Here is a 144,179-nt window from a genome sequence, read left to right as displayed (position 1 = left end):
AGTTACATTTGGTAGATGTGACCATTTGTAGGTTTCGGACGAAACGGAATTTGAGGTTTGGCGAGCGTAAAAGGGCAAGAAAGGTATGTAAAGCTCCACCTTTCCTTCTCTTGGCATGTCCTAGATGTATTAGGTTTGAATTTGGACCTCGGGGACTACTCTACTCTTCGGAACCTGCGTCTAAACTTGTCCTTGTTCCATTAAGTGGAATTGAACTAATTCTGTTGCAAATGGTTAGAAAAGTTGTCTAAATACCTAGAACTTGTGTAAATAAAATCCGATTACCTTAAAACCCTCATAAGCGACTCCATAAAGTTTATTACACAAAATTTGTGCCCGCCACCTCGGTTGACCCGAGGCGGGCCCACTATTTCCGAATCCACTTCTAATGTGCTAATTGAATTGTTTCTGAACGATATCTAAAGCAAACGCTTGGCTGCTCTTCTAATTCCTAAACGACAACTGTTTGAAATATTCCATTAAGTCCTATGAAATGTTTTGATATGTACCACGAATCCGGAAGTTCTGTTCTGACATAATCCACCGTGACATCCGAAAGGTATGTACTACGATTATCGTCTGACGTCTTTCTAATGATCTGTTGTTTGGGTTCTTCGATTGAGTCTGTGTAAATGTTTTTATACTTTACCCAACATTTGGTTTCTCACTACTCTGCTCATGGATGCCTCAATGTTTCTTTCACTGAGCTCGGGCCAGGATTTGTTATCAAGCGTATTCCACTGCATTGTTCGCCGTGCCTCGATGTGTGGGGGCAGGTATGACATGTACATGGGTCCGGAGTATGATGTGCCATGTACATCTATGTTCTGATGTTGGTGATATGATATGATATGGCCATCTGATATGTTATGATATGTTACAAAGCTATTCCCTACTCTGAAGTATGATGTGTTGTGGCGCCAGTGATGGGGTGGCACCACGTTCTGTTCACCGAGTCCCGTATTGGGGCCGGATTTGATATATGATTCTGCATACACTATTTATGTTTTGTAAGTATGAATTTTGATATTCTGGACTTTGCACTCATTCTCTGTACTTTCTGTTCCGGTTATGATTTTGTTTATTGTACTTCATGCTTTACATACTCAGTACATATTCCGTACTGACCCCATTTCTTCGGGGGCTGCGTTTTCATGCCGCGCAGGTACAAATACCCACTTCAGAGATCCGCCCGCTTAGGATATCTGCTCTGCTGTTTTGGAGTGCTCCTTTGTCCGGAGCCATATTTTGGTATAGACTTTTCTATCACATATGTATATGTTTATTCAGGGGTATGACGGGGCCCTGTCCCGTCTTATGTTTCTGTTAGTATTGTTTGTAGAGGTCTGTAGACACATACGTGGGTTGTGTATATATGTTCTGAGAATATGTATTTTGTGACGGCCTTATCGGCTTTCGTACGCTACATCTGCTTATGTATGATAGCTTGCGACTCCGTTTGGCTTTTATATATGCGTATCTAATTTATATGTTGGTTTGGGGTTATTGGGTATGTAAGGTGTCCTGCTCGGACACGAGTCGCGGCCTACGGGGTTGGGTCGTGACAATTGAGGTAATACCTCTCTTCTATCATATGCCTATTTTTCAAATCTGTTTCACATTTTGCATCACTTACGAAGTGCTATCTTGAACTTTCCGTCCCTCTTTTGTCCTTCGGTCCGTACCTCTCTTCTATAAGTTACTCCCTTAAGAGGTATCGTTCACTGCATCTTACCTCTTAATCTTTACATAAGATTCTATAATGCGCTGTCCCTCGTCGATTTATTAGACTTTACAGTCTTTGGAGTATTTTGTTATATCCCGTGTTTTTGCATATTCGAAAAATTTGAAATAATTTTGACTTGTAACGAATGAGGCCATATGTGGACCTTACTTAGTATGAATGTGTCGGCTATGACAACATTGGTGTGGAAATACGGGAGGAGGCCAAGGGCAAAATTGGAATTTTGGGAATTTGTTTCAGGAATTACAAAACAAGGTTTGTAGCCAATTGGGCTAAAAAAAATAAGAAAATGAGGCCCAAAAAAAAGGAGAGCCCAACCGGCCATAGGGCTTGGCCCAACCCATGAAAATTGGTCATGTGACTAATTAATAAAGTGGGTATTATATATGTGTGCTTATCCTTAGAAGGTTCAAGAAAACAAAAGTAAGAACAAGAACAAAAAAAAGGGAGAGGCAATCGGCCAAGGGAAAGGGAAAGAGAAAAAGAAAAAAAAAATCTTGGAGCCTTCAACTTTGATTCAAGAATTATAATCTTCTTGTATCTCTACTAAGTTCAAGATTCTCTTCAACGTGGTATAATTTTTGAGGCAAGAAAATACCTTTGCGGCAAGTGGAAAATTTTGGAAAGGTAAGAATTTCATTCTTTTGTATTATGGAAGACTTGCATATATGTTGTAGTGTGTGGAAATAGATGGAAAGTATGAAAATTTCGTGTGTTGTGGATGTGTGTGTTTGGCCGTGTGCATCAAATTGGAGGGGGAATATGAATTAAATTATTTAGTATGTTAATTGTGTTGTTGTAGCCTTGTGATGAAAATAGAAGATAAATGGCTCTTATTGTTAGGGAAAATTTGTCGTAAGGTTGTTGTAGGAAAATATGCAATTTTATTGTAGTTTATGTAAATATGGAAATGAAATTGGTAAGGTGCAAATTATGATTGTTGTAAATGAAATTGGAAGATAAGAATATGTTGTGGATGTTTATGTTGAAGATTGGAAGTTTAGGTGAATTATGGTTTTGGTGGAAGTTTGTATATTTTGTATATTTTGTGAATATTTTGTAGAAACGATATGTAATGCTTTCGAATTGTATTGTGATGATCTTGGTTGGGAATGAATATGAGAATGTTGGTATTGAGTTGAAAATGTGAAGTTGGAATAAAAGATATTGCGTTATGTTGGAAAGAAGATTAGTTATGCTATATTGTGTTTATAATGATTGTTGGTGTTGTGGGTATTGTTGTTGGTTTGGTTGTTGATATTTTGAGCCGAGTTATATTCTCGGGGCAGCGAAATTATAGGGGAAATGCTGCCCAAATTTTTGTAGACAAGTAGTGAATTAAAGATTTGAATGCTAAAAGCCTTACTATTGACAATTGGTAAATATGACCACTTGTAGATTTTGGGCGAAACGGGAATCAAATTTGAGCGAGCGTAAGGCGCAACTAAGGTATGTAAAGCTACCCTTTTCTTCTTTTGGCATGTCCTAGGTGTACTAGATTCGGATTTGAGCCTCGTGGGTTATTCTGCTCATAGAAATGCGAGTCTGAGTTTTGGTACAATTCATTCAGCACAATTGAATTATAGCCCTTAAGTTTTGTTGGAAAACTGTTCAAACATCCATAACCCGTACAGACGTGATAGACTCGCTTTGAAACCTTCATGGATGACTCCATAGAGTCCAATGTTTGTAATTTATATCCGCCACCTCGACTTGGCCCGAGGTGGGCCCACAAGTTCCGAAACTTCCTTCGTTTGTCTCACTTGAGCTATTCTTGTATGATATAAAAGTAAGTATTCTGATATTCTGGATAAGCTACTTACCTTCTGTATTTTTCCTGATATACGATTGTTGTGTGATGCATGATTCTTGCATGTGTGATTTATGTTTGGAAAGTAATAAAGTTGGCATTTATATTATTGGGCGCACTATGTGATATTGACCACTGGATTCTTGACCGCGGTGTGTGCGACATTGACCGCTGGATTCTTGACCGCGGCATGCCGCATTTGTGATATTGACCGCTGGACTCCTGACCACGGTATCTGCGACATTGACCGCTGGACCCCTGACCGCGGTATGTCGGGTTTGGAATGCTAACCGCTGGACACTTGGTCGCGGTATGTGTGATAGTGACCGCTGGACTTTTGGCCGCGGTAATTGTGTGTTTGATTTTCTGTGTGTATGAGACGGAAATGTTTTTCAAAGGAAAGCAAAGTATTTTGGCATTTTGATTGCCGTATTTGTCTTCCGGAACCTTTTATGTATGACTTGTACGTCAGGTGCAACACCTTGGTATTTTGGCTATTGTGCTCACCTTCTGTACATTTTACTTCGGTTATGTCTTCGTTTTCTGTACTTCATGCTTTGCATACTCAGTACATCTTTCGTACTGACCCCCTTTCTTCGAGGGCTGCGTTTCATGCCCGCAGGTACAGATACACGTTTTGGTGACCCACTGGCGTAGGATTTCCCTTTTGTGGTTCGAAGTGCTCCCTTTGTTCCGGAGCCGACGTTTTGGGTGCATACTCTTCCGATGTATATGTTTATGTTCATTCAGGGTACGGCGGGGCCCTGTCCCGCCATCTGATTCTATTGTTCCGTGTTAGAGGTCTGTAGACCTAGACGTCGGTAATGTACAGTTTTGTTTGGACGCGTTGTGTGAATTGTGTTTGGGCGGCCCATCCGCCGTGGCAGCCCTATCGGCCACGTGTATGTATGCTTTAGTACGTTATGTATAGTATGATAGCCTTGCCGGCTTCTATGCAGTAGATATGGTTGTAGTTACTAGTGTGGAGCTACGTCTGATATTCATTTAATTGTGTACGAGTCGTCTGTATGCTGAATCTGGTAAATGAGAGCGTAGGGGTGCCCAGTTCGGGCACTAGTCACGACATACGGGGATGGGTCGTGACATATTTAATGCCTCTAGTAACCTTTAGACCCTTTGCAGACTCGACGAATAAAACGAAATTTTCCAAGGTGTAACATTATTTACTTCAATAACCTTGCATTGCTCTGATATTCCAGTCCCTATCCTTGAATCTTCAGCCTCATGTATCACTTCTCGACTTCTTTTAAAGACTTTAACTGTCATTCTACTTTTTAGCTCTTAATCTCAATCTTTAGAGTTGACTATCAAGTAGCGCTAGAGTTTCCCTCATATAGTAACTTTACATAGCTGCTCTATGCTCTGTCTATCATTAACTGGTATAATTTTGAAAGATTTTTTTTTATTTGACATATAAATTCACTGTCTTCTAGTAACCAGCTCGTTCTGATCGTCTCGCTCAAATTATTTCACAATTTCCCTTAACCCAACTTGTAACACTTTGAGCATATCATCTCGTGTCGTTTCCTTACCTTTAATTCACACTCTTCTACTGCCTCTTTACTCAAATTTTGCTCTTAGTTTTTCTGTCACACACTATGTTGCAACCTTTACAAGAATATGCGAAGGTGCTCAAATACCTTAGCGTCGTTCCAATAGTCTTTATGTTTAACCTTGCCTTCTCCTCTCGTATCTTTCAATGGTATCGGGGCTAAACTATTTTTTTTTTACATCTTTCCTTAATGCGTCCAAAATATCACAACCGCATTGTTATTATTGGATCCTTACTCTACTTGTCTAGTACTCACTTAGTCTCATTCTTAGCATACAAATATTCGTAGGTTGCGTAACTATTCTTGTACAACTTGTATAATATATATCCAATCCTAGTCATAGTCTTTCCTTCTCCTAATTCATTATGCTTTACATAACTCATCCGTACTAAAACTCGCTCGTACCTATCTTGTCATACTCCTTTCCTTTGGTTCATTATTTGATTTTTCTCATATCTTATTATAGGGGATTTTCTGTCCCCTCTCCTTTGCTACTTAAAAGTCACATATCATTAGCAAACAATTCCATTGCCAACATCTTAACCTCTAATCTAGTATAGCACTGCTATCCTTTATAATATCTCTTAAGTTACTCGTTACCATTCTTTTGTCGTATTCTTTCTTTTCATAAGCACCCACTTTTAATGTCGTACAATTCAAGACCTTTACAAATGATTCTCAACACCGTCTCAAATATCATCCTGACTTCTATCCGTTTATTGTTGGCTTTCAGATCTTATTAACTTGTTTCGGCAAAGGATCTCACTTGAAGTTTAAGTACCCATATCAAACATATTGCAGTGTCAACTGCTTCCATTTTACACTTGCTTTTCTCACACCCGCTTCCCCCCTTTAGGGTGTACTTATACCATTATCTGTTTATATTCCGCTCTACGTCCCTATTTCTAATCTTCAAATTCATCTGATCTCCCTTTTTTTTCAATTCACTTGGCACACTGTACCATATCCATATCTTTTCTTTATAATTTATGATTTTGATTATCCACGTACGAAACTTTAATAAAATCGTGAAGCGACAAGAATCTTTCCACATATAGTATAAAATATTATTTGATAATTTGTACTCGAGTAATGTAATCAATGTAGCAACTCATCCAAGGCCATATTCCACTTACTCCAATCAATAATTAATTAGTACCTGTAGTCATTCCATATTTTCAATTAGGTAGCACTTATATTCTAATGATCAGTGTCCAAAGTTCTCTTGTAACATTATCTTCATCCCAACCGACATCATCTGTTTCCTTTAATAAATTTACAATACACCATTTGTCCCTCAGGCCTACAGTCCTTGTCCTTTAAGGATTTCACTATTTCTGAGGTATAGTCATATACGCGCAGTACTTCTTTATGTCTTATGCTCTTCTACCCTTGTTGCGTACCTGACACTGACTTCTAACTTACTCAAAATCATATCAAGTTCGTCTTAATGACAGTCTTATCTTATCGCCTTGTCGTTGTATTACACCTTTATGTTCGTAGCTATGTATTTCCCTTTTATTTTGCACTCGTACTCCATTAATTACGTCTATCTTGGGTGCTTTATTTAGTATTCCTTTCCATTTCTCCATTCTATGTCCATCTTTTATTCTATGCACGAGAAATCTCTTGCTACTCCTGTATCTTTCGGAAAACACTACTCCTACATAGTCCCTTTCTCTTTTTCAAAGTGTGTTCTGTTCAACCCTATTTGTTCCTATCATCCCAGTCATTTTCTGGCACTCATTCTGCTTTGTTGCTCATCTTTCTACAGTTTGGTCTTTCACAGTTCCGTCACTTATATTAATCGTGTTCTCTGCTATATATGTCACAACCTATTACTGCACGGTTATCTCACTCGCTTCCTTCTTATTTCCTTCTTTCAATTAATTCCTTCTTTTCTTATGCTCACTATCACTTCCGTTATCACATAATTTGTATTCTGAACTTTCCCTATAAAAGAACTTTATAAGTCTTTCTTATTTGTTCTATACCTCACAAGTTGTCTTATCAATACATTCATATTTGTCACAATTCTTCTTCCTTTGTACTCTTGTCTCAGTCATACTATTACTTCTTCTAACTATAAACTCGTCGTAATTTATCCCCACTTATCAATTCAGTTGATACCTCAATGTAACACTCTATTAAAATTTGCCAGCCTTTTCTAAATTATCTCTTAAAGCTTTAATCCAACATGATAAATTTAGCCTATCGATATTGACCTCATAATTATTATTACTATCAATTCAATAGTTAACTTATTTCTCGAAGTCAGACTTGCAACTTGGTCAAATCCTGTTATTACTGTTGACACAATCTCTCATGACATATTACGAACTTATATCTCATTCCCTTTTATTTCCAAGAAAATATTTGCAGAGTTTCCTCTGTATTTCTTACTATCCCAAAACCTGCACGCAGGAAATACCAACAATGCCTCGCAGGGCCAACATACATACGTATATATATCATATCATATCATATCATAGCCACACAGGGCTCCCAATTTCAAGTAAAGGTATAAAGATGTCGAAACTTACCTCACATATCACACCTCGAGACGTACCTGATCCTTTAACGATCTGCCCTGTTATACCTTCCTATCTACCTTCCCTTTCATTCTTCAACTTTACATTTCAATCATACTTCAATATTCTTACCTTATCTGACATGCATCTTTCGCACCGTTGCTTACCTGTCTACTTTGTAGCTCTAAATATCATCAGTCACTTTCTTCTGTCGATGCCGTTCTTCGGCTGAAATCAAGGGTTAGTATAAGGAATTTCATTTCCCATGGTTGGGCTCTATCGCACGATCTTAGATATGAAAGAAAGGTAACACTCTAAATGTCCTGTAGATTCCTATTTATAGATGTGGTGCACAACACACCGATAAACAAGACTCTACTAGATACGGTCTGTAGACACTCCGAGGATGAACCGCACTGATACCACTTTTGTCACGACCCAACCCCATAGGCCATGACTAGTGCCCGAGCTGGACACTCATATACATACCTGTTAGATATAGCCAAATTGAAACTATGAACAATATGGAAACTTGCAAAAGAACTACGAAGGTTCATAACGTCATCATATATATATGTCCAGATAACTGTCTCCTGAGGAATCACAACTGATCAAATCATAAAATGATACGCAAGCCGACAAGGCTGCCACTACATATCAATATCATGCGCAAGCCGACAAGGCTGTCACTACATACGAACATATCCATAGCACATCGTATAGACACAACTGAACAAACTTATACACAACCTACACTTGTGTCTACAGACCTCTAAGAGTATCGATAGCAAAATATGACGAGACAGGGCCCCGCCGTACCCCTGGATAAACATATACGTATACATCATAAGATCTGTACCAAAAGTCTAGGCTCCGGAACAACGGAGCTCTCCAAGACAGCTGAGTAGGAGTCCTATGCTGAAGGGTCACCAAACCGACTATCTGTACCTGCGGGTATGAAACGCAGCCCCCCGAAGAAAGAGGGTCAGTACGGAATATGTACTGAGTATAACATACTGAAATAGGGAGTACAGGAGACAAGTATAACATCAAGAATACCAAAACACTTGCCTTTTGAAACATAAATCATGCATGTCAATATCATATATCATACCAGGCCCATTATGGGACTCGGTGAATAAGGTCGCCACATACCATCTTTGGCGCTATAAACACATCAGAACACCATTATATATATATATATATATATATACCATACCCGGCCCTCTAGTGAGGGACTCGGTGAACAATGCAGTGAAATTGTGCACGAAAAGGTATCCTGGCCCGGGACTCAGTGAAAGATATGTTGAGGCATGCACGAGTAGAGTAGTGAGCAACCATATGCAAATTAAATCATATTTGAGACTCAATAGAATAATAAAAACAAACCATCATTTGAAAATCAAGACAATAGTCATATCAAGTACCTTTCGAATATCACTATGGATTATATCCAAATAGAACTTCTGGAATCATATACACATATCAAGACATAATGAAATAGCTTCTGGAAGTCAAGAAAATTAGCCATCCTAGTGGCTCTAAGAATAGGAGCTTCTTTGGAGTCATATATAAGTCGTCTGTTTGTTTCATAAAGATCATGCCAAAAAGAAAGAAGGGTTAGCTTTACATACCTTTAACGCTTATTTAAATGTCCGACATCTACTTCTCGAGCTCGTAGGTCTAAAATTAAGATAACATAAGCCACAGTTAGATCGTCCACATCACTTACTAACCAATCCAAGTACGAATGACTTAACGAAATTCGGGCAGCATTTCCCCTGAAAACTTAACAATCCTCGAGATTCGAATTTAGCCAAACATCAATCAAAATACCAACAACAACAACACCAACAATTTCATATCAATCTAGAATTAAATCCATTCTTAAATCACTTCCAAAACAGCCCAATATACATTCGTATACCAATGCTTGTATACACTTCTTTATTTTCGTATATCCATAGTATAACAACAAACACAACAACAACAACTACTACTACAGCTAATCCCACGATATTCCAGCCCACAAAACAATTCATAACAACCATAAAACAGCCCCAAAATATTGTCACAAAAAATCCACGAAAATCATATAAAACAGCCCGGTATACGCTTTGTATACAATATCTTCATACATTTTATTCTCCCAAATTCAAGAACAACAACTTATAAACAAAATCAACAACAATATAAAAAATTATCATACAACATAACTCAGCTAATTCCATCCATTTAATCCACCTAAAACAGCCCCTTAATCCATAAATCTCAACAAAGCAACAAACGAGTTTATAACGCTATTTTCTCCGTTCTAATCCGTTAAAAATCTAAATAAACTTGTTAATAATGAAAAAGGGACCTTAATCCTACCTTAAGTATGCAGCAACCACGTCAACACTCTTCTTCTTAGCTGAGTTTTAGCTCAATTTGAAGGCAACGCGACGTACAACAGTTTTCTCTTCATGAGCTTCGGGATTCGGGGCTCAGATTTTGGTCAAAATGGCTTTTTCTCTCTAAGGTTCTCCTCCCTCTCTCTCTCTAGAAGTTTCTGGGTGTTTTTGGTCTGAAAATGAGGAGAGAAAGCTGAAAAATTCCCTTAAATGGCATAGGTAATGGGTCTGACCCGACTTGGAATCGGGTTGGGCCGAACCCACTGTCCAGCTCGACCTTTCTGCCTTAAAACGTCCATATCTCCTTATCCCGATGTCACATGCAGATCCACGAACTCTGTTTGGAAAGGTATTTCCATTATCTACAACTTTCATTTTATGGGTTTTCTCAAATTCCTAAATATTGATGGGGTTATGCCCTCCCGAAGTCAGATCACCCAAAAACCTAACTTAAAAACATTTTTTTGGAGGGCTTCCAGTTTGATTTGGCTCAAGGGTCCTTCTTGAGTTGTGTTTAATTTCACATATATTATCCATATAACTTGTCATATGTCCTTTAAAAAAATATCGACATGTGGACCCCACCTCAGCTTACGAATAATCCAACGTACAAAAATTCGGGATATAACACCCGTGACAGCTAGACAAATATATAAGAATTGTATAATTGTGGTATGTGATCATCAGCCTAAAGTTGACCTAGTTGCGCTGGAGATGCTAGATTTTGATGTGATTATGGGTATGGATTGGTTAGCCTCTTGTTATGCCAATGTCGATTGCCGAATGAAAGTAGTTCGATTTCAGTTTCCGAGAGAGCCCGTGCTTGAATGGAAAGGTAATACAACATCTCCTAGAGGTAGATTTATTTCCTACCTTAAGGCGAGGAAGATGATATCTAAAGGCTATATTTATCACCTAGTCCGAGTTCGTGACACCGAAGCAAAGCCGCCGGCTTTTCAATCCGTCCCAGTAGTGAACGAAATTCTAGATGTATTTCCAGATGAACTTCTAGGACTTCCTCTGGAAAGCGAGATTGATTTTGCTATTGATGTACTAGCAGAAACCAAGCCTATTTCTATTCCTCCTTACTGAATGGCTCCCGCCGAGTTGCAAGAGCTAAAGGCACAACTGAAGGATTTACTTGAGAAGGGGTTTATTAGGCCTAGTTCATCACCGTGGGGAGCACGTATCCTATATGTGAGAAAGAAAGATGGTTCCCTACAGATGTGTATTGATTATAGGCAGCTGAATAAGGTGACGATAAAGAATAAATATCCGCTACCAAGAATCGATGATTTGTTTGACCAATTACAGGGTGTCAAGTGGTTTTCAAAAATAGACCTGAGGTCAAGTTATCACCAAGAGAGAGTTATAGAAGAAGATATTCCCAAAACAGCCTTCAGAACAAGATATGGCCATTATGAATTTCGGGTAATGTCATTTGGGTTGACTAATGCTCCGACGGCGTTTATGAATTTGATGAAAAATGTATTCAGGCCACTCTTAGATCTGTTTGTGATCATGTTTATTGACGATATTCTGGTATATTCTCGGATAGAATCCGAGCATGCAGGCTATTAACGCATTGTCCTTGGGAGTCTTCGTACTCGTGAGTTGTATGCAAAATTTTCAAAATGCTAGTTTTGGTTCAATTCTATGACTTTTCTGGGCCATGTTATTTCAGCTGATGGCATTCGAGTTGATACTTAGAAAATTGAGGCTGTGAAGACTTGGCCAAGGCCTACAATGCCCACGGAAGTCCGTAGTTTTCTGGGATTGGCAGGTTACTATAGAAGATTCGTGAAAGGGTTTTCCTCTATTTCAGTCCCATTGATGAAGCTAACCCAGAAATCAGTTAAATTTTTGTAGAATGATGCTTGTGAACGCAGTTTTCAGGAATTGAAAGATAGGTTAATTTCAGCTCCAGTCTTAACGCTTCCAGAAGGGCCAGATGGTTATGTGATATATTGTGATGCCTCCGGTGTTGGATTAGGATGTGTATTAATGCAGCACGGTAAAGTCATTGCTTATGCTTCAAGGCAGTTGCGGAAACACGAGAAGCATTATCTAACCCATGACCTTGAGTTGGTTGCGGTTATCCACGCACTAAAGATGTGGAGACATTACTTGTATGGTGTACATGTCGATATCTATACAGATCACAAGATTCTCCAATATATTTTTAAGCAGAAGGAGTTAAATCTACGACAGAGGCAGTGGTTAGAGCTACTGAAAGATTATGATGTGAGTACTCTATACCATCCCGGAAAGGCGAATGTAGTGGCTGATGCACTTAGCCGCAAATCAATGGGTAGTTTATGTGACGTTCCATTGGAGAAGAAAGAACTAATCCATGAGCTCCACCAACTAGCTAATCTTGGAGTTCGCTTAATTGACTCAGGTAGTGCGGGAATTGGTATTGATAATTCAACTGTTTCATCCTTAGATATGGAGGTGAAAGAGTGTCAATATGAAGATCCTCAGTTGAGCCATTGTAGAGATACACTTCATGAAAAATAAAAGTCACCATTTGAAATTTCTATGGATGGATTTCTCACATACCGAGACAGGCTATGTGTCCCAAATATTGCAAAATTACGTCGTCGAATTCTAGAAGAAGCTTATTATTCTCGATATTCTATTCACCCATGAGCGACGAAGATGTACCATGATCTCAAGCTAATGTATTGGTGGGATGGAATGAAGAAAGATATAGCAGAATTTGTGGCTCAATGTCCAAATTGTCAACGAGGGAAAATTGAGCATCAAAGGCAAGGAGGACTATTGCAAGCAATGGAAATTCCAACTTTGAAGTGGGAAGGAATAAACATGGATTTCATTGTAGGGTTACCTCATTCCCAAAGCAAATATGATTCCATATGGTTTATCGTGGACAGACTCATGAAAGCCGCACATTTTCTTCAAGTCAGAACTACATACTCTGCAAAAGATTATGCAAGGGTGTACCTTAAGGAGATTGTGAGACTTGATGGTGTTCCGATATCTATTATCACGGACAGAGGGGCATAATTTATAGCCAAATTCTGGAAGTCTTTTCAAGAAGGTTTGGGTACTCAGGTAAAGCTAGCACAACATTTGATCCGCAAACTGACGAGCAAGGCGAATGCACTATTCAGACCTTGGAAGATATGTTACGGGCATGTGTGCTAGATTTCGGTGGTAATTGGGATGACCACTTACCTCTTATTGAGTTTGCTTACAACAATAGTTATCATTCCAGTATTCAAATGGCCCCATACAAAGTTCTATATGGAAGAAGGTGTACATCCCCAATTGGGTAGTTTGAAGTCGGGGAAACACAATTGATAGGTCCAGAATTGATTCAACATGAAGTGGAAAAGGTCAAGATTATTCGAGATCGATTGTTGACAGCCCAAAGTCGCCAAAATCCTATGCAGACAACCGTCGGTGAGACTTAGAATTTCAAGTTGATGATTGGGTATTTCTGAAGGTATCACCGATGAAAGGCGTGATGAGATTTCGTAAGAAAGGGAAATTGAGTCCTCGATACATTGGCCCTTACAAGATTGTCCGCAAGGTGGGTTAAGTAGCTTATGGATTGGACTTACGCTCAGCACTTAAATCAGTCCATCTAGTTTTCCATGTCTCAATGCTTCGAAAATCTGTTGGAGATCCTACTAGGATCGTGCCGGTAGATGATGTTCAAACAACAGAAAGACTAGCCTATGAAGAGGTACCTTTTACTATACTAGACAGGCAAGTACGGAGACTTAGGAATGAAGAAGTAGCTTCAGTCAAAGTTTTATGAAGGAATAATAACCGAGAAAAAATGACTTGGGAAGCGGAAAAAAATATAAAGTCCAAGTACCCGCACTTATTTCATCCCCCGGACGAGATCCAAGAGGAAACATCAAGATTATGAGGTATGTTTGTTTGTTTGTTTTTTTTTTTTTTTACATTTGGGTCGTGTGTGGCCAAACTTTATTGCTATGATGTTGTGGCCCTGTGAGGCATTATTATTATGGGTTGTTGTGACAGGATGGTAGTGCCATATTACAGGGGAAACTCTGGCGAAATTTTCATGGAATTCCCGAGCACTTAACATTCGAGGACGAATGTTCTAAAAGGGGGGAAGAATGTTACACCTCGGAAATTTCCCATTGATGCACAGTGAATAGACTAACGAAGGGCACGAAGTATACTATCATGACCCGACTAGGGGCCGTGATGGGTACCCGGGGCTAACCACCGAGCACCGCTCCTTCTACTACTCATCATACTCATTTAGCGTACTTTCATCAATTTCATACTCAAATTATAAGAAAATCATTTTTCATTTGAGAACGTAAATACTTTTATATACGCAAGCCTTTCGGCTGTCAATATAATATATACATAATAGCATTCTCGTGAGACCGTATAACCCACACTGCGTATCTACGAGCCTCTACTAGAGTACTAGACATATGGATGGGACATGACCCCGGCGTGCCCAAAACATACATAAACATATATACCAAAAGAATAATCAATGGCACCTCCAAAAAATGGAGTGCTCTTCAAATCAGCTAATAGCTGCTATGAGTCTGGATCAAGATCACCATCTGGTCAACCTGTGGGCATGAACACAGCGTCCAAAGAAAACAAACGTCAGTATGAACATTGTACTGAGTATGAGAGGCATAAACAATGATGATACATCACCGAAATAAAGGAAACATCAATAAGGCACATATGTATCTGACTATCATTTATAAAGAAAATAATACATGCTGTCTTACTCATAATCCTCATTATATCCTATATGCATAAATGTATAAGCTGCCCGTCCATGTAGGTACGGTGTGATAATCAGTAGCCTGCGTCCAGGCCTCCCGCGTCCGGGGTACCATCTCATGTCACCCACTAGTGGTGCTGCCCGTGCCATATAGACACGGTGTAATCGTCTATAAGCCACTCGCCTTAGCGGTGCTGCCCGGCCATATAGGCGCGGTGTAATATCATCAATCATGTAATCATCATAATGCATGCATAGTAACTCAAAGATAGCTATACTTTACCGAGGTGACATAAGGTCGTGAACCCCCAATTCCATTATGGAACATTTATAAGTATTCTGCCTCACCTTGAAGGAAATAGTATATAAGGTGAGTGTATACAATAAACAACATCATTAACTTATAGGAACATCATATCCTGAACTCTAGAATCTTTAGACTCAAGCTCATCATCAACATTATTGGGCTCATAACATATCTCTTATCTCTTATAGCTATTCATGAACATAGACTCTTAGTTGTCCGGGATGTAGGAGATTCATGGAGAAGAAGGAAAAATCATGTCATTGGATTCATTCCATAGAAAGAAAGGACTAGCCTCACATACCTTTTATGCTTAACTAAGCTATCGCTTGATCGTTCTCCTTCGATGCTCGCGTTTCTACCTTCAAGAGGATTCGCATTAACATTAGCTAATCGATTACTTAAACGTACTTACTAGAGCTAAAGAAAATTGGGCAGCATTTCCTTTGTTTATACAACTTTTCCCATATTCTTTATCAACTCCCAAACGTTCATAACAATATTCACAATATCGCAAACTACAATCATCATGTATCTACATTTCCCACAACTCACCATATTCCTTTAATTTCTCCAAAATTATGGTTATAGCTCACTATCGCGTTTTCTCATATATAATACTTATTCCATGGTCTAGATTTCATTTATAACATATTTACAATCACAACATATCGATAATCATGACTCAATCCAAACCTTTACCCAACAATGTCACTATTCCCATATTTATGACCCATTTTCTACCTCCTTCTACAATCCAAGTGTTTCAACTTTTTCAACACCTTAAATAACATGTAAATACCATAAAACTCACCTTGGATGATGGATGAACAACCTTTGAGTGGAACTTCTCTTCTTGTACAAAAACCTTAACTCCCTTCTCTTAAGTGTTCTTGTCTTAGATGAACATTTAATGGGTTTTATACACTTGATTTCATGGATTTGGTACAGTTGATCTTGGTTTTCCCTTAGTTTCTTGTGGATGAATGATGGAGAAGGTTCTAGTGGTTTCTTGGAGTATGGAGGAGTGAGATGAAAATGAAATAAAATGAAGGGAAGGTCCTTATATTAAATCATGAAATCAGTCGCGACCGAGATATAGGGTACGATCGACGGAGCGTCAATCGGATCGATGGAGCGTCGATCTAGTCGTTGAAATCGTTAAATTTCCAGTGATCAATCTGTTATTTCCGTTCATTCTACGGTGAGAAGGACGGTCCGTCGAACTGATCGACGGAGCGTCGATCTGCTCCATCAAATGGTCTTTGTGGTAAATGAATTGTACGGCACAATCGACGAAGTGTCGACCCGTCCGACCGTACAAAGAACGACCGTCGAACCCCCCTTTCGCAGAACTGCAGTGGAGTTTCATTTGACGAACTTTTCGCCCTTGCCTCTAAGTTCTTTGGAATCTTAATTAGAATCATTAAGTATCCCTTCTTACTTGTAGGGGCATCGTATACACCTTAACTTACGTTAGTCCATTCACCGCTTAGCAACCCAAAATTATGAGGTGTAACATAGACGATGTTTCAATAAGTAAGAAATAGTATTTAATGGTTCTAATTGAGATTTCAAAGACATTCGAGGTAAGAAAAGAAAGTTCGTCGAGAAAGGCGAGGTATACGTTGTGTATCAGAAAGGATTCACAAAGTACAAAGTCCATGATGGCTTAATGATGTCTTAGAAGAAGAGTTATAACGTCCCTTATATTGATAATGAGGTGTTAAACAAGTGTTAAGAAGGTTTCATAAGGATTGGAGATCAAACGAGTCGACGAGAACAATTTTCGGAAAGCTGAGATTATACGGTTCAACATACGGACCGTATAAAATGTACTAGCCATATATTAGGCCGTATATTCTGCCCAAAGGTGGAGCCTTCACTGGACCAAAGATACGGTCACATATACGGTCCATATAAATTATACGGACCGTATGTTTGTCCGTGAAAACAAAGCGGGACAGATTTTAAGTTAATAAAAGAGGACCCAAGTTCATTTAATCTCATTTCATTTTTCATTCCCATTCTCTGAAGAACTCTTCAGAATATTCTCCACATCTCTTCCACAAGAATCCAAGAGAAACTCCTGATCAACTTCATCAAACCAAGAGAATCAAGTGCAAGAAACTCAATATGATTCATCCAAGGCAAGAAATCTCTTTGGAAGTGGAACTATGGTTTTCCTCAAGTGGAGTATTGCTATCCAAAACTCATTCCTACTCAATCAAAGGTAAGTTTATGATCATTCTATGTTGTGTAAAGTATTTAGAGGTTGAAAGACTTGGATTATGGAAGGAAGTAGGAAAGGGGTTATAAACATGAGAATAGTGACATTATTGAGTAGTAGATTAATAATATGAATCACGATTCCTGATATGTTGTGATTATAATTATGTTATGAATGATGTTAAGAACGTAGGAGAAACATTAGATGAGGATGAATGTAATGTTGTATTATGATCATGATTATGGATGACCTTGAGAGGGAGTTGTGGGAGTTGGATAATGATGAACTTGACAAAGGTTATTGATTAAGATATTATGAATGTTATCACTGATGATTGGGAGTTGATATATGATATGGAGAAAGTTGTATAAGCAAAGAAGATGCTGTACAATTTTCTCTGGCTTTAGTTCAAGCGTGTTAACGTTATCGATTATCTAATATTAGTATGAACTCTCTTAAAGGTAGAAACGTGAATATTGGAGAGGAACATTCAAGTGATAGAGTAGCTAAAAGAAATGCTATGTGAGGCTAGTCCCTTCCTTTCTAAGGCATGAATCTTATGACATAATTTTTCCTTATTCTCTATAACCTTCTTACACTCCGGAAAGTATGAGTCTATGTTCATGAAGAGTCTCATATGAGATAAAGATAAGAGATATGTTATGAGTATGATAATGATAATGATGAGCTTAAGTCTATAGATTCTAAAGTTCATGATATGATGCTTCTAGAAGCAAATGATCCTAATTATGATTAATTGACGTCGTTCTTTGTGCTACACTCATCTTATATGCTAATTCCTTCAAGGTGAGGCAGAATGCTTATGAAATTCCATAATGGAATCGGGGGGTTCACGACGTTATGTCACCCCGATAAAGTATAGATATCTTTGAGTTCCTGTGCATGCATTATGTTGTGTACATGATGATGATATTACACCGTGCCTATATGGCCGGGCAGACACCGCTAAGGCGGGAAGCTTATACACCATGTCTAGATGGCACGGGCAGACACCAATAGTAGGCGGCATGGGATAGTTACCCCGGACGCGGGCTAATGATTATCACACCGTACCTATATGGTCGGGCAGCCTATGTATATATATATATATATATATATATATATATATATATATATATGCATACATGACGTGATGATGTTTATGAAGTAAGTTAGCATGCATTATTTCCTTCTTAAGTGACAGTCAATTACCAGTTGTTCTCCATTTAATGCCTCCTTATTTATTGATATGTCGTTATTGCTTATGCCTTACATACTCAGTACAATGTTCGTACTGACGTCCTTTTCTTTGGACATTGTGTTCATGCCCATAGGTAGACAGGGAGGCAACTCAGATTCATAGGAGCTGACCAGCAGATTTACGAGAGCACTCCATTATTCTGGAGGTGCTATTTGATTTATTATTTTGTGTACATATTTGGGCACGGCGGGGTCCTGTCCCGTCCTTATGTCTAGCACTCTAGTAGAGGCTCGTAGGTACGTATGTGTGGGTCATATAGTCTTATGATTTCCCTCATTGTATGTATATACTATTTTGATAGCCGAAGGGCTTATGTTCATAAAGGCAGATAGGCTTGAAATTGAACAAAAATGGTTTTTCGTATGATTGGATGTCTGAGGGCAATAAATGTATGCAGGATAAGTTTGATGAGTATTAGAATGAGTGATACTCGGTAGTTAGCTCCGGGTACCCATCATGGCCCCTTATCGGGTCGTGATAAAGCATGACCATGAAATCTTTCAAAGAAGCACTACATACCTGAAGGTGCTAGTGTCTCTGCCCGGAGTTCTTCTAGAGGTAGAAATAAAGGCGGATACCTGGACTTCATATCTTCCGCTGCTTCCCAAGTCATTTCCTCTCTGCTATTGTTTCTCCATAAGACTTTAAATGAAGCTACATCCATCGTTCTAAGTCTTTGAACTTGCCTATCTAGAATAGCAATGGGTACTTCGTCATAGGACAACATCTCGGTGACTTGCACATCATCCACATGCGCAATTCTGGAAGGATCTCTGACGCACTTATGAAGCATTGAAACATGAAACACTGGTGGACTGACTCTAACTTTGAAGGAAAATCCAACTTGTAGGCTACTTGGCCTACCTTGCGCACAATCTTGTAAGGCCCAATATATCGGGGACTAAGCTTTCCGTTCTTGCCAAATATCATTACACCTTTCATCGACGACACTTTCAAGAATACCCAGTCATTAATTTTGACTTCCAAGTCTCATCGATGATTGTCCGCATAGGATTTTGGGCGGATTTATGCTGTTAGCAACCGATCTTGGATAAGCTTGATCTTCTATACTGCTTGCTTGATCAGATCTTGGCCTACTAACTTTACCACTCCTACTTCGAACCATCCAATAGGCGATCTACATTTCCTCCCGTATAGAGCCTTTTATAGGGCTATCTAAATACTGGAGTAGCTATTGTTGTACGCAAATTCAATGAGCGATAGATTGTCATCGCAACTTCCTCCAAAATTCAGCACACATGCTCTTAGCATATCTTCAAGGGTTTGGATAGTGCGCTCAGCCTGTCCGTCAGTTTGTATATGGAACATTGTACTAAGTCTCACTTATGTTCCCAAACCTTCTTGGAAGGATCTCCAAAGATTACCTGTAAATTGTGCTCCTCTATCACTAATAATGGTTACTGAAACCCCATGAAGTTGCACTATCTCTTTGATATACAACTTTGCATAATTTCCTGCTGAGTACGTAGTTCTAACTGGTAGGAAATGAGCTGATTTTGTGAGTCTATCCACAACCACCCAAATAGAATCATATTTACGCCGGAAAGGCTTGACGAGAATGATGGGCTTGACGAGAATCTTGACTCCATCTGCAAGAACCTCAAATGGTGACTTCTCCTTCTGAGGAAGCACATCGCTATAGTGAACTAAAACCGGGTCCTCATATTGGCGCTTCTTTACCTCTTCTACTAAAGATGACACCGTTGGGTCCCGGATAGTAACTCCCGCACCGCTCGTGTTACGCCCCTCGTCTTCGTTATAGTAGAACTAATGATTTTCTAGTCGAGTATGTCTTGAGAATGGAGACCCGTGCCCGAGTTTGGGGACATAAATTTTTATACTCCGTGTACAAATGTATCAGTCGATATTCTCGGTAAATTATGGAGTTAGAAGTTGAACGGATCGAATCGACAAAATCTGAACTGAATCAGGAAATTCTGCAGACACCAGTCACTGTCGACGGACCATCGCTATGCACCGTCAACATGCTTCTGCAATCAGAGATCTGCGGGTGTAAGTCGACGGAGCAAGTCGATGGGCCGTCGACATGTCGACGTATCGTCGACCAGCTCGTCAAACTGTTTCACTGGAACCTTCCAGTTTCAGTTATAAATAGGCGACCCTTGTTCTTATTTTCAGATTTCTCATTTCCTCCATACCTCAAGAGAGTTCTAGAACCTTCTCCATACCATACCAACATAAATCCAAGATAAATCAAAGATCAAACATCAAGAATCAAGTGTAACAAGGGTATGGGTGTTCACTAGGGTTAATGGAAGCTTGGAATTCTCTTTGGAATTGAAGTTGGTGTTGTTCTCAAGTGGAGTATCTTCCTCCAAAGATCATTTCTACATAATCGAAGGTGAGCTTTAAAATTATTTCATGTTATTAAAGGTGTTGAGTGGTTGAAACACTTGGATTAGATGAGAAAATGGAATATGAAACTTAAATGAGGAAAATAGTGGTATTCTTGAATAGAACTTGACATAAATCATAGTTCTTGATATGCGATGAGTATAATATTGTTATGAATGACATTAAGAATGTTGAAGAAGTATTATATATGAATGAGTATGACGTTGTGTTGTATTTATGGTTGTGGATGACCTTGAAAAGGAATTTTGAGAATTGGGTTGTCACGACCCGACCAGGGGCCGTGACGAGTACCCGATACTTGTACCGAGCACCCCTTAGCTATCCTGTACAAACAGTGCCATATTTTTTTTTTCTAAACATTAACATGTGCAGTAAACTTTCTAATATCGCGTTACACCAGAACGCGGACCATTCGGAATAAAATACATTAAACTGTACATAGCTGACTGTGTATATCTGTCTACGAGCCTCTAGACATAGTACATTTATACATAAGAAGGGCCGAGTACTATCGCGCCCGAAAATACATACACAAAATAGTACCGATGAAATAAGGCTCCGGAACAACTGGAGCGCTGTCGAATGCTGCTGATAGGGCACTAGGAATCTGGTCCGTATACCTGCTGACCTGCGCGGCATGAAACGCAGCGTCCACAAGAAGGGACGTCAGTACGAATAATGTACCGAGTATGTAAGGCATGGAAAACAATACAAGCAGTAACATGAAGTACGATCAATAATAATATCACGGAGCCATAGGGTGTATAACGAGGCAAGAACGTAACCTGTACATAGGAAGGCCCCTCTTTAGGCTTGCTGTCATGTAGGCTTGTCTTTTCGTCTTTGAAACGTTTCTTTTCATAGGCATAGGAATCACATCTTTATATTACTTATTCTCGTGTACAGAAATAAAACAGTACGTTTCAGTAACGGTATCATTTGCTCACGTTTACGGACACCGAATACAATCGGTTCTCCCAACCCCCCCTCGGTGTCCCTTATTCATGTATACAGAAAACAGTACAATTCAGTAGACGGTATCTTTCATTTACATTTACAGACGCCGAATACAATCGGCTCTCCCAACCCCCTCCCCAACGATGACCCAACATAGTACATCACATATGTATCACACATTATATATATATATATACAGACGCCGCGTACGGCTCATCCCATATCCCGCGTCCGGGCATCCCGCGTCCAGGATGGAATCCAGCTGATCAGGTGGTGATATCACAGTGGCCCTTCCCTTTTCCCCATATACACATACATATATATTTACTCATCTTTTATGCATATACCTGTCTCATACACAATTACTCGCTTTATATACATATATCCTGCAAGCAAACAAGAGAACCAAGAAAAATCATGTATCCATCGGAGTGACGTAAGGTCGGTAACCTCCGATTACAGTACGGAATGCTAGTGATAGCTTTGTCTCACCTTGAAGGAACAAGTATTTTAAAGTGAGACTTTTAACGGAGAATAGTGTTACAGTAACCAAAAGTGAAATCCCAGGCATTTTAGGTGACAGTCATAGGTCTTGGAATCTTAGAAAATAAGATTATAACTAGAAGGTATAAATACGATTTAGAAAATTAGTTTATCAATTTAATGTTTACATAAGGTACTTGGCTTAGTCATAGGGTCGTTCCGGTCGTATTTATCATAGCTACATTCTCTTGCCCGACATTGTCATTATCATTATCATCATAGGGGCACTCCCGTTGGGGTAGTCATAGCACTTATTACTTGGTGACGGAATCGGGATCAAAGGCCCCCTTTAGATTCGCTTCAAGTACGTTAACCAAGACTATAGGAAAATCCGAAAGTATCGGGCCCACCTCGGGCCGGACGAGGTAGCGTATACAATTTACCCATATTACGTGTCATAGAGTTACTCGTATGAGTCTTAGGGTAATCGGGTCCCACTTAGGCAAGTTATAGGGGTCTAGGAGGTCTTTTCATCATTTTGCACACTTTCTACTTCAATTCAATTGAACGAAAAGGTGAAAACTTTAGGTACGGATTCCGGGGAACCGGGTTGTCCCCGAGGCTCGTGCCCGACTCGTTATATCTAAGACATGCCATAGAAAGAAGGGTGAAACCTTACATACCTCTTTTCGCTCCTTTAGCTACTCCAAATTCGCGTCACAATCTCGTCAAAATCTGCGAATTGGTCATTTTTACCAAAACTTCCATTAGTATACTTTGAGTTAGAATCTTACGGGAACACTTGGCTACCGAAATTTCGGCAGCATTTCCTCTGTAATTACACCATTCCCAACATTCAATATAGCCAAATTCCTGACACACACAATCCGGGAATTCAAACCCGGCCAAACTATTAACATAATCAACAATCATCCTAGCAATTCACATATTCGACTCACGATACATTATATCAATTTACCACTTTCTTCAACACTTTCCAACATCTATAAAGCCAATAACAACCATATATATACATTCCAAAACATCATTCTAATATCATGACATTTCATTCATGCAAGAACATAACATTCAATTCACATAACCTTCCGAAACGAACTTCCAATTACTAATATTTTACTAAGTTTATTATGCTTCCACAACACGACGATCGACATACCAATTAAGACTTGCTCACTATCCATTCATCAAACATACACACACGGCCATTTTCAACTACACACAACTTCAATCTTTCCAAAATCATTCAACTTCCATTTTCCACATTTCATTCACAACCATAACAACCAACACTAGGCAAGATAATTAAAACATACGTTCTACACACATATATATACATATATATATACGGCCATGCTTCATATTCCTCCCCTTCATGAGTTTCATCAATTTTAACATACTACTACACATATAAACCATGCATAACTCATAAAACAAGATCAATACTCACCTTTCTTCTTCAACTTCTCACTTGCCTATCTTTTGGAAACTTGTAGAATTATGAGTTGTTCTTGCTCCAACAACAACTCCACCTTGTTAAGAACCTTTAGCTTGGTAGGAAATGATTTTTGGAAGAATTTTATCAATTTTTCTTTGGAATTTCCACTATGGCCGAAAGGCCCTAAGGGTTTGTTCTCTCTTTTGTTCTTCCACTTCTTGAATTTTCTAGAGAGCTTATGTGATAAATATGACTTTATCATCTTATTTATTTCACAATATATTCCATTTTGGGCCTAGCCCATCAATATGGCCGGTTGGGCCTATGATTTTCCCTTAAAAAAAATGTCAAGCCCACTTTGTATTTTGGCTAGTTCTTGCAATTCTTGAAAACAATTTTTCCGACTTCCAAATTTGCCCTTCGTCTCCATCCATCTTTCCACGAGTCATATTGCGAATTTCCTTTTATGCCCTTGACCTTTCTCATTATTTTTACTTCTAAATTTTTATAAACACTTGTACACCAAACAAAATCAAAATTATAATCTTGCTCTTAATCTCCCGCAATTACCTTAAATTATCCGAATGCGAAAAATGCGGGATATAACATCATCCCCCCCTTTAGAACATTCGTCCTCGAATGTTAAACTTGCCTCATAGCGCAGCATATTATTTCAGGGAGGTTTCCTTTGTAGATGCCTCATGTCACTTAGCATGTCCATCTTAGAGGCTTAGGTTGCCCTCTGCGATCTTTACAGTTGTGCTCCTTTCTCCGTGGAGTCTGCCGCGTCTATCCCTTCACTAGACATGTTCCTGTATATCGCCATATTAGGAATTCCTTGCCATAGACAGTGTCGACTCAATATTGGTCCCACCCTGCAACACCTGTACTTTTCTCCTTCATTCCCAAGGCTTTCTGTTGTCATGGCTTTTCTTTTTCTGTTAGTTTAATCTGTCTCAGCCTATATGGCTCGTATGGGGTTTCTAACCACTTTTCACACCCCAACTTACTCTGGGCTGCCTAATTTTACACTCGTCTCTTGTTTCCTCATTTATGAAATTTTCAGCATATTTCCCAGGGGGTCACCCATCATGGAATTACTCTCACCTGAGCACGCTTAACCTTGGAACTTTAATGCATTCGGATGTCTCGGCGTCAATATTTTTACTTCCGCTTCCCCGTACTACTTATGTCACATAATATGGAACGAGTTGGGGTCTCGGCAGTTTTCGAAACGTCCGCGTAACACGTCTTTTCCTTTATTTACAATTCCGACCTTTGCAATTGCCAGTATTCGCCGTTTACCTATGCGTATGGCCACCTTTCATCCAAATTTCCAAATTCTTAATGTGTCCAGTAATACAGAGGACAGTATAGGAAAAAAAATCGAATTAATTAACACACGTCTATCACAGAAAATACTGAAAAGTACCTGTGGCCGCGTCTGCAGAAGGCTCAGGATCCTGTCGTCCTGTCAGTGCATATAGGCGGTGCGGAGGACCGGCTGAACTAGGTGCTCCTCCCCTACCTCGGCCGCGACCTGTTGGAGCCTGAGAAGTCTGTCCACGAGGGTGCACGGTCGACGTCGAACCGATCGCTGATCCGGCTGGCTGAGTTTGGCCTCCTCCATCCTTTAGCGGGCAATCACGTACAAAATGGTCAGTCCGACCACAGGAAAAACAACCACCGGTGTCTAAGTAGCACTGCCCAGAGTGTGGCTTTCCACACCGAGCACATCGTGGTGGGGGAATCCCCGTCCTGCCGGAATCAATTCTGTACTGGGAATCCGAAGCTCGGGCACCCTGACCTGATCCTGAATAAGTAGGGCGATCAAATCCCCTATCCACAAATCGAGGTGGGGCACTGGCCGCTGATTGGCCTGAATACCCGGATTGCTCTTGTGCTTGCCCCCCTCTATACTCGCTTCTAGCCCTGGAAAATCTGCCTCTTTTTCTGGAACCCCTCTCTGGATAGCTCTCCTCTCTCCGTGGCTGATACTGCTCTTCCAGATTTTGGGCGTAGGCCTGGATGCGGGTAATAGTCATCCCGTCCTGGAGTGAGGCCGTCAAACACTCCTTAACCAAATGTGGCCCTAGCCCACTTACAAACCGGTGCACATGGTCTCCCCTATCAGCTATCAGGGCGGGGGCATACCTGGCTAGCGAGTTGAAACGAAGACTGTATTCTCGAACGCTCATATTTCCCTGTCTCAGGTTCAAGAACATATCGGCTCGAGCCCGTCGAACCTCTGGCGGTAGGAAATGTCGTAGGAAGGCCTCAGTGAATTCCTGCCAAACCGGAGGGGGTGCATTTGCTCCCCTCGATGATATCCAGTTACCGTACCACAAGACTGCCACATCCCGCAGCCTGTATGAAGCCAACTCTACGGACTCCGTATCTGAAACATGTATGATCCTCAGAGTCCTCAGCATCTCGTCTATAAAACCCTGCGGGTCCTCCTCTGGCTTCGATCCATAGAACTCTGGCGGCTTCAGGGTAATAAAGTCTCGGGCCCTTGCGCTTACCGCCCTGTCTCCCGGGTCTACATCTTGCCGTTGAGCCTGCGCGGCAACTAACTGGGTCAATAACTGGATGGCCTCTGCCATCTGTTGGCCCGGAGCTGCTGGCGGTGGGACTGGAGCTGGAACTCTTTCCTGCTCTGCTGGTGCAGGGGGAGCAGGAAAAGTCTGAGGGGGAGCTTCATTGTGAGATTCTTCTTCGTCTAGCTCCCGTTCAACTCTGCGGGCCGCCACCCCCTTGGCTTTCTCGGCCATCGTAGCCTTTTTCTTCGGCGGCATTACTGAAACCATAACACAGGTTTAGGAAAAGGAATATGGAAGCCTGGCAACTTAGCTCTATCGCACGATTTCAGAATGCAAAGAAGGTCACATTTCCTAAATGCCCTGTAGCCTCCTGTTTATAAGTGTGGCGCGCTACACACCCATAGACAAGACTCTACTGGACACGGCTCGTAGACAAACCCTAGGACCGAACTGCTCTGATACCACTTCTGTCACGACCCGACCAGGGGCCGTGACGAGTACCCGATACTTGTACCGAGCACCCCTTAGCTATCCTGTACAAACAGTGCCATATTTTTTTTTTTCTAAACATTAACATTTGCAGTAAACTTTCTAATATCGCGTTACACCAGAACGCGGACCATTCGGAATAAAATACATTAAACTGTACATAGCTGACTGTGTATATCTGTCTACGAGCCTCTAGACATAGTACATTTATACATAAGAAGGGCCGAGTACTATCGCGCCCGAAAATACATACACAAAATAGTACCGATGAAGTAAGGCTCCGGAACAACTGGAGCGTTGTCGAATGCTGCTGATAGGGCACTAGGAATCTGGTCCGTATACCTGCTGACCTGCGCGGCATGAAACGCAGCGTCCACAAGAAGGGACGTCAGTACGAATAATGTACCGAGTATGTAAGGCATGGAAAACAATACAAGCAGTAACATGAAGTACGATCAATAATAATATCACGGAGCCATAGGGTGTATAACGAGGCAAGAACGTAACCTGTACATAGGAAGGCCCCTCTTTAGGCCTGCTGTCATGTAGGCTTGTCTTTTCGTCTTTGAAACGTTTCTTTTCATAGGCATAGGAATCACATCTTTATATTACTTATTCTCGTGTACAGAAATAAAACAGTACGTTTCAGTAACGGTATCATTTGCTCACGTTTACGGACACCGAATACAATCGGCTCTCCCAACCCCCCCTCGGTGTCCCTTATTCATGTATACAGAAAACAGTACAATTCAGTAGACGGTATCTTTCATTTACATTTACAGACGCCGAATACAATCGGCTCTCCCAACCCCCTCCCCAACGATGACCCAACATAGTACATCACATATGTATCACACATTATATATATATATATACAGACGCCGCGTACGGCTCATCCCATATCCCGCGTCCGGGCATCCCGCGTCCAGGATGGAATCCAGCTGATCAGGTGGTGATATCACAGTGGCCCTTCCCTTTTCCCCATATACACATACATATATATTTACTCATCTTTTATGCATATACCTGTCTCATACACAATTACTCGCTTTATATACATATATCCTGCAAGCAAACAAGAGAACCAAGAAAAATCATGTATCCATCGGAGTGACGTAAGGTCGGTAACCTCCGATTACAGTACGGAATGCTAGTGATAGCTTTGTCTCACCTTGAAGGAACAAGTATTTTAAAGTGAGACTTTTAACGGAGAATAGTGTTACAGTAACCAAAAGTGAAATCGCAGGCATTTTAGGTGACAGTCATAGGTCTTGGAATCTTAGAAAATAAGATTATAACTAGAAGGTATAAATACGATTTAGAAAATTAGTTTATCAATTTAATGTTTACATAAGGTACTTGGCTTAGTCATAGGGTCGTTCCGGTCGTATTTATCATAGCTACATTCTCTTGCCCGACATTGTCATTATCATTATCATCATAGGGGCACTCCCGTTGGGGTAGTCATAGCACTTATTACTTGGTGACGGAATCGGGATCAAAGGCCCCCTTTAGATTCGCTTCAAGTACGTTAACCAAGACTATAGGAAAATCCGAAAGTATCGGGCCCACCTCGGGCCGGACGAGGTAGCGTATACAATTTACCCATATTACGTGTCATAGAGTTACTCGTATGAGTCTTAGGGTAATCGGGTCCCACTTAGGCAAGTTATAGGGGTCTAGGAGGTCTTTTCATCATTTTGCACACTTTCTACTTCAATTCAATTGAACGAAAAGGTGAAAACTTTAGGTACGGATTCCGGGGAACCGGGTTGTCCCCGAGGCTCGTGCCCGACTCGTTATATCTAAGACATGCCATAGAAAGAAGGGTGAAACCTTACATACCTCTTTTCGCTCCTTTAGCTACTCCAAATTCGCGTCACAATCTCGTCAAAATCTGCGAATTGGTCATTTTTACCAAAACTTCCATTAGTATACTTTGAGTTAGAATCTTACGGGAACACTTGGCTACCGAAATTTCGGCAGCATTTCCTCTGTAATTACACCATTCCCAACATTCAATATAGCCAAATTCCTGACACACACAATCCGGGAATTCAAACCCGGCCAAACTATTAACATAATCAACAATCATCCTAGCAATTCACATATTCGACTCACGATACATTATATCAATTTACCACTTTCTTCAACACTTTCCAACATCTATAAAGCCAATAACAACCATATATATACATTCCAAAACATCATTCTAATATCATGACATTTCATTCATGCAAGAACATAACATTCAATTCACATAACCTTCCGAAACGAACTTCCAATTACTAATATTTTACTAAGTTTATTATGCTTCCACAACACGACGATCGACATACCAATTAAGACTTGCTCACTATCCATTCATCAAACATACACACACGGCCATTTTCAACTACACACAACTTCAATCTTTCCAAAATCATTCAACTTCCATTTTCCACATTTCATTCACAACCATAACAACCAACACTAGGCAAGATAATTAAAACATACGTTCTACACACATATATATACATATATATATACGGCCATGCTTCATATTCCTCCCCTTCATGAGTTTCATCAATTTTAACATACTACTACACATATAAACCATGCATAACTCATAAAACAAGATCAATACTCACCTTTCTTCTTCAACTTCTCACTTGCCTATCTTTTGGAAACTTGTAGAATTATGAGTTGTTCTTGCTCCAACAACAACTCCACCTTGTTAAGAACCTTTAGCTTGGTAGGAAATGATTTTTGGAAGAATTTTATCAATTTTTCTTTGGAATTTCCACTATGGCCGAAAGGCCCTAAGGGTTTGTTCTCTCTTTTGTTCTTCCACTTCTTGAATTTTCTAGAGAGCTTATGTGATAAATATGACTTTATCATCTTATTTATTTCACAATATATTCCATTTTGGGCCTAGCCCATCAATATGGCCGGTTGGGCCTATGATTTTCCCTTAAAAAAAATGTCAAGCCCACTTTGTATTTTGGCTAGTTCTTGCAATTCTTGAAAACAATTTTTCCGACTTCCAAATTTGCCCTTCGTCTCCCTCCATCTTTCCACGAGTCATATTGCGAATTTCCTTTTATGCCCTTGACCTTTCTCATTATTTTTACTTCTAAATTTTTATAAACACTTGTACACCAAACAAAATCAAAATTATAATCTTGCTCTTAATCTCCCGCAATTACCTTAAATTATCCGAATGCGAAAAATGCGGGATATAACATGGGTAATACTAACTTGGTGGAGATTATTGATTATGATATTATAGGTGTCTTTGGTGATGTTTGGAAGTTGATTATTATATGGAGGAAGTTGTCGAAACAAAGGAAATGCTGCCCAATTTGCATTAGCTCTTAGTTGCTTTAGCTTAAGCTTAAAGTATATTTCCGGTTGTCTAATCTTAGTACAAATTCTCTTGAATGTAGAATCATGAGCTTAGAAGGAAAGAGTTTAGTCGATAAAGTTGAAAAGACGTAAAGATATGTAAGGCTAGCCCTTCTTTCTAAGGCATGACTTCCATCACATAATATCTTCTATCTTTCCATAACTTTCTTATATTCCGGAAATTACGAGTACATGATTATTAAGAGCTTCTCATGACATAAAGATAAGAGATGAGCTATTATAATGATGATTTTAGTCATAGAGATTCTAAGCTTGTGAGAGGATGCTATTTTGAGACTAATGATCTTGATGTATGACTTCCTTGATTGTTATTCATTAGTGATAGTGTCACCTCATAATGCTAGTTCCTTCAAGGTGAGACATGATGATTGTGATTGTTCTATAAGATAATCAGAGGTTACCGACCTTACGTCATTCCGATAGAGTTACAGCTTTTACTTGAGCTCTTATGCATACTTCATGTTGAGTGTGTAATGACGATTACACTGCGCCTAGATGGCCAGGCAGCACCGCTAAGGTGGGTGGCTTATTACACCGTGTCTATATGGCATGGGCAGACACCACTAGTGGGCAACGTGAGGTGATTACCCCGGATGCGGGCTAATAATGTTATTGATTCAAACAGTTTATGTATGTGTGTGTGATATGTTTTAAAGGAAAACGTGAGCATGCATGATTCCGCCTTCAGAGGCAAGCAGTTACAGTTATCCTTTTATCTTATGCTTTCTATATTTCCTTATTATGTTATCATACATGTCTTACATACTCAGTACATTGTTCCTACTGACATCCTTTTCTTTTATGGATGTTGTGTTCATGCCCACAGGTAGACAGGGAGATAGTACGGATTCATAGGAGCCTATCAGAAGCTACACAAGAGCACTCCACTACTTCAGAGGTGCTATTTATTGGTATATTCTTTTGTGCACATATTTGGAGCATGGCGGGGTCCTGCCCCGTTCTTATTACTTCAGTACTTCAGTCAGAGGCTTGTAGTTACTTATGTGTGGGTTGTAGATGTTATGAGACTTCTTCAATGTATATTTTTTACATCATTTTGTAGCCTCGTGGGCTTATGCATATATAAATATTTTGGGGGATTCAGAAATTTGTTTATGACAAGTTCTATGTTGAAAATGACATATGTCCAGGTAGAGTATGATAGATAGCATGATGAGTGGTGCTCGGTAGCCAACTCGGGGTACTTGTCATGTCCCACTAGTTGGGTCGTGACAAAAGTGGTATCAGAGCAGTTCCGTCCTAGGCGTGTCTATGAGCCGTGTCCAGTAGAATCTTGTTTATGGGTTTGAAGCGCGCCACGCTTATAAACAAAAGGCTGCGGGGCATTTAGGAATAATGACCGTTTTTCTTCTCCATAGATCGTGCGATAGAGCTACGTTATAAGAATTCTTTTTCCCTAACAGTATGTTATGATTTCAACGATGCTGGTAAAGAGCAAAGCAACAGCCGACCAGAAGGGCAAAATTGCGGCAGGAAGGCAGGTTGAACAGGAGCCACCGGTACATATAGAGGAGGGTGAGTCCCATAATGAGGCTCCATCTCATACCTCTCACACTCCACCTGTTCTAGAGAAGCATGAATGTCACGCCCCAAAACTCACCCTAGACGTGACCGGCATTCGACGTCATGAACAACACCGGAAGAACCTAAACGACACAATAATAACACTTGAACCCACCAGGTTCAATATTTGCCTCCAACCGTTTATAAAATAAATGTAACAATTCATGAATATACGAATTAGTTCAGCGGAAGACTGTATTATTTAAAGAGTTCAACCAAAACATGATAGCGTGCCCAAAAGAGTTACACAACAACTCTTCTTCTACCCACATTCAAATGTATACTAAAGAGCTTCTAGGAATAAGAATAAATATCTAACTCATCGAGACGCAGCCCGGAAACTAGTATAAATAAATGAAATTAAATAAATAAGGTGTCCCACGAATGAATCTGTGGGCTCACCAAATCAACAGCAACAACAAGTCCTTCCTAAACGCCCGGAGTATCAACAACCTGCTCTTCTCCGTTACCTAACATACCATCAAAGACAACAATGGTACTCAGTGAGTGCCTCGGGGACAATAAGTAATATGAGAATAAATTATAATAAAACATAAAGAAATCAGTCCTGAAAAGATAGTATAAAAACAGTCATTCAACTTTGTGATTCTCAATATCATTTATTAAGCAGTTTACAAAGCCATTTCATAATCCCAGTTTCAATTATTCTTTAAGTCAGTCAGGCATAAATAGCGGTTCCAAAATAAAGATGGATATAACAATCGCCCATATAGGACCAACTCAACATCAACAACACTGCGCAATACACCAGAATATGGATTCACAGTGGCTACTCTTCCTCCCGAATAGCAAGGCCATTAATACACCCCAGGTAGTGAACCCGGAAGTTGCCACTCTTCCCCCCGAATGGCAAGGCAATTAATACACTAGGATCCATAGTGGCTACTCTTCCTCCAGAATAGCAACGCAAATACAACAACAAAGTTCATGGCATAGAAGCAGATTCACAATTTGTCTCAAAGTAGTCACACCATCAATAACATTAAAGTTCATTATGCCATATCGGAAGAATTAGTCATTCCAATCAATGTTTTGAAAACGTATAACTTCTTTACAAAAGATTTCCATGTCCCAATTCATCAATGAGAATGTCATTACCAACTCTTAGCCATCATTATTAAGCATCTCTCATAGAGGAAAACATTCATAATATCATATACATATATAGGATTTGTTACAATATAGGTTTAATGTGGGTTTATCCCCTCACACACATTAACCAGCATTTAGACCTGAATTAGAGTTCAAGAAACATGAAAAGATTACTTTTCCTTTCATTCATTAAAGAATCTTGAATAAAATTATACTTCCGACAATACTTTCAAAAAGTGATTTTCATTCAAAATAAGTTTTTAAAAGAGAGACATACCTTAATTTGTTAAACGGGGTTTAAAAAATCACTTTTCTAATGAAGAACACCCGAACCCTAGCTTGATTCACTTTGAGAAGAATTATGTTGCAAACCCTAGGTTTTTGCCACAAGAATCATGTTATGAATCAAGGGTTTGATGTTAGAATGAATTAGTAATGTTAAGGATGTCCTTACCTTTGATTTGAAGACTTGGAGAAATAATTTTCGTCCTTAGGGTTGTTTACAAAGTGGAGGAATAAACAAAACAAGTGTCTTATTTATATTTTTCTAGTGAAAACGGGCCAAAGGACGCCACTGAAGGACAGACCGTCCTTCGTGTTACGGACCGTTCTTTGGACCGTCCTTTAGTGAAAATTTCCAGAGAGTTCTGGTGATTTTTGAGGCATTACGGTTCCATGTTATGTCCCGTAACACGGGTTACGGTCCGTAACGTCTCACCGTAACACAGGCCAAATTTCCAGCGAAGACAGGCTTCGGTAAAATGGGCATAACTTTTTGTACGTAACTTTGCTTGGGCTGGGAGACCTACCATTGGAAAGCTATTTCAAAGATCTACAAATTTTAGCAAGGAAGTGTTTCCAAATTCGCAACCCATTTTTATGAAAATTGCCTAGAAGACAGACCTACCAAAACTTAGGCGAATTTAAGAGGCCTTAAGAGCTTCACTAGTTGGTTTGACTTCAAAACGACCATCTTCCACCAGAATTCATCAAGAATGGATTCATATAGATATAATATCATCTTAATACTATATTTTTACACATTCACACCTAGTTCAAGTTTACGGGGTGTTACATTATCCCCCCCTTAAGATCATTCGTCCTCGAATGAGAATCGTATTCTAGGAAGGTCATTAACCACCACGAATTTTTACCACACAATCACCTTGCAAACGAATAGCTCAAAACTTAACTCATACCTGAATTAGGGAACAAGTTAGGATATCTCCTTTTCATATCCTCTTTCACTTCCCAAATAGCTTCCTCAGTATTATGATTTCGCCACAACACTTTAACCGACACAACATCCTTTGTTCTCAACCTTCTAACTTAGCGATCCAAAATCTGAACTGGTTCTTCTTCATAAGACAAGGATTCATCAATCTCAACCTCTTCATAGTTCAACACATGAGAAGGGTCAGGTTTATACAACCTCAACATCGAAATGTGAAACACCGGATGAACCATGGATATCTCAGCCGGTAATCTCAACTCATAAGCTACTTTCCCAACTCTTTTAGTAATCTCATAAGGGCCAATGTAGCGAGGACTAAGCTTGCCCTTTCTGCCAAAACGCATTACCCCCTTCATAGGTGACACTTTCAAGAAACCTTGTCACCAATAGGAAATTCCAATTCCCTATGCCTCATGTCCGTATAAGACTTTTGTCTACTCTGAGTGGTCTTCAGTCATTGCACAATAAGATTTACCTTTTCAATCGCCTCATGAACTGAATCAGGACCCAATAATTCTACTTCAGTGGGTTCAAACCACGGAGATCTGCAACGCCTCCCATAAAGAGCCTCATAAGGAGCCATCTGAATACTAGCTTGATAACTATTGTTGTAAGCGAATTCCACCAGAGGTAGGTGTTCATCCCAACTTCCTCCAAAATCAATTGCACAAGCACGCAACATATCCTCTAAAGTCTAAATGGTCTTCTCTGCTTGCCCATCAGTTTAAGGATGAAAAGTGGTACTCAAATTCTGTCACGACCCAACTAGGGCCGTGACGAGTACTCGATACTTGTACCGAGCACCCCCCTAACTCGTATCTCATTGTTATTACTAAGTGGGCCGTATGAACATCACCGTACTTTTTTTTTCTGCTTAACATTAACATTAGCAGCATAATTATAAACATAGGCTAGCAAACTTTACTAGCACATTACACAGCGACGAGGACCATCAAAAGTACAAAACATCTAACTGTACATATCTGTCTCCGAGCCTCTAAACATAGTACACATATACATAAGAAGGGCCGAGTACTGCCGTGCCCGAACATATATACACAAAATAGTACCAAGGAACTGAGGCTCCGGAACAACTGGAGCGCTGCTACAATACTGCTGATGAAGCTCCTAGGAGTCAAGTCTGTCTACCTGCTGACCTGCGCGGCATGGAACGCAGCGTCCACAAGAAGGGACGTCAGTACGAATAGTGTACCGAGTATGTAAAGCATGGAAGATAATACAAACAGAAACATAAGGTATTATTAACAGTATCATGGGATCATAGGACATATAGTGAGTGGTACAAGAAAGTAACCTGTACATAGGAATACCCTTTTCAGGCCGGATACCATGCATGCTTGTCCTTCCCATTAAAAAGAACATTTTTTTTTCATAGACATAGAAAATAGAACTTATATCATGTCATGCCTTATCATATCATGTCATATCGTATCATATCATATGAGATCATGTCATATCATATTGTGTCATATCATATCATGTCATATCATATCAGGTCATATCATATCATATCAGGTCATAGCATAGCACCGAACAATGTCGGCTCGCCCATATATCCCGCGTCCGGGCATCCCGCGTCCGGGATGATAAGCCAGCTGACCAGGTGGCAATGAAACATGTTTACCTTCCCATCCCCCATGTATCCCTTCCCCACCCCATGTACATATTCATATCTCATATACATGTGTCATATAAGCATGCAGGAGAGCCCAAAGAAAACCATGTATCCATCGGAGTGACGTAAGGTCGGTGACCTCCAATTACATTATGGTATAACCGTGACCGCTTTACCTCACCTTGAAGGAATTAGTATCATAAGGCGAGACTATCAATGAAGAGTGTCCTTATGAGAAAACATAAAATAGGGTCATAAGGCATCGTTTCATATACTTGGAACCTCTAAAGTAGTCATTACCCATAATAGAGTTGAGATATCAAGAAATAATTTAACATTGTCATATTGTCATATTCATAGTAGGAACATATCGTCAACATATCTATCATAGACATTTGAGACTTTACGACTTGGGGATCATGCCTTTGCAATCTTTAGAAGATAGTGTCATAACCAAGGAATAGAATTAAAAATCAAGAACTAGTTTGATACTTTCGTATTCTCATTGGGTCCTTATCCTAAGACTCTTAGTCATGGAATCATTCTTGTCATACTTATCATAGACGTATTCTCTTCCTTAGCATCATCGTTATCATGGTCATCATAGACATATTTCCATTAGAATGGTACGGTACTTATCGTTTTATAATCGGGACAAGGGTCAAAAGTTTCCTTTGAATTTTGCTTCAAAATAAGTCAAACGGAACAATAAGGAAAATCCGGGAACAATGGGCCCACCTCGGGCCGAATGAGGTAGCGTGCACAATTTACATGTATTACATGTCATGGCGTTACTTGTGAGGGTTTCAAGGTAGTCGGGTCCTATTTATGCAAGTTCTAGAGGTTTGGAAAGTTTTTCCAACGTTTCGCACACTTTCTAATTCAATTCTACTGAATGAAAGAGGGGAAACTTTAGGTGCGGATTCCGGAAAATAGAGTTGTCCCCGAGGTTCATATCCAACATATTACGTCTAAGACATGCCATAGAAGGAAGGGTGAAGCCTTACATACCTCTTTCTGCTCCTTATGCTATTCCAAATTCAAGTTGCAAATCCGCCACAATCTACAAATTGGTCATATTTACCAAACTTTGGTTAGAGCATTTAGAATTGGAATCTTAAGATAATACTTGGCTACCGAAATTCCGGCAGCATTTCCCCTGTAAATACTCCATCCCACCAAGTTCAACTTGACCAATTTCAATCAACAACAATCCCGGGAATTCAACCCGGCCAAACTATCAACATAATGTCAACAACCATACTAAAAATTTCCATATTCAATCCAAGATACATTATAATAACTCACTCAATATACTACTTCCTTCAAAACCTTCCAACTCCAATAAAAACAATAACAACCTTATAATATATGTTCCAACAATACCATACTAATATCATTGTCTTCCATACGTGTAAGAACATAGTATTCAATTTACATAAACTTCAACCACAAGTCTCCAATTTCCATAATTTCTCTAAGATCATTAAGCTTTTTATTAGCAATATAGAATCCACATAACAACAACCAATACACTAAATAAAATTAAATCATTTTCCTCCACACCACACCACAACTACACGGCCAACATCATGCATACACAACTACAACCTCTCCAAAATCATTCAACTTCCATTATCAACATAGCATCCACAACAATAACAACCAAACACTAGATAGAATAATTAAAACATGATTCATACACACACATAGGCATGCACGGCCACACACCTATATTCTTGTTCTTCATGAATTTCACTCATTTTTATACACTACAACATGCACAACATCCATAACATATAAGAAAAGGATGAATCCTTACCTTCTTCTTTGATTCTCCAACTTGCTTGAATTTCCAACTTATGAATTTGTGGTTTTCTTGCTTCAATAACAACTCTACTTTGTTAAGGACCCTCCACTTGGTAGAAAATGATTTTTGAAGGAATTTTTGTCAAGTTTCTTGTTGATTTTTGCACTTGGCCGAAATGGCCCTCTAGGTTTTTCTCCTCCTTTTCTTGTTTTTCCACTTCTTGAAACTTCTAGAGAATTATATGAATTTATGAAGACTTGGTCTTCTTTTAAATTATTCATTAACCTTTGATGTGGGCTTAAGCCCACACCAATTTGGATTGCCAACTTGGCCCAAACTCAAGTCCACACATTTTTTTTCTACAATTCATGAAAAAATTATTTTTCCAATTTCCAAATTCGCCCTTCGTCTTCCTCCATATTTCCACGAGTCATATTGCGAATATTTCCCTTTATACCCTTGACCTTTCTTAATATTCCCACTTCAAAAGTTTCATAAACAACTCATATGCCAAACAAAATAAAAATAAGGCCTTGCTTGTTGTCTTCCCGTGATTATCTTAAATTATCCGATTGCACAAAAATGCGGGATATAACATCCTCCCTCCCTTTAGAACATTCGTCCTCGAATGTTAAACTGGCCTCCTAGTGTATTATAATACTTCGGGGAGGTCTCCTTCGTAGATATCCCACATGTCGCTTAACGTATCCATTTTAGGAGCTTAGGTTGCCTTTATGTCGTAGGTCAATTGAGTTAGCTCCGAACGTTGGCCCTGCGTTAATAAGTCCCCTTTATTGGATCTTGAATCGTCATAGTCCATTTTAGGTCTAACATGTTCTCCCCCCCCCCCCCCCCCCCCTTTATTAAGAGGGTCTACGCACGCCTATGCCCTTTAAATAATCGTCGCCTTCTGCGATCTTGTACAATTGTAATTCCTTCTTCGTGGAGTCTGCCGCATCTATCCCCTTACTAGATATATTCCCGTATATCACCGCATCAGGGCCTTCTAGACTTAACTAGTGTGGGTTCAGCATCGGTCTTACCCGGTGACATCCGTACTTATCCTTCATCACGTCTTTTGAATTTCATTCAGCTGGCATATTCTATGTATCGCGACACTGTTTGTTAGTGTTCTACAGTCACAGATAAGATGTCATGTACACATATACATTTCCACCACTACTTTACTTACAAACACTTTCAAACACTAATCAAACCTTCTCTAGTCCTGAAGCTTTGTCATGCTTTCTCCCCTTCTGCTAGTCTAGTCCGTCTCAGCCTACACGACTTCTACAGGGTTCTTAACCACTTCACACACTCTAATTTACTTTAGGCTACCTAATTCACATTCGTCTCTTGTTCCCACATTTATGAAATTTTCATCATATTTCCTAGGGGGTCACCCATCCTCCCACCTTAGCACGCTTAACCTCGAAGCTTTGGTGCATTTAAATGCGTGAATGCTGGTATAATTATATCGACTGCCCCGCACGACCTTTGTCACATAATTTAAGGTAAGTCGGGGTTCTAACAACTTCCCAAAACGTCCTCACAGCGGGTCCCACTTCTATCTTCACTTTCCTGACCATACAATTACCATATTGCCTTTGTTTAAATCTTCACTATTTACTCCCATCCATACATATGATTATCTTTTATCCAAGGTTTCTAAATTCGCACTGGTGGCGGAGACATCTCAATCGCCATTACTCACAACTGCTAAGTCTTTGGCCCCTTTTGAATTTCCGTCTGCCGTCACTAATTAGCATTTTGCAAAGATTACGTATACATAGAAAATTTCAAAGAAAATCTCATATACCTGTAGCCGATCAATCTCGAGCCTGGTCCGGGGAGCTGCCATGTGAAGTATGCTCCTCATCCTCGTCTGTCTGCTCTCCGCTCAATTGACTCTCGTCATTTCTCGCATCCGAATCGGAAGAGTATAGATAACCAGGCGATTCCTGGTTCACTGATGACCAGGACAAAGGACAGGAGTAGTCCGTAGCACTCTCCGAGGTGGCCTGACTGACATAGTGCTCCATCACAGGAGCAGCTGGTATGTCCCCGGAAATCTCCTCCTCCGGTGTCCCAGAAGAATGCTCCGATGGGTCTGTGTCATGACTATCCTCCTCCTTGGAGGTAAGAAACTTTTGAGGAATCGTCGCCGGATCCTCCGAGGGATCCGTATCATAGCTACCCTCCGCGGGATCCTATACTCTAGGGGTCAGAAACTCTGGAGGAATTGTTGCTGGGTCCTCCGACGGATCTGTATCATAGCTGTCCTCCGTGGGATCCTCTGCTCTGGGGGTCAGGAACTCTGGAGGAATTGTGGCTGGGTCCTCCAACGGATCTGTCTCAATCGAATAGCCGAGGCTCCCCTTACTCGGCTCTGGAGATACTCTAGGGGCCTTCTTGGTGCCCCCACTATCTGAAGCTGCTCTCTTCATCGACATTACTGAAACCATAACATAGGATTAGGAAAAGAATAAGGGAGCCTAGTAGCATAGCTCTATCGCACGATCTAGAAGACAAAGAAGGTCATATTCCTTAAATGCCCTGCAGCCTCCTGCCCATAAGTGTGGTGCGCTACACAACCATAAACAGGACTCTACTGGACATGGCTCGTAGACAAACCCCTAGGACCGAACTGCTCTGATACCACTTCTGTCACGACCCAACTAGGGCCGTGACGAGTACTCGATACTTGTACCGAGCACCCCCCTAACTCGTGTCTCATTATTATTACTAAGTGGGTCGTATGAACATCACCGTACTTTTTTTTTTTCTGCTTAACATTAACATTAGCAGCATAATTATAAACATAGGCTAGCAAACTTTACTAGCACATTACACAGCGACGAGGACCATCAAAAGTACAAAACATCTAACTGTACATATCTGTCTACGAGCCTCTAAACATAGTACACATATACATAGGAAGGGCCGAGTACTGCCGTGCCCGAACATATATACACAAAATAGTACCAAGGAACTGAGGCTCCGGAACAACTGGAGTGCTGCTACAATACTGCTGATGAAGCTCCTAGGAGTCAAGTCTGTCTGCCTACTGACCCGCGCGGCATGGAACGCAGCGTCCACAAGAAGGGACGTCAGTACGAATAGTGTACCGAGTATGTAAAGCATGGAAGATAATACAAACAGAAACATAAGGTATGATTAACAATATCATGGGATCATAGGACATATAGTGGTACAAGAAAGTAACCTGTACATAGGAATACCCTTTTCAGGCCGGATACCATGCATGCTTGTCCTTCCTTTTAAAAAGAACATTTTTTTTCATAGACATAGAAAATAGAACTTATATCATGTCATGCCTTATCATATCATGTCATATCGTATCATATCATATGAGATCATGTCATATCATATTGTGTCATATCATATCATGTCATATCATATCAGGTCATATCATATCATGTCATATCATATCAGGTCATAGCATAGCACCGAACAATGTCGGCTCGCCCATATAGCACCGAAATACATCGGCTCGCCCATATATCCCGCGTCCGGGATGATAAGCCAGCTGACCAGGTGGCAATGAAACATGTTTACCCTCCCATCCCCCATGTATCCCTTCCCCCACCCCATGTACATATTCATATCTCATATACATGTGTCATATAAGCATGCAAGAGAGCCCAAAGAAAACCATGTATCCATCGGAGTGACGTAAGGTCGGTGACCTCCGATTACATTGTGGTATAACCGTGACCACTTTGCCTCACCTTGAAGGAACTAGTATCATAAGGCGAGACTATCAATGAAGAGTGTCCTTATGAGAAAACATAAAACAGGGTCATAAGGCATCGTTTCATATACTTGGAACCTCTAAAGTAGTCATTACCCATAATAGAGTTGAGATATCAAGAAATAATTTAACATTGTCATATTGTCATATTCATAGTAGGAACATATCGTCAACATATCTATCATAGACATTTGAGACTTTACGACTTGGGGATCATGCCTTTGCAATCTTTAGAAGATAGTGTCATAACCAAGGAATAGAATTAAAAATCAAGAACTAGTTTGATACTTTCGTATTCACATTGGGTCCTTAGCCTAAGACTCTTAGTCATGGAATCATTCTTGTCATACTTATCATAGACGTATTCTCTTCCTTAGCATCATCGTTATCATGGTCATCATAGACATATTTCCATTAGAATGGTACGGTACTTATCGTTTGATAATCGGGACAAGGGTCAAAAGTTTCCTTTGAATTCTGCTTCAAAATAAGTCAAACGGAACAATAAGGAAAATCCGGGAACAATGGGCCCACCTCGGGCCGAATGAGGTAGCGTGCACAACTTACATGTATTACATGTCATGGCGTTACTTGTGAGGGTTTCAAGGTAGTCGGGTCCTATTTATGCAAGTTCTAGAGGTTTGGAAAAAAAAGTTTTTCCAACGTTTCGCACACTTTCTAATTCAATTCTACTGAATGAAAGAGGGGAAACTTTAGGTGCGGATTCCGGAAAATAGAGTTGTCCCCGAGGTTCATATCTAACATATTACGTCTAAGACATGCCATAGAAGGAAGGGTGAAGCCTTACATACCTCTTTCCGCTCCTTATGCTATTCCAAATTCAAGTTGCAAATCCGCCACAATCTACAAATTGGTCATATTTACCAAACTTTGGTTAGAGCATTTAGAATTGGAATCTTAAGATAATACTTGGCTACCGAAATTCCGGCAGCATTTCCCCTGTAAATACTCCATCCCACCAAGTTCAACTTGGCCAATTTCAATGAACAACAATCCCGGGAATTTAACCCGTCCAAACTATCAACATAATGTCAACAACCATACTAAAAATTTCCATATTCAATCCAAGATACATTATAATAACTCAATCAATATACTACTTCCTTCAAAACCTTCCAACTCCAATAAAAACAATAACAACCTTATAATATATGTTCCAACAATACCATACTAATATCATTGTCTTCCATACGTGTAAGAACATAGTATTCAATTTACATAAACTTCAACCACAAGTCTCCAATTTCCATAATTTCTCTAAGATCATTAAGCTTTTTATTAGCAATATAGAATCCACATAACAACAACTAATACACTAAATAAAATTAAATCATTTTCCTCCACACCACACCACAACTACACGGCCAACATCATGCATACACAACTACAACCTCTCCAAAATCATTCAACTTCCATTATCAACATAGCATCCACAACAATAACAACCAAACACTAGATAGAATAATTAAAACATGATTCATACACACACATAGGTATGCACGGCCACACACCTATATTATTGTTCTTCATGAATTTCACTCATTTTTACACCCTACAACATGCACAACATCCATAACATATAAGAAAAGGATGAATCCTTACCTTCTTCTTTGATTCTCCAACTTGCTTGAATTTCCAACTTATGAATTTGTGTTTTTCTTGCTTCAATAACAACTCTACATTGTTAAGGACCCTCAACTTGGTAGAAAATGATTTTTGAAGGAATTTTTGTCAATTTTCTTGTTGATTTTTGCACTTGGCCGAAATGGCCCTCTAGGTTTCTCTCCTCCTTTTCTTGTTCTTCCACTTCTTGAAACTTCTAGAGAATTATATGAATTTATGAAGACTTGGTCTTCTTTTAAATTATTCATTAACCTTTGATGTGGGCTTAAGCCCACACCAATTTGGATTGCCAACTTGGCCCAAACTCAAGTCCACACATGTTTTTTCTACAATTCATGAAAAAATTATTTTTCTAATTTCCAAATTCGCCCTTCGTCTTCCTCCATATTTCCACGAGTCATATTGCGAATATTTCCCTTTATACCCTTGACCTTTCTTAATATTCCCACTTCAAAATTTTCATAAACAACTCATATGCCAAACAAAATAAAAATAAGGCCTTGCTTGTTGTCTTCCCGCGATTATCTTAAATTATCCGATTGCACAAAAATGCGGGATATAACAAATTCACTCTCGTACCCAAGACTTCCTGAAAGGATTTCCAAAAGTGAGCAGTAAATTGCGTACCTCTGTCAGATATAATTGATGTCGGAACACCATGCAATCTAACTATCTCCTTTAGATATAACTTAGAGTACTCCGCCACGGTATATGACGTCCTCACTGGGATAAAATGGTAAACTTTTTGAGTCTATCCACGATCACCCAAATCGAATCAAATTTGGCCTTTGTGCGGAGTAAAACCACAACGAAATCCATAATGATCACCTCCCACATCCACTGCGGAATCTCGATATTCTGAGCCAGACCACCAGGTCTTTGATGTTCAGCCTTCACCTATTGACAATTCAAACACTTAGCCACAAAGTTAGAAATATCAACCTTCATGCTTCTCCACCAATAGTGCTGCTTTAAGTCCTTATACATTTTGGTGGTTCCCGGATGAACCGAATACTTGGAACTAGGAGCTTCCATCATTAATTCTTGTCGAAGACCATCGACATCAGGAACACACAATCGTCCTTGCAACCGTAGAACACTATCACCAGTACCAATAGTAAATAAAGTGTACTCACCCTTTTCTACTCCATCTCTCAGCTTTGCCAAAAATTCATCATCATATTGCTTGGATTTATCCTTTCCACCATGTCAGACCGTGATGGCGTGATCCCCACTAACTCCCCATCTTCAGTTTCATCAAGTCTGACCCCAAGACTAGCAAGTCTTTGAATTTCCCTCCCCATGGACATGTCATGTGCACGCAAATAAGCTAACGTGCCCAAAGACTTCCTACTCAAAGCATCAACAACCACATTAGCCTTACCAGGATGATACAAAATGTTCAAATCATAATCTTTGAACAACTCCAACCACCTCCTCTGTCTGAGATTCAACTCTCGCTATTTGAAGATATATTGCAGACTCTTGTGATCAGTAAAAACATCACAATGCTCACCATGCAAATAATGCCAAATTTTCAAAGCAAAAACCACAACAGCCAACTACAAGTCATGAGTCGGGTAATTCTTCTCATGCTTTTTTAACTGTCGCGAAGCATAAGCAATCACCTTTCCATTTTGCATTAACACGCAACCCAAACCAATTCTAGAAGCATCACAATACACCACATATCCGCCAAACCCAGAAGGTAAAGTCAAAATAGCAGCCGAAGTCAATCTTGCCTTAAGCTCTTGGAAACTCTTTTCACAAGCTTCAGACCACTAAAACTTAGCAGTCTTCTGCGTCAACTTAGTCAATGGCGAGGCAATAGATGAAAAACCTTCCACGAACTTTCTGTAGTAATTTGCCAAACCAAAGAAACTACGAATTTCGGTTGCATTAGTAGGTCCAGGACAATCCTTAACCGCTGAAATTTTCTGAGGATCTACCCTAATGACGTCACCAGTCACCACATGACCCAAGAAAGCCACAAACTTAAGCTAGAATTCACACTTAGAGAATTTTGCATAAAGTTTGTTCTCCTCAAGGGTTGTCAAAGTTATCCTCAAGTGATTTGCATGATCCTCACGACTTTTAGAAAACACCAAAATATCATTAATGAACACAATAATGAAGCGGTCTAGATAAGGCTTAAACACACGATTCATCAAATCCATGAATGCAGCAGGCGCATTAGTCAACCCAAATGACTTGACTAGAAACTCAAATTGCCCATAACGAGTACGGAAAGCTGTTTTTGGGATATTCTTTTCCTTTATCTTCAATTGGTGATACCCAGACCTCAGGTCAATTTTTGAAAAGAACTTAGCACCCTGAAGTTGTTCAAATAGATCATCTATCCCAGGCAAAGGATATTTATTCTTAATGGTCAATTTATTAAGTTGACGGTAATCAACACACATCCTAAGGGAACCATATTTCTTTCTAACAAACAAGACTGGAGCACCCTAAGGTGAGGAGCTCGGTCGGATGAAACCTTTATCCAACAAGTCCTTCAGTTGATCCTTTAACTCCTTTAGCTCCGCTGGAGCCATATGATAAGGTGGAATAGTAATAGGTTGGGTGTCAGGAATGACATCAATCCCAAAAGCAATAACCCTGTCAGGAGGAATACCAGGGAGATCTTCAGGAAACACTTTGGGATAATCACTAACTATGGGAATAGATGCAAATTCAGGTACGACGACTTTTGTATCTTTAACAGCAACCAAATGGTAACCCACCCTGGACGTGACCAGCATCCGACGTTAGGAACAATATCGGAAGAACCTAAACGACCTAATAATAACACTTGAACCAGCCAGGTTCAATATTTGCCTCCAACAATTTATAAAATAAATGTAACGTCAAGTTCCTTTTTAATAATCTTTCCTTATTAAATTAAACAAAGTTATAAGTAACTGCATATATCAGGATCATAATTTTGAAATAAGATTAGCGGAAGTCTAATATAAGTAAATTGTCATAAACGTGGCAAACACGCATTAAGTCGTAGGAGACTTTGACAATCTACCCACAATTCTGACAACTATCTACGGAGCTTCTAAGAGACACAACAATCGTCTAACTTCAGGACGCAGCTCGAAATCTAGAATAATAAATGAAACAGGAAGTGTCCCACGAACAAGGATGTGAGCTCACCAAATCAACAACAACAACAAGTTCTCCTAGCGTCGAGAGTATCACGAACCTGCTCTTCTCCATTTCCTAACATATCATCAAAAACAACAATGGTATGCATGAGTACTTTCGTACTCAGTGAGTGCCTCGGGGACAACAAGTATTATAAAAATAAAAGATAATAATACATAAAGAAAGCAGTTCTGAAAAGATAGTATAAAAACAGTCATTCCACTTTTTTATTCTTAATATCATTTGTTAAACAGTTTACAAAGACATTAATCAATATAAAAATAGGTATTCAGCATGTGTACCTCAATAAGAATTATCAAAACCGATTATAAAGCCTTTTGTCAAGTTACAACTTTCAATTATGCCTTTTAAATTGATCATGATTATCAACAATAGTTCCATGAGAGAATAAGAATATCACACATGCTAATACAGGCCCAAGAATCAATCACATCAAAGGGATGACCGTAGAGGTTCCCTTGTCACAGCGCACCACACCGGAATATGAAATTCTCGGTGGCTATCCTTCCTCCCGAATAGCTAAGACATTAATACACCCTGGGTAGCGAACCCGGCAGTGCCCACTCTTCCTCCCGAATGGCCTGGCAATTACCACACTAGGATCCATAGTGACTACCCTTCCTCCCGAGCAGCTAGGCATAAATACACCGGAATATGAAATCCTCGGTGACCACTCATCCTCCCGAATGGCTTGGCATAAACACACCGGAATATGAAATCCTCGGTGACCACTCATACTTCCGAATGGCTAGGCAAAATCACATCAACAGAGTTCATAGCATAAAAGCCGAATTACAATTCATCTTAAGGTGGTCACATCACCATCTACCATTAAGGTTCATTATGCCATATCGTAAAGATAAATCATTTCAAAGAATTTCTTGAAAACATTTCACTTCTTTAAACAAGTTTCAATTTCCACAATTCGTGATAACATACTTTTATGAGTCAACAACCTTTCAAGTAACTAGTTAAATCATCCATCAAGAGAATTCCAATATCATTACCAATCGTTATCCTTTATTATTAAGCATCTCTTATAGAGGAAAACATTCATAATATCATATACATATATAGGGTTTGTTACAATCTAGGTTTAATGCCCATGATTCTTAACATGATTCTTGTGACTAAAACCTAGGGTTTGCAACATAATTCTTCCCAAAGCGATTAAAGCTAGGGTTGGGGTGGTCTTCATTAGAAAAGTGAATTGTTAAACTTTGTTTAACGTATTAAGGTAAGTCTGTTTTGAACATACTCTTTCGATCGGTTTTTATGAAGTCTTTGGTTGTTACTTGTATGTCTCTTTTAAAAATCATTTTTGACTATAAAGGTGATTTGTATGTCTCTCTTTTGAAAACATAATTTGAATGAAATCACTTTTGAAACTATTGTTGGAAGTGTAAATTTTATTCAAGATTCTTTAATGAATGAAAGGAAAAGTAATCTTTTCATATTTCTTGAACTCTAATGCATGTCTAAATGGTGGTTAAGGTATGTGAGGCGACAAACCCACATTAAACCTAGATTGTAACAAACCCTATATATGTATATGATATTATGAATGTTTTCCTCTATAAGAGATTCTTAATAATGATGGACAACGATTGGTAATGATATTGGAATTCTCTTGATGGATGATTTAACTAGTTACTTGAAAGGTTGTTGACTTATAAAAGTATGTTATCACGAATTGTGGAAATTGAAACTTGTTTAAAGAAGTGAAACATTTTCAAGACATTCTTTGAAATGATTTATCTTTATGATATGGCATAATGAACCTTAATGGTAAATGGTGATGTGACCACCTTAAGATAAATTGTAATTCGGCTTTTATGCTATGAACTCTGTTGATGTGATTTTGCCTAGCCATTCGGGAGGATGAGTGGTCACCGAGGATTTCATATTTCGGTGTGTTTATGCCTAGCCATTCGGGAGGATGAGTGATCACCGAGGATTTCATATTTCGGTGTATTTATACCTAGCTACTCGGGAGGAAGGGTAGTCACTATGGATCCTAGTGTGGTAATTGCCTAGCCATTCGGGAGGAAGAGTGGCCACTACCGGGTTTGCTACCCGGGGTGTATTAATGTCCTAGCTATTCGGGAGGAAGGATAACCACCGAGAATTTCATATTCCGGTGTGGTGCGCTGTGACAAGGGAACCTCTACGGTCATCCCTTCGATGTGATTGATTCTTGGGTCTGTATTGGCATGTGTGATATTCTTATTCTCTCATGGAACTGTTGTTGACAATCATGATCAATTTGAAAGGCATAATTGAAAGTTGTAACTTGACAAAAGGATTTATAATCGGTTTTGATAATTCTTATTGAGATCCACATGCTGAATACCTGTTTTTATATTGATTAATGGCTTTGTAAACTGTTTAACAAATAATATTAAGAATCACACAGTGGAATGACTATTTTTATACTATTATTATATTTTATTTTTCTAATACTTGTTATCCCCGAGGCACTCACTGAGTACGAAAGTACTCAGGCACACGATTGTTGTCTTTGATGGTATGTTAGGAAACGGAGAAGAGCAGGTTCGTGATACTCTCGACGCTTAGGACAACTTGCTGCTGTTGTTGATTTGGTGAGCCCACATCCTTTTTCATGGGATACTTCCTGTTTCATTTATTATTCTAGATTTTCGGGCTGCATCCCGAAGTTAGACGATTGTTGTGTCTCTTAGAAGCTCCATAGATAGTTGTCAGAATTGTGGGTAGATAGTTAAAGTCTCGTACGACTTAATGGGTGTTTGCCACGTTTATGACTATTTACTTATTTTAGACTTCCGCTAATCTTATTGCATAATTATGATCCTGATATATGCAGTTACTTATAACTTTGTTTAATTTAATAAGGAAATATTATCAAAAAGGAACATGACGTTACATTTATTTTATAAACTGTTGGGGACAAATGTTGAACCTGGCGGGTTCAAGTGTTATTATTGGGTCATTTAGGTTCTTCCGATGTTGGTCATAACGTCGGATGCCGGTCACGTCTATGGTGGGTTTTGGGGCGTGACAATCTTGGTATGAGAATAAATTATAATAAAACATAAAGAAATCAGTCCTGAAAAGATAGTATAAAAACAGTCATTCCACTTTGTGATTCTCAGTATCATTTATTAAACAGTTTACAAAGCCATTTCATAATCCCAGTTTCATTTATGCTTTAAGTCAGTAAGGCATAAATGCCAGTTCCATAATAAAGATGGATATCACAATCGCCCATATAGGCCCAACTCAATATCAACAACACTGCACAATACACCAGAATACGGATTCACGGTGGCTACTCTTCCTCCCGAATAGCAAGCCCATTAATACACCCCTTTGTAATCATCTTATGAGCCTTAAGATAGGAAATAAATCTACCCCTTGGCTTAGCAATTTCACCCTCCCACACAATAACAGGCTCATCGAGAATGGCGAAGCGAACTAACTTATGACGACAATCCACATTATGATAACATGCGGACAACTGTCCATCCCCATAATTACATCAAAATCCACCATCTCAAGTTCATACAAATCAGCCATGGTCTCACGTCCCTTGATCACCACAACACAATTTCTATACACTCTAGAAGCAATAAGAGGAACACCATAAGGCGTATCAACAGCAAAAGGTTCACACAAAGGTTCGGGTTTCATACCCAAATCAAGATCAAAATAAGGGGTCACATCGGATAAATTTGAACCCGAATCAATCAATGAGTAAGCATCTTGAGAACAGATGGTAAGGATACCTGTAACCACAGCATCAGAAGCCTGAGCCGTCTCTTTACGAGTCAGCCCATAAAGTCGAGCTGTCCCTCCACCAAAAGTATTAGCAACTTCCTTTCCTTTGCCGTTGTTACGAGCATTCTGATTATAATTATTAGCATTACCAGCAGGTTGATTTTTAGCAGATGCAGAAGCAGGCGAATAATTCTTTTGGTTATTCATAGCAGCCATCTCACGTAGCCATTTTCTACAGTCCCTCTTAAGATGCCCCCTAATACCACAGTGATGGCAGATACGATCCTCCCATACAGCGGACCGACTACTACCTTAGGAGAACCTGCTTTGGTTGTTATTCTTCTGACCTTGCCTACCAGAAGGTACACTAGCATTCGAATATGCGCCAGACTGAGTAGGTGCCGAATACCCTTTACTCTGACCTTCCTTATAATTATTACCACTAAAACCACCTGCCGATCGGGCCTTCTTGTTCTGATCTCGATCTACCCTCTCCTCACTTTTCCAACTCTCTTGTTGTTCAGTAAACCCAACCTGAGATGAAAAAGTGCAAGTAGGAGACATAGCCACAGCAGCACATGCAGACTTGATACGGGGTACCAAGCCTTTCACAAAATGAGTCAACTTATGCTTTTCAATCGGAATCATGTATAAAGCATACTTTGACAGACTGGTGAATTCCAAACTATACTCACGAACTGACTTGTTACCCTGCTCTAGCTTTTCAAACTTCGTTGCCATAGCAATTCTTTCCTCATCAGACAAGAACCTTTCCATGAATGCCTCTTCAAATTCGGCCCACGTCGGAGTTAAAGCAGTGTCACCCCTCTCAGATTCCCACATCTCAAACCATACGTGAGCAACATCCTTCAACTGATAAGAAGCAAGCCTTACAACTTTGGAATCCCAGGCATCCATTGCCTTTAATGCCTTGAAGGTCTCATCTAGAAAGTGTTGGGGGTCATCTATCTCTCACGACCCAAAGAACTCTGGTGACTTGAAGTCGAGGAATTGCTCAAGTCTGCCTCCATCGTGAGGTCCCATACCTTCACGCTGCTGCTGAACAACAACCAATGCAGTCAACATTTGAATAGCCATTTGCAAAGTACCAACCTGAGGTACACCTACAACAGGAACATCAGAAGCAGGCGGTGCTTGATTTCCAGCATCATTTCCATTACCAGCATTCACGCCCACAAGATTTCGGTTAACTCCCGCAGGACGTCCTCGGTTACTATTTTTGGATCGTGTCAGAGCCATTTCTGCAAGGCACGAATTAATGACCGAATTAGAATGATGATAAAAGGACTTTAAGCTCTATAGCACAATATAGAATCAAGAAGAATAGGAAACACCTATAAATGTCTTAGGAGTTTCTCGATCATGCAGGTGATCAGGCTGCACGAGGAAAACTCCACTAGACACAACTCCATAGACACCGACTACAATCCTAAGACATATTTAAACCTAGGCTCTGATACCAAGCTTGTCACGCCCAAAAACCCACCGTAGACGTGACCGGCATCCGACGTCATGAACAACATCGGAAGAACCTAAACGACACAATAACAACACTTGAACCCGCCAGGTTCAATATTCGCCTCTAATAGTTTATAAAATAAATGTAAAAATTCATGAATATACGAATTAGATTAGCGGAAGTCTTTATAATTTAAATAGTTCAACCAAAACATGATAGCGTTCCCAAAAGAGTTACACAACAACTCTTCTTCTACCCACATTCAAATGCTTACTAAGGAGCTTCTAGGAATAAAGAATAAATGTCTAACTCATCGGGACGCAGCCCGGAAACTAATATAAAAAAATGAAATTAAATAAATAATGTGTCCCACGAATGAATGTGTGGGCTCACCAAATCAGCAGCAACAGCAGGTCTTTCTTAAACGCCCGGAGTATCAACAACCTACTCTTCTCCATTACCTAACTTACCATCAAAGACAACAATGGTATGTCTGAGTACTTCGTACTCAGTGAGTGCCTCGGGGACAATAAGTAATATGAGAATAAATTATAATAAAACATAAAGAAATCAGTCCTGAAAAGATAGTATAAAAACAATCATTCCACTTTGTGATTCTCAATATCATTTATTAAACAGTTTACAAAGCAATTTCATAATCCCAGTTTCAATTATGCTTTAAGTCAGTCAGGCATAAATACCAGTTCCATAATAAAGATGGATATCAAAATTGCCCATATAGGCCTAACTCAATATCAACAACACTGCGCAATACACCAGAATATGGATTCACGGTGGCTACTCTTCCTCCCGAATAGCAAGGCCATTAATACACCCCAGGTAGCGAACCCAGAAGTGGCCGCTCTTCCCCCCGAATAGGAAGGCAATTAATAAACTAGGATCCATAGTGGCTACTCTTCCTCCCGAATAGCAAGGCAAACACAACAACAAAGTCCATGGCATAGAAGCTGATTCACAATTTGTCTCAAAGTAGTCACACCATCAATAACATTAAAGTTCATTACACCATATCGAAAGAATAAGTCAATCTAATCAATGTTTTGAAAATATATAACTTCTTTACAAAAGATTTCCATGTCCCAATTCATCAATGAGAATGCCATTACCAACTCTTAACCATCATTTTTAAGCATCACTCATCGAGGAAAACATTCATAATATCTCATACATATATAGGATTTGTTACAACCTAGGTTTAATCTGGGTTTGTCCCCTCACACACATTAACCACCATTTAGACCTGAACTAGAGTTCAAGAAACATTAAAAGAGTACTTTTCCTTTCATTCATTAATGAATCTTGAATAAAATTATACTTCCAACAATAGTTTCAAAAAGTGATTTTCATTCAAAATAAATTTTTAAATGAGAGACATACCTTAATTTTTTAAACAAGGTTTAACAAATCACTTTTCTAATAAAGAACACCCAAACCCTAGCTTGAATCACTTTGAGAAGAATTATGTTGCAAACCCTAGGTTTTGGTCACAAAAATCATGTTATTTCATGGTTTTGATGTTAGAATGAATTAGTAATGTTAAGGATGTCCTTACCTTTGATTTGAAGACTTTGAGGAATGATTTTCGTCCTTAGGGTTGTTTAGAAAGTGGAGGAATAAACAAAACAAGTGTCTTATTTATATTTTTCTGATGAAAACGGGCCAAAGGATGCCCCCGAAGGACGGACCGTCCTTCGTGTTACGGACCGTTCTTTGGACCGTCCTTTAGTGGAAATTTCCAGGGAGTTCTGGTTATTTTTGTGGCGTCATGGTTCCATGTTACGGCCGGTAACACGTGTTACGGTCCATAGCATCTCACTGTAACATAGGCCAAATTTTCAGCAAAGACAGGCTTCAGTAAAATGGGCATAACGTTTTGTATGTAACTTTGCTTGTGCTGGGAAACATACCATTGGAAATGTATTTCAAAGATATTCAACTTCTATCAAAGAAGTTTTTCCAAATTCGCAACACATTTTTATGAAAATCGCCCAGAAGACAGACCTACCAAAACTTAGGCGAATTTAAGAGGCCTTAAGAACTTCACTAGTTGGTTTGACTTCAAAACGACCATCTTCCTCCCAAATTCACCAAGAATGGATTCGTATAGATATAATATCATCTTAATACGAGATTTTTACACATTCCCACCTAGTTCAAGTTTACGGGGTGTTACAATGAAGGGGCCTCAGTTCCAGCTCAGTACCTCCAGTTCCACCACTAGGTGCTTCGAGTCAACAGATGATCGAGGCCATTCAGTTATTGACTCAGTTGGTTACCACTCAGGCTCAATGACAGAGTACGGGCCGAAATGATAGAGCTGTTAGTGCAAGAGCCTTAGACTTTATCAGCTTGAATCCTCCAGAATTTTTCGGGTTAAAGCCGAATGAAGACCCAAAAGGCTTTATAGATGAGATGTTGAGGATGTTGAGGATAATCCATGCTTCTGATACTGAGTCTGTAGAATTGGCATCCTATAGGCTCCATAATGTGGCGGTTGTTTGGTACAATAATTGGATTTTCTAAAAAGGAGAAAACACACCTCCCCGGTTTGGCAAGAGTTCGTGAATGACTTCATCCATCATTATTTGCCATCCGAGGTCCGTCGTGTTACACCTTGGAAAATTCCCCGTTAGCGTACAGTGAATATTTTAGCAAAGAGTACGAGGTATACGATGGTTTGAATAAGTAAGAAATATCATTTGATGATCCTAATCTAAATTCGAAGGCATTGACTAAGAGGAAGAAGTTTGACGAAGAAAGTAAAGGATATGTTATGTATCGGGTAGGAATTATGGACGACGAGTTAATGAGGGCATAATGATGTCTTAGAGACAAGTAACAACATCCCTTAGATTGGTATTGAAGTGTTAAACAAGTGTTAAGAATGTTCCATATGGATCGGAGATCAAACGAGTCGATGAGAACAAGTCTCGGAAAGATGGACATTATACGGCCAGACATACTGGCCGTATAAAATCCACGGACCGTATGTGTCACGACCCAACCCCGTGGGCCATGACTAGGGCCCGACCTGGGCACTCGTATACGTACCTGTTGTGTCACACCCTCATCTTGATAGGGCATGATGGGCACCCGACTCTCTTCAGAGTCGAGCGAACCCTTAAACATTCGCTTTACCAAAACATTTCAAAAACTTTTAAAAACATGAAACTTTTCCAAATAGAGGTCATTTTCTTTATACAGATTATGGAAAACTTTCAATCAATTACGTACTTTTTACCAACTGAAATCATCTGAAAATACATACTCATGTATCATCTATAAATGATTCGCACTTCTCGACGCCCTATCCACAGGACACTATCTGCAAAGTCTCTAACATATACAAAATACCATGACATAAATACTTTGACCCGGCAACACTCCGAACTGAGATGGAGCTCGCCAATCCAGCGGGAACACCTTTAGCAAAGTCTTCTACTCATCTGGGTGTACCTGCGTGGCATGAAACGCAGCCCCCGAAGAAAGGCGGTCAGTACGGAATATTTACTGAATATGTAAAGCATCACTGAATCATAAACAAGGAGAGACGTAACAGTAAACCAGTTTAGAGGCAATCCGGAGTAACCTGGAACAGCATTTTGAACCGTGCCATGTAGTGCCTTACACAAATTATAGCATACACAATATAAGTACAGCATACCTAAATTCTAGAATACACAATATAAATATAGTATCACCATAGTCACTTCGGACAGCCGCTTCCGGCATACATAATAGTCTCTTCGGACGGCCGCTTCCGACATAATAACATAATAGGCCCTTCGGACGGCCGCTTCCGGCATAATAATGATAATGGCTCCTTCGGGCATGCCGGTTCCGACATAATATTACCTGGCCCCTTCGGGAATGCCGGTCCCGACATAATAATAATGATCCTGGCCCCTTCAAGCATAATAATACTAATGATGGCATGAAATGTAAACATAAGTCGTAAATGGAATGAAATAGTAGAACCTCGCACCTCGTTCGGAGTGGTTTTGAAAAATTAATTAGTAAAATCTCACACCACCTTCGGAGTGGTTTTGAAAGTCTAAATACTAAAATCTCGCACCCCCTTCGGAGTAGTTTTGGAAACCAAACTTTATATTTCCTTTAGTATAAAACTAGTTTTCTCGAAATCATTAGTAAAATCATATGCACAACTCAATTGGCATAACGTAAACTGAGGCCATGTGTTATATAGCATGCTCAGACATAAGCTGAGGCCATCGCACACTCAGGCATAAGCTGAGGCTATAGCACACTCAGTGATCAGCTGAGGCCATAGCTCACTCAGGCATAAGTTGAGGCCATAGCACACTTAGGCATAGGTTGAGGCCATATTTTATATAACACGCTCAGTCTCGTCATGAAATCATCTAGAAAAAAAACTATTAAGGGAAAGACCTTATGAACGTCCCCTTCGGGATTTAGACAACATTATGAAATCGCACAACTTGAGAATGCCCCTTCGGGCTCAAGAGGTCAAAGAACTCAGGATATCCTACATCTAGGAATGGATTCATTATGGGTATCGTTACGCTTCGTACTTGTCACAGATCATAAACACGTTTCGGGTCAATCCGACTTAGTATAGGAAAGTTATGAGCGTTTGAAGTACAGAACCTTTTACGAACGTTTCAGAAGCTATTTTTGGAAAATTAAAGCAACAATCATACCAAGTACCTTTCAAATATCGTTATGGACATTATTCATTATAGAAACCTCTACGACCATTTTCAAGCAAATCCGAGACCGTCTACGAAAGTTAGGGACATTACTACTTACAAAACTCTTTAGACTTTTCTTGTTATTCAATCATACAATAAGCTCGGCTATACTAAGTATACTCACATCAAGAAATGAATAATAATCATCAACAAGCTCGGAATCAAGAATAGAGTTACCCCAAGTACGTATCATATCATAGCTTACTCGCAACTAGGACATGCCAAAAGAAAGAAAGGTTAGGCTTTACATACCTGTCCCACGTCCAATTAGCTACGCTTACTCGTCCAAACTTGCTAGTCTACATTCAAGAGAATTGACATAATCATTAGACTCATCGACATATGCTTGTCTTAGTCCTTCAAATGAATTCATTTATATTCTGCCGAAATTTCGGCAGCATTTCCCCTGTAAATACACCATCCCCGAGAATCTAACTCGGCCAATTTATCAACAACAAATCCGAGTATTCAACTCGGCTAAATTATTAACAACAACGCCCACAATCATATCTCCAACTTCAACAATTATTTCAAAATACATTCTAACATTAACAACCTTCGTCACACAATTTAACAGCATTTCATTTATATTCAATTCAATCACATATAATCAAGACAATACCAATGATCTCACATTCAAGTGTTAATCCAAAGTCATTCTAACATGATTCAAGAACACTTCAACCAATTCATATAATATGCAAAACAACCCAACCAACATACTACTTCACTCGAAACCTTCCAAGTTCAACAAACAAAATAACAACACATTTCCTTCCTTCCAAACACATATCTTACTCCCAAATTCATGAGTTATATCAACAACCCATACATTAACAAATTTATTCTTACAAATGTAAGAAATCGTACTAATATCACATTAACTTCTTCAATAATCCACAAACGATTTCCACTTCATTTCAAACCATTAACTCTTCACTTAACATCATAGAATCCACAACACAACAATCAAACTACTAAATAAAAATCAATTCATCTTATCTTAGCAACATACCCCATTCGGCCACAACCTCCACATGCATGGTTCATGAATTTCATCCATTTCTACATGCTACAACACTCACAAATCATTCATAACACGTGAGAAAGAGGATTGAATACATACCTTTTTCGCTCAACTTCTTGGCTTGGCTATGGTTATGAACTTGCAACAAAGAAGGGTCTTCTTGCTCCAACAATTATACCACGTTAAAGAGGACCTTCAACTTAGTAGGAATACTAGAAGAAAATATTTTTTTGGATCAAAATTGAAAGCTCAATTTTTCTCTTGACTTGGCCGAATATGGCCCTTGTTTTTTTTTCCTTCTCCATGTTTCTTGAGCCTTCTAAGGTGAAAGATGAAAATTATGACTATTAAGTCTTCTAATATACCCATGTTCCATCCATTTATTTGGGCAAAGCCCACCCCAATTTTGACGGCCCACTTGGCCATTTTTATTCAAGACTTTTCTCCCTTATTTTTTTTGTTTTGGAATTCATGAAAAATAATTTTCCTAATTCCAAATTTGCCCTTAGCCTTCCTCCATATTTCTACGAGTCATCTTGCGAATTTCCCTTTTTACCCTTAGCCTTTCTTAATATTTCCACATCAAAACTTTCATGAACAACTTGTGTGCTACACAAGGTCAAAAATATAGCCTTGCCCTTAACTTCTCGCAATTATCTTGAATTATCCGAATACGCAAAATACGGGATATAACATGTTGGGTATAATCAAACTGAATCTAAGAACGATATAGAAACTTGTAAAAGAACTCCAAGGTTCATAACGTCGTCATGTATATATGTTCAGATAAACTGTCTCCTGAGGAGTCACAGCTAATCAAATCATAAAATGATACGCAAGCCGACAAGGCTGCCACTACAGACGAACACAATATCATATGCAAGCCGACAAGGCTGCCACTACAGACGAACATATCCATAGCACATCGTATAGACATAGCTGAACAGAACTTATACACAACCCACACATATGTCTACAGACCTCTAAGAGTATCGATAGTGAAATATGACGGGACAGGGCCCCGCCGTACCCCTGGATAAACATATACATATACATCATAAGATCTGTACCAAAAGTCTAGGCTTCGGAACAATGGAGCTCTCCAAGATAGCTGAGTAGAAGTCCTATGCTGAAAGGTCACCAAACCGACTAACTGTACCTGCGGGCATGAAACGCCGCCCCCCGAAGAAAGGGGGTCAGTACGGAATATGTACTGAGTATGTAAAGCATGAAATACAGTAAAGAGGGTCATAACTGAAATAGGGAGTACAAGAGACAAGTATAACATCCAAAATACCAAAACACTTGCCTTTTGAAACATAAATCATGCATGTCAATATCATATATCATACCCGGCCCATTATGGGACTCGGTGAATAAAGTCATCATATACCATCCTAGCCGCCATAAACATATCTTCATATATATATATATACCGTACCCGGCCCTCTAGTGAGGGACTCGGTGAACAATGCAGTGAAACTGTGCACGATAACATACCCGGCCCGGGACTCGGTGAAAGACATATTGAGGCATGCACGAGCAGAGTAGTGAGCAACCATATTCAAGTTAAAACACATCTGAGACTCGATAGAATAATCAAAACGAGCTATCATTTGAAAATCAAGACAATAATCACATCAAGTACTTTTCGAAAGTCACTATGGATTACGAAAGTAACTATGGATTATATCAAAATAGAACTTCTGGAATAATATACACGTATCAAGACATAATGAAATGGCTTCTGGAAATCAAGAACGTTGGCCATCCTAGTGGCTTTAAGAATAGGAACTTCTTTGGAATCATATACACGTCGTCTGTTTGTTTCATAAAGATCATGCTAAAAGAAAGAAGGGTTAGCTTGACATACCTGTTACAGGTTAACCGTAACCAAGTTCGCTTCGTCGCCCCTTTAGCCTATTTAATATGAAAGTAACGCTATCGTTAGTAACTATACTTTATAGCTTATAAATCTATAGGAATCATTCTTTAATTCATGCTTTCTTGATTAGGATTTTCATTAGTTAAGAACTTAACGGAAATCGGGCAGCATTTCCCCTATATACTCGCCTAACCCGAACTTCCAATTAACCTCCTGTTATCACAGCAATACCAACAATGACAGTAATAGAGATATGCATATAAAACCCTTACAATTCAGCCCATAAACAACTCAAACAGTCCAACAACCCTTCTTAATCCTTTTCCAATCCAAATCATTAACATTTTAAGATTATACACCAAACAAACCAACATACGCTTTGTATACGATCCTTTATACACTTATTTCTTCCAAATTTAGAATCCACATCAACGACAACACAAACAACAACATATGAACATAAATCAAACTTTTAATCCTTTCAACTCAACAATTCCATATAACAACAATTTCATGCAATTTCTTACTTCCAATTTCATCCAATCCAATTTTAATCCTTCCATTATAACACCATTAATACAATTATACCACAAAATAAGAAAATCTTACCTTAATTTACTCGGAGGAATTTCTACACTTATTTGCTCTAGGTTCCTAAGCAAAGTAGAGTGGTTTTGAAGAAAGGAAAACACATTTTCATGTATGTTGTGGATTCTAGTCAAGTGAAGGGTTAGAGACAAAAGGTAATAATTCATTCCCTTTCATATGTTATGGATGTTGTGCATGTTGTAGCGTATGGAATGAGTGAAATTCATGAAGAAGATAAAAATAGGGGTTGGCCGTGTGTTGTGTGTGTGTGACCGTGCATGTGTGTTTTAGTGTAAGCCGTGTGGTTGTGTTGAAATATGGAAGAGAATGAGTCAATTTTATTTAGAGTTTTGGTTGTTGTTATGTTGTGGGTTCTATGTTGCTAATGAATGTCTAGGAACCTTAGTGAAGTTGTAGTAGTGGAGGCTTGTTTTAGAAGTTATATGAATGGAATATAATGTTCTTGCATACATGAAAGACAATATGATTAGTATGTTGTTGTTGGAATATATTATGAGGTTGTTATTGTTTTTATTGGAGTTGGAAGGTTTTTGAAAGAAGTAGTAAATTGATTGAATATGGAAATTGTTAGTATTGTTGTTGGCATTGTGATTGATAATTTGGCCGGGTTGAATTCCCGGGATTGTTGTTGATTGAAATTGGCCAAGTTGAACTTGGTGGGGTAGAGTATTTACAGGGGAAGTGCTGCCGAAATTTCGGTAGACAAATGTTACTTTAAGATTCCAATTCCAAATGCTCTAACCAAAGTTGGTAAATGTGACCAATTTGTAGATTTTGACGGATTTGCAACTTGAGTTTGGAATAGCATAAGGAGCGGAAAGAGGTATGTAAGGCTTCACCCTTCCTTCTATGGCATGTCTTAGACGTAAAATGTTGGATATGAGCCTCGGGGATAACTCTACCCTCCGGAATCCGCGCCTAAAGTTTCCCCTTTTTCATTCAGTAGAATTGAATTAAAAATTATTTAAAATGTTGGAAGAATCTCCTAAACCTCTAGAAGTCGCATAAATAGGACCCGACTAACCTAAAACCCTCACAAGTAATGCCATGATATGTAACATATGTAAATTTGGCACGCCGCCTCATTTGACCCGAGGTGGGCCCATTGTTCCCGGATTTTCCTTATTGTTCGGCTTGACTTACTTTGAAGCTGAATCCAAAAGAAGCCTTTGATCCTTATTCCATTATCAAATGACAAGTACTATACCTATCCCAACGAGAATACTTCTAGGACGATAATGATAACGCTGATGTTAGAAAAGAGAATATGCCTATGATAAGTATGACAAAATGATTTCATGATTAAGATTTCTAAGCTAAGAATTCAATGTGATTACGAAGGTGACAAACTAGTTCTTGATCCTTATTTCTATTTCTTAGTTATGACACTATTTTCTAAGGATTTCGAAGTCTATGGATTGACGTCTATGATGCCCATGATTTCATTCTATGTTTATTTCTAATGCTATTCGCCGTTGGTAGCCTCGCCTTAAAATACTTGTTCCTTCAAGGTGAGACAAAGCGATCACGATTGTTCCATAATGTAATCGGAGGTCACCGACCTTACGTCACTCCGATGGATATGTAACTTTCTTTGGGCTCCCATGCATGTTGTTTATATGATACATGTATATGTGTATGGATATGTCTATGTATATGTATATGTATATGGGGAAAGGGGAAGGGCAACTGTTTTATCACCACCTGGTTCAGCTGGATTCCATCCCGGACGCGGGATGCCCGGACGCGGGATATGGGAGAGCCGTACGCGGCGTCTGTATATGTGATGCATGATATATACGATATGATATGTGGGGACACCGTTGGGGAGGGGGGGTGGGAGAGCCAATGTATTCGGCATCTGTAAATGTGAGTAAAAGATACCATTTTCTGAAATGTACTGTTTTCTGTGTACGAGAATAAGAAACACCGTGTTCTGAAAAATGGGCTAAGCTTGCATGGTATCCACCTACAAGGCATACATATGTACAGGTTACTTCCACTCCAGGATGAGGTCTGTATGTCTATTCTGTTATTATTTATACTCTATATGCAGTTACTATGTTATCATTCATGCCTTACATACTCGGTATACTATTCGTACTGACGTCCCTTCTTGTAGACGCTGCGTTTCATGCCACGCAGGTCAGCAGGTAGACGGACCTGATTTCTAGGAGTTCTATCAGCAGTTATCGGCAGTGCTCTAGTTGTCCCGGAGCCTCAGATTCTTGGTACTATTTTGTGTATATATGTTCGGGCACGGCAGTACTCGGCCCTTCCTATGTATATGTATACTATGTTTAGAGGCTCGTAGACAGATACGTACAGTTAGATGTTTTGTACTTTTGCTGGTCCTCGTTGTTGTATAAAGTGCAAACCGAGTTTGTTAGCCTATGTTTATAACTATGCTACTAAGGTTAACGTTTAGTAAACAAAATAAAAATATATGGTGCAGTTCATACGGCCCACTTAGTAACAAGAATACGATACGAGTTAGGGGGTGCTCGGTACAAGTATCGGGTACTCGTCGCGGCCCCTAGTTGGGTCGTGACAAAAGTGGTATCAGAGCAGTTTGGTCCTAGGGGTTTGTCTACGAACCGTGTCCAGTAGAGTCCTGTTTATGGGTGTGTAGCGCGCCACACTTATAGACAGGAGGCTGCAGGGCATTTAGGAAATATGACCTTCTTTGTACTCTAGATCGTGCAATAGAGCTGTGTTACCAGGTTTCCTTGTTCTTTTCTTAATTCTATGTTACGATTTCAGTAATGCCGAAGAAGAGGAAGACTACGGCGGTCCAGAAGGGCAAGTTGGCGGATGGAAGCACAGTTGAACGGGAGCCAGAAGAAGCCGAGTCCTATAATGAAGCTCCCCCTCAGACTCCTCCTGCTTCCTCTGTATCAGCAGAGCAGGAAAGAGTTCCAGCTCCAGCCCCAGCACCTCTAGTTCCACCGCCAGCAGCTCCGGGCCAGCAGATGACAGAGGCCATGCAGTTATTGACTCAGCTAGTTGCCGCACAGGTTCAGCGGCAAGATGTAGACCCGGGAGACAGGGCGGTGAGTGCAAGGGCTCGTGACTTTATTACCCTGAAGCCTCCGGAGTTTTATGGATCAAAACCAGAGGAGGATCCACAGAGCTTTATAGATGAGATGCTGAGGACTCTGAGAATCATACATGCTTCGGATACGGAGTTCGTAGAGTTGGCTTCATACAGGCTGCGGGACGTGGCAGTCCTATGGTATAATAGCTGGGTATCTTCGAGGGGAGCAAATGCACCCCCTCCGGTTTGGTAAGAATTTACTAAGGCCTTCCTGCGACATTTCTTACCGCCAGAGGTCCGACGGGCTCGAGCTGATATGTTTTTGAACCTTAGACAGGGAAATATGAGCGTACGTGAGTACAATCTTCGTTTTAACTCGTTAGCCAGGTACGCCCCAACCATGATAGCTAATATGGGGGATCATGTGCACCGATTTATGAGTGGGCTGGGGCCACATTTAGTCAAGGAGTGTTTGACGGCTTCACTCCAGGATGGGATGACTATTACTCGTATTCAGGCCCATGCCCAAAACCTGGAGGAACAGTATCAGTTACGGAGAGAGGAGCGTTTTTCAGATAAGGGTTCCAGAAAAAGGGGCAGATTTTCCGGGACTAGAAGTGAGTACAGAGGGGGGCAGGCAAAGGGGCAACCTAGGTATTCAGGCCAATCAGTGGTCAGTGCGCCACGTCGATTTACAGATAGGGGGTTTGATCGTCCTACCTATTCAGGACCGGGTCAGAGTGTGAAGGCTTTAGGATCCCAGTACAGAGCTGATTTTAGCAGGACGGAGCTGCCCCCACCACGATGTGCTCGGTATGGCAAGCCACACTCTGGGCAGTGTTACCTAGAAACCGGTGGTTGCTTTGCCTGTGGTTGAACTGACCATTTGGTGAGTGACTGCCCACTAAAGTATGAAGGAGGCCAAACTCAGCCAGCCGGATCAGCAATCGGTTCATTGTCGACCGTGCGCCCTCGTGGATAGACTTCCCAGGCTCCAGCGGGCCGCGGCCGAGGTAGAGGAGGGGCATCCAGTTCAGCCGGCCCTCCGCACCGTATATACGCATTGGCAGGACGACAGGATCCTGAACCTTCCGCAGATGCGGCCACAGGTACACTTTCGACATTTTTTTTTCTACGATATGTGGGTGTTAAATTGAACTGGATTTTACTTTATCTTACACCGTTCCTTGTATTACTGAATGTATTAGGAATTCGGGAAGTTTAGGGCAAAAGTAGCTATATGCATAGGTAAAAGGATGAATACTGGGGATTGCGGAGGTTACAATTGTAATTAAAAGAAAAGACGTGTTACGCGAGCGTTTCGAATATTGCTAAGACCCCGACATGTCCTATATTATGTGATACAAGTAGTGCGAGGGGGTGGAGGCGACGATATCTAAAGGGCATAGGCGTGTGCAGACCCTCTTAATAAAGGGGGAGAGGACATGTTGGACCTAAAATGGACTATGACGATTCAAGATCCAACAACAGGGACATGTTAACGCAGAGCCAGCGTTCGGAGCTAAATCAATTGACCTACGACTTAGAGGTCAAAGAACTCAGGATATCCTACATCTAGGAATGGATTCATTATGGGTATCGTTACGCTTCGTACTTGTCACAGATCATAAACACGTTTCGGGTCAATCCGACTTAGTATAGGAAAGTTATGAGCGTTTGAAGTACAGAACCTTTTACGAACGTTTCAGAAGCTATTTTTGGAAAATTAAAGCAACAATCATACCAAGTACCTTTCAAATATCGTTATGGACATTATTCATTATAGAAACCTCTACGACCATTTTCAAGCAAATCCGAGACCGTCTACGAAAGTTAGGGACATTACTACTTACAAAACTCTTTAGACTTTTCTTGTTATTCAATCATACAATAAGCTCGGCTATACTAAGTATACTCACATCAAGAAATGAATAATAATCATCAACAAGCTCGGAATCAAGAATAGAGTTACCCCAAGTACGCATCATATCATAGCTTACTCGCAACTAGGACATGCCAAAAGAAAGAAAGGTTAGGCTTTACATACCTGTCCCACGTCCAATTAGCTACGCTTACTCGTCCAAACTTGCTAGTCTACATTCAAGAGAATTGACATAATCATTAGACTCATCGACATATGCTTGTCTTAGTCCTTCAAATGAATTCATTTATATTCTGCCGAAATTTCGGCAGCATTTCCCCTGTAAATACACCATCCCCGAGAATCTAACTCGGCCAATTTATCAACAACAAATCCGAGTATTCAACTCGGCTAAATTATTAACAACAACGCCCACAATCATATCTCCAACTTCAACAATTATTTCAAAATACATTCTAACATTAACAACCTTCGTCACACAATTTAACAGCATTTCATTTATATTCAATTCAATCACATATAATCAAGACAATACCAATGATCTCACATTCAAGTGTTAATCCAAAGTCATTCTAACATGATTCAAGAACACTTCAACCAATTCATATAATATGCAAAACAACCCAACCAACATACTACTTCACTCGAAACCTTCCAAGTTCAACAAACAAAATAACAACACATTTCCTTCCTTCCAAACACATATCTTACTCCCAAATTCATGAGTTATATCAACAACCCATACATTAACAAATTTATTCTTACAAATGTAAGAAATCGTACTAATATCACATTAACTTCTTCAATAATCCACAAACGATTTCCACTTCATTTCAAACCATTAACTCTTCACTTAACATCATAGAATCCACAACACAACAATCAAACTACTAAATAAAAATCAATTCATCTTATCTTAGCAACATACCCCATTCGGCCACAACCTCCACATGCATGGTTCATGAATTTCATCCATTTCTACATGCTACAACACTCACAAATCATTCATAACACGTGAGAAAGAGGATTGAATACATACCTTTTTCGCTCAACTTCTTGGCTTGGCTATGGTTATGAACTTGCAACAAAGAGGGGTCTTCTTGCTCCAACAATTATACCACGTTAAAGAGGACCTTCAACTTAGTAGGAATACTAGAAGAAAATATTTTTTTGGATCAAAATTGAAAGCTCAATTTTTCTCTTGACTTGGCCGAATATGGCCCTTGTTTTTTTTTCCTTCTCCATGTTTCTTGAGCCTTCTAAGGTGAAAGATGAAAATTATGACTATTAAGTCTTCTAATATACCCATGTTCCATCCATTTATTTGGGCAAAGCCCACCCCAATTTTGACGGCCCACTTGGCCATTTTTATTCAAGACTTTTCTCCCTTATTTTTTTTGTTTTGGAATTCATGAAAAATAATTTTCCTAATTCCAAATTTGCCCTTAGCCTTCCTCCATATTTCTACGAGTCATCTTGCGAATTTCCCTTTTTACCCTTAGCCTTTCTTAATATTTCCACATCAAAACTTTCATGAACAACTTGTGTGCTACACAAGGTCAAAAATATAGCCTTGCCCTTAACTTCTCGCAATTATCTTGAATTATCCGAATACGCAAAATACGGGATATAACATGTTGGGTATAATCAAACTGAATCTAAGAACGATATAGAAACTTGTAAAAGAACTCCAAGGTTCATAACGTCGTCATGTATATATGTTCAGATAAACTGTCTCCTGAGGAGTCACAGCTAATCAAATCATAAAATGATACGCAAGCCGACAAGGCTGCCACTACAGACGAACACAATATCATATGCAAGCCGACAAGGCTGCCACTACAGACGAACATATCCATAGCACATCGTATAGACATAGCTGAACAGAACTTATACACAACCCACACATATGTCTACAGACCTCTAAGAGTATCGATAGTGAAATATGATGGGACAGGGCCCCGCCGTACCCCTGGATAAACATATACATATACATCATAAGATCTGTACCAAAAGTCTAGGCTTCGGAACAATGGAGCTCTCCAAGATAGCTGAGTAGAAGTCCTATGCTGAAAGGTCACCAAACCGACTAACTGTACCTGCGGGCATGAAACGCCGCCCCCCGAAGAAAGGGGGTCAGTACGGAATATGTACTGAGTATGTAAAGCATGAAATACAGTAAAGAGGGTCATAACTGAAATAGGGAGTACAGGAGACAAGTATAACATCCAAAATACCAAAACACTTGCCTTTTGAAACATAAATCATGCATGTCAATATCATATATCATACCCGGCCCATTATGGGACTCGGTGAATAAAGTCATCATATACCATCCTAGCCGCCATAAACATATCTTCATATATATATATATACCGTACCCGGCCCTCTAGTGAGGGACTCGGTGAACAATGCAGTGAAACTGTGCACGATAACATACCCGGCCCGGGACTCGGTGAAAGACATATTGAGGCATGCACGAGCAGAGTAGTGAGCAACCATATTCAAGTTAAAACACATCTGAGACTCGATAGAATAATCAAAACGAGCTATCATTTGAAAATCAAGACAATAATCACATCAAGTACTTTTCGAAAGTCACTATGGATTACGAAAGTAACTATGGATTATATCAAAATAGAACTTCTGGAATAATATACACGTATCAAGACATAATGAAATGGCTTCTGGAAATCAAGAACGTTGGCCATCCTAGTGGCTTTAAGAATAGGAACTTCTTTGGAATCATATACACGTCGTCTGTTTGTTTCATAAAGATCATGCTAAAAGAAAGAAGGGTTAGCTTGACATACCTGTTACAGGTTAACCGTAACCAAGTTCGCTTCGTCGCCCCTTTAGCCTATTTAATATGAAAGTAACGCTATCGTTAGTAACTATACTTTATAGCTTATAAATCTATAGGAATCATTCTTTAATTCATGCTTTCTTGATTAGGATTTTCATTAGTTAAGAACTTAACGGAAATCGGGCAGCATTTCCCCTATATACTCGCCTAACCCGAACTTCCAATTAACCTCCTGTTATCACAGCAATACCAACAATGACAGTAATAGAGATATGCATATAAAACCCTTACAATTCAGCCCATAAACAACTCAAACAGTCCAACAACCCTTCTTAATCCTTTTCCAATCCAAATCATTAACATTTTAAGATTATACACCAAACAAACCAACATACGCTTTGTATACGATACTTTATACACTTATTTCTTCCAAATTTAGAATCCACATCAACGACAACACAAACAACAACATATGAACATAAATCAAACTTTTAATCCTTTCAACTCAACAATTCCATATAACAACAATTTCATGCAATTTCTTACTTCCAATTTCATCCAATCCAATTTTAATCCTTCCATTATAACACCATTAATACAATTATACCACAAAATAAGAAAATCTTACCTTAATTTACTCGGAGGAATTTCTACACTTATTTGCTCTAGGTTCCTAAGCAAAGTAGAGTGGTTTTGAAGAAAGGAAAACACATTTTCATGTATGTTGTGGATTCTAGTCAAGTGAAGGGTTAGAGACAAAAGGTAATAATTCATTCCCTTTCATATGTTATGGATGTTGTGCATGTTGTAGCGTATGGAATGAGTGAAATTCATGAAGAAGATAAAAATAGGGGTTGGCCGTGTGTTGTGTGTGTGTGACCGTGCATGTGTGTTTTAGTGTAAGCCGTGTGGTTGTGTTGAAATATGGAAGAGAATGAGTCAATTTTATTTAGAGTTTTGGTTGTTGTTATGTTGTGGGTTCTATGTTGCTAATGAATGTCTAGGAACCTTAGTGAAGTTGTAGTAGTGGAGGCTTGTTTTAGAAGTTATATGAATGGAATATAATGTTCTTGCATACATGAAAGACAATATGATTAGTATGTTGTTGTTGGAATATATTATGAGGTTGTTATTGTTTTTATTGGAGTTGGAAGGTTTTTGAAAGAAGTAGTAAATTGATTGAATATGGAAATTGTTAGTATTGTTGTTGGCATTGTGATTGATAATTTGGCCGGGTTGAATTCCCGGGATTGTTGTTGATTGAAATTGGCCAAGTTGAACTTGGTGGGGTAGAGTATTTACAGGGGAAGTGCTGCCGAAATTTCGGTAGACAAATGTTACTTTAAGATTCCAATTCCAAATGCTCTAACCAAAGTTGGTAAATGTGACCAATTTGTAGATTTTGACGGATTTGCAACTTGAGTTTGGAATAGCATAAGGAGCGGAAAGAGGTATGTAAGGCTTCACCCTTCCTTCTATGGCATGTCTTAGACGTAAAATGTTGGATATGAGCCTCGGGGATAACTCTACCCTCCGGAATCCGCGCCTAAAGTTTCCCCTTTTTCATTCAGTAGAATTGAATTAAAAATTGTGTAAAATGTTGGAATAATCTCCTAAACCTCTAGAAGTCGCATAAATAGGACCCGACTAACCTAAACCCTCACAAGTAATGCCATGATATGTAACATATGTAAATTTGGCACGCCGCCTCATTTGACCCGAGGTGGGCCCATTGTTCCCGGATTTTCCTTATTGTTCGGCTTGACTTACTTTGAAGCTGAATCCAAAAGAAGCCTTTGATCCTTATTCCATTATCAAATGACAAGTACTATACCTATCCCAACGAGAATACTTCTAGGACGATAATGATAACGCTGATGTTAGAAAAGAGAATATGCCTATGATAAGTATGACAGAATGATTTCATGATTAAGATTTCTAAGCTAAGAATTCAATGTGATTACGAAGGTGACAAACTAGTTCTTGATCCTTATTTCTATTTCTTAGTTATGACACTATTTTCTAAGGATTTCGAAGTCTATGGATTGACGTCTATGATGCCCATGATTTCATTCTATGTTTATTTCTAATGCTATTCGTCGTTGGTAGCCTCGCCTTAAAATACTTGTTCCTTCAAGGTGAGACAAAGCGATCACGATTGTTCCATAATGTAATCGGAGGTCACCGACCTTACGTCACTCCGATGGATATGTAACTTTCTTTGGGCTCCCATGCATGCTGTTTATATGATACATGTATATGTGTATGGATATGTCTATGTATATGTATATGTATATGGGGAAAGGGGAAGGGCAACTGTTTTATCACCACCTGGTTCAGCTGTATTCCATCCCGGACGCGGGATATGGGAGAGCCGTATGCCGCGTCTGTATATGTGATGCATGATATATACGATATGATATGTGGGGACACCGTTGGGGAGGGGGGTGGGAGAGCCAATGTATTCGGCATCTGTAAATGTGAGTAAAAGATACCGTTTTCTGAAATGTACTGTTTTCTGTGTACGAGAATAAGAAACACCGTGTTCTGAAAAATGGGCTAAGCTTGCATGGTATCCACCTACAAGGCATACATATGTACAGGTTACTTCCACTCCAGGATGAGGTCTGTATGTCTATTCTGTTATTATTTATACTCTATATGCAGTTACTATGTTATCATTCATGCCTTACATACTCGGTACACTATTCGTACTGACGTCCCTTCTTGTGGACGCTGCGTTTCATGCCGCGCAGGTCAGCAGGTAGACGGACCTGATTTCTAGGAGTTCTATCAGCAGTTATCGGCAGTGCTCCAGTTGTCCCGGAGCCTCATATTCTTGGTACTATTTTGTGTATATATGTTCGGGCACGGCAGTACTCGGCCCTTCCTATGTATATGTATACTATGTTTAGAGGCTCGTAGACAGATACGTACAGTTAGATGTTTTGTACTTTTGCTGGTCCTCGTTGTTGTATAAAGTGCAAACCGAGTTTGTTAGCCTATGTTTATAACTATGCTACTAAGGTTAACGTTTAGTAAACAAAAAAAAAATATACGGTGCAGTTCATACGGCCCACTTAGTAACAAGAATACGATACAAGGTAGGGGTGCTCGGTACAAGTATCGGGTACTCGTCGCGGCCCCTAGTTGTGTCGTGACACTAGGCATATGATGCGTGATTGTCCCTTGATGCACGGTAGAGGTGGGTTTAGCCCACAGGATCAGTAGCCGGTTCTTCTTCGTCCGAGCGCCCCGTAGGGTAGACTCCCCAGTCTTCAGCATGTCGTGGTAGGGGCAGGGGTAGCTTCCAGTTCAAGCTGCTTCCAGCCCCGTATTTATGCATTGGCCGGACGACAGGATCTTGAGTTCTCTCCTGACATTGTTGCCGGTATATTGATACTATGTTCTTATGATGTTTATGCATTGATTGATCCGAGTTCTACCTCGTTGTATATTACTCCTTATGTTGCGGTCGTATTGGGGTGAAACCCGAACCGATCAAACCTTTCGAAGTGTCTACTCCGGTTGGTGACTCTATGATAGCTAGACAAGTGTATAAGAATTATTTAATTGTGGTATGTGAACGTCAAACTACCGCTGATTTGATTGAACTAGAAATGTTAGATTTTGATGTTATTATGGGCATGGATTGGCTGGCTTCCTGTTATGCCAATGAAGATTGTAGAACTAAAGTGGTTCGATTCCAATTAGCGGGAGAGCCAGTCCTAGAATGGAAGGGTAATACAGAATCTCCAAGAGGCATATTTATTTCCTATCTTAAAGCAAGGAAGCTGATCGCCAAGGGCTATATTTATCATTTAGTTCGTGTTCATGACACCGAAGCAATGCTGTCGACTCTTCAATCCGTCTCAGTAGTAAATGAGTTTTTGGATGTATTTCCAGATGAACTTCCAGGCCTTCCACCGAAACAAGAAATTGAATTTACTATTGCTGTGTTGCCGGACACAAAACCTATATCTATTCCTCCTTACAGAATGGCTCCTGCAGAACTGAAAAAGCTAAAGGCACAACTGAAGGATTTACTCGAGAAGCGATTTATTAGACCCAGTTCATCGCCATGGGGAGCACCTGTCCTGTTTGTAAGAAAGAAAGATGGCTCCTTGCGAATGCGCATCGACTATAGGTAGTTGAACAAGGTGACGATAAAGTCTAAATATCCTCTACTGAAAATCGATGATTTTTTTGACCAATTACAGGGTGCCAAGTGGTTTTCCAAGATTGATCTGAGATCGTTGGGGGTATCATCAAGTGAGAGTTAGAGAAGAAGATATTCTGAAAACGGCCTTCAGAACCAGATATGGCCATTATAAATTTCAGGTTATGTCATTTGGCTTGACTAACGCTCCGGCAGTATTCATGAATTTGATGAATAATGTATTCAGGCCTTTTCTAGATTTATTCGTGATCGTGTTTATTGATGATATTCTAGTATATTCTCGGTCAAAAGTAGAGCATGCAGATCATCTACGTACTATCTTTGGAATTCTTTGGACTCATGAATTGTATGCTAAATTTTGAAAATGTTAGTTCTGGTTGAATTTTGTAGCTTTTTTGAGTCATATTATCTCAGCTGATGACGTTCGGGTTGATACTCAGAATATTGAAACTGTGAAGACGTGGCCAAGGCCTATAACACCTAAAGAGGTCCACAAATTTTTAGGTTTAGCAGGTTATTATAGAAGATTTGTGGAAGGATTTTCTTCTATTTCGGCATCATTAACGAAGCTAACTCAAAAATCTGCAAAGTTTCAATGGACCGATGCCTGTGAGTGCAGTTTCCAAGAATTGAAAGATAGATTGACTTCAGCCCCAGTCCTGATGCTTCCAGAAGGGTTAGAATGTTATGTTGTTTATTATGATGCCTCCGGTGTCGGATTGGGCTGCGTGTTTTTTACACCCCGTATCTTCGAAGAGCACTTATCAAATTTGAAACATAAGTACGTTGAGTTAGGGTTAAGTAAAACCACTTTGGAATATAAGGAGAAAGCATTATTAAGTATATTTAATGAGTGAAGGATGTATATAAGGTATACCGGAAGATTTTATAAGAAAATGAGTGGAGGAAATGGAGTAGTACGACTTTGGAGAAAGGAGGGGTAATGTCTTGTGTGAAAATTTTGGTCCAACTTGGTGGACGAATATCTCTTCGCATAAGAAGTGTTTTAAGGTGAAACAAAAGCCTAAAATGAATTTCATCGAGTCTAGTTTCCAACGCAATAAACCCTCATCGATACGACTTCGGAGTAGAGAATTATGGACATTACAAGTTCGGCTGACAGAGCAGAAACGCGTGCTACAGTACTGCTGCAGGGGTAATAACCCCCTTGTTACACCAGATTTGACCCGTATTTGACCCCTATAAAAAGGGGTAATAACCCCCTTGTTACACCAGATTTGCCCAGAAAAATCCAGAAATTAGAAGAGAGAGAGTGAGGGAATAAAAAATGAGCAATTTTCAAGTAGCGGAGTAGTGGTTTAGGTCCGGTGTGATTCTAGTGTTGTTTTACGGTGGATTTTAGCGTGGATCCTGAGGATATTGCGTTCTTAACAAGAAAGAAGGTATGAATCTTTACCTTTTGGTATTATTTAAGAATTAATTACAGAGATAAAGTCGTTAAATAATTGTGTAGTAAGTTGGTTAGCTATGGAAGTTGGAAAACAGCGTGTGGGCTATTTTATGGTACATGTTGGTGTTGGAAATGAAGTTATTGATGTTGGTATTGTTGTTAGTTGCTGAATTGAGATTCCGGGCTAGGCATATAAACAGGGGAAATGTTGCCCGATTTTCAGCAGGATATAAAATAGTTTGACTTGAGAGCTTAGCACAAATATACTACGATGGGTCTAACGATTGTGTGAATCCTCTTAAATGTAGACTTGCGAGCTCGGATGAATAAGTGTAGATAATTGGAGGCTAAACAGGTATGTTAAGGCTCATCCCTTTCTTTCAAAGGCATGATTCCTATGGTATGATTTTATAAATGTTTCCGTAACCTTCTTGTCTTCAAAAGCCAAAAGTCAATGGTTCTTAAAGCTTCTCATGATGTCTAGGATAAGAATGGTTTTATGATGGTGACAACGATAATGATGATTTTGTGTTTATGATTTCAAAGCGAATATGAAAATGTGGAGCTACCTCTAGATGTTCTCAATTCTACTCTTTGATGATGACTCTACCTCCAAAGGCTCCAAGGTGTATGTAAAGTTACCCCTCCCTTTTTTTGGCATGAAATACGTAAAGTGAGCGAACGACGAGCATACATGACTCCAATGAACTCTAATTCTCAGTGGTACTTGACATGATAATTGTCTTTGATTCTCTAGTGTTGGTTTATTCTAATTATTCTATTGAGTCTTAGATGATGATTTAGCTTGCATATGGTTTCTCATGATATTCTACTCGTGCATAACGTTAATATATCATTCACCGAGTCCCGGGCCGGGTACGTATTCGTGCACAGTTTTATTGCATTGGTCACCGAGTCCCTCACTAGAGGGCCGGGTACGGTATATATATGATTATTTCACCGAATCCCTCACATAGAGGGCCGGGTGCGGTATATATATGATTATTTCACCGAGTCCCTCACTAGAGGGCTGGGTATGGTATATATGTGATGATTTCACCGAGTCCCTCACTAGAGGGCTGATTACGGTATATATATGATGATTTCACCGAGTCCCTCACTAGAGGGCCGGATACGGTATATATATGATGATTTCACCGAGTCCCTCACTAGTGGGCCGGGTACGGTATATTATATATATGCATGATTCTCATATCATAAGGCACAGATGCATTGGTATCCTTGATTATCATACTTGTCTCCTGTTATCTTCTACTCAGACATGATCTTCATTATTGTACTTCATGCTTTACATACTCAATACATTTTCCGTACTGACCCCCTTTCTTCGGGGGCTGCGTTTCATGCTCGCAGGTACAAACAGTCATTTTTGGTGATGCTCTGGCTTAGGACTTCTTCCTAGCTGCTTGGAGAACTCCATTGTTCCAGAGCTTGAGTTATTTTGGTACAGACCCTTTTGACGTAGACTTTGTTACACTCTTAGAGGTCTGTAGACATATGTGGGTTGTGTATATACGGTTTGGTCAGCTATATCGATGTAGTTCATCTTGGACGTCCCCGTGTATAGCGGCAGCCTTGTCGGCTTGCATATTTGTTATGTTTTGGATAACTGTGACTTCTCAGCAGACATGTTCTTTCTGATGTATGATATGATGAGTTCACAACATGCTTTTATAGAGTGCCATATTGTTTTCAGTTTCAGTCTGATTATATCTAGCGGGTCGTATACGGGTGCCCAGCTCGGGCACTAGTCATGGCCCATTGGTTTGGGTCGTGACAAAAGTGGTATCAGAGCAGTTCATCCTCGGAGTGTCTACAGACCGTGCACCACATCTATAAACAGGAAGCTACAGGACATTTAGGATGTCATCTTTCTTTCTGATCATAGATCGTGCAGTAGAGCCGATGATAGGAAAGCTCGTTCTTGGTACGATTTTTGTTAAATTGCAGGATTGTATTGGAGAAGAGGACAACTTCAATTAATGGGAGCGTAAGTGAGGCTTCGAATGGGGACATGAGACCCGTATCGCCCGTCGACTCAGGATCGAGGATGTCAAGAGGTATAAGAAAGAGCATCAGTTATTCCATTGAGGCGGAACCATCAGAGGATGTGGCTCTAGTAGGAGGAAACCCGACTGAGAAATCATATGACAAAGACCCGTTTAAAGGTCACGAGACTCCTGTGGATGAAGACGTAATTGAGGAAGTACAAAGTTGGCACATCTAGATTTTCCTTACGTTTCAGCATTATGTTAGGCCAGACTAGTAGACGGTGGGAAGACAAGGATGAAGAGCACACTTCACTCTATAGCCTACCAGATCAGGCTAAGAACCGATCAGCGACAGGTATACGTGTTCTTATTGGAACTTCGTGTGTGCGTTTGTATTTACTTCAGGGTAATACTGAATAGTGATGAGCGAAAATCCTAAAGGGGATCAGTGACTTAAGTATTTGGAAGTAACTGCGATCAAGATGCCTTCGCCACCATTGGGAATCTTGAAAGCTAGGATGAAAAGTAGTCATACATGCAGATTAAAGGTGATTATTGAGGATTTCAAAGGCCAAAATAGCATTTGCTTAGTCGAACGAGTAAGAGATCCTTTCTAATTCGGAGGGAAATGCAATACGAGAATGTTTTGGAATCTGTTAAAACTTCAACTTGCTTTAGGTTATGTGAGGAAGGTCACGCAGTAAGGTGTATGCGATTATACCAGCATTAACGCACCGGATCCCATTAGCACTCCAAGGTTAAGCGTGCTGGGGTGAGAGAAATACTAGGATGGGTGACCCCCTGGAAAGTATATTAAGAGTCCTACAAATTCAGACATAAGAGACAGATGAGAAGCTAGAGTAGCCTAAGGGAAATTGGATTATGCGGAGTGGTTAGAAACCATAAAAGGTCGCGAAGGATGAGGCGGACTAGACCGGCAAAGAGAAAAGAAAAAAAAAGTGCTGGGAAGTATATTAAGAGTCCTACAAATTCAGACATAAGAGACAGATGAGAAGCTAGAGTAGCCTAAGGGAAATTGGAGTATGCGGAGTGGTTAGAAACCATAAAAGGTCGCGAAGGATGACGCGGACTAGACCGGCAAAGAGAAAAGAAAAAAAAAGTGCATCACAACTCTAGAATTAGGATGAGTTCGAATAGTATTGGGAAGTACTTTGTAAGCGAGGCGTTAGTAAACATATATATATGTATGTATGTGTCTGACATCCCATATGTGGCTGCTCCAACCGGTATATGTGTCCCAGCAACCGACGTTGCGATATACTGAAGTGAAGTTCAAGTGATAGATGTTACAAGGTAAGTAGAGGATATTGTCACCATAGGCAAGAGTTGGAAAATCCTAATGCAACAATATCAGGGAAAGGAAGAAAGTGAATATATAGAAAGTAAAGAGATTAGAATGCCTTGAGAAAAAAAAAAGTGTAAGAAACGAGGGTAAGTGAAGCTTCCAAGAGGGACGATGGGTAAGGCAAGGGACTATTTGGATAAAATTCGAAGGTAGGCATGCGAAAGGGATAAAGTATGGTAGTGTGAAACAAAAGATGAATGTGTGGGGTCAGAAAACAGACTTCGAAAAGTGGGACTAAAGGATAGTAATCACAAATAGGGATGTGAAGTAAGACAGAGAATCATCAGGCGTTGCAACGATACTAAGAGATTTCCAGCTCTCGAGAGGTGTCTAAAGGGATAAATGTGTAGTCATACTGACATGGTTGCCTCGGAAACGGAGAAGCTTTCCTAAAAGATGATTTAAGAATAGAACGGATTTGCACGTTTAAAGGAATATTTTACGAACGTTAGGGTCGATACTATAAGATAACAAGTGGAGAAGGGCGCTCGGGGAGGAAGGAACTCAAAGAAGGTTTGAGGATGAAAGCCGGAAAGGTACACTAACGGGCTGGTCAAAAGAAGAAGAAAGAAAGAAAAGAAAAATTGAGCAATCACCAAGGACAAGCGAGAGGTTAATGAACTAACAAAGCTAACCGGGAGGTAGTACATCAATGACATGGGATGAGGATAAGGAATACCGAGGATTAATTATAAATGAAATAGAAGGATGTATGGGAAATATTCATGACTATGGACTAGCCTTGGCGACAGGAAGGGGAAGAAACAAGAGGGTATATTTGCAAGGAATTCATGACACGAACAAGAAGTGGGAGAACACTGGAAGAACTACGACGCATAGGTGGGACGCAAATAATTAGTCAAGGAAAATTTCGGATAAGTGAGCCAAGAGAATAAAATGATTGATAGTGGACGGGGAAGAGTGTAGCATATTAACCCTCAATGATATATTGTAGACGTAGAGTGAAACCGGAAACGCAAAGTAAGAAGAATTTCAGTTATAATAGTTGTGGAGGAAGACGAGGGATAAAAAGAGCAAAGTGTGACCAAACGTTTCGTAAAATGTTTTGTTGGATTCCAATGTTCCCATTAACCCGTTGATTCAGGAAAAGTTCAGTCATAAAAGGTAGAAGTAAAAAGGCCTCAAAGAAGGCAGTGAGAATGGATCTGTAATGCATAAGCGCTTCGTTCAAATGAAAAAACCTCGATTAGCAGAAAGGAAAATAAGTCAAGCTATACGATGAGAGAATTCTGGTATTATAAGAGACCAAAAGAGTCGAAGGATCGTTAGGGTAGGCCGATGACTACTGATACTCAGGAGTTACTAGTGTATAAGAACACCCCAAAAAAGGGGGGAAGGGCAGATCTAGTCCTGAAACGAGGTATGGCATTGTCAAAAGTCCAAGAAAAGAAAGAGGTTAGCTTAAGGAGGCCAAAATGCGGGACGTAGTGGCATACCAAGAATGCATTAAGAGGGAGCAGGAACGAATTAAAGATAAGCATACCACAAAGCAGGTATGAAAAGGAATTAAAAGTGATCAAGAGAATACTTCATGCAGACGTGAGATATGATATTTCTAGACTAGGGAAATTTGTGCTGCACCTAAATAGGCAGCAACGTATCCTAAAGAGTAATAGAGAGAGTAAGAAAGCTCTGCAAGCTAACTACAAAGAGAATGATGAAATGGATGATGAGTACAAAGGACACTTTGGGTACAACGGGAGAAAATCTTGCTATTAAAGGAAAAATGTAAGAATCCTAACAAAGGGAGTAAAGTGGTGTGGTGATCTCTAAAGAGAGGAAGAACGATGTGGGTGTAGATAGAAAGGCAGTAGCATCAATAAAAATTAGAAAGTATATCACGGGTCACTAACCATACTGAGCATAAAGGTATGTATTATAGAATTATATGAACCATCAGCGTAAGGTTATGCACCACATATGGGAATGGACACACAGGAAAGCCAACAAAGAATGAAAGCTAACTAAGTGGTCACTAGAATAAGGAAGTCAAGGGTAAGTATACGATACCGATGTTGGAAAGAAGTTGTGGTAAAGTGAGAATTTCCCTAACCTTATAATTATAAGTTATATTGGAAGATTTGAGGCAAAGGAATTAAAGGGAGAGTTTGACAAGAACTCAAAGATATTGTGAGCTATAGACCAGTTCGAACTATGATTATTGGTTCATCGCAATATATAATCCTGCTACGAGGAATAATAGAGATGGTGATGGAACATTAGGAATTTACGTATTGAAGAAATCATATTGAGGAAATGGTTATAACCTATCATGGAAAAGAATTAAGACGGATGGTTGAAGAAACGTAACCGTTAAGAGTAAGAATTTGTCAGTAGCAGAGTAACGTTGAACAAGCAACGGGACATTAGTATAAGAAAATCCATGATGAATCGGAAAGCTTGGCTGATGAATTACGAGGGGATAATCTAGCACGTATCTAAGCTCAACAAGTACAAGTAGGGATAGCCAAGATAGCATCGGAAGGGTCAACAAGAGAAAGAAGAAAGTGTTGTATTCGAGCAAGGGAGTTATCCGTTAATAAAGAAATGAGGAACGAAGAGGAAGGACGCTCACAGAACGGTGAGTAACCGTGGCGTGGCCAGTTAAACCACAGGAAGGAAGACAGAATGAGAATGGAATACTAGCTAACTTGTATATATGAAGATTCAAGATTGTACGACTCACAAATGAATTTGATAAGGAGCTAAGAAAGAGCAGGACGAAACTGAACAAATTATAGTATAAGTATATGGTAATAGAACAAAAATTCAATGAGGATCTTGAGGATTGGCTCACTACAACATTCGAGGACGAATGTTTTTAAGGGGGGAAGTATGTTACACCCCGTATCTTCGAAGAGCACTTATCAATTTTGAAACATAAGTACGTTGAGATAGAGTTAAGTAAAACCACTTTGGAATATAAGGAGCAAGCCTTATTAAATATATTTAATTAGTGAAGGATGTATATAAGGTATACCGGAAGGTTTTATAAGGAAATGAGTGGAGGAAATGGAGTAGTACGACTTTGGAGAAAGGATGGGTGATGTGTTGTGTGAAAATTTTGGTCCGACTTGGTGGGTGAATATCTCTTAGCATATGAAGTGTTTTAAGGTGAAACAAAATCCTAAAATGAAGTTTGTCGAGTCTAGTTTCCAACACAACAATCCGCTCATCGATTGGACTTTGGAGGAGAGAATTATTGACGTTACAAGTTCGGCTGACAGAGCAGAAACGCGTGCTACAGTGAACCCGACCCGAATTTGACCCCTATAAAAAGGGGTAATAACCCCCTTTTTACACCAGATTTTCCCAGAAAAATCCAGAAATTAGAATAGAGAGAGTGAGGGAATAAAAAATGAGCAATTTTCAAGTAGCGGAGTAGTGGTTTAGGTCCGGGCAACACATGGTTGTGATTCTAGTGTTGTTTTGCGGTGGATTTTAGCGTGGATACTGAGGATATTGCAGTCTTAAAAAGAAAGAAGGTATGAATCTCTATCTTTTGGTATTATTAAGACTTAATTACGGAAATATAGTCGTTAAATAATTGTGTAGTTAGTTGGTTAGTTATGGAAGTTGGAAAACAACGTGTGGGCTGTTTTATGGTACATGTTGGTGTTGGAAATGATGTTATCGATGTTGATATTGTTCTTGGTTGCTGAATTGAGATTCCGGGGTAGGCATATAAACAGGGAAAATGCTGCCCGATTTTCAGCAGGATATAAAATAGTTTGACTTGAGAGCTTAGCGCAAATATACTACGATGAGTCTAAAGATTGTGTGAATCCTCTTAAATGTAGACCTGCGAGCTCGGATTAATAAGTGTAGATAATTGGAGGCTAAACAAGTATGCTAAGGCTCGTCCTTTTCTTTCAAAGTCATGATTCTTATGGTATGATTTCATAAATGTTTCCGTAACCTTCTTGTCTTCAAAAGCCAAAAGTCCATGGTTCTTAAAGCTTCTCATGATGTCTAGGATAAGAATGATTTTATGATGGTGACAACGATAATGATGATTTTGTGTTTATGATTTCAAGGCGAATATGAAAATGTGGAGCTACCTCTAGATGTTCTCAATTCTACTCATTGATGATGACTCTACCTCTAAAGGCTCCAAGGTGTATGTAAAGTTACCCCTTCTTTCTATTTGGCATGAACTACGTAAAGTGAGCGAATGACGAACATACATGACTCCAATGAACTCTAATTCTCAGTAGTACTTGACATGATAATTGTCTTTGATTCTCCAGTGTTGGTTTATTCTAATTATTCTATTGAGTCTCAGATGATGATTTAGCTTGCATATGATTTCTCATGATATTCTACTCGTTCATAACGTTAATATATCATTCACCGAGTCCCGAGCAGGGTACGTATTTGTGCACAGTTTCATTGCATTGTTTACCGAGTCCCTCACTAGAGGGTCGGGTACGGTGTATATATGATTATTTCACCGAGTCCCTCATTAGAGGGCTGGGTTCGGTATATATGTGATTATTTCACCGAGTCCCTCACTAGAGGGCCGGGTACGGTATATACATGATGATTTCACCGAGTCCCTCCCTAGAGGGCCGGGTACGGTATATATATGATGATTTCACTGAGTCCCTCACTAGAGGGCCGGTGTCACGACCCGACCAGGGGCCGGGACGGGTACCCGGGGCTAACCACCGAACACCCCTCATTTTACTGCTTACCATTCTCATTAAACGTTATTTTATCAAAATTATACTCAAATTATGAGAAAATCATCTTTCATTCGGAAACATAAATACTTTTATATGCACAAGCCTTTTGGATATTGAAATAATATATATATATATATATATATATATATATAGTAGCAACCTCGTGAGACCATACCACCCACACTGCGTATCTACGAGCCGCTACTAGAGTACTAGACATACGGACGGGACAGGACCCCGTCGTGCCCAAAACATACATGTACATAACGGAATAACCATAAGCACCTCCGGAACAATGGAGTGCTCTCAAATTATCCAACAGCTCCTACGAGTCTGGAGCAAGATCACCTCCCTGTCTACCTGTGGGCATGAACACAACATCCATAAAAAACGAACGTCAGTACGAACATTGTACTGAGTATGAGAGGCATAAACAATAATATTACGTTGATGAAACAAAGGAAGCATCAATAAGGAAAATCTGTATTTATATATGCATAAATATATAAGTTGTCTGTCCATATCGGATCGGTGTAATAATCATTAGCCTGCGTCTAGGCCTCCCACGTCCGGGGTATAAGCTCATGCCGCCCACTAGTGGTGTCTACCCATGCCATATGGCCATGGTGTATACGCTGCCTGCCTTCGCGGTGACTGTCCTGCCATATAGGCGCGGTGTTATATCATCATCATCATAATATGCTCATCATAGTGCATGTATAAAGACTCAAGGAAACTATACTTTATCGGGGTGACGTAAGGTCGTGATCCCCCGATTTCCTTATGGAGCACTCATTAACATCCTGCCTCACCTTAAAGGGAATAGTATATGAGGTGATTGTAAGCAATAATGACATCGTTGACGTTTTAGGAACATCATATCACGAACATCTAGAACTTCTATTTAGGGATATCGGCTTATATTTTTAGGAATTTAAGAGATTCATTGTGAGGAAGGAAAGTCATTCTACGTGATTCATGACACAGAAAGAAAGGACTAGCCTCACATACCTTTGCTCCCAAACGTACATAACAATATTCACAATATCGCAACAACTATCATCAATCATCTACATTTACCACAATTCACCATTTTCCTTCAATTTCTCCAAAATTATAGTTATAGCTCACTATCGCGTTTTCTCATAGACAATACTTATTCTGCGGTCTAAGTGTCACTAATAACGTATTTACAATCGCAGCATACCAACATTCATAATTCATCCCAACAATTGTTCAACAATGATACTATTCACTCATTCATGACCCATTTTCTACCTCCTTCTATAGTCTTAGTGTTTTAACTTTCAACACCTTAAACAATATGCAAATACCCTAAAACTAACCTTGGATGGTGGATGAACAACCTTTGAGTGGAACTTCTCTTCTTGCACCAAAACCCTAACTTTCTTCTCTTGAGTTTTTTTGGTGTAGATGAACTTTTAATGGGTTTCATACACTTGATTTCATGGTTTTGGTGTAGTTGATCATAGATTTCCTTTGATTTCTTGTGGATGAATGATGGAGAAGGTTCTAGAGGTTTCTTGATATGTGAAGGAGTGAGATGAAAATGAAATAAAATGAAGGAGGGGTCTTTATATTAATTCTCAAAATCAGTCTCGACTTAGATATACGGTACGATCGACGGGGCGTCGATTTGATCGTCGAAGTCGTTAAATTTCCTGTGAGCAATCTGTCGTTTCCTTTCATTCTACGGTGAGAAGGATGGTTCGTCGAACTGACCAACAGAGTGTCGACCTGTTCATCGAATGGTCTTTGCTCTAGCTCAATTCTACGACACAAACGACGAAGCGTTGACCCGTCCGACGGTACAAAGAATGACCGTCAAACCCCCCTTTCGCGGAATTGCGGGGAAGTTTCATTTAACGAACTTTTCTCCCTGGCCTTTAACTTCTTTGGAATCTTAATTAGAATTATTAAGTATCCCTTCTTACTTGTAGGGACATCATGTACACCTTAACTTACGTTAGTCCCTTCACTTCTCACCAACCCAAAGTTTCGAGGTATATCATTCTCCCCCCGTTTTGGAACATTCGTCCTCGAATGTTTGGTACTCGGGAATTCTACAAAAATTTCGCCAGAGTTTCCCCTTTAATATGGCGCTACCGTTCTGTCACAACAACCCATAATAATTCTGCCTCATAAGGCTACAACACAATAAAACTCTAAGAAGTACTTACGAATGCTCCCGAAGATGGGGGATATAATATTAGAGTAGTGATGGAAATAGGGGTGTTCAGATACTCTAATTATTACACTTCATTTACTGCATACATACCTTATATTGTTGGCATTTCATCTCGAACCTGTCCCGGGGGTCGGAATAAGTGTGGATACTTGCATTTCATTTTCTCTTCCGCTTCCCAAGTCATCTCTTCTCGATTGTTATTCCGCCATAAGACCTTAACTGAAACCACTCCCTTGTTTCGAAGTCTTCGTACTTGCCTGTCTAAGATGGCAATGGGTACTTCTTCATATACTAACTTTGTTGTCACTTGTACATCATCTATTGGAACAATTCTCTTGGGATCTCCAACACACTTGCGGAGCATTGAGACATGAAAAACTGGGTGGACTGGTTCAAGATCTGAAGGCAAGTCCAATTCATAGGCTACTTGGCCCACCTTACGGATAATTTATAGGGACCAATGTAGCGGGGACTCAATTTCCCGTTCTTGCCAAATCTCTTCACTCCCTTCATTGGTGATACCTTCAAAAACACCCAATCATCAACCTGAAATTCCAAGTCTCACCGGCGGTTGTCCGCGTAAGACTTTTGGTGACTCTGGGCTGTCAGCAATCGATCTCGGATCACCTTGACTTTTTCTACCACTTGCTGAACCAATTCAGGGCCTATTAACTGTACTTCCCCTACTTCGAACCATCCAATTGAGGACCTAAACTTTCTTCCATATAAAGCTTCATATGGGGCCATTTGAATACTTGAATGGTAGCTATTGTTATATGCAAACTCAATAAGGGGTAGGTGATCATCCCAACTACAACCGAAATCCAGCACACATGCTCGGAGCATATCCTCCAAGGTCTAAATGGTACGTTCGGCTTGCCCATCAGTTTGCGGATGGAATGCTGTACTAAGCTTCACCTGGGTACCTAGACCTTCTTGAAAGGACTTCCAGAACTTGGCTGTAAACTGTTCTCCTCTATCTGTAATAATGGATAGTGGAACACCATGAAGTCGCACAATTTCCTTAAGATACAAGCTCACATAATCTCCTACTATGTATATGGTCCTGACTGGACGAAAATGAGATGCCTTTGTTAATCTGTCTACGATTACCCATATAGAATCACACTTGCCTCGGGAATGGGGTAATCCTATAATAAAATCCATATTGATAATTTCCCATTTCCACGTAGGAATTTCCATCGCTTGCAATAACCCTCCTGGCTTCTGATGTTCGATCTTTACTTGTTGTCAATTTGGACATTGGGCTACGAATTCTGCTATGTCTCTCTTCATGCCATCCCACCAATATATCGATTTGAGATTGTGGTACATTTTTGTTATACCTGGGTGAATAGAATACCGAAAATAATGGGCTTCTTCCAGAATTCGTCAGCGCAATTCTGCAACATTCGGAACACATATCCTGCCATGGTATCTAAGGGTCTCATCCATCGAAGTTTTAAATGGAGATCTCTCTTTTTCGTGAAATGCGTCGCTATAGTGGCTCAACTGCGGATCTTCATACTGACTCTCTTTCACTTCCACATTCAGAGACGAAATTATGGGATCATTAATACTAATCCCTGCACTACCTGACTCAATTACACGCACTCCAAGATTAGCTAGCTAGTAAAGCTTATGAATCATTTCTTTCCCTTCCGGAGGAACTTCACATAAACTGCCCATTGATCGGCGGCTAAGTGCATCAACTACTACATTTGCTTATCCAGGATGGTACAAAATATTCACATCATAATCTTTCAACAATTCTAACCACCGCCTCTGCCGCAGGTTTAACTCCTTCTGCTTGAAAATGTATTGGAGGCTCTTGTGGTCTAAATAGATATCAGGATGTACGCCATATAAGTAATGTCTCCATATCTTTAATGCATGAATAACTGCAGCTAATTCGAGGTCATGAGTTGGATAGTTCTTTTCATGCTTCCACAGTTGTCTCGAAGCATAAGCAATAACTCTACCATGATGCATTAACACACATCCTAACCCATCACCGGAAGCATCACACTATACCACATAGCCATCTGACCCTTCTGGAAGTGTTAAGAGTGGAGCTGAGGTTAATCTGTCTTTCAACTCTTGGAAGCTACGTTCACAAGCATCATTCCATTAAAATATATCTATCTTCTGGGTTAGCTTCGTCAATGGAGCTGAAATAGATGAGAAGCCCCCTACGAATCTTCTGTAATAACCTGCCAATCCCAGAAAACTACGAACTTCGGTAGGCGTCGTAGGCCTTGGCCAACTCTTTACCACTTCAATTTTCTGAGTATCAACTCGAATACCGTCATCTGAAATGACATGGCCCAGAAATGTTACGGAATTCAGCCAAAACTTGCATTTTGAAAATTTTGAATATAGTTCTCGAGCTCGAAGAATTCCAAGTACAATACGCAAGTGATCTGCATGTTCTGATTTTGTGCGAGAATACACCAGAATATCATCAATGACTACTATCACAAATAAATCCAAGAGTGGCCTGAATATGTTATTCATCAAATTCATAAACACGGCCGGAGCATTGGTCAACCCAAACGACATCACCCGGAATTCATAGTGGCCATATCTTGTGTCACGACCCAACCTCATGGGCCATGACTAGTGCCCGAGCTGGACACTCACATACATACCTGTTAGGTATAGTCAAACCGAGTCTATGAAACAATATGGAAACTTGCATAAGAACTCCAAAGGTTCATAACGTCATCATATATCTACATACTCAAATAACCTGTCTCCTGAGGAGTCATAACTAATCAGAACATACTATGATACGCAAGCCGACAAGGCTGCCACTACATATCAATATCATACGCAAACCGACAAGGCTGTCGCAATATATCAATATCATACACAAGCCGACAAGGCTGCCACAACATATCAATATCCATAGCACGTCGTATAGACACAGCTGAACCAACTTATACACAACCCACACATATGTCTACAAACATCTAAGAGCATCAATGGTGAAATATGACGGGACATGGCCCCGCCGTACCCCTGGATAAACATATATACATATTACATCGAAAGATCTGTACCAAAAATCTAGGCTCCGGAACAATGGAGCTTTCCAAGATAGCTGAGTATAAATCCTAAGCTGGAGGATCACCAGATCGAGTATCTGTACCTGCGGGCATGAAACGCAGCCCCCCGAAGAAAGGGGGTCAGTACGGAATGTGTAATGAGTATATTAAGCATGTGATACAGTAAAGAGGATCATAACTGAAATAGAGGTCACAGGAGACAAGTATGACATTCAAAATACCAATACATTTGCCTTATGAAATGTAAATTATGCATATCAATATCATATATCATACCCGGCCCATTATGGGACTCGGTGAATAAAGTCATCCTTGGCGCCATAATCATATCATCATATCATCACATCATCATATCATCTTCATATATATATATATATATGTATATATGTATATACCATACCCGTCCCTCTAGTGAGGGACTCGGTGAACAATGCAGTGAAACTGTGCACGAAAACATACCCGGCCCGGGACTCGGTGAAAGATATATTGAGGCATGCATGAGCAGAGTAGTGAGCAACCATATGCAAACTAAATCACATCTGACACTCAATGGAATATTCAAACGAACTATATTTTGGAAATCAAGACAATAGTCATATCAAGTATCCTTCGAATGTCACGATGGAACATATCAAATAGAACTTCAGAAATCATAGACATCTATCAAGACACAATGAAATAGCTTCTGGAAATCAAGAACGTTAGCCATCCTAGTAGCTCTATGAATAGGAATTTCTTTGAAGTTATACATATGTCGTCTTCTTGTTTCATAAAGATCATGCCAAAAACAAGGAAGGGTTAGCTTTACATACCTGTTATAGGGTTGACCGTAACCTAGTTCGCTTCGTCGCCCCTTTAGCATATTTAATATGAAAGTAACGCTATCGTTAGTAAACTATACTTTCTAGCTTATAAATCTACAACCAATCGCTTATAGGAATCATTTTTTAGTTACGAACTTAACGGAAATCGGGCAGCATTTCCCCTATATAACTCGCCTAACCCAAACTTCCAATTAATCTCCTGTTATCACAGCAATACCAACAACAACAGTAATAGAAATATTCATATCAAATCCTTAAGATCCAGCCCATAAACAACTCAAACAACCCAATAACCTTTCTTAATCCTTTTTCCAATCCAAATCACTAATATTTAAGATTATACACCAAACAGACCAACATACGCTTTGTATACGATACGTTATACTCTTCTTTTTCCAAATTAAACCCATATCAACGACAACACAACAACAACACGATCAACAACATACGAACACAAGACCACGCTTTTAATCTTTCAACTCAACAAGAACAGCCCACAACTTTATGAACATTTAATCCAATTCATATTTCAACAATTCAATATATAACACAAATTAATCTCTCCATTACAACATCTTTAACTCCAATTACATTTCAAGATGAAGAAATCTTACCTTGAATTGATTTGGACATATCCTATAATAACTTGCTCAATTCGCACCACTTCCATTTCCCGCACTTCGACACCCTTAGGTGGTTGCCTTATTGATGTGTAAAACACCTTAGGAGATTATAATTTTTTTTGTTCACCTTAGCAGCTGGCCGTGAGCTGCTTCCATGGTCGTGAGTTGCCATGGCATGGAAGCTCTCTTCTCTTTCAATTTTGTTTATCTCTAATTCAAATTGAGGTTGGAATGAATTGTAAATAGTCATTATAAAGCCTGATATAGGCAGCCCTTCCATGGGACACGTGTCCACCCTTTTGACATGTGTCCCACTCAATTAACCACCAATCAAATTCCGCCATGTGTTGTGGGGCCCGCTTAATGGTCTAATTAGCTTAATTAATCATTAATCCCCACTTAATAATATAATCATGGTTAATTAATCCCTAATCTCCACTAATATTTCCACACTAATGGAACTTTACAAGCAATCGTGTATTATGAAAATCAGGATATAACATCCTTCCCTCCTTTGGAACATTCGTCCTCGAATGTTAAACTAATCATGTGCTCCCAATACTTCCTTAAAGGTTGTTTTATTGAATTATACTTTCACATAACCCTTTCGTTGGTCGATTTCCTTCAATCTATTATAATGCATTTTAGATCTCTACGTAACCATTCCCGTAATTTTCCTCTTTATGTTGCATCTTGAGGTAATTATTCCACGTCGTTGTCTTTACTATCCTCTTTATTTCGCAGTCGGTTTTCAGTTGTATTGCGAGCTCTTCTGTTGAAATGTTACTCCTTCTCTTGTCTGCATACTGTTCAGTTGTGATGTCACTGATTGATTCGTACTTGTATTCACGGTGCTCTTAGTCATAACTTGACTCTCCCTTTTCTATAGTTACTCCCTTAAGATGATGTATCATTCACTTCACTTTACCTTCTAATCTTTAAATAAGATGTTGTAACGCGCAGACATCCCTCATCGATTTATTAGACTTTACAATTCTTGGAGTATTTCATACCTCCGGTAACTTGTAGACCCTTCACAGGCTCCACGAATAAAACGACATTTCCCAGGGTGTAACATTATTTTACTCCAATAACCTTGCTTTGCTCTACTGTTACAGTTCAAATTCTTGAAGCTTCAGCATCATGTGTCATTTTTCGACTTTCCTTAAAAGGTCTTTAACTGTCACTTTGCTTTTAGCTCTTGATCTGGGCCTTTAGGGTTGGCTATCAAGTAGCGCTAGAGTTCCCTCATCTTATAACATCACATAGCCGCTCTGTGATCTGTCTATTATCGACTGGTATAACTCCGATAGAGTTCTTGATTTGACATATAAATTCACTATCATATTGTACGAATATGATCAGCTCGTCCTGATCGTCTCTCTTATGCTAATTCATAATTTCTCTTAACCCAACTTGTAATACTTTAGGCATATTCTATTGCCCCTTTACCCAGATTTTGCTTTTAGTTTTACTGTCACACATTATGTTGCAATCTTTACGCAAATATGTGAAAGCGCTCAAATTAGCTCGAGGAATACCTTAGCGTCGTCTTGCTAGTCTTTATGCAGACCTTACATTCTTTTCTTATATCTTTCAGTAGATATCGGGGCTCAACTATGGCTTTTTCCCTCAGTACTAATCCTATTTCGGTACTTGGTTCAAACCATCTTACACCTTTCCCTAATGTATCCAAAATATCGTAACCACATTGTTATTATTGAATCCTTACTCTTCTTATCAAGTATTCACTTGGTCTCATTCTTAACATACAACTATGCGTAGATCGCATAACTATTCTTGTATAACTTGTACAAAGTACATCCAAGCTTAGTCATAGTCTTTCCTTCTCCTGGTTCATTCTGCTTTACATATCTTATTTGTACTAAAACTCACTTGCTGTCTATCTTGTCATACTCTTTTCCCTTCCTTTATTCACCATTTGATTTTCTCATGTCCTACTATAGGAGATTTCCTATCCCTTCTTCTTTGCTACTTATAAGTCACAATATCATTAGCAAACAACTCCGTTGCCAACATCTTAACCTCTAATCCAGTATAGCATTGCTATTCCTTATAATATTTGTTAAGTTACTCGTTACCATTCTCTTATCGTATTCTTCCTTTTTATAAGCATCCACTTTCTAATGTCATATTATCCAAGATCTTTACAGATGCTTCTCCGCACCATCTCAAATATCATCCTGACTTCTATCCATTCATTGCTGGCTTTCAGATCTTACTAACTTGTCCCAGCGAGAGATCTCACTTAAAGTTTGAGTATCCATATCAGATATATTATAGTGTCAATTGTTTCCATTTATACTTACTTCCCTCTCACCCGCTTCCCCCCTTTGGGGTTGTACTTATACCATTATCTGTTTATATTCTGCTTTATGTCCCTATTTCCAATCTCAAATTCATTTGATCCCAACTGTGCCATATCTGTGTCCTTCCTTTATAATCTCTAACTTTGATGAGAACTCTTCTATGTATAGTACCAAATCCCATCTAATCATCTGTACTCAAGTAATGCAACCCATGTAGCAACTCGTCCAAGGCCACATTCCACTTACTTCAACCAGTAATTAATTAGTACTTATAGTCGTTCCAAATTCTCAATTAGGTAGCACTTATATTCTGATGATAAGTGTTCAAAGCTCTCTTGTAACATTATCTATATCCCAACCTATATCATATGTTTCCTCTAATGTATTTACAATACATCATTTGTTCCTCAACCTACAGTCCCTGTCCCTTAAGGATTTCACAGGTGAAGTCGTATACGCGCAGTACTCCTTTATGTCTTATGCTCTATCACCCTTGTTGTGTACCCAACACTAACTTCTAACTTACTCAAAATCATATCAAGTTCGTCTCAATGATAGTCATATCTTATCGCCTTGTCGTCATATTACACCTTTAAGTTCGTAGCCATATATTTCCCTTTTATCATATACTCATACTCAATTAATTTTGTCTATCTAGGTGCTTCCTTTAGTATTCCCTTACCATTTCTCCCGTCTATGTCCATCTTTCATTTTGTGCACGAGGAATCTCACGCTATCTCTTTATCCTTCAGAAAACACTATTTCTGCATAATCCCTTTCTCATTCTCAAAACATATTTTGTCTGTCCCTTCTTTATTCTTACCATCTCCGTCATTTTCTGGCACTCATTCCGCTTCGTTGCTCGTCTCGTTAGTTTAATCCTTCACTGTTCCGCCACTTATATTACTCGTGTCCTCGGCCAAACATGTTATAACCTATTACTTCACTATTGTCTCACTCACTTCCTTCTTATTTCCTTCTTTTAATTAACTCCCTTTTTTTTTGTGCTCGCTTTCGTTCCCGTTATCGCATAATCTTTGTTCGCGATTCTTACTATGATTTAATTACACTCTGTGGAGTAGGCGTACTTAACCTTTCACCCTTTCTGGTCAATCTTATCCTTACTGTCTCACAAGCTGTCTTATCAATACCGTCATTTTTGTCGTAATTCTTCCTCCTCCGTACTTTTATCTCAATCATACTATTACTCCTTTTAAATGCAAACTCGTCGTAATTTATCCCTACTTATCAGTTCACTCGATACCTCGATAAAAACGTTCTGTTAGGATTTACCACCTTTTTCTACATCATCCCTTAGTGTCACAAACTCTTTCCAATTTATCCTAGCATTTCATCAACAACGCATGAAACACATGATCTAAGACAGCCCACAAGTTTGAGTTTTCCTTCTACAAATTCCATCTCCAATTAGTTGATTAAGAACTAATAAACTCAAGGACATAAAGATATGATGAAATGTTACCTCAAGAACATAAGAACGCTTCAATTCCAAGATTACGTCACCATGAAGCATCCTCCAAAACCACCACAAGAAAAAGAACTAGAATCCGACAGGAATCACGGGACTCCTAATTATTGATCACATAGTTTACCTTCAGATTTGTTCTTGGATCAAAAACGAACTATTTAGTTCATAAACTATTTGCTGTATACTTTGTACTCTTCAAATAAAAGTGAAACTTAATTGTTGGACGTTTTTGCTCTTCAACACGAGCTTTTTCTACGGCAAAATGTGGCTGGAAAGTATTCTGGTCCATTCAAAGGAATTGCAAACTTGCTACTCATATATAATTTTTACGGATGACATGGAGGGTATCTCTTAAAGATTTAGTCAAACATTATAAATTTACCATATCGATATTGACCTCATAATTACTATTACTATCAATTCAACCGTTAACTTTATTTCTCGAAATCAGTTGTACTCATCACTTAGTCAGATCTTCTTATTACTATTGACACGACCTTTCAGGAATATTACGAACTTGTATCTCATTCTCTTTTTTTTCTAGGAACATTTTGGCAGCGTTTCCTCTGTATTTCTTACTATCTCAAAACCTGCACGCAGGGAATACCAACAATGCCTCCCAGGGCCAACATATATATATATGTATATATTATATGTTATCATAGCCGTACGGGGCTCCTCATATCAATAACAGTATGAAAATGATGAACTTACCTCGTATGTCCAACACGAACTGTACCTGTTACACTTTCCTGTTTACTTTCCCTTTCGATCTTTAACTGCAGGTTTCAATCATACCTGTAACATTCATACCGTATCAGACACGTACCCTGCTTACTTATCTTTTTACTGATTCGTTCAGCTTCTTCTGTTCACACCTTGAACTTATCAATAATATATATACATTCAATCCACTTTCTTACTATACTTCAATAACTTACCTTGATGATGGCCAGTTTGCCATTCTGTATATACAATTTCTGATAACGTAACCTCGATGAAATATCTTACCTCTGTAACTCCCAGTAGCATCATTTACCTTTTCTTGTCGACACCACTCTCCTGCTGAAATCAATGGTCAGTATGTAAGGGATATCATTTCCTATCTCTTGGCTCTATAGCACGATCTAGAGTAAGAAGGAAACGTAACATCCTAATTGTCCAATAGCTTCCTGTTTATAGATGTGGTGCACAACACACCGATAAATAAGACTCTACTAGACACGGTTTGTAGACACTCCGAGGATTAACTGCTCTGATACCACTTTTGTCACGACCCTACCCCATTGGCCATAACTAGTGCCCGAGCTGGACACTCACATATGTACCTGTTAGGTATAGTCAAACCGAATCTATGAAACAATATGACAACTTGCATAAGAACTCCAAAGGTTCATAACGTCATCATATATATACATACTCAAATAACCTATCTCCTGAGGAGTCACAACTAATCAGAACATACTATGATACGCAAGCCGACAAGGCTGCCACTACATATCAATATCATACGCAAGCCGACAAGGCTGTCGCAACATATCAATATCATACGCAAGCTGACAAGGCTGCCACAACATATCAATATCCATAGCACATCGTATAGACACAGCTGAACTAACTTATACACAACCCACACATATGTCTATAGACCTCTAAGAGTATCAATGGTGAAATATGACGGGACAGGGCCCCGCCATACCCCTGGATAAACATATATACATATACATCGAAAGATCTGTACCAAAAGTCTAGGATTCGAAATAATGGAGCTTTCCAAGACAACTGAGTAGAAATCCTAAGCTGGAGGATCACCAGATCGAGTATCTGTACCTGCGGGCATGAAACGCAACCCCCCGAAGAAAGGGGGTCAGTACGGAATATGTACTGAGTATATTAAGCATGTGATACAGTAAAGAGGATCATAACTGAAATAGAGGTCACATGAGACAAGTTTGACATTAAAAACACCAATACATTTGCCTTATGAAATGTAAATTATGCATATCAATATCATATATCATACCCGGCCCATTATGGGACTCGGTGAATAAAGTCATCCTTGGCGCCATAATCATATCATCATATCATCACATCATCATATCATCATCATATATATATATATACCGTACCCGTCCCTCCCATTCCCTCTAGTGAGGGACTCGGTGAACAATGCAGTGAAACTGTGCACGAAAAAATACCCGGCCTGGGACTCGGTGAAAGATATATTGAGGCATGCATGAGTAGAGTAGTGAGCAACCATATGCAAACTAAATCACATCTGAGACTCAGTGGAATATTCAAACGAACTATATTTTGGAAATCAAGATAATAGTCATATCAAGTATCCTTCGAATGTCACGATGGAACATATCAAATAGAACTTCAGAAATCATAGACATGTATCAAGACACAATGAAATAGCTTCTGGAAATCAAGAACGTTAGTCATCCTAGTAGGTCTAAGAATAGGAATTTCTTTGAAGTTATACATATGTCGGCTGCTTGTTTCATAAAGATCATGACAAAAAGAAGGAAGGGTTAGCTTTACATACCTGTTATAGGTTGACCGTAACCAAGTTCGCTTCGTCTCCCCTTTATCCTATTTAATATGAAAGTAACGCTATCGTTAGTAAACTATACTTTCTAGCTTATAAATCTACAACCAATCGCTTAAAGGAATCATTCTTTAGTTAAGAACTTAACGGAAATCGAGCAGCATTTCCCCTATATAACTCGCCTAACCCAAACATCCAATTAATCTCCTGTTATCACAGCAATACCAACAACAACAGTAATAGAAATATTCATATCAAATCCTTAAGATCCAGCCCATTAACAACTCAAACAACCCAATAACCTTTCTTAATCCTTTTTCCAATCCAAATCACTAATATTTAAGATTATACACCAAACAGACCAACATACGCTTTGTATACGATACGTTGTACACTTGTTTTTTCCAAATTAGAGGCTTATCAACGACAACACAACAATAACACGAACAACAACATGCGAACATAAGACCACACTTTTAATCTTTCAACTCAACAAGAACAGCCCACAACTTTATGAACATTTAATCCAATTCATATTTCAACAGTTCCATATAACACAAATTAATCTCTCCATTACAACACCTTGAATTGATTAGGACAGATCCTATAATAACTTGCTCAATTCGCACCACTTCCATTTCCCGCACTTCGACACCCTTAGGTGGCTGGCTTCTTGACGTGTAAAAAACCTTAGGAGATTATAATTTTTTTTGTTCACCTTAGCAGCTGGCCGTGAGCTGCTGCCATGGGCGTGAGTTGCCATGGCATGGAAGCTCTCTTCTCTTTCAATTTTGTTTATCTCTAATTCAAATTGAGGTTGGAATGAATTGTAAATGGCAAGGTGATTTATGAGTCATTATAAAGCCTTATATAGGCAACCCCTCCATGGGACACGTGTCCACCCTTTTGACATGTGTCCCACTCAATTAACCACCAATCAAATTCCGCCATGTGTTGTGGGGCCCGCTTAGTGGTCTAATTAGCTTAATTAATCATTAATCCCCACTTAATAATATAATCATGGTTTATTAATCCCTGATCTCCACTAATATTTCCACACCAATTGAACTTTACAAGCAATCGTGTATTATGAAAATCGGGATATAACATCTTGTTCTGAAAGCTGGTTTGGGAATATCTTCTTCTCTAACCCTCACTTGATGATAACCCGACCTCAAGTCTATTTTAGAAAACCACTTGGCACCCTGTAGTTGATCAAATAAATCATCAATCCTGGGGAGAGGATATTTGTTCTTTATCGTCACCTTGTTCACCTGCCTATAATCGATGCACATTCATAGGGAACCTTCTTTCTTTCTCACGAACAAGACTGGTGCTCCCCACGGTGATGAACTGGGTCTAATAAATCCCTTCTCAAGCAAATATTTGAACTGCGCCTTTAGCTCTTTCAATTCTGCCGGAGCCATTCGGTAAGGAGGAATAGAAATAGGCTTGGTGTCTGGCAACACATTAATTGCGAAGTCAATATCTCTTTCTGGAGGAAGGCTTGGAAGCTCATCACGAAATACATCTGGAAATTCGTTCACTATCGGAACGGATTGGAACGTTGGCGACTTTGCTTCGGTGTCATGAACCGGGACTAGCTGAAAAATGTAGCCTTTGGCTATCATCTTTCTTGCCTTAAGGTAAGAAATAAACCTACCTCTTGGAGACGCTGTATTACCCTTCCATTCATGCACGGGCTCTCCCGAAATCTAAAATCGAACTACTTTCATCCGGCAATCAACACTAGCATAGCATGAGGCCAACCAATCCTTACCCATGATCACATCGAATTCTAACATTTCAAGTTCAACTAAATCAGCTTTAGTTTGGCGATCACATATCATTATCACACAATTTTTATACACTTGCCTAGCTATCACGGCATCACCAACCAGAGTAGATACCTCAAAAGGTTTGATTGGCTCAGGTTTCACCCAAATACGACCAGCAATATACGGGCTAATATAGGAAAAAGTAGAACCCGGATCTATCAAGGCATATACATCATAGGAAAATATGCATAATGTACCTGTAACCACATCTGGGGAGGACTCAAGATCCTGTCATCCGGCTAAAGTATATATACGGGGCTGAGTGGCACCTGAAGTAGATGATCCCCCTCGGCCTCTACCTCTGCTCGCTGGAATCTGAGGAGTCTACCCTACCAGGCGCACTGAAGAGGAGCCAGCTGCTGATCCTGTGGGCTGAATGCCAACTCTACCGCTCGTCGACGGGCAATCTCGCATCATGTGCCCAACCTGCCCACACGCATAGCAAGCATCCGAACCTTGGCGACATTGTCCAGAATGTAGTCTACCGCATTGGCTACACCGTGGCACTGGGGGTCTCCTGTGATTATAATCTTCCTTGAACTGAGAATTCGAGGCCCTCGAACTCTGACCTTGTCCTGAACGAAAGGAGCGATCAAATCTCTTACCCGTGAATTGAGGAGGTGCATGTCACGACCCGACTAGGGGGCCGCGACGAGCACCCGACGCTACCCCACCCGGGCACCCCTTTAACATACATTCACATAACGTCTAGGTGAGCCATAAATCAAATCATGCATTCTAGCCATCAATCATACTAGTCCCAATTGGACGACAGCATTTCTTATATCATCATAGGCATCAATGCCACATCAATGTACATGGGCCGAAAAAGCCAACAAAATGACGTACAAAAATATAGGCTGACAAGGTCAAACACATCTAACCACATACACATGTCTACGAGCCTCTAAGAAGGTTATAACATATCACATGAGCGGGACAGGACCCCGCTATGCCTATAATTATGTACACAAAATAATAAGTACCCAAAAGCTATTGCTCCGAATGAAATGGACCTCCGCTATGTAGTCCCTGAAAATATAGCTATGGATCAAGCCTGTTATATCCCGCATTTTATGCAAATCGGATAATTCAAGACAATCGCGGGAAGACAACAAGCAAGGCCACACTTTGTGTTGTTTGGTACATGAGTTGCTTATGAAAAGTCTAGAAGTGGAAATATGGAGAAAGACGAGGGGAAAATTTGGAAGTTGGAAAAATGTTTCATGAATTACAAGAACTAGCCCAAAATATAATTGGGCTTGAATTTTTTTTTAGGGGGAAGAGGAGGCCTAACCGACCACGGGGAATTAAAAAGGGCCCAAACCCATTAAGACAAAAAAAAAATCATGTGCTAATATATTAATAAGAGGCTTATCCCTTAAGCTCATTCAAGAACTTTCAAGAAAGAAGAAGAGAAAAGAAATTGAGAGCAAAAAACAACTTAGAGGCCTTCGGCCATAGGAAAATTTCCAAGAAAAAAATTGCAAAAAATTCTCTTAAAAATCATTTTCTACCAAGTGAAGGGTGCTTAACAAGGTGGAGTTGTTGTTGGAGAAAGAAAGATTTAAAATCATACAAGTTGCCAAGAGATAGGCAAGTGAGAAGTTGAAGAAGAAAGGTGAGTTTTGATCTTGTTTTATGTGTTATGAATGGTTTATATATGTTGTAGTATGCCAAAATGGATGAAATTCATGAAGGAAATGAATATAGCATGTAGCCGTGCATGTGTATATATGTGTAGGAGCCATGTTTCAATTGTTTTACCTAGTGTTTGGTTATTATTGTTGTGAATGCTATGTGGAAAACGGAAGTTGAATGATTTTGGCGAGATTGTAGTTGTGTTGGCATGAGGTTGGCCGTGTGTTGTGTGTGCTAGTGTGAGCCATGTGGTTGTGGTGTTATATGGAAGAGAATGAGTCAATTTTATTTAGAGTTTTGGTTGTTGTTATGTTATGGGTTCAATGTTGTTAATGAATGTCTAGAAACCTTAGTGAAATTGTAGTGGTGGAGACTTGTTTTAGAAGTTATAGGAATGGAATGTAATGCTTCTTTACATGCATGAAAGACAATATGATTAGTATGATGTTGTTGGAATGTATATATGAGGTTGATATTGATTTTATTGAAGTTGGAAGGTTTTTGAAAGAAGTAGTGAATCGTTTAAATATGGAAGTTGCTAGTGTGGTTGATGAATTCATATTGATAGTTTGGCCGGGTTTGAATTCCCGGATTGTGATTGATGCGAATTTGAATAAGTTGAATGTTGAGGATGGTGTATTTACAGAGGAAATGCTGCTGAAATTTCGGTAGCCAAGTGTTTCCTTGAGATTCTAACTCTAAGTGTCCTAATGAGAGTTTTGGTAAAAATGACCAATATGCAGATTTCGTCGAGATTGCAACGTGAATTTGGAGTAGCAAAAGGAGCGGAAAGAGGTATGTAAGGCTTCACCCTTCTTTCTATGGCATGTCTTAGATGTAATAAGTTGGGTACGAGCCTCGGGGACAACTCTGTTCCCCGGAATCCGCACCTAAAGTTTTCTACTTTTTGTTCAATAGAATTGAACTAGAAAGTGTGCAAAATGATGGAAAGACCTCCTAGACCCCTATAACTTGCATAAATGGGACCCGATTACCCTAGAACCCTCACAAGTAATAACATGACATGTAACCTATGCAAATAGTATACGCTACCTCATCCGGCCCGAGGTGGGCCCGTTACTTTCGGATTTTTCCTTATAGTCTTGCTTGACTTACTTGAAGTGAATCCAAAGGGAACCTTTGATCCCGATTTCGTTACCAAATGATAAGTACGATGATTCCTCTAACGAGGATACTTCCATGATGATAATGATAACAATGATGTTAGACAAGAGGATATGCCTATGATACGTACTACCGGAACGACTCTATGACTAAGATGACTAAGCTAAGTATCTTATGTAAACATGAAAGTGATAAACTAATTTTTGAATCTTATCTATATTTCCTAGCTATAACTTTATTTTCTAAAGATTTCAAAGTCTATGAACTGACACCTATAATGCCCTGATTTCATTTTATGGTTACTTTAATATTATTCTTTGTTGATAGTCTCACCTTAAAATACTTGTTCCTTCAAGGTGGGACAAAGCTATCACTAGCATTCCATAATGTAATCGGAGGTCACCGACCTTACGTCACTCGGATGGATACATGATTCTCCTTGGCTCTCTTGTGTGCTTATATGATATATGTATGTAAAACATGTAATTGTATATAAGACATGTATATGTATAAGAGAGAAGTAGATGTACATGTATATGTATATGGGGAAAGGGGAAGGGCCACTGTTATATCACCACCTGATTCAGCTGGATTTCATCCTGGACGCGGGATGCCCGGACGCGGGATATGGCAGAGCCGTACGCGGCGTCTGCATATATGATGTATGATATATATGATATGATGTGTTGGGACACCGTTGGGGAGGGGGTTGGGAGAGCCGATGTATTCGGCGTCTGTAAATGTGAGTAAAAGACACCGTTTACTGAATTGTACTGTTTTCTGTATACGAGAATAAGGGACACCGTGTTCTGAAAAAGGGGCAATGATATGACATGATACGCTATGCCAAGATATACTATGATATGAGATGCTACGACATGACGTGATACGACACGCTATGATAGAGCAGCACATAATATGATAAAATATGACACGATATAAATCCTATTTTCTGTGTCTACGAGAAAGAAATGTCTCAAAGAGAAAAGGACAAGCCTACATGATAGCCGGCCTGAAACAGAGGCCTTCCCACGTACAGGTTACTTTCCTGCCCCGTTATATGTCCTATGACTCCATGATATTGTTAATCGTACTCTCTGTTACTGTTTATATTATCTTTTATGCCTTACATACTCGGTACACTATTCGTACTGACGTCCCTTCTTGTGGACGCTGCGTTTCATGCCGCGCAGGTCAGCAGACAGGTGGACGTGATCCTTAGAAGCTCTACCAGCCACACTTGATAGCGCTCCAGTTGTTTCGGAGCCTCACTCCAGCGGTACTATTTTGTGTATGTACATTCGGGCACGACAGTACTCGACCCTTTCTATGTACAAGTGTACTATGTCTAGAGGCTCGTAGACAGATATGCACAGTCAGCTATGTACAGTTAGATGTGTTGTATTTTGAATTGTTCGCGTCCCGGTATAACGCGATAGCGGAAAGCTTACTACTTATGTTTATGGTGACGCTGCTAATGTTAATGTTCAGAAAGGAAAAAAAAAATATGGCTCTGTTTACACGGCTTGCCATGAGGTAAAGGTAATATGATAGATAAGGGGTCCTCGGTACAAGTATCGGGTACTCGTCACGGCCCCTAGTTAGGTCGTGACAAAGCCTATCTCCCTATGCACCTACGGGCATGACGCAGCGTCCACAAACAAAAGGACGTCAGTACGAAGAATGTACTGAGCATGTAAAGCATGATTAATATCAATATGAAAGCTTAAGACTCCAAATAGGAGATAGCATAACATGGGAGATAATAATATCGTCGTCATAGCACTTACTCGCTTTCCCCAAGGACATTCCATTTATATTGCGTATCCGTGTACATACATCCACGTCCGTATTTATTTACCTTCACATTCGTTTTCATAACCTATTCGTACTCATATTGATGTAATATACACACACATATATATATATATATATACTTACAGCCTTTACATAGCTTTTGTATAGCGTACCCGACCATAAAGGATCGGCGTTTCATACATACTTGGCCAACCAAGGCTCAAGGTCATACATACCTGGCTCTACCAAGGCTTCAGGGTTATCCGTACCTTCTGCAGTAGTGCGTGCGCGTTAAGTAGTCATATACATACTCTATACATATTGAAATACATACATTCTACCCGACATCATAAGCTCGGGGTATTATCATAGCCCTTCATAGGCATACATACATATAATAGCCCATAGGCATCTTAATCATCACATTATTCTCATCATTATTACTATCATTATCACTATCTTCGTTGTTATCATTACATCTATCTTATAGGCCTACTCGTCATACGAGGAACTTTGTACTATCGTAGCACACCAAGCATCGTGAGCTTATTAGCTCGCAATGTCAATCATTTGAAAAAATCATAGACTCATAGAAGATTTAGACGTTAGGCCAAAGAACCATGCCTTATGAAAGAAGGGTTAGCCTTACATACCTTTTCGTTCGACTATATAGCACTTGCCCGTTCTCTTTCAACACTTGCGCTTATACCTTTATTAAGGTCTTACTATCGTTAGAATCGACAACTAGCATCAATGGCTAAAGCTAGAGAAAATCGAACAGCATCTCCTTTATTTATACAACATTCCTCCATATCGTAATTCAACTCCCAAACGTCAACAATAAATTTACAATATCATAACAATAGCCTTTGATCATTTACATTATCCATATTCTCAATTCACTTCCAATTTTTCCATATTCAAGACCATAACACACGATTTCGTCCATTCACATACAATGCCTATTTAATGATGTTAACGTCATTTATAACCCATTCATGTCACAACACAACAACAATCATGATTCAATTCAAACTATTTCCCAAAACGTCACTATTCATCATTCATGACCCATTTTGCTATACTCTTCTAAAATCGAAGCATTTCAACTTCCAAATACCTTAAACAACATATAAATACCATAAATCTTACCTTAGTTGTTGTAGGAACAAGCCTTAGTCGAAATACTCCACTTAAGCAAAAACCCTAGCTTTTCTCCCTTTGGATTTCTTGACTTGAATGATCTTTAATGGGTTTGCTTACACTTGATTCACTTGTTTTGTGTTGTTGATCACTAAAAACTCTTGAAAACTTGTATAATATATGTAGAGAGATGTTTTAGAGAGAAGGGGTGTGATGTAGAAATGAAATGAAATAAGCCTTGGTCCCCTTATTTAATGACTTGAAAATATGATTTGAAGTGCACAGTGGTCGTAAACATGGTTTACGGTCCGTATTCCAGTTTACGGACCATCCTTCATGGTCGTATTTAATCATAACAGGACCAGAAACTCAGGCTGAAGCATGGTGATTTACGATCACGGTTTACGGGCCATAAACCACTTTACGGTCCGTATTTTGGGTCGTATTTAACCATTTGATCAATTGACAGAAAGTTGAAGTTTTGGAAGCCAAAATACGACATGGAAGTTTATGGACCGTATACCACTTTACGGTCCGTATTTCACTTTACGACCAACTGGCCAGAATGCAAACTTACAACTTTTCAAATTTCCAAAACCTATAATTATTCATTACGGAGCATGACCTCTCTCTTATTGTGATTTCCTTCGGAATCTTACTTAGGGTCGTCAAATGTTATTCCTCCCTCGCGGAAACATCGTACACTCGTGCTCATCACTAGGTCATTCACTTGCGTACCAACGGAAGATTTTCCGAGGTGTAACATGTTTCCCCCTTAAGAACATTCGTCCTCGAATGTTAAATCCTTCGGGAATTCTATAAAAATTTCGCCAGAGTTTCCCCAATAATATGGCACTACCATCCTGCCACAAAAACCCATAATATCGATGCCTCACAGGGCCACAACACAATAGCATAAAAATTTAGCCACACACGACCCAAAAAGCATAATAGGAAAACATGCATACCTTATGATCTCGACGTCTCATCTTGGACTTCTTCCAAGGGTTGAAATAAATGCGGGTATCTGGACCGCATACTCTCTTTTGCTTCCCATGTCATCTTTTCTCATTTACTGCTTCTCCATAGAACCTTAACCGAGGCCACATCTTTGTTTCTAAGCCTCCGTACTTGCCTATCTAATATGGCAATGGGTACCTCTTCGTAAGATAGTTTTTCTGTCACTTGAACATCATTTACTGGGACGATCCTAGTGGGATCTCCAACACATTTTCGAAGCATCGAGACATGAAATACTGGATGGACTGATTCCAATTCTGGAGGTAGGTCTAACTCATAGGCCACTTTGCCTATCTTTCGTACAATTTCATATGGCCCAATATATCGGGGACTAAGCTTCCCCTTTTTGCCAAATCTCATTACACCCTTCATAGGCGACACTTTCAAGAATACCCAATCTTTCACTTTGAACTCCAAATCTCTTCGACGATTATCCGCATAGGACTTTTGACGACTTTTGGCTGCTAACAACCGATCTTGTATGAGCTTGACTTTCTCTATAACTTGCTGGACCAGGTCCGACCCTATCAATTTAGTCTCCCCTGTTTCAAACCACCCAATTGGGGATCTACACTTTCGCCCTTAGAAAGCTTCGTACGGTGCCATTTGAATACTAGAATGATAACTGCTATTGTAAGTAAACTCAATGAGTGGAAAATGGTCATCCCATTTTCCTCCAAAATCTATCATGCATGCCCGTAACATATCCTCAAGAGTCTGAATGGTGCGTTCAGCTTACCCATCGGTCTGCGGATGAAAGGCCGTGCTAAGGCGCACCTGGGTCCCTAGACCCTCTTGGAAAGACTTCCAAAAGTTAGCCGTAAACTGAGTACCTCTATCGGAGATAATAGATACCGGAACGCCATGGAGTCTCACTATCTCTTTAAGGTAAAGCCTTGCATAATCGTCTGCCACATAGGTCGTTCTGACCGGTAAGAAATGAGCTGACTTTGTGAGTCTATCCACAATCACCCATATGGAATCATACTTACGTCGAGAATGGGGTAAGCCCGAAATGAAGTCCATGTTAATCACTTCCCACTTCCAAGTCGGGATTTCTATAGCTTGCAACAATCCACCCGGCTTTTGGTGCATGATTCACTTGTTGACAATTTGGACATTGAGCTACGAATTCCGCTATATCTTTCTTCATTCCATTCCACCAGTAAATGGACTTAAGATCATGATACATTTCGTCGCTCCGGGGTGAATAGAATAATGAGAACAATGAGCTTCTCTCAAAATCTGGTGGCATAAACTTGCCACATCAGGGACACATAATCTGCCTCGGCATCGGAGAACTCCGTCTCCTGAAATATCAAATGATGACTCCTCTTTCTGAGCGAGTGTATCTCTGTACTGCATTAGCATGGGGTCCTCATATTGTCGCCCCTTCACCTCTGCTACTAGCGACGAGACTGCAGAATTCTGAATAGTAGCTCCACTGCTACCTGAGTCCACTACTCGGACTCCTAGGCTAGCTAACTGTTAGAGCTCACGGGCCATTTCCCTCTTCTCTGGTCGTACATCACATAGACTTCCCATAGATCTACGGCTAAGAGCATCAGCCACAACATTTGCCTTTCCGGGGTGATACAAAATATCAACATCATAGTCTTTTAGCAATTCTAACCATCGTTGTTGCCGCAGATTCAACTCTTTCTGCTTGAAGATATACTGAAGGCTCTTATGATCTGTGTAAATATCCATGTGAACACCATATAAATAATATCTCCATATCTTTAATGCATGAACCACCGCGGCCAATTCTAGATCATGGGTAGGATAATTCTGCTCATGTTTCCGCAATTGCCTTGAAGCATATGCAATCACCTTGCCATGTTGCATCAATACACAACCTAGCCCAACACCTGAAGCATCGCAATAAATGACATATCCTTCCAATCCCTCTGGAAGTGTCAAGACTGGGGCGGAAGTCAATCTACCCTTTAACTCTTGGAAACTACGTTCGCAAGTATTGAAACCTTGTCGATTTCTGGGTCAACTTTGTGAGCGGTGCCGAAATAGAAGAAAAACCTGCAACGAACCTCCTATAATAAGCTGGTAAGCCCAGAAAGCTACAAACCTCTGTAGGAGTTGTGGGCCTTGGCCAAGTCTTCACGGCCTCAATATTTTGACTATCCACTCGAATACCGTCGGCTGCAACAATATGCCCTAAAAATGCCACCGAATTCAACCAAAACTCACATTTGGAAAACTTTGCAAACAACTCTCGAGTTCGAAGGACTCCAAGGACAGTACGCAAATGATCCGCATGTTCTGCCTCGGATCTAGAATACACCAAGATGTCGTCGATAAACACGATCACAAATAAATCCAGGAAGGGCCTGAACACATTATTCATCAAATCCATAAATACTGCCGGCGCGTTCGTTAGCCCAAATGACATTACCCGGAATTCAAAATGACCATATCTTGTTCTGAAGGCTGTCTTAGGGATATCATTCTCCCTAACTCTCACTTGATGATACCCGGACCTTAAATCGATTTTTGAAAATCATTTGGCGCCTTGCAATTGATAAAATAAATCATCAATCCTCGGAAGGGGATATTTATTCTTAATCGTCACCTTATTCAATTGCCGATAATCAATGCACATTCTCAAGGAGCCGTTTTTCTTTCGAACGAACAATACGGGCGCTCCCCACGGGGATGAACTAGGCCTAATAAAGTCTTTCTCAAGCAAGTCTTTCAATTGATCTTTCAATTCTTTCAGTTCTGCGGGTGCCATTCTATATGGGGGAATAGATATTGGCTTATTGCCTGGCAACACATCAATAGCAAAGTCAATCTCCCGCTCGGGAGGAAGGCCTGGATGTTCTTCCGGGAACACATCCGGAAATTCATTTACTACGGGAACCGATTGAAGACTGGGCGATTCAGCTTCTATATCTTGAACTCGCACTAGATGATAAATACAATCTTTTGTGATCATTTTCCTTGCCTTTAGGTAGGAAATAAACCTACCCTTTGGTGACGCCGTATTCCCTTTTCATTCTAAGACTGGTTCTCCCGGAAATTGGAAACGAACCATTTTCATTCTACAATCATCATTGGCATAGCAAGAAGCCAACCAATCCATGCCCATAATTACATCAAAATCTACCATTTCTAGCTCATGCAAGTCAATCATGGTACGACGATCACAAATCACAATCAAACGATTTCTATATACTCGGCCAGCTATTACTGATTCACCAACGGGTGTAGACACCTCAAAAGGTTTGATCGACTCTGGCTCGACTCTAAATCGACCAGCAATAAATGGAGTAACATATGACAATGTGGATCCCGGATCAATCAAAGCATATACATCATGAGAGAATACTGATAATATACCTGTGACCACGTCAGGAGAAGACTCAAGATCTTGGCGTCCAGCCAAAGCATAAATACGGTGCTGAGGACCGCTAGAACTGGGAGCTCTACCTCTGCCTCTACCATGGCCGACTGGCGCATGTGAACCTGGCCCCGTCGGGCGTACAGATGCTGAAGATCCGGCTACCGACCCTGATGGATGGGTCCTACCTCTACCATGTATTGAGAGGCAATCACACATGATATGGTCTGGTCGGCCACATGAATAGCAAACATCTGAACCTGATCGGTATTGATCCCAATGCATCTTCACACACTGGGAACATTGTGGCACGGGTGGCCTCGCCTGACCCGAATCACCCCTAAACTAGGACCCTGAAATACTCGGACTCGGCCCTGAACGAGCAGATCTATCAAATCTCTGGCCTGAAAACTGTGGAGGTCCACTGGTTATAGAATATCCTGAATGCCTGGGAAACTGCTGCCGGTGCCCACCTTTAAACTCGCTCATCGGACCCGAAGATCTAGCCCTCTTGTTATGTCCCCGATCTTGCTCACGTTCACTCCTCTGCTGTTGTAAACTTTCTAAGTTCTGAGCGTGGGCCGGAATGCATGCAATATCCATACCATCCTGAAGGGATGCAGTTAAACACCTATCCATCAAATGTTGCCCTAGGCCTTTAACGAATCTGTGTACCCGGTTACCCATATCCACTACCATGGCTGAAGCATACCTAGCAAAGGAGTTGAAGTGGAGACTGTACTCTAGAGCACTCATGCTACCTTGCCTCAAATTTAAGAATTGATCAGCTCTAGCTCGCCGGACTTCTGGAGGCATATAATGACGGAGAAAAGCATCAACAAACTCTTGCCATACCGGGGGAGGTGCATTGGCCCCCTGTGAAGCCATCCAAACTGAATACCATTGGATCGAGACATCTCTCAATCTATATGACGCTAGGTCCACCGATTCGGTGTCCGAAACATGTATCAATCGAAGCGTCCTCAACATACCATCAATAAAATCCTAAGGGTCCTCCTCCGGCTTTGACCCAAAGAATTCTGGAGGGTTTAAAGTATTGAAGTCACGGGCCCTTGCACTAACAGCCCTATCACCTCGCCTTGAACTTTGCCTCTGAGCCTGGGCCGCAACCAATTGAGTCAGGAAATTAATGGCCTCTTTCACATCTTGGCCCAAAGCATCTGGTGGAGGAGCTGTAGGTGCTGGAGCTGGGGCTGAAGCTCCCTCACGCTCCTCAGTGAGAGGCACTGTCTGGGAGGACTGAGATTGAGCCGCACTCTGGGACTCACTTTCCTCTACTACCGGTGGCGGTGCTCTTTCAGCCCGCTTTTCTGCCACCGTCTTGCCCTTTTGGGCTGCTGTAGCCTTTCTCTTTTTAGGCATCTCTGAAATGCACAACACACGATTAAGGGACAAGAATTTCTTACATCATAGCTCTATCGCATGATTCTTATGAAGAAAGAAGGTCATTTATTCCTAAAATGTCCGCAGCTTCTTGTTTAAAAGTGTGGCGCGCAACACACCCATAACCAAGACTCTACTAGACACGGCTCGTAGACACACCCTAGGACTGAACTACTCTGATACCACTTTTGTCACGACCCGACTAGGGGGGCCGTGACGAGCAACTGGCGCTACCCCACTCGGGCACCCCTTTAAGGTACTTTCACATAACGTCTAGGTGAGCCATAAATCAAATCATGCATTCCAGCCATCAATCATACTAGTCCCAATTGGACGACAGCATTTCTTATATCATCATAGGCATCTATGCCACATCAATGTACATGGGCCGACAAGGCCAACAAAATGACATACAAAAATATAGGCCGACAAGGCCAAACACATCTAACCGCATACACATGTCTACGAGCCTCTTAGAAGGTTATAACATATCACATGAGCGGGACAGGTGTGCGAGGAGTGCGAGTGTATAATGTTTCATGGGAAATGTATGTAAAGGGATGTGGATGATTTGAATGAAAAGTCGAGAAATGAGACAAATTGAAAGTTGGCAAAACTGCCCAGTGGTCGTATATTGCAAAATACGGACCGTAAAGTGCAATACGGTCCGTAAACTGGCAGTCGTAAACTGCCATGCAAAAGCTTCAGCTTTCTGCCAGTGGTCGTAAAGTGCAAATACGGACCGTAAACTGGTATACGGTCTGTAAACTGCCAGGTCGTAAACTGGCATACCAAACTTCAACTTTCTGCCAGCTGAGGAAGAGGTATAATACGACCTGGTGGACGGACCGTAAAGTGATTTACGGCTCGTAAACCATGATCGTAAATCACCATGCATGCAGGCCAAAGTTTCTGGTTCTGCTTAAGCTTAAAAACGACCACGAGGGACGGTCCGTAAACTGTAATACGGACCGTAAACCTCCATGGACGACCACTGTTCACGCAGCACAGATTTTTCAATTCATTAAATATGAGGATCAAGACTTGTCTTATTTCAATTACCACATTACACCACTTCTCTCTAGAACTTCCCTCTACATTTATTTTATGAGTTTTCAAGGATTATAAGTCATCCATAACATTAAGACAAGTAAATCAAGGATAAGGGAATCATCAAGGATCATCCAAGTCAAGAAATCCAAATGGAGAAAAACTAGGGTTTTGCTCAAAGAAGAGTATTATCAACCAAAGCTTGTTCCTACAACTTCTAAGGTAAGATTCATGATTTTTACAAGATGTTTGAGGTATTGGAGAATTACAATACATGGATTGTAGAAAATGTGGTCAACTAGGTCTTGAATGATGAATAATGACATTTTGAGAAATAGTTTGAATTTAGTTATGAATGTTGTTGTGTTGTGATATAAATGTGTTATAAATGGTATTAAGATCATGAACTAAACACTTTAGATGAATGGACGAAGATGGGAGTTATAATCATGAATGTGGGTGAATTAGAGGCAAATTGAGGAATTCTAGATAATGTGGATAATGTGAATGACTAATGGCCATTGTTATGATATTAATGAAGGTATAAACGCTAGCATTGGAAGGGAACGTGCAAGCATAGAATAGTTCGACGGAAAGGTATGTAAGGCTAACCCTTCTTTCATAAGGCATGGTTCTTGGCCAAATTCCTAAATTCCTCTATATGAGTATGTTGTCTTCACATGGTTGACATTCCGAGCTCATAAGCTCACGACCCTTGATATGTACTATGCTTATACTACGTTCCTCGTATGACGAGTAAGTCTATAATGTAAATGTAATGATAATGATGAGGATAGAAATGATGATGAGAGTAAAATGAGACTAGAGATGCTTACGAGCTACGATATATGTGTATGTGTGCCTATGAAGGGCTATAATAAGACCCCGAGCTTATGATACCGGGTAAGACTATATGTATATGACTATGTATAAAGTATGTATACGATTACGAAACGCGCGCAGACCTCTGCAGAGGGTACGGATAACCCTGATGCCTTGGTAGGGCCAGGTATGTATGACCTTGAGCCTTGGTTGGCCAAGTATGTATAAGACACCAATCCCATGAGGCCGGGTATGCTATGTAAATGCTATGTATATGAAGTGACTATGTATATAATATGAATATGAATGTGAAAAGACTATGTATACGAATACGGATAAGGACATGTATGCGAATATGAGCACAAGTATGGTACGAGTATTACTATGGGATACGAACGACGATGTATGCAAGTAAGCGACATGATGATGATATTACTGTCTCCCCTCCTATGCTATCTTCATATGATATCTATTATGCTTCTATATTGATGTTGATCATGCTTTACATACTCAGTACATTCTTTGTACTGACGTCCTTTTGTTTGTGGACGCTGCGTCATGCCCGCAGGTGCGCAGGGAGACAGATTTGATCCTTAGCCGCCTATTCGGAGATTTCATAGAGAGCTCCATTTCCTTCGGAGCCATATCTTTTGGGTACTCATTCTTTTGTGTATATAATTATTGGCATAGCGGGGTCCTGTCCCGCTAATGTGATATGTTATACTCTTAGAGGCTCGTAGACGTGTGTTTGTGTGGGTAGATGTGTTTGGCCTTGTCGGCCTATGTTTTGTATATCATTTTGTCGGCCACGTTGCCCATGTATATTGACGTAGCATAAATGCCTATGATGATATAAATGTGCGGTCGTCCATATGGAACTAGTTGACGAATCAATGGAAATGCATGTATAATTATGTGGCTCACCTAGATGTAAGTATAAGAGTAAGCTAAGAGGGTGCTCGGGTGGGTTAGCACCGGGTGCTCGTCGCGTCCCCGAGTCGGGTCGTGACAAAAGTGGTATCAGAGTAGTTCAGTCCAAGGATGTGTCTACGAGCCGTGACTAGTAGAGTCTTGGTTATGGGTGTGTTGCGCGCCACACTGATAAACGAGAAGCTGCGGACATCTTAGGAATATATGACCTTCTTTCTTCATAAGAATCGTGCAATAGAGCTATGATGTAAGAAATTCTTGTTCTTAAATTGTGTGTTGTGTATTTCAGAGATGCCTAAAAAGAAAAAGGCTACAGCAGCCCAAAAGGGCAAGACGGTGGCAGAAAAGCGGGCTGAAAGAGCACCGACACCGGTAGTAAAGGAAGATGAGTCCCAGAGTGCGGCTCAATCTCAGTCCTCCCAGACAGTGCCTATTACTGAGGAGCACGTGGGAGCCTCAGCCCCAGCTCCAGCTCCTCCACCGAATGCTTCAGGCCAAGATGTGAGAGAGGCCATTAATTTGTTGACTCAGTTGGTTGCGGCCCAGACTCAGAGGCCAAGCGCAGGGCAAGGTGACAGGACTGTTAGTGCAAGGGCCCGTGACTTCATTGCTTTGAAACCCCCGGAATTCTTTGGGTTGAAACTGGAGGAGGATCCCCAGGACTTTATTGATGGTATGCTAAGGACGCTCCGGTTGATACATGCTTCAGACACCGAATCAGTGGAGCTAGCGTCATACATATTGAGGGATGTCTCAATCCAGTGGTATACGGTTTGGATGGCTTCGCGGGGAGCCAATGCACCTCCGCCGGTATGGCAAGAGTTTGTCGATGCTTTTCTCCGTCACTACATGCCTCCAGAAGTTCGGCGAGCTAGGGCCGATAAATTTTTTAATCTGAGGCAAGGTAGCATGAGTGGTACAGAATATAGTCTCCGCTTCAATTCCTTGGCTAGCTATACTTCGGCCAAGGTAGCGGATATGGGCGATCGGGTGCACCGGTTTGTGAAAGGCCTAGGGCCACACTTGATGGATAAATGTTTGACTGCGTCCCTTCAGGACGGCATGGATATTGCACGCATTCAGGCACATGCTCATGAATTAGAGGAACACCTACAGCAGCGGAGAAATGAACGTGAGCAGGATAGGGGCCATAACAAGAGGGCCAGACCTTCGGGGTCGAGGATCGAGTCCAGGGGCGGACACAGACAGCAGTTTCCCAGCCATTCAGGCTATTCTATGACCAGTACACCTCCACCGTTCACGGGGCAGAGATTTGACAGACCTACTCATTCCGAGCCGAGTCAGGGTTATTCGGGGTCTCAGTTAAGAGGTGATTCAGGCCAGCCAAGGCCACCCGTACCACGATGTTCGCAATGTGGAAATTTGCATTGGGGTCAGTGCCGATCAGGTTCAGACGCTTGCTATTCATGTGGTCGGCCAGGCCATATTATGCGTGATTGCCCCTAAGTACATGGTAGAGGTAGGACCCAGCCATCAGGGTCGGTAGCCGGATCTTCGGCATTTGTACGCCCTACGGGGCCAGGCTCACATGCGCCAGTCGGCCATGGTAGAGGTAGAGGCAGAGCTCCCAGTACTAGCGGTCCTCAGCACCGTATTTATGCTTTGGCTGGACGCCAAGATCTTGAGTCTTCTCCTGATGTGGTCACAGGTATATTATCGGTATTCTCTCATGATGTATATGCTTTGATTGATCCGTGCTCCACATTATCATATGTTACTCCATATATTGCGGGTCGATTTATAATTGAGCCGGAGTCTATCAAACCTTTCGAGGTGTCTACACCCGTGGGTGACTCGGTAATAGCTAGCCGAGTATATAGGAATTGTGTGATTGTGATTTGTGATCGTCGTACCATGATTGATTTGCATGAGCTAGAAATGGTAGATTTTGACGTTATTATGGGCATGGATTGGTTTGCTTCTTGTTACGCCAATGTTGATTGCCGAATGAAGATGGTTCGTTTCCAGTTTCTGGGAGAACCAGTCTTAGAATGGAAAGGGAATGCGGCATCACCAAAAGGTAGGTTTATTTCCTATCTAAAGGCAAGGAAGATGATCACGAAAGGGTGTATTTATCACCTAGTGCGAGTTCAAGATGTAGAAGCTGAGTTGCCGACTCTTCAGTCAGTTCCGGTAGTGAACGAATTTCCGGATGTGTTCCCGGAAGAAGGATGGCTCCTTGAGAATGTGCATTGATTATCGGTAATTGAATAAAGTGACAATTAAGAACAAGTATCCCCTCCCGAGGATTGATGATTTATTTGATCAATTGCAAGGTGCCAAATGGTTTTCAAAGATTTATTTGAGGTCCGGGTATCACCAAGTAAGAGTTAGGGAGAAAGATATCCCTAAGACAGCTTTCAGAACAAGATATGGCCATTTCGAGTTCCGAGTAATGTCGTTTGGGCTAACTAATGCACCGGCAGTGTTTATGGACTTAATGAACAATGTATTCAGGCCTTTTCTGGATCGATTCGTGATTGTATTCATCGATGACATCCTAGTGTATTCTAGATCCAAGGCAGAACATGTGGATCATTTGCGAATTGTCCTTGGAGTTCTTCGAGCTCGAGAGTTATTCGCGAAGTTTTCCAAATGCGAGTTTTGGTTGAACTCAGTGGCATTTCTAGGCCACATTGTTGCAGCTGACGGTATTTGAGTGGATAGCCAAAAGATTGAGGCAGTGAAGACTTGGCCAAGGCCCACAACCCCTACGGAGGTTCGTAGCTTTTTGGGTTTAGCAGGTTATTACAGAAGATTTGTTGAGGATTTCTCTTCTATTTCTGCACCGCTCACCAAGTTGACTCAGAAGTCAGCTAAGTTTCAATGGACAGATGCTTGCGAGCGTAGTTTCGAAGAGTTGAAAGACCGACTGACTTCAGCCCCAGTCTTGACACTTCCAGAAGGATTGGAAGGATATATTATTTATTGTGATGCTTCAGGCGTCGGGCTAGGCTGTGTATTGATGAAAAATGGTAAGGTGATTGCGTATGCTTCTAGACAATTACGGAAACATGAGCAGAATTATCCTACCCATGACTTAGAATTGGCCGTGGTGGTCCATGCTTTAAAGATATGGAGACATTACTTATATGGTGTCCACGTGGATATTTATACAGATCATAAGAGTCCCCAGTACATCTTCAAGCAGAAAGAGTTGAATTTGCGGCAACGACGATGGCTAGAGTTGCTAAAAGACTATGACGTCGAAATCCTGTACCACCCCGGAAAGGCAAATGTTGTGGCTGATGCTCTTAGCCGTAGGTCGATGGGAAGTCTAAGTGATGTACGACCAGAAAAGAAAGAAATGGCCCATGATCTTCAGCAGTTAGCTAGCCTAGGAGTCCGAGTGGTGGACTCCGGTAGCAGTAGAGCTATTATTCAGAATTCAGCAGTTTCATCGTTAGTAGCGGAAGTAGAAGAGCGACAATATGAGGATCCCATGCTAATGCAGTATAGAGATACACTCCCTCAGAAGGAGGAGTCATCATTTGAGATTGCGGAAGACGGAGTTCTCCGATGTCGAGGCAGGTTATGTGTTCCCAATGTGGCAGGTCTACGCCATCAGATTTTGAGAGAAGCTCATTATTCCTGTTACTCCGTTCACCCTGGAGCGACGAAAATGTATCGTGATCTTAAGACTATATATTGGTGGAATGGGATGAAGAAAGACGTAGCGGAATTCGTAGCTCAGTGTCCTAATTGCCAACAAGTGAAGATAGAACACCAAAAGTCGGGTGGCTTATTGCAAGCTATAGAAATCCCAACTTGGAAGTGGGAAGTGATTAATATGGATTTCATTACAGGGTTACCCCGTTCTCGACGTAAATATGATTCTATATGGGTGATCGTAGATAGGCTCACAAAGTCAGCGCATTTCTTACCGGTCAGAACGACCTATATGGCAGAAGATTATGCCAAGCTTTATCTTAAAGAGATAGTGAGACTCCATGGCGTTCTGGTATCTATCATCTCCGATAGAGGGACTCAGTTTACAGCCAAGTTTTGGGGGTCTTTCCAAGAAGGTTTAGGGACCCAAGTGCGCCTAAGCACGGCGTTTCACCCACAGACCGATGGGCAAGCTGAACGTACTATTCAGACTCTTGAAGATATGTTACAGGCATGTATGATAGATTTTGGAGGAAATTGGGATGACCATTTGCCACTCATTGAGTTTGCTTACAATAACAGTTACCATTCTAGCATTCAAATGGCACCGTATGAAGCTCTATATGGGCAAAAGTGTAGATCCCCAATTGGGTGGTTTGAAACCGGAGAAGCTAAGTTGATAGGGCCAGACTTGGTCCAGCATGAAATAGAGAAAGTTAAGCTCATACAAGATCGGTTGCTAGCGGCTCAAAGTCGTCAGAAGTCCTAAGCGGATAATCGTCAAAGAGACTTATAGGTCGAAGTGAAAGATTGGGTATTCTTGAAAGTGTCGCCAATGAAGGGCGTGATGAGATTTGGCAAAAAGGGGAAGCTCAGTCCCCGGTATATTGGGCCATACGAAATTGTGCGCAAAATAGGCAAAGTGGCCTATGAACTGGATCTACCTCCAGATTTGGAGTCAGTCCATCCAGTATTTCATGTCTCGATGCTTCGGAAGTGTGTTGGAGATCCTACGAGGATCGTCCCAGTGAATGATATTCAGGTGACAGAAAAGTTAACTTATGATGAAACACCCATTGCCATATTAGATAGGCAAGTACGGAGGCTTAGAAACAAATAAGTGGCCTCAATTAAAGTTCTGTGGAGAAATAACTATCGAGAGGAAATGACATAGGAAGCAGAAGAGAATATGCGATCCAAATACCCACATTTATTTCAGCCCTTGGAAGAAGTCCAAGATGAGACGTCAAAATCATAAGGTATGCATGTTTTCCTTTTATACATTCAGGTCGTGTGTGGCCAAATTTCTAGTGTTGTTGTATTATTTCCCTGTGAGGCATTGTTATTGTGGGTTGTTGTGACAGGGTGGTAGTGCCACATTACAGAGGAAACTCTGGCGAAATTTTTATAGAATTCCCCACGCCTTTAACATTCGAGGACAAATGTTCCTAAGGGGGGTAGAATGTTACACCTCGGAAAATTTCCCGTTGGTACGCAAGTAAATGAACTAATGAGGTGTGCGAGGAGTGCGAGTGTATAATGTTTCATGGGAAATGTATGTAAAGGGATGTGGATGATTAGAATGAAAAGTCGAGAAATGAGAAAAATTGAAAGTTGGCAAAACTGCCCAGTGGTTGTATATTGCAAAATACGGACCGTAAAGTGCAATACGGTCCGTAAACTGGCAGTCGTAAACTGCCATGCAAAAGCTTCAGCTTTCTGCCAGTGGTCGTAAAGTGCAAATACGGACCGTAAACTGGTATACGGTCCGTAAACTGCCAGGTCGTAAACTGGCATACCAAACTTCAACTTTCTGCCAGCTGAGGAAGAGGTATAATACGACCTGGTGGACGGACCGTAAAGTGATTTACGGCCCGTAAACCATGGTCGTAAATCACCATGCATGCAGGCCAAAGTTTCTGGTTCTGCTTAAGCTTAAAAACGACCACGAGGGACGGTCCGTAAACTGAAATACGGACCGTAAACCTCCATGGACGACCACTGTTCACCCAGCACAGATTTTTCAATTCATTAAATATGAGGATCAAGGCTTGTCTTATTTCATTTACAACATTACACCACTTCTCTCTAGAACTTCCCTCTACATTTATTTTATGAGTTTTCAAGGATTATAAGTCATCCATAACATTAAGACAAGTAAATCAAGGATAAGGGAATCATCAAGGATCATCCAAGTCAAGAAATCCAAATGGAGAAAAACTAGGGTTTTGCTCAAAGAACGGTATTATCAACCAAAGCTTGTTCCTACAACTTCTAAGGTAAGATTCATGATTTTTACAAGATGTTTGAGGTATTGCAGAATTAAAATACATGGATTGTAGAAAATGTGGTCAACTAGGTCATGAATGATGAATAGTGATATTTTGAGAAATAGTTTGAATTGAGTTATGAATGTTGTTATGTTGTGATATAAATGTGTTATAAATGGTATTAAGATCATGAACTAAACACTTTAGATGAATGGACGAAGATGGGAGTTATAATCATGAATGTGGGTGAATTAGAGGCAAATTGAGGAATTCTAGAGAATGTGGATAATGTGAATGACTAATGGCCATTGTTATGATATTAATGAAGGTATAAACGCTAGCATTGGAAGGGAACGTGCAAGCATAGAATAGTTCGACGGAAAGGTATGTAAGGCTAACCCTTCTTTCATAAGGCATGGTTCTTGGCCAAATTCCCAAATTCCTCTATATGAGTATGTTGTCTTCACATGGTTGACATTCCGAGCTCATAACCTCACGACCCTTGATATGTACTATGCTTATACTATGTTCCTCGTATGACGAGTAAGTCTATAATGTAAATGCAACGATAATGATGAGGATAGAAATGATGATGAGAGTAAAATGAGACTAGAGATGCTTACGAGCTACGATATATGTGTATGTGTGCCTATGAAGGGCTATAATAAGACCCCGAGCTTATGATGCCGGGTAAGACTATATGTATATGACTATGTATAAAGTATGTATACGATTACGAAACGCGCGCACACCTCTGCAGAGGGTACGGATAACCCTGATGCCTTGGTAGGTCCAGGTATGTATGACCTTGAGCCTTGGTTGGCCAAGTATGTATAAGACACCGATCCCATGAGGCCGGGTATGCTATGTAAATGCTATGTATATGAAGTGACTATGTATATAATATGAATATGAATGTGAAAAGACTATGTATAGGAATACGGATAAGGACATGTATGCGAATATGAGCACAAGTATGGTACGAGTATTACTATAGGATACGAACGACGATGTATGCAAGTAAGCGACATGATGATGATATTACTGTCTCCTTTCCTATGCTATCTTCATATGATATCTATTATGCTTCTATATTGATGTTGATCATGCTTTACATACTCAGTACATTCTTTGTACTGACGTCCTTTTGTTTGTGGACGCTGCGTCATGCCTGCAGGTGCGCAGGGAGACAGAATTGATCCTTAGCCGCCTATTCGGAGATTTCATAGAGAGATCCATTTCCTTCGGAGCCATATCTTTTGGGTACTCATTCTTTTGTGTATATAATTATGGGCATAGCGGGGTCCTGTCCCGGTAATGTGATATGTTATACTCTTAGAGGCTCGTAGACGTGTGTGTGTGTGGGTAGATGTGTTTGGCCTTGTCGGCCTATGTTTTGTATATCATTTTGTCGGCCACGTTGGCCCATGTATATTGACATAGCATAAATGCCTATGATGATATAAATGTGCGGTCGTCCATATGGGACTAGTTGACGAATCAATGGAAATGCATGTATAATTATGTGGCTCACCTAGATGTAAGTATAAGAGTAAGCTAAGAGGGTGCTCGGGTGGGTTAGCACCGGGTGCTCGTCGCGGGCCCGAGTCGGGTCGTGACAACAGGACCCCGCTATGCCCATAATTATGTACACAAAAGAATAAGTACCCAAAAGCTATAGCTCCGAATGAAATGGAGCTCTGCTATGTAGTGCCTGAAAATATTGCTATGGATCAAGCTTGTCTCCCTGTGCACCTGCGGGCATGACACAACGTCCACAAACAAAAGGACGTCAGTACGAAGAATGTACTGAGTATGTAAAGCATGATCAATATCAATATGAAAGCTTAAGAGTCAACATATGAGATAGCATAACATGGGAGATAATAATATCGTCGTCATAGCACTTACTCGCTTTCCACAAGGACATTCCATTTATATTGCGTATCCGTGTACATACATCCACGTCCGTATTTATTTACCTTCACATTCATTTTCATAACCTATTCGTACTCATATTGATGTCATATACACACACACACACACACAAATATATATATATATATATATATATATATATATATATATATATATATACTTACAGCCTTTACATAGCTTTTGTATAGCGTACCCGACCATAAAGGATCGGCGTGTCATACATACTTGGCCAACCAAGGCTCAAGGTCATACATACCTGGCCCTACCAAGGCTTCAGGGTTATCCGTACCTTCTGCAGTAGTGTGCGCGCGTTAAGTAGTCATATACATACTCTATACATATTCATATACATACATTCTACCCGGCATCATAAGCTCGGGGTCTTATCATAGCCCTTCATAGGCACACATACATACAATAGCCCATAGGCATCTTAATCATCACATTATTCTCATCATTATTACTATCATTATCACTATCTTCGTTGTTATCGTTACATCTATCTTATGAGCCTACTCGTCATACGAAGAACTTAGTACTATCGTAGCACACCAAGCATCGTGAGCTTATTAGCTCGCAATGTCAATCATTTGAAGAAATCATAGACTCATAGAAGATTTAGACGTTAGGCCAAAGAACAATGCCTTATGAAAGAAGGGTTAGCCTTACATACCTTTTCGTTCGACTATATAGCACTTGCACGTTCTCTTTCAACACTTGCGCTTATACCTTCATTAAGGTCATACTATCGTTAGAATCGACAACTAGCATAAATGGCTAAAGCTAGAGAAAATCGAACAGCATCTCCTTTATTTATACAACATTCCTCCATATCGTAATTCAACTCCCAAACGTCAACAATACATTTACAATATCATAACAATAGCCTTTGATCATTTACATTATCCATATTCTCAATTCACTTCCAATTTTTCCATATTCAAGTCCATAACACATGATTTCATCCATTCACATACAATGCCTATTTCATGATCTTAACGTCATTTATAACCCATTCATGTCACAACACAACAACAATCATGATTCAATTCAAACTATTTCTCAAAACGTCACTATTCATCATTGATGACCCATTTTGCTATACTCTTCTAAACTCCAAGCATTTCAACTTCCAAATACCTTAAACAACATATAAATACAATAAATCTTACCTTAGATGTTGTAGGAACAAGCCTTAGTCGAAATACTCCACTTGAGCAAAAACCCTAGTTTTTCTCCATTTGGATTTCTTGACTTGAATGATCTTTAATGGGTTTGCTTACACTTGATTCACTTGTTTTGTGTTGTTGATCACTAAAAACTCTTGAAAACTTGTATAATATATGTAGATAGATGTTTTAGAGAGAAGGGGTGTGATGTAGAAGTGAAATGAAATAAGCCTTGGTCCCCTTATTTAATTACTTGAAAATCTGATTTGAAGTGCACAGTGGTCGTAAACTTGGTTTACGGTCCGTATTCCAGTTTACGGACCGTCCTTCATGGTCGTATTTAATCTTAACAGGACCAGAAACTCAGGCTGAAGCATGGTGATTTACGATCACGGTTTACGGGCCGTAAACCACTTTACGGTCCGTATTTTGGGTCGTATTTAACCATTTGATCAATTGGCAGAAAGTTGAAGTTTTGGAAGCCAAAATACGACATGGCAGTTTACGGACCGTATACCAGTTTACGGTCCGTATTTCACTTTACGACCAACTGGCCAGAATGCAAATTTGCAACTTTTCACATTTCCAAAACCTATAATTCTTCATTACGGAGCATAACCTCTCTCTTATTGCGATTGCCTTCGGAATCTTACTTAGGGTCATCAAATGTTATTCCTTACTCGCGGAAACATCGTACACTCGTGCTCATCACTAGGTCATTCACTTGAGTACTGTCACGACCCAACCCCGTAGGCCGTGACTAGTGCCCGAACTGGGCACCCAAACACACTCATCAAATATGAATCACATACAGATAGCGTATACGGGCACAAATATCACACGCTGCCTCAAATTATATCAAACTGTCTCAGACACATTTCAAACACAACCATATATGTACATATATATCAGAATCCGACAAGGCTATCAAATGGCGCAACGGCCCAAAACATATACAAACGCACGCCGACAAGGCTGCCATGGCAAGTGGGATCATACAAACACACCCGTAGAGAAGTAGGCACAAAACCCACATATACGTCTACAGACCTCTAAACAGACAGACCGAATCATATGGCGGGACAGGGCCCCGCCGTACCCCTGAACAAATACATACATATGCAACGAACGAAGATATATACCAAAATGTAGGCTCCGGAATAAGAGGAGCACTCCAAACAGCAGAAGAGGGTATCCTAAACGGCTGGATCACCAAACTGTGCGTCTGCACCTGCGGGCATGAAACGCAGCCCCCCGAAGAAAGGGGGTCAGTACGAAATATGTACTGAGTATGCAAAGCAGAAGATACAGAAAACAAATCTGAGGCATAAACGAAATAGAAGTACAGAACATAAGTGCAAACCCAAAATATCAAAATGTTTACTCTCAAAATATAAGTCATGCATAGGGCACAGAGAATATGGTCGCCCGCCCATCGATGGAGCCATAACACAGCATAACACCAGAAGGTTCAAATCTCCGTATCCCCGTCACACATCATTACACAGCATAACACCTTATATAAGTGGAACCCGGCCCTCTAGCGAGTGGCTCGATGAACCATCAACACAGCATAACACCGAAATATATCAAAGTGCGCACGATAACAGAACCGGCCCGGGACTCGGCGAAAGATATAACAGAACGAACGAGCAGAGTCGTGAGTAACCATATGCATAAAATCATTATCATGGACTCAAATATAAGTAAAATGACCATACTTGAGAATCGAAATAATAGTCATACCAAATTCTTTCAAAAGTCATCCGAATTACATAAAGGAAAGTCGCGGGACCTACGGACGGGTATAGACCCGAGCCGGGCCCGCCTAGGGAGAACATACTCATTATACGCCATACAAACTCCTACGAAAATATCGAAGCAATCCGAGCTTTTATGTGAAAGATACGGCGTCCATAATTACGGAATTCTTTAAAACAAAACTTTTTGTGAAACATTTGGAAATCAGTTATTTCGAAGACATAAGGATTCATATTTCATCACATCAAACATACGAGTGCCAAGAAATATATAAGAGTCATAACTTACTCAGATTGCAAATTTAGAATTTCCTCGAGGCTCGTGATATAACCTATGTATAACTAAGGCATGCCAAAAGAAGGAAGGTTTGAGCTTTACATACCTCGTACGCACTCCAAGCTAGCCCAACTCAAGCTAATCCCAACCTACGCCTCGGGCTCCCCAAGGTCTACAAATACGCCAACGAATATCAAACATTAGACATAGGCACTTAGGCGATTTACTCCAAACTAATACTCAAGTCTACAGAAATTTGGGCAGCATTTCCCCTGTAAAAAGGCCAACCCCAAGAATTTAACTCGGCCAAATCAACAATCACAACAACAATAACCAACCTAACAACCCCAATGACCAATCCGAAAGGCAATATAACAATAATAACTCTCTTTTACAACATTCAACAACATTCATAATATTCAATTTGACGGCTTACATTCAAGCCACATCACCGCTCATACATTCAATTTCCAACCCGAACCCATACCAACAATATTCAAGGACATTTTAAACAACTTACACAACATTTCCAACAATCCAACAATTGCTCCAATTTTCCCGAAAACAGTCCCAAACCCGAGAACCTCGCTATACACACTTCCGACTTTCGAATCATGATTTGCACCAATAATCCACATTCTAACAATGCTATTCTCATAAAAATAAAAATTGCATTACTTGCACATAATTCTCCAAATCAGTCCGCAACACTTACCATATCAACTTGCGACAATAAACTCTCATTTCCAACATAAAAGTCATCACAACAACCACTAAAACACTAAGCGACATTAATGCGGTCTTTGGCATATAGTATGACCCACATTCGGCTATTACCACACATGCATATATTAGTGATTCTTAGCCATCCTACACACTACAACAATTAAACATGCTACATAAGAACAATTCATCACCTCAACCACACAACATACACACACCTCACACGGCTAACACACCAAGCACACGACCCACTTCCAACATACCCTATCTCATGATTTTCGTCCATTTTAGCATACTACAACATGCATACAACATTTACAACACATAAAACAAGATCAAATCTTACCTTTCTTCTTCAACTCCACACTATGCCTAGGGTTTGCGATCTACTAAACGGATGGCTTGATCGCTCCAACAACACTTCCACGATACTTAGGGACCTCCAATTAGTGGATTTGCACCAAAGAAATATTTTTGGGGTGGCTAAAATTGGACTTGGTTTTCTTGGTTCTTGGCCGAATGGTGTTGGTTGTTGTTCTTCAACTTCTTGATTTATTTTTCTAAGTGTGGAAGTGCTAGAAGATGACTTAGAAGTCATCTTTTAAGCCCCAAGATGAGCCCTCCAAGTGTCCATGGTCCACACATGTGTTGGACCATTTAAAATTGGCCACAAAGTGTGTGGGATCACTTTCAAAGCCACATGCCCAAAGGGCCTCTTTTGCAAGATTTTCAACTTCCAAATATATGATTTTTAGTCCCAACTTTTCCTAAGTGTTCCATGCCAACAATTTCATGAACAACTTATGTCTCAAAATAAAATCGAAGGTCAAAAGTCTCGACTTCAAGTCCCGGAATGGTCTTGGCCCTAACTTATCATAGTTAATCCGGATTGTCCCAATGTATAAATTACGGGACGTAACAAGTACCAACGGAAGATTTTCCGAGGTGTAACAGTGCACTAGTCACCGACTGGCCTGAATATTAGGAATAAGTCTGCCTCGATCCCCCTCTATAATCACTACCTGCCCCCAGAGATTTGGCCCTCATGCTTTGCTTTCTATCAACATCACAATCACCTCTTGGCTATGGCTGTCATCACTCTAAGTTCTGGGCATGGGCTTGCATTCGGGAAATATCCATCCCTTCTTGCAACAAGGCCGTTAAGCAATCCTTGAAGAAATGTGGCCCCAAGCCACTCACAAACCAGTGCACCATATCTCCCATATCGGCCACCATAGTCGGGGCATATCTAGCCAAGGAGTTAAATTGCAGGCTATACTCCCAGGCACTCATATTTCCTTGCTTCAAATTTAGAAATCTATCCGCTCTAGCTCGGCGGACCTCGGGTGGAAAATAATGGCGAAAGGCATCGACGAATTCTTGCCAAACGGGAGGAGGCACATTCTCTTTTCTCAATGCTATCCAATTATTATACCACAATACCGCCACATCTCAGAGTCTATAAGATGACAACTCCACGGATTCAGTTTCGGAGGCATGGACAATCCTCGACGTTCTTAACATCTCATCAATGAAACCTTGCGGGTCTTCATCCGGCTCTGACCCGAAAAACTCCAAAGGGTTTAGACTCATAAAGTCATGGGCTCTAGTACTAGTTTCCCGATCACTTGAACTCACATTTTACTGCTTTGCCTGTGCGGCAACCAATTGTGTCAATAAATGGATAGCCTCAGTCACTTGCTGACCCGAAGCAACCGGTGGAGGAACTGGAGCTGAAGCTCCTCCTGGTTCTTCTACATTGGGCGGGGTGGTGGAAGTATTAGATAAGGCCTCATTATGTGACTCGCCCTCTTCCACATTCATTGGCTGCTCTCTTTCTACCCATCTTTTTGTCGTAGTCTTTCCCTTCTGGGCGGCCGTAGCTTTTCCCTTAGGCGGCATTTCCGAAATCACAACACACTATTAGGGAGGATAAAATCTTATACACGGCTCTATCGCATGATCTCATAGGAAGAAAGATGGCCATTTTTCCTAAATGCCCTGTAGCCCCTTGTTTATTAGCGTGGCGCGCAAAACACCACAAACAAGACTCTACTAGACACGGCTCGTAGACACTTCCTAGGACTGAACTGCTCTGATACCACTTTTGTCACGACCCGACCAGGGGCCGTGATAGGTACTCAGGGCTAGCCACCGAGCACCCCTCATTCTACTGCTTATCATGCTCATCAAACGTTCTTTTATCAAAATTATACTCAAATTATGAGAAAATCATCTTTCATTCGGAAACATAAATACTTTTATATGCACAAGCCTTTTGGTCATTGAAATAATATATATATATATATATATATATATATATATATATATATATATATATATATATATATGGTAGCAACCTCGTGAGACCATACCACCCACACTGCGTATCTACGAACCTCTACTAGAGTACTAGACATATGGACGGGACAGGACCGCGTCGTGCCCAAAACATACATGTACATAAAAGAATAACCATAAGCACCTCCGGAACAATGGAGTTCTCTCAAATCAGCTAACAGCTCCTACGAGTCTGGATCAAGATCACCTCCCTGTCTACCTGTGGGCATGAACACAACGTCCAAAGAAAACGGACGTCAGTACGAACATTGTACTGAGTATGAGGGGCATAAACAATAATATTACGTCGATGAATCAAAGGAAGCATCAATAAGGAACATCTGTATGTGACTGTCAAATAGAAAGGAAATGATGCATGATGGCTTACTCATTATCATCATCATATCATATATGCATAAACAAATAATCTGCCCATCCATTCGTCAAAACCTACTGATCCCCTAATACTACGAGGAAATGTCAGTAGGTGTCATGAAGCGATTGAAACGTTTAATCAAGCCATGACAGCAGTGTGGCTAATTCAATTATGACCCGAGGTATGGAACCAATTATCGAGTAAGATATCTTATATGTGGAGGGCAACTTTACACAATATCTTTTCGGAGAATTCTAAAAGGACCATATATTACCCTGCCATTAATATGTTAAGGTAGTGGAGGATAGTACTTTTATGGCAGTGTGAATTGATCAGAGGGGATTATGCAAAGAGCGACGTTGAATCTTAAGTTGCAACTTTATCAAAGGGGAGTCAATGATACTCAATGTTTAGGACTATTGTCCTATCAATGAAATCATTTGAGAAAAAGGATGAGAATTAAGACAAAAGAAGAAACAAGGTTTGATTGTGAATGATCAATGAACTGACTATATATATATGTCAAGACAACAACAAATAGAGTCTCGTCCTCGGTGAGTTATGCAGGGAAAGTCTTAAAGAAAGATTTTTGAGGAAAAGATGAGTTAAGAGAGGCTAAGTTGAGGACGATACGGTATAGAGAGTATAGAGTGAATATGAGTTATATTAGTGGAAATGGCGAGCATACAAGATGGTCTACGGGTGTTGATAGAAGTAATGAAAGAAACATAGGGCTAAAGGCAATCCCCCTATAGTTGATAGTGGTGGTAATAAGCGGATAACCAACAGAGACCATCAAAGAAGTAGCCTCCGACTATCCGAGGCAATGTGACCGCCGAAGGCGTAAGAATGAGATGACACAGGATATGGGCCGTAGAACATAAGACGGGCGGAGAATCAAACATGGCAGTCGTACAATAATAAATAAATTACGGGGTAGAGTTAACATATGTGCATATGACGGAAAAGCAGCATTAATCCCAAGGATATACATCGCGTGAGTCGGCTTTAGCTCAAGCATAAGGTAGACATGAATAAACTAGTGTTTCCATATAATAAGGGCCCATACGAATGATTTTATAGCGAGGAGTTACAAGTGACGAGGGTAAGATTCGGACTAAAAGGGGGGAATTAAATGATGGATTGAGATGGGAGGTCAAGTGCAATAGTAACCGCGAGCAAGATACATGGATGCGAAGTTTCAATGTCGTATAACAATTTAGGAAGTATTATACAGTGAAAGCCTTAGAGGCGGAGTGCTTGACCCAGAATTAGTAATTCCTTTGCCAATGGAAAGGTGCGGCGCTAGCAATACGAGAGGGCTGAAATGGAAATGAATTATTTAAAAGCGTGTAAATACTAGAAGGTAGCAACCTGCATTCAAAGGAAAAGGTATGTATGATCATTTAGAAGAAAAAGTTGATGGATTATACGAGAATTTCAAGCTTAAGGTACTCAAACGCAAGGAAAATTAAGACCGCATAGCGCAGTAAATGTAGTAAGATAGATTTAGACGAGAAACTGGAAGCGAGCAGTGGGAATGAAGAAGGAAATAAGGAGCAAACTTGTGTGAAGCAATTCCACGGTACTGTTCAAGGATGAGGATGAATTTAGAGCTAAAATAGGCGTGGCAGTGTAACGAATCATATAAGCTACCTATGAAAATTTGTCAAAATGCTTGGTTCTCTACCAGCACCTAAAGGCCGATACATTCGAGGGAATTGGAGATGATTCTTAAAAGATTTTATGAGAATTTTTGGTTTTTTTTAAATGGGTTAAAGTGGTAAGGAAAGAACTAATGTAAGCTTGATGAAGATATTAGAAAAGAACGTAAAAGTAGAAGGGATGCACTGGGAAACGAAAGAGGGTACGAAGCCCAAGCAGACGCATCTATCCCCACCTCCGGAGGAGACTCAAGATGAGACGTCAACATATTGAGGTATCTATGCTTTCTCTTCCTGTTTTGGTCGCGTGTAGCCATAATTTATTGCTATGGTATTATGGCCCTATGAGGCATTGTTATTATGAGATATTGGGACAGGGTGGTAGTGCCATATTACAGGGAAAACTCTGGCGAAATTTTCGTAGAATTCCGGCGCGCTTAACATTCGAGGACGAATGTTATAAAAGGGGGGAGGTGTTACGCCTCGAAAAATCTTCCGTTGGTAGGCAAGTGAATGAAATAGTGAGAAGTACGAGTATACGATATTTCCATAAGTAAGAAACAACGTTTGATGATCCTAAGTGAGATTTCAAGGTCATCCGGTGTTAAACGAGAAAGTTGGCTAAGATGAGGCAAGGCATACGATAGGTATCGGAAAGTAAATACGAGTAACGAGTTAGCAAGGCCTAAATGATGACTTGGAGAATAGTGATAACGTCCCTTAGATTGGTATTGAGGTGTTGAACAAGTGTTAAGAAGGTTCCATAAGGATTGGAGATCAAACGAATCGACGAAACGAACTTCGGAACCACTGGGGGTTATACGGCCAAACATACTGGCCGTATAAATTATACGGTCCGTATGTTTGGGATCTTATAATCGGCCTAGAAAGGCAAAAAGTTTCTGGTCCAAATATACGGCCAGACATACGGTCCATATAAATTATATGAATCGTATGTTTGTCCGTATAAGTGGTCGGGGCAGATTTTTGGTGCATTAAATAAAGGGACCAAGGTTATTTCATTTCACTTCCACTTCACACCCCTTCTCTCTAAAACATCTCTCTACATATATTCCACAAGAATTCAAGGATATTTGGTGATCAACAACATAAACCAAGTGAATCAAGTGTAAGAAAACCATCAAAGATCATTCAAAGTCAAGAAATCTGATGGAGGTAAACTAGGGTTTTTGCTCAAGTGGAGTATTATCAACCAAGGCTTGTTCCTACAACATCTAAGGTAAGATTAATGATATTTATATGTTTTTTACGGTATTTAAGAGTTGAAATACTTGGATTGTAGAAAGGTATGGCAAAATGGGTCATGAATATGAAATAGTGTCATTTTGAGAAATAGTTTGAATTGAGTTATGAATCTTGAAGTATTATGATGTAAATGTGTTATAAATGATATGGAGAACATGAGATGAGTAATGTACGTGAATGGACATAGTCGTGTGTTATATCCATAGATGTAAGTGATCGAAAGAAAATTGAGAAATGTGGATAATGTGGATGAATAATGACTACTGTTATGGTATTGTGAATGTATCGTTGACGTTTAGGAGTTGATATACGTTATGGAGGAATGTCGTATAAATAGAGGAGATACTGTCCGATTTTCTCTAGCTTTAGTCATATATGCTAGCTATCGATTCTAATGATAGTATGACTTTAATGAAGGTAGAAACGCTAGCATTGGAGGAGAACACGCAAGTGTAGAGTAGTTGAACGGAAAAGGTATGTAAGGATAACCCTTCTTTCATAAGGCATGTTTCTCTGGCCAAACGTCTAAATCTTCTATGAGGCTATGATATCCTTCAAATGATTTGATCTTCCGAGCTTGTAAGCTCACGATTCTTGACTCGCTATGATTGTACTAATCCCTCACATGGAGAGTAAGCCTATAGAGATAGATGTGGTGAATGACGATAATAGTGATAATGACATCGATGATAATGGTAATAATGATGACGATAACGATGACAATTATGATAATGATGTTAATAGTGAAGAGGCTTATGAGCCATGATGTATATGTATCTATGTACGACTATTATGGAACCCCGAGCTTATGAGGCTGGGTAAGATATGTAAATAAGTATGTATATGATTACGTAACGCGCGCACACCTCTGCAGATGGTACGGATAATCCTGTCGCCTTGGTAGGGCCAGGTAGATGTAACCCCTAAAGCCTTGGTAGGGCCAGGTATGAGTGACCTTGAGCCTTGGTTGGCCAAGTATGTATGAAACACCGATCCTACGTGGTCGGGTATGCTATGTAAATGCTATGTATATGATATGAATACGAATATGATATGACTATGTATATAAATGTGAATAAGGGGCATGTATACGAATACGAGCACAAATATGGTACGGGTACTATTACGAATGCGGATAATGATGTATGTACACAAACACGTATTAGAAATGGAAAGTTCCTAAGAAAGGCAAGTAAGTGCATATGACGATGATATTGTCATCTCCCATCCTATGCTATTTCTTATGTTGCTATTTATGCTTCTATATTGATATTGATCATGCTTTACATACTCAGTACATTCTTCGTACTGACGTCCTTTTGTTTGTGGACGCTGTGTCATGCCCGCAGGTGCATAGGGAGACAGGCTTGATCCATAGCTACTTTCTCAGAGATTACATAGCAGAGCTCCATTTCATTCGGAGTCATAGCTTTTGGGTACTTATTCTTTTGTGTATATAATTATGGGCATAGCAGGGTCCTATCCCGCCCATGTGATATGCTATACTCTTCTTAGAGGATCGTAGTCATATGTATATGGTTAGATATATCCAGCCTTGTCGGCTTTATATTTTGTATGTCACTTTGATAGCCTTGTTGGCTCATGTACGTTGACGTGGCATAGGTGCCAATTATGATATAAAGGCATTATCGTGCAATGGGACTAGCATGATGAATGAGTAGAATTATGTGTTTAATTATGTGGCTCACCTAGATGTAAGCTTAAGTGTAAATTAAGGGGTGCCCGGGTGGGCTAGCACCGGGCGCTCGTCACGGCCCTCTAGACGGGTCGTGACAAAAGTGGTATCAGAGCATTTCGGTCCTAGGGTGTGTCTACGAGCCGTGTCTAGTAAACTCTTGATTGTGGGTGTGTTGTGCGCCACACTTATAAACAAGAAGTTGCGGACATTATAGGAATGAATGACCTTCTTTCTTCATAAGAATCGTGCCATAGAGCTATGACACAAGAAATTCTTGTCCCTTAATCGTGTGTTGTGTATTTCAGAAATGCCTGTAAAGAGAAAGGCTACAGCAGCCCAAAAGGGCAAGACGGTGGCGGAAAAGTGGGCTGAAAGAGCACCGCCACCAGTAGTAGAGGAAGGTGAGTCCCAAAGTGCGGCTCAATCTCAGTCCTCCCGTTCAGTACCTGTATTAGAGGAGCGCGAGAGAGCCTCAGCCCCAGCTCCAGCACATCCTGCTCCTCCACTGGATGCTTCAGTCCAAGATGTAAAAGAGGCCATACATTTGCTTACACAGTTGGTTGCTGCTCAGACTCAATGGCAAAGTACAGGGCAGGGTGACAGGGCTGTTAGTGCAAGAGCTCGTGACTTCATTACTTTGAGCCCTCCGGAATTCTTTGGATCAAAGCCGGAGGAGGACCCTCAGGATTTCATTGATGGTATGTTGAGGATGCTTCGATTGATACATGCTTCGGACACCGAATCGGTGGAGTTAGCGTCATGTCGATTGAGAGATTTCTCGATCCAATGGTATACTGTTTGGATGGCTTCACGGGGAGCCAATGCACCTCCCCCGGTATGGCAAAAGTTTGTTGATGCATTCCTCCGACATTATATGCCTCCAGAAGTTTGGCTAGCTAAAGCTGATAAGTTCCTAAATTTGAGGCAAGGTAGCATGAGTGCTCTAGAGTATATTCTCTGCTTCAATTCCTTGGCTAGGTATGCTTCGGCCATGGTAGTGGATATGGGTGACCGGGTACACCGATTTTTTAAAGGCCTAGGGCCACATTTGATGGATAGATGCTTGACTGCGTCCCTTCAGGACAATATGGATATTGCACGCATTCAGGCTCATGCTCAGAACTTAGAAGAAAACCTACAGCAACAGAGAAGTGATCGCGAGCAGGATAGGGGTCATGGTAAGAGGGCCAGACCTTTAGGTCAGATGAGTGAGTTTAGAGGTGGGCACAGACAGCAGATGTCCAGGCACTCAGGCTATTCTATGACTAGTGCCCCTCCGCGGTTTTCAGGCCAGATATTCGACAGATCTACTCGTTCCGGGCCGAGTCGGAGTTATTCGGGGTCTCAGTTCAGAGATGATTCGGGTCAGGTAAGGCCACCCACAATACGATTTTCCCAGTGTGGGAAGTTACATTGGGGTCGATGCCGATTGGGTTTGGATGTTTGCTATTCATGTGGTCGACTAGGCCATATCATGTGTGATTGCCTCTCAGTTCATGGTAAAGGTAGGACCCAGCCTTTAGGGTCGATAGCTGGATCTTCAGCATCTGTACGCCCTATGGGGCGAGGTTCACATGCGCCAGTCGGCCATGGTAGAGGCAGAGGGAGATCTCCCAGTTCTAGCGGTCCTCAGCACCGTGTTTATGCTTTTGGCTGGACGCCAAGATCTTGAGTCTTCTCCTGACGTGGTTACAGGTATATTATCGATATTCTCTCATGATGTATATGCTTTGATTGATCCGGGCTCCACATTGTCATATGTCATTCCGTATGTTGCGGGTCGATTTAGAGTCGAACTGGAATCGATCAAACCTTTTGAGGTGGCTACACCCGTGGGTGAATCGGTGATAGCTAGCCGAGTATATAGAAACTGTGTAATTGTGATTTGCGATCGTCGTACCATGACTGACTTGCATGAGTTAGAAATGGTTGATTTTGGTGTTATTGTGGGCATGGATTGGTTGTCTTCTTGCTACGCCAACGTTGATTGTATAATGAAAATGGTTAGTTTTCAATTTCCGGGAGAACCCGTTTTAGAATGGAAAGGGAATACGGCGTCACCAAAAGGTAGGTTTATTTCCTATCTGAAGGCAAGGAAAATGATCACAAAAGGATGCATTTATCATGTAGTTCGGGTTCAAGATTGAGAAGCGGAATCGCCGACTCTTCAGTCAGTTCCCGTAGTAAATGAATTTTCGGATGTGTTCCCGGAAGAGCTTCCAGGCCTTTCTCCCGAGCGAGAGATTGATTTTGCTATTGATGTATTGCCAGGCACTAAGCCGATATCTATTCCTCCTTATAGAATGGCTCCCGCAGAATTGAAAGAGTTGAAGGAGCAATTGAAAGACCTACTTGATAAAGACTTTATTAGACCTAGTTCATCCCCGTGGGGAGTACCCGTATTGTTCGTCCGCAAGAAAGATGTCTCTTTGAGAATGTTCATTGATTACCGGCAATTGAATAAGGTGACGATCAAGAATAAATATCCTCTTCCGAGGATTGATGATTTATTTGATCAATTGCAAGGTGCCAAATGGTTTTCAAATATTGATTTGAGGTCCGGGTATCATCAATTGAGAGTTAGGGAGAAAGATATCCCTAAGACAGCCTTCAGAACAAGATATGGTCATTTTGAATTCCGGGTAATGTCATTTGGGCTAACTAATGCGCCGACAGTGTTTATGGATTTGATGAATAATGTGTTCAGGTCTTTCCTAGATCTATTCCTGATTGTATTCATCGATGACATCTTGGTGTATTCTAGATCCGAGGCAGATCATGCGTATCAGTTACGTACTGTTCTTGGAGTTCTTCGAACTCGAGAGTTGTTCGCAAAGTTTTCCAAATGTGAGTTTTGGTTGAACTCAGTGGCATTTCTGGGGCATATTGTTGCAGCCGATCGTATTCGAGTGGATAGTCAAAAGATTGAGGCCGTGAAAACTTGGCAAAGGCCCACAACTCCTACGGAGGTTCGTAGCTTTCTACGCTTAGCAGGTTATTCCAGGAGATTCGTTGAAGGTTTTTCTTCTATTTTTGCACCGCTCACAAAATTGACCTAGAAATCGGCAAAGTTTCAATGGACATATGCTTGTGAACATAGCTTCCAAGAGTTGAAAAGTAGGTTGACTTCCGCCCCAGTCTTGACACTTCCAAAGGGATTGGAAGGATATGTTGTCTATTGTGATGCTTCAGGTGTTGGGCTAGGTTGTGTATTGATGCAACATGGTAAGGTAATTGCATATGCTTCAAGGCAATTGCGGAAACATGAGCAGAATTATCCAACCCATGATCTAGAATTGGCCGAAGTGGTTCATGCATTAAAGATATGGAGACACTATCTATATGGTGTCCATGTGGATATTTATACATATCATAAGAGCCTTCAGTATATCTTCAAGCAGAAGGATTTGAATTTGCAGCAACGACGCTGGTTAGAATTGCTAAAAGACTATGATGTTGATATCTTGTATCACCTCGGAAAAGCGAATGTTGTGGCTGATGCTCTCAGCCATAGATCTATGGGAAGTTTATGTAATGTACGACCAGAGAGATGAGAAATGGCTCGTGAGCTCCAACAGGTAGCTAGCCTAGGAGTTCGAGTAGTGGACTCAGGTAGCGAGAGAGCTACTATTCAGAATTCAGCAGTCTCGTCGCTAGTAGCAGAAGTGAAAGAGAGACAATACGAAGATTCCCTGGTAATGCAGTACAGAGATACACTCCCTCAGAAGGAGGAGTCCTTATTTGATATTTCAGGAGACGGAGTTCTCCGATGCCGAAGCAGATTATGTGTTCCCGATGTGGCAGGTTTACGCCACCAGATTTTGAGAGAAGCTCATTGTTCTCGTTATTCTGTTCACCCCGATGCGACGAAAATGTATCATGACCTTATGTCTATATATTGGTGGAATGGAATGAAGAAATATATAGCGGAATTCATAGCTCAATGTCCCAATTGTCAACAAGTGAAAATCGAGCACCAAAAGCCGGGCGGATTGTTGCAAGCTATAGAAATCCCATCTTGGAAGTGGGAAGTGATTAACATGGACTTCATTTCAGGCTTACCCCGTTCTCGACGTAAGTATGATTCCATATGGGTGATTGTGGATAGACTCACAAAGTCTGCTCATTTCTTACCGGTCAGAATGACCTATGTGGTAGAAGATTATGCAAAGCTTTACCTTAAAGAGATAGTGAGACTCCATGGTGTTCCGGTATCTATTATCTCCGATAGAGGGACTCAGTTTACAGCAAATTTTTGGAATTCTTTCAAGAGGGTCTAGGGACCGAAGCGAGCCTTAGAACGGTGTTTCACCCGCAGACCGATGGGCAAGCCGAACGTACCATTCAGACTCTTGAAGATATGTTGCAGGCATGCATGATAGATTTTGGAGGAAATGCACCACTCACGGAGCTGACTCAGAAATAAGTTAACTTTCAATGGACAGATGTTTGTGAACGTAGTTTCCAAGAGCTAAAGGATAGATTAACTTCTGCCTCAGTCCTGACACTTCCAGGGGGATCAAAAGGTTATGTTGTCTATTGTGATGCATCAGGCGTTGGGCTAGGCTGTGTGTTAATGCATCATGGTAAGGTGATTGCGTATGCTTCAAGGCAGTTGCGGAAACATGAGAAAAATTATCTGACCCGTGATCTTGAATTGGCTGCAATGATGCATGCGTTGAAGATATGGAGTCATTATTTGTACAGCGTCCACATTGATATTTATACAGATCATAAGAGCCTTCACTATATCTTCAAGCAAAAAGAACTGAATTTACGGCAACGGCGGTGGTTGGAATTGTTGAAAGACTATGATGTTGACATCCTGTATCATCCCGGGAATGCAAATGTTGTGGCTGATGCTCTTAGCCGTAGATCCATGGTAAGTTTATGGGATGCTCAGCCAGGGAAAAGAGAGATAGCTCGTGAGCTCCAACAGTTAGCTAGCCTAGGAGTTCGAGTAGTGGACTCAGGCAGTGTGGGAGCTATCATTCAAAATTCAACGGTCTCATCACTAGTAGTGGAAGTGAAAGAGAGATAAGAATCCCATGCTAATTCATTACAGAAATACACTCCCTCACAAGGAGAAGTCATCATTTGAGATTTCTGGAGATGGAGTTCTTCGATGCCAAGGCAGGTTATGTGTTCCTGATGTTGGAGGATTACGCCACCAAATATTGAGAGAAGCCCATTGTTCCCGTTATTCCATTCACCCTAGAACAATGAAGCTGTATCATGATATTAAATCTATATATTGGTGGAATGGGATGAAGAAATATATAGCGAAATTTGTAGCTCAATGTCCTAACTGTCAACAAGTGAAAATTAAGCACCAAAAGCCAGGAGGATTGCTGCAAGCTATAGAAATTCCAACTTGGAAATGGGAAGTAATTAACATGGACTTCATTACAGGCTGAACCTATTCTCGACCTAAGTATGATTCTATATGGGTGATTGTTGATACACTCACGAAGTCAGCTCAATTCTTACCGATCAGAACTACATATGTAGCAGAAGATTATGCAAAACTTTATGTTAAAGAGATAGTGCGACTTTCTATAGCTTGCAACAATTCGCCCAACTTTCTCCGATAGAGGGACTCAGTTTACAACAAATTTTTTGAAATCTTTCCAAGAAGCTTTGGGGACTCAGGTGAGTCTTAGCACTGCATTTCACCCGCAGACTGATGGACAAGCTGAACGTATCATTCAGACCCTTGAAGATATGCTACAGGTATGTATATTAGATTTTGGAGGTAGTAGGGATGATCACTTACCACTTATTGAATTTACTTACAACAATAGCTATTATTCTAGCATCCAGATGGCCCCGTATAAGGCTTTATATGGGAGAAAGTATAGATCCCCAATTGGGTGGTTCGAAGTGGGAGAGACCAAGTTGATAGGGCCGGACTTGGTCCAACAAGCTATAGAGAAAGTCAAGCTTATACAGGATCGATTATTTACAGCCCAGAGTCTTCAGAAATCATATGCAGATTATCAACAACAAGCTATTGGGGTTGCTGTTGCAGGTTGGTAGGGCCATATTATAGGGGAAACTCTGGCGAATTTTTTATAGAATTCCCAAGAACCTAACATTCGAGGACGAATGTTCCTAAGAGGGGAAGAATGTTACACCTCGAAAATTTCCGTACTTGTTGCCTTGTGGATAGGATAATGTAAGCTTAAGGTGATTATGAAATCCTTACGAGGCTAAGGAAGATATTAGATAGCTTAAGGTGCATACCATATGATTTTGAAGTTGTATGAAGGGGTGAAACTTAGTTGTTGAAGGAAGTGAAATAAAAGTCGTATTCGGAAAGGTTTGCGCTATAATTGGGCTAATGTTGATTTAGAAATATCTTGAGGGGTGGCTATAGGGCCTATTGTATAGTTAATGAAGCATTATGTAAGTGCCAAGAAGGTTCCACGAGGATTGGAAGTAAAACGAATCAACGAGAGAAAGTTTCGTATAACTAGGAGTTATACGGCCACTTATACGGTCCGTATAAGGAGGGTCCGTATAACATGACCCTTAAAGAAAGGGTCATTTCCATGGTGGTGTTATATGACCACTTATACAGTCTGTATAACTTTATACGGTCCGTATAAGGGGGTCCATATAACTTGACCTATATCAGATGGGGACTTTCCCATGGTGGTGTTAGACGGTCCACTTATACGGACCGTATATTATTATACATACCGTATAAGTGGTCTGTATAAGTGTATCGGGCTGAATTTTATGTTTTGTATAAATAGATGGCCTTTGTTCATTTATTTCATTTTTCATCTTCCACTAGTCTTGAGACCTCAAAACCCTTCTCCGAGCATATTCCACCGCAATCGAAGAGAAAACAAAGATCAAGAGGCAAGAATCAAGGTACCCATATGTTAGGAGGCTTCCTAGGGTTAGTAGACTATAAGAGATTCTTGGGTATTGAGGCTAGGGTTTTCACCTATGTTGATAGTTGCTCCAAAGCTTATTCCCATGAGATAAAAGGTTAGTTTTCATGCTTATTTCATGTTATCATGAATGGTTGGTTGTTGAAGAACTTGGGTTGAAGAAGAAAGTAGAAAATGAGGGTTAAATGTAACTTTAATGATGTTTTTGAGTAGTAAGCTACCTTGAGTCATGATTCTTAGTATAATATGGATATAATCTTGTTATGGATAAATATGCTAAAATGGGTGTGAAGTTGTTGGTATAAGTTGAACATAAAGATGCATTTTGAAGGCTTAAAGGAATTTGATTACTTGATTATGATATTGTGAGTGTATTATGGATGTTTGGGAGTTGTTTTGTAATATGATGGAAGTTGACGAAATAGTGGAAATGCCGCCCAATTTTCATTAAATCATGAATTATTCTAGTTTGAATTTAAGAGCATGATTAAGGCTTGACCATGGTATGAATCCTTCTAAATGTAGATTGTTCAAGCTTCGACGGTGAACATTAAGTATTTAAGAAGATGAAGAGGTATGTAAGGCTAACCCATCTTTCATTAAGGCATGGTTCCTTTGCTATACTGTTACACCCCGGGAAATTTCGCATTACTAAGACAGTAGGAGGCTTAGTATGAGCTCAAGGGAGAGTAAAGTTATACAAGGATTAGGGATGAAGATTATATTATCTGAGTATAAGAATATATATATATATGTATATGACATTGGAGACCGTACGGAGTAAATCAGTTAACACGTTACTTGATGAATAGCCCTCGTAACCGTATGTTAAGCTAGGGCTCACATGTCGGGGTTTTATAAAGGATATATGAAAAGTGATATGAGTAGTACATGGGAAGTTGAGCAAGTCTTAGAAGGACCCTTAATCCAAATATGTGCATAAGCCTTCCAAAAGGATGATATAAAGATACGTTTTCGGATGATCTGACTTGGAGAGGCCAAAATGCTATTATAAGTTTGGAATTTCGAAACACACCAAAATGAAAGTTGTAGATAATTGAAAGAGATTTCCAACCATAGCTCGTCGGCCCTTATACGGTAGCGGGATCAAGAGTTATGGTCATTTTAAGATAAAGACTCCAGCTGCCAAATGGCTTCCGCGAGCCCCACCTGAGAATGTCGGTGGAACCGACGTATGAGGGTTATAAATACCCCCATTAACTCCATTTTTTCATCATTTCACATTCTCAATAGTCCTAGAAACTTCTCAACACAACCCCCAAACATTTATAGCCCATTAAATAAAGAATTTAACAAGATTAAACCAAACTAGTCCATGGAAGGTTATTGTTCTTGCTTCTATTTGATGTTGTGGTAAGTTTGGTCTTGAAGAAAATTTTTGTGGCGGAATTTCTTCAAGTATAAGGTATGTTCTTCATCCTATCTCTTATGTTGAGTTGATTTGAAGATTTAGCAAGTCTTAAAAGTGAAAATAGTTATGGAGGAAAGGTCATAAAGTGTTGTGTTGTAGTTGTTGAGTTTATGGACTGTTTTGAGCATGTTGTTGCCATGTGCCTAGGCTGATTTAGATGTATAGAGATGGTATCTAATGTTTTTGGTGTGTTGATGAGATTATGCTCCTTGATTGGAAAAAAAAAAGGAAGCGTATATTGTTGTTTTATGTTTAAAAACATCGTGTGGGATGTTTATGGAATATATTGGTATGGATAATATTGTTGTTGATGTTGGTATTGTTTTTGTTGTTGATTGGTTGCTGAATTGTACTTTTGGGCTAGGCATATAAACAGAGGAGATGCTGCAGAAATTTCTGCAGATTCTAGAAAGATTTATTTTAAGGCTTAGGATAAGTATATAACAATGGGCCTAATCATAGTATGAGTGGTCTTATATGTAGACTTGCGAGCTCGGACGGATAAGCGTAGGTAGGTGGAGGTTGAACAGGTATGTTCAGGCTCGTCCCTTTCTTTCAAAGGCATCATTCCTATGGTATGATTTCATAAATGTTTCCGTAACCTTCTTGTTTTCAAAAGCTAAAAGTCCATGGTTCTTAAAGTTTCTCATGATGTCGAGGATAAAAATGATTTTAGGGTGGTCACAACGACAATGATGATTTTGTGTTTTAAGAACTCAAGTTTATGATTTCCAAGATAATATGAGAATGTGGAGCTATTTCTAGATTTTCTCAATTTTATTCATTGATGATAACTCTACTTCTAAAGGCACCAAAGTGTATGTAAAGTTATCCCTTCCTTCTTTTTGGCATGAAGTACATAAAGTGAGCGAACAACGAACATACATGACTCAAATGAACTTCAGTTCTCAGTAGTGCTTGACTTGATAGCTGTCTTTGATTCACAAGTGTTGGTTCATTCTGTTTATTTTTCTCGAGTTCTAAATGGTGATTCAGTTTGTACATGATTGCTCTTAATATTCTATTCGTGCATAATGTTATGGTATCACTTCACCGAGTCCCTCACTAGAAGGTCGGGTATGCATTCGTGCCTATTGTTAATGTATCACTTCGCCGAGTCCCTCACTACAGGGTCGAGTACGTATCGTGCCTATTGTTATTGTATCACTTCACCGAGTCCCTCACTAAAGGACGGGGTATGTATTCATGCCTATTGTTATTGTATCACTGCACCGAGTCCCTCACTAGAGGGCCGGGTATGTATATTATATATTTTTTCGATTCCCATAATGGGCCAGGTACGCTATATATTTTATCGAGTCCCATAATGAGCCGGGTACGCTATATATTTTACCGAGTCCCTTAATGGGCCGGGTATGCTATATATTTTACCGAGTACCGTAACGGGCCGGGTACATTATATATTTCACTGAGTACCATAATGGGCCTGGTATGGTATATTATATATACGCATGACTCTCATCTCACAAGGCACGGATGCATTGGTATCCTTGATTATCATACTTGCCTCCTGTCATCTTTTACTCAGTCATGATCTTCTTTATTATACTTCATGATTTACAGACTCAGTACATTTTGCGTACTGACCCCCTTTCTTCGGGGGCTGCGTTTTATTCCCGCAGGTACAGATACTCAGTTTGCTGATCCTCCAGCTTAGGACTGCTACTCAGCTGCTGGAGAGCTCCATTGTTCCGGAGCTTGAGTCATTTTGGTACAGATCCTTTTGACATATACGTTGTTATACACTTACAGGTCTGTAGACATATGTGGGTTGTGTATATGGTTTGGTCAGCTGTACATATGTAGATCGTTTTGAATTGGTATGAATATGATAAGGATTGAGAATAGACGAGAACCTCGTAATTTTGATGTATGTATGAAACCGTGGGTGTGTGTGTGTGTGGTGTTGTGGCCGTGACTTGTGTAGTGTGGAAGGCAAGTGAAATTGATTTTGTTTAGGTTGATTAGTTGCGTCGTTGTGGTGTTTATGACGTAAATGAATGTTTAACGAATTGAATTGGCGTTGGAAATGGTTGCGGATTATTATGGGAAAGTATATGATTTCGGTATATTTGTTTATATCCTTGTATAATTATGATATTAAGACTTTAAATGTGACTTATGGTTGTTGTTAATGAATTCGGAATGAAACAATACGAGTTAGTATGTTCGTCGGAATTTTTGACGTTTCGGATGAAATATGGAAAGTGACGAACTTCTTGAATTGTGTATATTGTTTGGAACATAATTGGGACGTGTTTGAATAATCTTGAATGAGTAAATGAATATAATAATGTGGACACTAGTTTGGTATTGTGAAGTTTGAATGAAAAATTGTCAACTCATATAGAAAGGAAGAATATTGAAGTTACAGTGCTTTAGTTGTGGTTTATGTTGTTTGTGATGTTTGGATTGTTGTTGTTGATGTTTACTGAGCCGAGCTAAGTCTCGGGGGTGTTAGATATATAGGGGAAATGCTGCCGAAATTTTGGTAGGCAAAAATGAAGTTAAGGGAATTCTTAAGCCTTAGAATCTCTAATTGGTAACTTTGACCATTTGCAGATTCTGGACGAAACGAGATTTGAGTTCGAGGTGAGCATAGGACGTTTATAAGGTATGTAAAGCTTCCCACTTCTTCTTTTGGCATGTCTTAGTAGGTTAGGTTGATATCGGAACCCCGGGAGCAATTCTGCTCCTCGAAATCCGATCTATAAAATGGTTACTATTCATTCAATTCAATTGAAGCCTAATGACCCTATTTTGGCCAGAAAGCAATCCAATGTCCGAAACCTATGTAAATGTGATCGGGTTACTTCGAAATCTCTACGTATGATCTTACAGACCCTAAATGTCCATAAATTATGTTCGCCACCTCGACTTGACCCGAGGTGGGCCCGCTAACCCCGAGATGCCTTATTTGTCCAATTAGGCTCTCTTTTTGGATAAGCTTCGATAAAGAACCTTCGATTTTGGAATTGTCCTCTATGAAATAATGTTCGGAACACTATGATATAACAAACTATGTTTTGAGCCATACGTACCACTTTGGAAACATTTTGTGAAATAAACTTTCGTACCAACTAATTATTTGACTATTTTGGTTAATGAACTGACTTATGAAGTAATCAAGTTTTGAAAGGCTATTTTAATATACAAAGTGCATTGTTTGCTCACGACTCCGCTCGTGCCTTATTATGATTTCGTTCACCGGTTCCTGGGCCGGTTATGATTCGTGCGCTCTATGATGATTCAGCCGTATGCTGTGTTACGGTTCCCCGAGGCCTCGCCATAGGACCGGGTTCCGTTTGGAGTTATGCTGTGATATGGCTGTGATGCGATACGCTCATATGTGTGTGTTCGGGGATGTACGGAGATTTGAACCTTCTGGTGTTATGCTGTGTGTGGCACCAGCGTCGGAGTGGTGACCACGTTCTTGAGCGTTGCATGATTTTGTTTGCATTATATATATATATATATATGATTTTGATACAAAATTTTGATACTCCGTTCAGAACTCCTCTTTGTTATCTTGTTTGCTTTCAGTTGTGGCCTATATTTCTGTACTCCGTGCTTTACATACTCAGTACATATTTCGTACTGACCCCCTTTCTTCGGGGGCTGCGTTTCATGCCCGCAGGTACAGACGCCGGTGATCCACCGCTGTAGGCCTTACTTTCTGCTATTTCGGAGTACTCCTCTTTGATCCGGAGTCCACTTTTGGTACATACATCTTTTGCCATGTGTATATTTCTGTGCATTTGACTATTTGGGTATGGCGGGGCCCTGTCTCGCCATATGTCTTTGTTTTGGATTCGCAGAGGCCTGTAGTCATGTATGTGGGGCGAGGGTCCTATATGTGTTCGTTTGATTTTGATATTTGGTCTTAATGCGGTCCGTTGTTATGGTGGCCCCAAACGTCCCTTATGCTTATGTTTGTACTTTTGACCGGCGATGGATATTCCGCCGCTCTTTTCTGATTCGATATGACATTTTGATACACGCGACCGCTTAAGACGGATTTTGATATAAATTATGTTTGAAATGGCTTTTATGAAATTTTGTAATAAGTTTGGATTTGATAAATGAATATGCGATTCGGTCTGGTTGCCCAAGTAGGGTGCCAGTCGCGGCCCACGGGGCTGGGTCCTGACAAAAGTGGTATCAGAGCGGTTTGTCCTCGGAATGTCTACAGGTCGTGTCTCGTAGAGTCTTGTTTATCGATGTGTTGTGCACCACATCTATAAACAGGAGGCTACAGGGCATTTAGGATGTTACTTTCTTTGGAATCTTAGATCGTGCGATAGAGCTGTGCTATTAGGATGATTCTGATCTGACCCGTTATTGTGTTTGCAGTGATGCCTCCGAAGAAGGTAGCGGCAGCCCAGAAGGGCAAGGCAAGGATGGGAGAGACTAGGCAGGCACAGCGAGCTACCCGGGCTCGTGTTTATGATTTGCCTAAGGTTGTGCCCCATTCTGAAGGGTCCGCTACACCACCATTGGTACAGCCTGGAGCAGGTCCTTCAGCAGCTCCAGAGACCCGAGTACCCGCTCCTGAGACTCCAGCTCCTCAGCCAGGGGTGGAGGACAGGACCCTGAGGGAGGCTGTACAGTTGCTGACCACATTGGTAGCGAGATAGGCTCGCAGACGCGGGCGGAGGGACGATGATGATGATGACAGGCGTGACAGCCTGCGGGTTCGAGAGTTCTTATTGTGTGACCCTCCAGAGTTTTTCAGGTCTAAGCCCGACGAGGACCCCCATGACTTTATTCGGGGGATGCGGCGCTCGCTAGACTTGGTCAGGGCATCAGAGACCGAGTCGGTTGAGTTGGCCTCGCATAGACTTCGGGATGTTGCTACTCACTGGTATGAGACCTGGGAGCTATCCAGGGGTGAGGGTGCTCCTCCAGCTACTTGGGACGAGTTTGTGACTGCTTTCACCCGCCACTTTCTGCCCCCAGAGTTGCGACGGGCACGGGTTGATCGATTTTTACATCTGCAGCAGAGGGGTCGGAGCGTTCGCGAGTATAATCTGGAGTTTGATTCCCTGGCCCGGTATGCACCTGCCGTAGTAGCAGATATGTCCGATCGGATGCACAGATATGTTATGGGGTTGGATCGTTATTTGATCGACGGCTGTATGGCAGTGTCATTGCAGACAGATATGGATATTGCCCGACTTTAGGCTTACGCGCTGGGTATGGAGGACCGTCACATGTCTGATTATTCTAGCAGAGATCGGGACAGGAGGCCGCCCAAGAGGGCTAGGTCCGCGGGATATTCTGGAGATTCTCGAGGCGGACAGCCTCAGCAGCAGCAGACAGGCAGACAGCTTCCTCCGTCCGGCCGGAGTACTCAGTCAGGCGGCAGGAGATTTGATAGTGCAGGACCGTCTGGGGCTGGTCAGAGCTCCTGGGCGGCAGGTTCACAGGTATCTAGAGGCCCCAGCCAGGCCAGACCACCCAGGCCCCGTTGTTCTCATTGCGGGAAGTCTCATCCTGGGGAGTGCTATCGAGCTACTGGAGCTTGTTTTTCGTGCGGTGGTCAGGGCCATTTTATGCGAGATTGTCCTTTTATGAAGTCTTCGATTATACCTTACTCCTCGTCTTTCTTCCCGACTTGCTCATAACATATCTAAAACTTCTTATCCTGAGTTTTTCTTCCATTTATGTCTATATCATCATTTTGTCAATATTTCCATACCCTTCCATCCACTACTAGTCCTTTCGCCCGCTTAGCTCACTTACTCATAATCCTTCTTAACTACGCGTTTATGTCGCAGTTGTGCATCCAAGTTTTTCGAGCGTCCTGCTACTTTTGCTCTTAGCACAGAATCCTTACAGTTTACACTCTCTCTATCCTCGTTCATCGAACCTTTATCTATCTTTATGATGCTACGACCGAGTGGTCTTCCATGCACGTTCCTTACATTTCATCCTATTTCCTCAGTAATCAAATCTCTCGGTCTTCACATGAATTCTTACTCTATGCCATTAATTTTCTAACGAATTGTGTCAACTCATCATCTTTGTTCTTTCCTCAATGAGTAATCGGTTCCCTACCGCCAAATCGTTAAAGTATCATTCTTACTCCCATGGTTAAAGATTTCCAGTTACCTTACTCCTAAATGCTCTCCTCTTCCTTCGACTAACCCATTAGTATACCTTTCCTACTTTCATCCTTAACCTTCCTTGGGTTTCTCCCTCCTCGAGAGCCTTTCTTCTCTTGTTATTTGTAGTATCGGCTCCGAAGTT

The sequence above is a fragment of the Lycium barbarum genome, chromosome 3 (assembly GCF_019175385.1).
Source record: "Lycium barbarum isolate Lr01 chromosome 3, ASM1917538v2, whole genome shotgun sequence".
Lineage (NCBI taxonomy): Eukaryota > Viridiplantae > Streptophyta > Magnoliopsida > Solanales > Solanaceae > Lycium > Lycium barbarum.
The sequence above is the reverse complement of the archived record's forward strand: the minus strand, read 5'-3'. Positions refer to the sequence as shown.